This window comes from Desmodus rotundus, chromosome X (genome assembly GCF_022682495.2).
Source record: "Desmodus rotundus isolate HL8 chromosome X, HLdesRot8A.1, whole genome shotgun sequence".
Lineage (NCBI taxonomy): Eukaryota > Metazoa > Chordata > Mammalia > Chiroptera > Phyllostomidae > Desmodus > Desmodus rotundus.
In genome coordinates this window covers 30,612,501-30,723,398 of record NC_071400.1, presented here as the reverse complement: position 1 = coordinate 30,723,398, position 110,898 = coordinate 30,612,501, and the positions used below count along the sequence as shown (strand labels likewise).

At 41.1% G+C, this 110,898-nt stretch overlaps 2 protein-coding genes and 1 pseudogene across 2 annotated transcripts; 2 read left to right on the top strand and 1 right to left on the bottom strand.

The window, feature by feature from the left end:
* The first annotated feature begins 10,749 nt into the window (after positions 1 to 10,749).
* CT47C1 (cancer/testis antigen family 47 member C1) lies at positions 10,750 to 45,601 on the top strand. The gene is made up of 5 exons (XM_053916905.1): positions 10,750 to 10,922; positions 14,528 to 14,625; positions 41,221 to 42,457; positions 43,291 to 43,431; positions 45,101 to 45,601. The coding sequence occupies exons 3-4, from the start codon at positions 41,347 to 41,349 to the stop codon at positions 43,398 to 43,400; spliced, it is 1,221 nt and encodes a 406-aa protein (XP_053772880.1). The 5' UTR covers positions 10,750 to 10,922; positions 14,528 to 14,625; positions 41,221 to 41,346; the 3' UTR covers positions 43,401 to 43,431; positions 45,101 to 45,601.
* LOC112310324 (hsc70-interacting protein pseudogene) lies at positions 36,028 to 37,139 on the top strand (annotated as a pseudogene).
* Positions 45,602 to 49,775: 4,174 nt separating the features above from the next.
* Positions 49,776 to 78,581, bottom strand: KIAA1210 (KIAA1210 ortholog). Its single transcript, XM_045200763.2, has 12 exons — positions 78,532 to 78,581; positions 72,789 to 72,915; positions 72,339 to 72,470; positions 68,899 to 69,048; positions 62,132 to 62,329; positions 59,716 to 59,821; positions 56,957 to 57,951; positions 56,131 to 56,518; positions 53,794 to 55,914; positions 52,715 to 52,875; positions 51,689 to 51,794; positions 49,776 to 50,145 (listed from the first exon to the last, which is right to left on the bottom strand). Exons 1-12 carry the CDS (start codon positions 78,579 to 78,581, stop codon positions 49,973 to 49,975), a joined length of 4,707 nt encoding a protein of 1,568 aa, XP_045056698.2. The 3' UTR covers positions 49,776 to 49,972.
* Positions 78,582 to 110,898: the final 32,317 nt, after the last annotated feature.

Sequence of the window (110,898 nt, the reverse complement as noted above, 5' to 3'; positions counted from 1 at the left end):
TCCTTCCAATGTATTAAAACAAACAAAGAAATGTCAAAGACAAGGTTAAAAAAATTGTGGTAACACTTTCATATATCTAATTACAAAGCAATTTAACACCCATGGTATGGGTTTGCTGTTCACAAGATAAATCCAGGATTTGGATGAAAATTAATTTGTACTGCACTATGTACAGTGTACTCTGCAAATGTCTGCAGTGTGGTCTACAAGCTTTAAGTTGTATGACAAATGTCTCTGTCCAGACTTATCAGCAAAGCTCTGAATATATGGAAAATAGCCTTGTTGTGAGATAACCTCAAACACAGACGCCCTTCATGAATGTAAGGCTTTCATCAAATGGCTTTCCTAACTGCCCATCCAAGTATTGCTCTGACAGAAGTCTTCTGGCATCAGAAGGCCCCTCACAAGTACATTCAGTGCCACTCAGTTTCACAGCTCTGACTCTCACTATAGCTTCTAGAGGGGAAGTGCAAACTTGAAAGTCCTTCCAGGCCAAAACAACCTTGTCCTGACTTTTTTGGTTATCTGAGTAGATTAACCTTATTTCATTGTTCTTTTTATCATTGTATATCAGTGGTTATCACCATTATTGTGTTACACACAAACATGGAACATTATGTATCTGCTGTCTAGAAATATGCACACACATATACACATAATTTTGAATACACTTTTCATACAGTTTACAGACCTCCTCTGAATCAATGAAGGTCAGTCATGTACTCTATGTATAAAAACTCTCTATATACTAGCATCCACGATCTTCAATAGGAAATTCTAAGCCATAATTGTTTGAGGATATCAAAGTTAACACAAGAGATCCTTAATGTTTCAGTGATTTGGTGGTTGTTTAACACATCAGGACAACATGCTAAATTTGGAGTTGATCCAAAGTCCCACCTTTTCCAGTCTGACAAGTTTGAGGACTCTCCCCTCACACCTCCCTCTGACTTAATTTCCCTGGAATGATGGCTACTGGGCTATAGTCTAGAATTGACCCAGTAACCAAGAAAATGTAAATATTCACTGAATTTCTGTGGGGCCATTCTACGTAAACAGAAAATGTGTATGTTTTTCTGCCTTTGAGAATCAGTTAAAAGCCATGTACATGGGCACGTATACTGGGGGGCTCTTAGACCTCCTGACATGCATCCAGGGATCATCCTGCTCTATTTGCTCTCTGGTTTCTGAACATCACTTCCTGTTTTGTGCCCTGTTTTATTCATCTGGTTGTCTCTGTCCTTGCCCCATCACACTTGAGCTCTCCCATCTTGGACCCATAGTTATGTTTCTTTCAGGTTTCTCTCTTTCTCTCTTTCAACTCTTATTTTCTTGAGCCTTACATTATACTGTTCTGTACTTTTGGTCTCAGCTTTCCTTTTACCTCAATAGCTTCTGAACACCACCTGGATGTTCATACTCTGCCTGGTCCAGCTGACAGTTTCCAGCATCTCCTGAAAATGGGCTTTGCCTTATTCTTCTAAAGAGTTTCATTATGACTTCCCAATATACATTTGCATTTTGATTACATTTTCCATACATTTCAGCTTTGCAAACACAAAAACAAATCAAACCCCACAACTCAGGAAGCCATGTTGATCTATATTTTTTAAAAATTCTACTTCTGGCTACCCTTTTATCCTCTATTGGTTTCCACCATTCAAAGCTGCTGCTTTGTGAGGACTACCATTATATCTCTCCCCACCCCTCTCTTCCCTTAGCCGTGGAGCTAAAGAATAGAAGATTTTGCCTGGCTAAAAAAAAGAGGTCATCAGATTGAGCCCAGAGATTTATATGTGGGGGCCAATAAACAAAACAATTTTGTTTTACTGTTTTCAAATAGAATTTTAGTTAGGTCACTTCTACCAATGCCATTTATTAAGGGAAATTTAATGACTATCAATTTACAAAACAGGATTTGGGAATTTTCAAAATGAGAGCTAGGTAGATGAACTCTTGGGGTAACACTTTTAATTGACCTAAAACTCCATGGCAAAAAGAAAGTAGTGTATTCTGATTGTGAAGACATGACCTCTGTACAAAGTCTTTTTAGATTAGTAGTGGTGTATACAATCTTTATAAGGGCAGTGGAACCACATTCTAAATCATTTTCTCCAGAGCTTAACTTTAGTCAAATATGATAGTCAAATATTTCTAGATATTACCACCCATGTGGTCCTTGGAATGTGAGTTGATACTTGTACCAGAACTAGCTGCCATTAGATGAACCAATCTGAAGTATAATATTTGCCTAGAAGAATATTAGATCAGGAGGTTTAAGAACTCTAGATGTTTTAATTTGGGTAAGTGCAGCCAGAAAGCATGCTGGGATTTCAATGGAGGACTGGTAGAGAAGAGGAAGTAGCTGATATTAAATAACATTGTGGGTTTAGTTAGCCTGGTTTGACCTTAGAAGAGTAGAGTGAATGAAGTAGTAAGCCATCCCAAGTAAGTAGTGCCCAGCAGGGTGACAAACTTGGAGAAATAAACATTTGTCCCTGTTGTGGGCTGCATTGTGTTCCCTGCATTATATGTTGAAGCCCTAACCACTTCCACCTGAGTACTATAAAATGTGACTGTGTTTGAATATATAGCCTTTAAAGAAGTAATTAACTTTAAATGAGGTCATTAAGGTGAGCCCCAATCCCAAGTTACTGGTGTCCTTATAAGAAGAGAAAGGGCCACATGAGAACACAATGAGAGAGTGACCATCTGTATGGCAAGGAGAAAGGCATCAAGAGAAACCAGACCTGCCACACCTTGATCTTGGGTTTCTAGCCTCCAGAACTGTGAGAAAATAAATTTCTGCTTTTTAAGCCACCAATATGTGTTATTTTGTTATGGCAGCTTTAGCAAATGAATACAGTTCTTCAGTTTTACATACCAGACTCTAAATCCTATTCCAATATTTGGGGAAGTCCCCATTGATGAGTGTCAGTGGGAGGCAGAGCCTCTCAAGCAGCAGCAAGGTTGCATGAAGATGGAGTTCCTGGTTCAACAACAACAGTGTTAGGCGGCAGGCTGCCATGTCTAGTACCTATTGATGACAAGTGTAGTAGTGTCCTGAGATGAGTAGTAACGCAATGTAATGGTCATTATTGTGGCTTTCATAGACCTAGGCCAGGCTCCCTAGCTCTCCCAGGGACTCTGTGAACTACCAAAAACTTTTAAACAAATACATTTTCACCCTTAATCAATTAGAGATGGTTTCTATGGCTTATAATTAAGGCCACAGACTAGTATGATTCAGGTCTACATCTGTATCCAGAGAGTAACTCAACTGCAAATGTTACTATGTATTAGAAACATTCAAAGTTGGATGCATAAAGGCCTCAGGATTGTCAGTAGTCAGGCAACTTGGAGCAGTGCTCTAGCCATCAGAGATGCTGGGAAGAGGAACACCTGACCTGAGTCTTTTTTTCCTTCTCTACTTTTTTTTCCTCCTCCTTCTCCTTCTTCTTCTTCTTTTGCCCTTCCTTTTTGTTCCTCATCCTTGGCCAATGTCCTGGCTAAGCCACTAGTCTCCACAGACATTGTTCAGCCCTAAGTGGGGCCTTTGGGAGTAAGGTACCTCTGTGAGCCCTACTCAGTTAGGAGTCTCTTGGGAATTAAAGCTGCCTTAGAATTCATTTCCTGCTACCCTATTCCAGGCCTTTTTGCACTCAGTCATGAAGACTGGAGATAGTGATAATACCAGATTATTTCTGTGTAAACTTTGATTCTTCATTACTTGGAAACCAAGGGTCATCCCGGGACACAGTTACAGCTGTATGATATCTATATATCTATTAAGGGCAGCAAGTACTTACTAGTGGGAGGTGGGGAGATGGGCCAAGAAGGACCCCTGTGTGTGGCCAGGGGGCTATCTTGAAGCTTAGTTAACATAACAAGTGCACTACTTCTATTTAGATGGTATGCAGTAGAGGAACAGAAATGGTAAACATCTCTAAATATACCCCTTTTCACTTTTTACTTAATATTAAAAATATAAGTTATCCTTATCAAAGAAGACTTTTATTTCTTTTATCTGAGAGTAACTTTGAGAGACACATGGATATAAGCAGGTTTATATAGCTCCCTTAAGCTATTCCTTGGTGCCACCACTCCTGGGCAGGAGGCATCTAAGTTCAAAATCTTTTATTAGAAGACAGTTGTTCAGATCCAAGTTCAGTTTTTGCTCTTAGGGACTTATGCTAACTCTGCTCACTGTTCTCCCGAGCACAGGATTCAGAGCTTTTGTGGTCTCACCATATGGGCCTAGAGCACAGATCTTAGCTGATCATGTTTTTAAAAATTAACATAACTTTAATAAATTCACTTTGATAATCAGTGTTCTTTCAAAATATGGAGCCCACCCTGGGACTAACAGAATAGCATGCAGGAAGAGTTTGGATAATGTTCAACTTGAGTCTTTCCAAGGCCACTTTCAGCTCTAGAATCTCTATGGTTTATGGTCCAGAAGATCTTGCCACTGTCTGCAATTCCCATAGACACTCCATCAGAATAGAAAAGATGGTCATCCCTCAAATTCTGGCAGGGGGCATCTTGGCCACACTAATGATTCATCCCGTAGTCTACTAGCCAGGCCTCCCCAGCAACGAGGTGAAACCCTGATTCAAATGAAGGAGGTTTTACCTGAGGCTCTAAAATAACCTGGCAGGCAGTTAAAGGGCCTCAGAAGTGACTGTGATAGCTGATCATTTTTTAAAAATTTTTTATTGTTATTCAATTACAGTTGTAGGCCTTTTCTCCCCTTCCCTCCCCCCCACCCCAGCTGAACCCACCTCCCTCCCCCACCCCCACCATCCCCCCCGATTTTGTCCATGTGTCCTTTATAATAGTTCCTCCAATCCCCTCTTCCCACTGTCCCCACCCCACTCCCCCCTGGCCACTGCTAGACTGTTCCCAACCTCAATGTCTCTGGTTCTATTTTGTTTGCTTTTTTCTTCTATTGATTATGTTCCAGTTAAGGGTGAGATCATATGGTATTTGTCCCTCACCGCCTGGCTTATTTCACTTAGCATAATGCTCTCCAGTTCCATCCATGCTGTGGCAAAGGGTATAAGCTCCTTCTTTCTCTCTGCTGCGTAGAATTCCATTGTGTAAATAAACCATAATTTTTGGATCCACTCGTTTGCTGATGGACACTTAGGTTGCTTCCAGTACTTGGCTATTGTAAATTGTGCTGCTATGAACATTGGGGTGCACAGGTTCTTTTGGATTGGTGTTTCAGGGTTCTTAGGGTATAATCCAAGCAGCAGAATTGCTGGGTCGAAGGGCAGTTCCATATTTAGTTTTCTGAGGAAATTCCATACTGTTTTCCACAGTGACCTCACCAGTCTGCATTCCCACCAACAGTGTACTAGGGTTCCCTTTTCTCTGCATCCTCTCCAACATTTGTTTGTGGATTTGTTTATGTTGGCCACTCTGACTGGTGTGAGATGGTACCTCATTGTGGTTTTAATTTGCATCTCTCTGATGTCTAGTGATGCTGAGCATCTTTTCATATGTCTCTGGGCCCTCTGTATGTCTTCCTTGGAGAAGTGTCTGTTCAAGTCCTTGGCCCATTTTTTAATTGGGTTGTTTGTCTTCCTGGAGTGCAGTCGTGTGAGTTCTTTATATATTTTGGAGATCAGGCCCTTGTCTGAGGTATCATTAGCAAATATGTTTTCCCATACTGTTGGTTCTCTTTGTAATTTGGTGCTATTTTCTTTAGCCTTGCAGAAGCTTTTTATTTTGATGAGGTCCCATTTGTTTATTCTTTCCTTTATGTCCCTTGCTTTAGGGAATGTGTCTGTGAGGATGTTGCTGCGTGGAATGTCTGAGATTTTCCTGCCAATGTTTTCCTCGAGGACTTTTATGGTGTTACAACTTATATTTAAGTCTTTTATCCATCTTGAGTTTATTTTCGTGTATGGCGTAAGTTGGTGATTGAGTTTCATTTTTTTGCACGTAGCTGTCCAGATCTCCCAACACCATCTGTTGAAGAGGCTGTTTTTGCTCCATTTTATGCTCCTGCCCCCTTTGTCAAATAGTAATTGACTGTAAAGACTTGAGTTTATTTCTGGGCTCTCTGTACTGTTCCATTGGTCTATGTGCCTGTTTTTAGGCCAGTACCAGGCTGTTTTGATTACAGTGGCCTTGTAATACAGTTTGATATCAGGTATTGTGATCCCTCCTGCTTTGTTCTTCTTTCTCAAAATTGCTGGAGCTATTCGGGGTCGTTTATGGTTCCATATAAGTTTCTGAAATGTTCGTTCTATATCTGTGAAATATGTCATGGGTACTCTAATAGGGATTGCATTGAATCTATAAATTGCTTTGGGTAGTATGGCCATTTTGATGATGTTAATTCTTCCAATCCATGAACATGGTACATGCTTCCATTTGTTTGTGTCTTCCTTAATTTCTTTCTTCAGTGTTGTGTAGTTTTCTGAGTACAGGTCTTTTACCTCCTTGGTTAGGTTTATTCCGAGGTACTTGATTTTTCTTGTTGCTATATCAAATGGGATTTTTTTTCCTGATTTCTGTTTCTGCAGTTTCGTTGCTGGTGTACAGGAATGCCTTTGATTTCTGAGTATTGACTTTGTATCCAGCTGTTTTGCCAAATTCATTTATTAGGTTGACTAGTTTTTTGGTGGAGTCTATAGGATTTTCCATGTACACTATCATGTCGTCTGCAAACAGTGACAGTTTCATTTCCTCCTTTCCAATTTGGATGCCTTTTATTGCTTTTTCTTGTCTCATTGCTGTGGCTAGGACTTCCAATACTATGTTGAATAGGAGTGGTGAGAGAGGGCATCCTTGTCTTGTTCCTGATCTTAGTGGGAAAACTCTAAGTTTTTGTCCATTGAGTATGATGTTAGCTGTAGGTCTCTCATATATGGCCTTTATTATGTTGAGGAATGCTCCCTCTATTCCCACTTTGCTGAGTGTTTTTATCAGAAATGGGTGCTGTACCTTATCAAATGTTTTTTCTGCATCTATTGATATGATCATGTGATTTTTGTCTTTGCTGTTGTTGATGTGATGTATTATGTTTATTGATTTGCGAATATTGTACCATCCTTGCATCCCTGGGATGAATCCCACTTGGTCATGGTGTATGATCTTTTTAATGTATTGCTGGATGTGGTTTGCCAATATTTTGTTGAGAATTTTAGCGTCTATGTTCATCAGAGATATTGGCCTGAAGTTTTCTTTCTTCGTTGTGTCTTTATCTGGTTTTGGGATAAGGATGATGCTGGCTTCATAAAAAGAGTTTGGGAGTCTTCCATCAGTTTGGATTTTTTCGAATAGTCTGTGAAGGATAGGGGTTATCTCTTCCTTAAATGCTTTGTAGAATTCTCCTGTGAAACCATCTGGTCCAGGGCTTTTGTGTGTTGGGAGTTTTTTGATGACTGCTTCAATTTCCTCTGCTGTTATTGGTCTGTTCAGGTTTTCTGCTTCTTCTTCATTCAGTTTGGGAAGATTATATTTTTCTAGAAATGTGTCCATTTCACCTAGGTTTTCAAATTTCTTGGCATACAGTTCTTCGTAGTAATTTCTTACAATCCTTTGTATTTCTGTGGTATCAGTTGTAATCTCTCCTCTTTCATTTTTAATTGTGTTTATTTGGATCCTCTCTCTTTTTTTCTTGATGAGCCTACTTAAAGGCTTGTCGATTTTGTTTATGTTTTCAAAGAACCAGCTCCTGGATTCATTGATCCTTAGAATTGTGCTTTTAGTCTCTATGTCATTTAGTTCTGCTCTGATCTTGGTTATTTCCTTCCTTCTGCTTGCTCTGGGCTGTCTTTGTTGTTGTTCCTCTAGTTCTTGTAGATTTAGGGTTAGGTTGTTTGTTTGAAATGTTTCTATCTTTTTAAGGTAGGCCTGTATTGCTATGAACTTCCCTCTCAGGACTGCCTTTGCTGTGTCCCATAATGGGCTTTGGGTTGTTGTGAGCTCATTTTCATTTGTTTCCAGAAAGTTTTTGATTTCTTCCCTAATCTCGTTCTTGACCCATTCATTGTTTAATAGCATGCTAGTCAGTCTCCATGATTTTGAGTGTTTGGGGTTTTTTCCTTTGGGGTTGGTTTCTAGTTTCAGACCCTTGTGGTCAGAGAAAATGCTTGATATGATTTCAATTTTCTTGAATTTGTTGAGGCTTGCTTTGTGTCCTATCATGTGGTCTATCTTTGAAAAAGTTCCATGGACACTTGAAAAGAACGTGTATTTTGCTTCTTTGGGATGAAAAGCTCTATATATATCAGTTAAGTCCATTTCCTCTAGGGTATTGTTAAGTGACACAATATCCTTGTTGACATTTTGTTTGGAAGACCTGTCCATTTTTGATAGTGGGGTGTTAAAGTCCCCTACTATAATTGTGTTGCTGTCAATATCTTTCTTGAAGTCCTCCAAGATTTTCTTAATGTATTTGGGTGCTCCTATGTTGGGTGCATATATATTTACAATGTTTATGTCTTCTTGGTGGATTCTTCCTTTGAGTATTATGAAGTGACCTTCTGGGTCTCTCTTTATGGCCCTTCTTTAGAAGTCTATTTTGTCTGATATGAGTATTGCTACCCCTGCTTTGTTTTCCTGTCTGTTTGCTTGGAAAATTTGTTTCCAGCCCTTCATTTTCAGTCTGTGTAAGTCTTTTCTCCTGAGATGGGTCTCTTGTAGGCAGCATATGTGTGGGTCATGTTTTCTTATCCATTCAGCTATTCTACGTCTTTTGATTCGAGCATTTAATCCATTTACATTTAAGGTTATTATCGATAGGTAGTTATTCATTGCCTTTATTCCTACCTGTGTTCCTCTCTCTTTCTCTTTTCCTTCCTTTCCTTAAAGCAGTCCCTTTAGCATCTCTTACAGAGCTGGTTTGGTGGAAGCGTATTCTTTTAGACTTCTTTTGTCTGGGAAACTCTTTATTTGGCCTTCTATCTTGATTGAGAGCCTTGCTGGGTAAAGTAGTCTTGGTTGCAGGCCTCTGGTTCTCATTACTTGGAATATTTTTTGCCATTCTCTTCTGGCTTGGAGCGTTTCCATTGAGGAGTCAGTTGCTAACCTTATTGGGGCTCCCTTGTGCATTACTTCCTGTTTCTCCCTTGCTGCCTTTAAGATCCTCTCTTTGGCTTGGAAATTTGCCATTTTAATTATGATGTGTCTTGCAGTCGGTCTCTTTGGGTTCCTCTTGCTTGGGACTCTCTGTGTTTCCTGGTTTTGGGTGACTTTTTCTCTCCTCAGATTAGGGAAATTTTCCATCATTACTTTTGCAAACAGGTTTTCTATCCCTTGCTCCTCTTCTTCTCCTTCTGGTATTCCTATTATACGGATATTGTTATGTTTCATGTTGTCCTGCATTTCCCTTATTGCCTCTTCATTCTTTCTGAGCCTCTTTTCCTTTTCTTCCTCTTTCTGGGTGTTTTTTCTACTTTGTCCTCCAGCTCGCTGATCCGATCCTCTGCTTCATCAAGTCTGCTTTTCATTCCTTCTACTGTGTTCTTCAATTCAGAAATTGTATTCTTCATTTCCTCTTGGCTCTTGTTGATAGTTTCTATTTCCTTTTTCATGTTGATATAGTTTGCAGTGAGTTCATTGTAGTTTCCCTGTAGTTTCTGGTAGTTCTCTTTGAGCTCAGAGAGCTCAGTGAGCTTCCTGATAACCATTGCTTTGAATTCAGTATGTGATCGTTGACTTGCCTCTTTTTCAGTTAGCATTTTTTCTGAGGCTCCCTCCTTTCCTTTCATTTGGGAATCGTTTCTTTGTCTTCCCATTGTTTGTGAGACTCTTCGTGTTAGCCTCTGCTTCTTAAATTGATCTATTCTGACTCCCTGGGTTTATGGTATGAAATTCTATGGTAGAATGCCAATGGGATTCAGTGGTGCTGTCTCCTTAATCTCCTGTGCTCACTGTTCTTGAGCTGACATTTATGGGTGTAACACGGTTTAACTCTGGTCTTTTCAGCGCTCCAGGTTTTGTTGTCTCACCTGTGGGAAAAAGAGAAAGGGGGGGAAAAAAAGAAAAAAAAGAAGGGAAAAAGGAAATAGAAAAGGAAAGGAAGGAAGGAAGAAGGAATAAAGAAAGATCGGAGGCAAGATAAGAAGGAATTTTAACAAAAATTAAAACATAGGAATAAATAAAAGAAGGCAGGAAGAAGGCATAAAAAAGGTAAAGGATGGGAGGAAGAAGGAATGAAAAAAAAAGAAGAAGGAATTCAGGGGGAAAGGAGGAAAGAAAAAAAAAAAAAGTCTTCTGCTGCCTTTAAACCGGTCAGGTTAGTTCTGCTGGTCTTCCTGTCTGTGGAACGGGAGGGGGTGGTTGGAAGGATTGGTTTCACTTTTCTCCCTTCCTGGGCCACACTCTTCGCTGTTGTTCAGCCTGCAGTCCAATTCCTCATGGTCCTTCTGCTCCCCAGTAGGCCTTTAGTTCACCAGTTGTGCTGTCCTTGGGTTGCACCAATTAGGGGCAAGTCACACTCTACCTTCTTGCTCTTTGCTGTCTTAGATGCTAGGGGCTCTGGGTGCTGCTATGGGGTAGTTCAGCCCCCTACTGGGTTGAGTCTTTCCGGGGAATGCAGTGTCCTCTAGCCCTGCACCTCCCCTCTGCTGGGTGTTCTGCCTTTGTCCTAGAGAGCCAGTAGGCCCTGCAGGGCTCTGTGCTCTGGTGATAGGTAGGCGTTGTAGGTGTGGTCCCTGGCAGGCAGCCAGGCTGTTGATCAGCCAATCCAGCCGCTTTGGGCCTGAGTCTCTCGGGTGGGCGGGGCTGCTTTGGGACCGAGTCACGCAGTGCTCGGGTCCGCTGTTTTGGTCCTATGGGTGGAGCAGCTAGCCTCTGCTCCAGATGCTTACCCACCTGAGGTTTCAGGTGCGGGCGCCCCGCCGGGGTTTCAGGTGTTGGCCCCCAGTCCACTGATCTGCGTGCATGCAACCGGGCTTCAGGTGAGCGCCAGGGCTGCTTATCCCACGTTCACAGTCCAGGGGCGGAGGGGGGAGGGGCGCCAGGGGCCGCTGCTGCCAAGAGTTCTCTAACTAGCCCCTGAGTGCCTCTATTTTCTTTTTCTTTTTGAGAAATTCTTCCTATTCAAGCCCCCCTGGTCCAAACAAGCGCCTGGCTGCTCACAGCTCAGCCTGGCTCTCTCCCAAGAATCCTGCAGCAGCCCCTGCACCTGGGCTGGGGCTTCTGCCGCCCTTATCCCCAGCGCGGGTCCCGGGTCCTGGGTCCCGGGGACCTTATTGTCCTTAAGCACTCTTCTTACCGTCAGATCTTTCAATGTCCTCTATCTTTGGTCTCTGATCTTCATATATGCTGGAATACTGTTGGCTGTTCGCTCTGCTCCTCAGATCAGCTAGGTATTTCACTGGCGTTGAGGGGAAGTGGAATCCGCTCCCACCTATGTTGCCACCATCTTCCTCAGATTGCTGATCATTTTTAATGTGATATCAGGCTTGCTAGACTTCTGGTACCCCCAACTCTTCCTTTGCCATTCCATATCAACTCTCCAGTCTCCCCCGCTCAATTCAAGCCTGTGGAATCTAGGCATGACAATGAAGCTAGTCCTTTAACAACAGCATACACAACTAAGGAGTAATTCCTTTCTTTTTGGAAACTCAATAGGATTATTTGGTTGAAAATGTCAAAATACCATACAAAACAAAAAAGTCAGGAGACAAATTTAATTTCTCTGAGGTAGAAAGCTTTCAAACGTTCTCCGGTGTGAAAAAGTGCATTATACTTAATATACCCAACCCCTCATTGAATAGTTATTTAACTTTGTTTTAACTCTTTATTAGGGTAAAAAAATAAAGGTCAGGAAAGCAAAGGTTTCTATAGCAACCTTGCAGCCACACCTCTTGTAACCTATGAAATCATTAAATTCTGAAGTGCAAGTAGGTCAGAGAAGAGCCTTATGGGAATTGGCTGACCAACAGTTATATAACTGGAATAAGTTAAGGTTATAGCCCACTCATCAAGGAGGAGACAAACAAGTATTACAAATGTCTGAAACTGTCTCATACTGTCCTTTGTTAGGAGGGCCTTTAATTGGTGGTGGGGAGTGGAAGTTGGGAGTATATATATTGTGTATATGTCTTCACGATGAGGGGAGTGCCCTAAGGAATGGAAGGACAAAACCTGAGAAAGCAGAAAACCTAAGGCTGAAGTCTGAAAAGCTCAGTGCTACTCAGAGTGGGTTATCCCTGCTGGTCTGCTACCCTGGCAAGAGTGGATAGGCCTCTTTTTTGGGTGATGGGAGGATGGAGCAGATGAGTACAAGGCAGCTGTATTTGAGAGTAAAGCGATGTGTGGGTAAGAAAACACAGGAAGACCCAGGATGGGCATGCTGGCAGGTACCAACCTCCCCCAAAAAACCTAGGCCTGAGAATCTAAAGGCTTACCAAGGTTACAAAGGGCTAAACTACCCCATAGATACACCCCTTGCAGTCTCCATTTTTCCTCATCCCACAACTTATGACAACAACCATAAATTCTTATCTAAGCTTCCAAGCATCAGGTGGAAAATTGATGATTAATACAGGGACTGCTGGAAATAAAAACCCACCATTAGTTTCTTTCATCCTGGTGCCACCTCTGGAAAACAGATGTAAATAGACTAATCACCATACTTTCATTTAATGTGGAGAATTGCAAGGCATTATATAGGGCAGCTATTTTATTTTGCACCTGCTGATGAGAACGAGGTTTGACGTAGAGAAATTTGTTTCCAGTCTGGGTCATACAGTGAAGGAAAGAGAGAGAGAGAGACAGAGATGCATTCTATTTCCTCAACATCCTATGGAAGGAAAGCCTGTCACTTTGTCAACATCAGTCCCATCAGAGGGGCCAGAGTCCCCATTCTCACCAACCACACAAATGCTGGGATGCTGTCCAATTCCTGGACCCTAGGAATTTCTTCTTTGTCGACCTCCTTGTGACTCAGGAGCCACCTCTCCCTTCCCAATCCCCCAAGCAACACATTCAAGCACCTTATTTGTTGTCTTTGATCACATTTATCTGAGAGAAGGTAAGAGTGGAAGACTGAAGAATGTTTAACTTTGAGGGAGTGATGGTGAGAGAGGTCAGTTTGGGATAACAACCAGAGCTACAGCACTCGGGTGCTGGCTCTAATACAAGTCCAGAGTCATTCCCAACTTGGTGAGTGACCTTCAGTCTTCTATGAGTCACAGCTGCAGCTGAGTCATAGACAGACAGAGAGAGACTTGTGTTTTCTGCTCATAGGCTTTCTTCCTTATCCTCTCCCCATATTATTCACAGTTACTTGAGGAGGGGGCTGTGCCTTCTATTATCATTATGTCAAATGTCATACTGTCTTTGGAGTCATATAGATCTGTCATTTACCTCCTATAAATGACTTCCTCTGTCTGATGCTTAATCTCTGTATCTACAATGTGGGGAGAAAATAGAACCTCATAGCATACCTCAGGAATATTATGAAGTATAAATGTCATAAATCATGTAAAGAATTTTTCAGTGTCCCTGTCACACACTAAGTACTCAGTGCGTATGAATCATTATTAAGTAATTTCCCCAAATTATTTTGGAAATATTGTGGAAATTCATCTATTATGAGCTTGGTTAGTGGGAATCATTTCTTTAAAACCTCATCACAGACAATGATCCAACCTAATTTCTTCATCAAAAGACACATACCCCACAAAGGTAGGCATGAGAAAGCACATGGGCTTCTCTGTGAACCTCCCTTGTACAGAGTAAGGAGAGGATTATGCATTAATTGCCTTCTGCTTGTTAGACTTCTGCTAGGGGTGGAGGTATCTTGGGTTCTCCATGTTTATGCTAATGCAATGGTTTGCCCAACCCTTATAGAAAAATGATGCAGTTCATAAGTGTAGGTAGAACCTGTCTTTTGGCTACTTGTGAGCTCTCTGGGTTCCCTGCATATTTGACATCCTTTGTAGGTGTCCCTTGGGCACCCTGGCATCATACTCAAACAACAGAACTGACCATCTCTCAAATTGAAGGCTATTTTGCTAGTTTCTTTCTCTGAAAACAGCACATTCATCAATGTGTTTCCTATGAAAGTTATTTTCTTATTTTTTATTTTCTCCAGAAAAAGGGAAGTCTGCAAGTGAGATTTTATGAAGTGTTGCTAAGTCTTTTCCACAACAACTTCAGAGAGTCAATTTCATGGCTAGGTGTGCTTTTAGTACCCCCCAAAATCAATGAGGACCAATTTGCCATATACCCTCTCAATCTCAGAATGTACTCATAAAAATCGACAGGCTTCCAGTCTCCAGGGACAGCTTTTTTTTTTATTCAGGAACATTACTTTGGTAATGGTTCATACACCAAAGCCAAGGGCAAGATCAATGAGGATGTTTTCATTGTTCCACACATAGCCATCGGAGAACTATTGTGTGGGTGCTTCTGAAGTATCCCCATGTGTTCCAAATGCAAAAAAGTAGAGGCACATAAGTGTAAATGATAAGGTGTGGGCTCAGTGGCCTATTTTGTCATGCCAATGATGCACTTATAGGCTGCGCCAATCTTCTCCAACTCATTATTGCAGGGCTCCTGCTGTAATCTACACTTCACAACAGCCTACTGCCATGGGAAGAGACATGCTGCTTGCTGCACTGATGAGGGGCCTGTACAAGTTTTCCTCTGGTAACTGCATGGATACTTTTTAATCCAATAATTTACACACTTCAGTTTTCTTCATCGTTGGAAGCAGAAATAGTGGACTTTTCTGTAATAGAGGAGTTATTAAATTGTTGTGGAATGATATTTAAAATTGGACAAGACTTTAGAAAACATCTAGTCCAATGTCCTCATTTTTTTTTACAAGGGAATAAACTAAGGTCCGGAGAGATTCTGTTACCTACCCAAAGCCATTATGGGTATTTTGTTGCAGAACCGGAGCTAGAATGTAGGACTGGACATCCAGTTCAGTGCCTTTTCTAGGGCAGTATGCTACTTTCCATTGTAATGGCATTTGTTTTACTTTAAATAATAACAGCTAATACTTATTGACTACTTCCTATGTGCCAGGAATTGTGCTAAGCACTTAAGTGCATTATTGCATTTAATCCACAGAACAACGCTAAGAGGTAGAGACTTATATTTTCCCCACTTTATAGACAAAAAGATGGAGGCTTACAGAGGTCAAGTAACTGAACCAAGGTTACACATGATACCATACAACTCGTTTAATATTTAATTTACTAAGCTAATCGATTCAATCCAACTACAAAAGTACTCCAACTACAAGGGATATTTACATTGGCTTGAATCTATTGTAAGGTAGAATGTCAGAATTATATTTATATTTGTTTATTTTTATTCTGAGAAGCCAATTCTCTGTATGAACACTTACAAGTCTATTTCTGGGAGGTTCTCCCCCCCCCCCCCTTATGAATGCTCTCACTGGCATTCACCATTATGTTTAAGAATGGTAATATGATGAACCTTTGCAAATGTGCACAAGTTAGAATTAAAATGGGGAAGGTAGAGACTGGTGGTTGCCAGGAGCTAGGGCTGGGACTGGGGAAAATGAGAAGTTACTAATCAGTGAACATAAGGTTTTGGTTAAGCAATATGAATGTACTCTGGAGATGTGCTGTACAACATTGCACTTAGAGGTAACAGTAATATATTATACACTTAAAAATTTGTTAAGAAGGCCCTGGCTGGTGTGGATTGAGCGCCGGCATGTGCTCAAAGGGTCACCAGTTCAATTCCCAGTCAGGGCACATGCCAGGGTTGCAAGCCAGGTCCCCCATAGGGGGCATGTGAGAGGCAACTACACATTGATGTTTCTCTCCCTCTCTTTCTCCTTCCCTTCCCCTCTCTTTAAAAATAAATAAATAAAATCTTTTAAAAATTTTGTTAAGAAGGTAGATCTCATGTTAAGTGTTTTTAGCACAGTAAAATAAAATGTAAAAGAATGATGTTAACAATGATGCTAGAAAGAAAAAGTTTCACTTCTCTTTCACTGAAGATATGTCATTAGTATAACTAGACAAAATTATACTGCAATCAGGAACACACTTTACAAACCATACTGGTGTGGACTTCTGGTCAAGATAGAGGCATACATAGACATGCTTTTCCTCCGCACGCAACCACAGAGAGAATTACAACTAAACCTCAAAACAGTAACACCCAGAACTGTCAGAAAATCAAACGGCATCGAAGTCCAAAAATCAAGGATTTAAAGACGCCACATTCATCCAGATGGGTAGGAGGAATGGAGACGTGGAGAATGGTGGAGAGGCTAGGAGACATGGTGTGGCACAAAGAGGTGGCACTGGCAGTGGAATGGACAGTCCCACATTCATGTGTGATGGATAAAAATCAGGAAGGATACCTTTGGAGTGATCGATCCCAGCCCCAGGCCAGACCAGAGTTCCAAAGCCAGGAAGATAAATCCCCATAACTTCTGGCTCTAAAAACATTGAGAGTTGGGGTGGCAGAAGAAACTGCCAGATTTTCAGGAGATTCTGCTTAGAGGGCCTTCACAGTCTTAGAATGTATGCAAAACCACTCCCTCTGGGATTCAGCACCAAGGCAACAGCTGGAAGGGTGCCAGTCACGTAAAGGGAGTGGGTGAAGTGACTGGAAAGGGGATGAGTGCTGGGCAAACCTCCAGAAGCCAGACAACAGCACTGTCTCCTCTGCAAACCCGCCCCCCCCCCCGAACCACAAAGCAGTGAAGTGGGTTGCCCTGCCCTGGTTATTACCTAAGACTCTGCCCCACACAATTTACAGGTGCCTTTTCTACAATAGGCCATGCTACTAAGACAGGGAGTCAAAGCAACTCTACCTAATACACAGAAACAAACACAGGGAGGCTGCCAAATTGAGGAGACAAAGAAGTATGGCCCAAATGAAAGAACAAAACTAAATTTCAGAATAAGAACTAAACAAAATGGAGATAACCAACCTGTCAGATGCACTGTTCAAAACACTGGTGATCAGGATGCTCAGAGAACTCACTGAATACAGCAACAACATAAAGGAAGGAATGAAGGTTACACTAAGTGAAATAAAGAAAAATCAAAGGGAACCATAAATGAAGGGGAGGAAACTACAATTCAAATCAACAATTTGGAGCATAAGGGCGAAATAAGCATTCAACCAGAATAGCAGGAAGAAACAAGAATTTTAAAAAACTGAGGATAGTATAAGACCCTGGGACATCTCCAAATGTACCAACATCTGAATCATAAGCATGCCAGAAGGAGAAGAAGAGGAAGAGCAAGAAATTGAAAACTTATTTGAAAAAATAATGAAAGAAAACCTGACTAATGTGGTAAAGGAAATAGATGTACAAGCCCAGGAAGCACAGAGTCCCAAACAGGTTGAACCCAAAGAGGACCACAACAAGACACATCATAATTAAAATGCCAAATGTTAAAGATAAAGAGAGAATCTTAAAAGCAACAAAAGAAAAGCAAAGAATTACATACAATAGAGTTCCCATAATCAGCTGATTTCTCAAAAGACAATTTGCAGGCAAGAAGGGACTGCCAAGAAGTATTCAAGGTGATGAAAAGCAAGGACCTATAACCCAGATTACTCTATCCAGCAAAGCTATCATTTAGAATTGAAGGGCAGATAAAGTGCTTCCCAGACAAGGTAAAGCTAAAGGAGTTCATCATCACCAAGCCATTATTATATGAAATGTTAAAAAGACTTATTTAAGAAAAATAAAAAGATCAAAACTATGAACATTAAAAAGGCAACAAATTCACAACTATCAACAACTGAATCTAAAAAAACAAACTAAGCAAACAACCAGAGCAGGAACAGAATCATAGATATGGAGATCATTTGGAGGGTTATCAGCATGGAGGGGGAAGTGGGAGAATGGGGAAAAGGTGCAGGGATTAAGAAGCATAATTGGTGGGTACAAATAGACAGGGGGAGGTTAAGAATGGTATAGGAAATAGAGAAGCAAAAGAACTTATATGCATGACCCATGAACATGAACTGAGGGGGGGCATTGCTGGAGAGAAGGGGGTTATTGGGTGGAGGGGGGGCAAAAGGAGAAAAATTAGGACAACTGTAATAGCATAATCAACAAAATATATTTTTAAAATGACATAAAAATTACACTGTGTGAATATAGGTGTACATATAACTCTTCAAATTAGTGTTCTCATTTTTTGGGGGGAAAATACTCAAAAGTGGAATTGCTGGGTCATATGGTAGATCTATTTTTAGTTTCTTTGAGGAACATCCATACAGCTTTCCATATTGACTGAACCAATTTACAATCCAAACACAAGGGCACAAAGGGTCCTTTTTCTCCACATCGTCACCAACATTGATTATTTGTTGATTTATTGATTATAGGCATTAGGACAGGTGTGAGGTGGTATGTCATTATAGCTTTGATTTGCACATTTCTGATGATTAGTGACATTGAGCATTTTTACATGTCTGTTGACCATCTATGTCTCTGCAGTATTATATACAATAGCCAACGTATGGAAGCAACCTAGGTGTTCATTGATAGGTGAATTAATAAAGAAGTTGCATGTATATAGAATGGAATATTACACAGAATTAAAAAAGAATGAAATCTTCCTATTTGAGACAACATGGGTGGATCTATGGGTATTATGCTAAGTGAAATAAGCCAAGTGATGAATGCCATATGATCTCACTTTATAAGAGGAATCTAATGAACAAAATAGAACCACAGGCATGGAAACATGGAACAGACTGACAGTGACCAGTGGGGAGGGAGGGGATAATGATGGAAAGAAGGGTAAGGGACTAGTCAAAGAACATGTATGAATGACCCATGGACATGGACAACAGAGTGGGGATTGACTGTGGGAGTGGGGGGCACGATGGATGAAGTAGGGCAAAGGGGGAAAAATGGGGAGAACCATAATAGAATAACAATAAAAATAACTATATGTACACCTAAACCAATATAACTAATATAATATTGTATACCAACTATAGGTAAATTAAAAAATCACACTGTATGGAATCCTGTGTATAATATGTTGAAAAAATGAAACCACAGAGAAATGCTTGGGAACAACATATATAAAATGTTATATATATATATATAAATAAGTACATGACTACACATCTATCACAATGGCTAAAATAAAATATAGTGACAACAAAGAATGCTGGTGAGGATGAATATCAGTCACTTGTGACAGGTAGGGGTTTGCAAATGGTGATACAGAAATTCTCCCTGGAAGCCCTTCAAATCATAAGTTTCTGACATTCACATTTTAATAATCCTGATTTTTCCAAATGTAGGAAAATTTATATTCGATAGAATGTGCAGATAGCTTGTTTGGCAACACTTCCCAGGAGCGCTGAGATTCAGTAAAAAGTGAACATTACTAGCACTTTTTGGGACATCCTGTGTTGACTCCAGTGGTACTAGAGGAACATTGCAAAACCCCCTCAAAATTAATTAATTATCCCAATTTATTTTATACTAAAGATAAATTAAAGCATGAACTCCCACCCCCCAAAAAACCCTTTGATTGAAATTGCATTTTACTCTTCTTTCTTCCTCCACAAAGCTTCCCTAGGCCCATCTGACCCATGGTGAGCTCTTGCTGTGAAATTCCTCTGCATTTATGGTACAAGTTCATGTGATGTTCAAACAACCATGAAATTTAGCATGTTCTTCCATGTCCATGTTCTTGTTCTATGTGTCATGATTTGCTGTCTCTTAGTCAGGTTGTACACTCCTTGAGAATAAGATTAGTGTCACATACTTTAGTTATACCACCTCTTCTACCTCCTCAGTGGGCAAGCACAGTTTGGAATCAAATGATTATTCAAGAACAGCAATTGAGAATGGGCTGCGGAATGTCATAAACCTAACGTCTGTGTCCCTATAAAGCATTTATTCCGCCCCTTAAAGTAACAGACGCGCCAAGACAAAAAAAAAAAAAAAAGGCCCAAATGACAGAACACTTCAAAGCTCCAGAAAAAATACAACTAAGCGAGGAAGACATAGCCAACCTATCAGATGCACAGTTCAAAACACTGGTTATCAAGACACTCAGAGAATTGGTTGAATTTGGTTGAAAACCAGATGAAAAAATGAAGCCTATGCTAAGAGAAACAAAGGAAAATGTACAGGGAACCAATAGTGATGCGAAGGAAACTGGGACTCAAATCAACGGTGTGGACCAAAAGGAAGAAAGAAACATCCAACCAGAAAAGAATGAAGAAACAAGAACTCAGAAAAATGAGGAGAGGCTTAGGAATCTCCAGGACATCTTGAAATGTTCCAACATCCGAATTATAGGGGTGCCAGAAGGAGAAGAGGAAGAACAAAAAAATGAAAACTTATTTGAACAAATAATGAAGGAGAACTTCCCTCATCTGGCAAAGGAAATAGACTTCCAGGAAGTCCAGGAAGCTCAGAGAGTCCCAAAGAAGCTGGACGCAAGGAGGAACACACCAAGGCACATCAGAATTACATTACCCAAGATTAAATGCAAGGACCTACATCCAAGATTACTGTATCCAGCAAAGCTATCATTTAGAATGGAAGGGAAGATAAAGTGCTTCTCAGATAAGGTCAAGTTAAAGAAGTTCATCATCACCAAGCCCTTATTATATGAAATGTTAAAGGGACTTACCTAAGAAACAGAAGATCAAAAATAGGAACAGTAAAAATGACAGCAAACTCACAGTTATTAACAACCACACCTAAAACAAAAACAAGAGCAAACTAGGCAAACAACTAGAACAGGAACAGAACCATAGAGATGGAGATCACATGGAGGGTTGTCAATAGGGGAGTGGGAGGGGGAGAGGGGGGGAAAGGTACAGAGAATAAGTAGCATAGATGATAGGTGGAAAATAGACAGGGGGAGGGTAAAAATAGTGTAGGAAATGTAGAAGCCAAAGAAGTTATAAGTATGGCCCATGGACATGAACTATAGGGGGGGGGAATGTGGGAGGGAGGGGGTGGGCAGGATGGAGTGGAGTGGGGGAGGGAATGGGACAACTGTAATAGCATAATCAATAAATATATTAAAAAATACTTACAAGAGGGCTACTGCATGAGCATTGATTTTAATTTTCTCCTAATGCTAAGATCATGAGGAAATCATGTCACGCTCTGTATTTAATCAGCCTGAAGCTTGGACCCATCTTCCCTGGGCTCTTAGTTAGAGATTACAGGAAAATACGAGCTTTGGAGGAATGTTTTATTGGGAAGTGGAAAGACACTGTCCAGGTGTTGGTGGTAGAAGCAGAAGCAGAAGCAGATAGGAGTCAAGTTACCTTTGTAACTGGAGTATGATCAGGAAAAAAGGAGAGTACTATGCACAGTGAATTGTAAAATTGTGATGCATTGCTGAAAGAAGCCTTTTTTGTGTCCCTGCAGCATCCTGTCATTGCCTCTATCATTTTATTTCTATGAGATAGGGCAGTTTTTGTGTCAGACATTTCTGGAATTATTTCTGGGAATTCTTAAAATGAAGCTAAGTGGCAGGTCTGATCCTGTAGCCCTCAATTATCATAGTGATAATGTGACTGTCCTCTAGCCAAAGACTACCAGGAACACACATGTAGTGATAAAGCAGGATTTATCACTTGTTGCAGTGAGGGAGGACAAACATGATGGAGAACTGTGAAGTTCCTAAAGGTTGTTAATAAGCTTTATATAGGAATCAAGCTTTGGTTAGGTGACTGTTGGGAGCTGTCAAAGGAAGCTGTGCTTCACTCTAGGATGGTAGGTATGAGACAGCAGAGCAATTCTGTGATTGAAATTTTCAATAAATTTTATGTGGAGTGGGAGGCAGAAGCTGTAATTGGTATTGAATCAGTAGTCATATTAGCCTGGAAAGAGAGAGATAATGGGTCATTTCTGTGGTTTGGACAATGTTTATATTTATTCTGGGTTCAAACATTATGAGCTAATCTTGTTGACTTGCTGTATTAGTTGCAGAGTTGATTTATCTGATATTAATGTCCTGTGAAATTGTTTACATTCAAGAGAACATTGACCCCTAGTTTGGTGTTGCTGCTAGTGCCAGGCCAGCTCCTAGCAACACCAAGGCTTAGTTGATAGTACCAGGCTAGCTCCTGGATGTTAGGAAATGATGTTCCCTTTATTAGTTTAGTGTTTTACCAGAGGTCATGTACAAGGGGCTTCTGCATTTCAAATAGGCTTGACCTCCCCCTCCATATCACAGGCATTTCTCTTGCCTCTACTGCATTACTCTATCTTCACCTACTCAGCCCCTGGCATATTTCTGGGGCCTACTCCAAATCCTAAATCTTCCATGAAACCATCTCTGACCCCTCCACCCCAAAGGATTTTCTTGCTGCTTTGATCTTGGTGCCTTTATTGTTTGCTCTAGTTCTTTGGCACTCTCATGTTATACCAAGACTGTCGTTCTCACTATCATATCTTAGGGCCGAACACTACATGCAATCTATGGATGTAGTAATAACTGGTGACATGTACTGTTAATTGCCTTTTGCTGCATGAGTCTTATCTCTCCAACTGAACTCTAAGCTATTTAAGGACAAAAATTGTGTGCTGAGACATCACATGTCCTTGGACATGTTATTTATATCCAAGGCTTTGTTCCAAGTTTTTACATGTATTAACCCATTCAATACTCACAACAAGCCTATGAAGTAAGTGCTATTATTATCTCCATTTTTTAGATTAAAACAGAACACCTCTTCTTAGTCTTTTCTGCTAACTCTTCCACTCCTTCCCCATCCAGTTCTCTCAGAAGCTAGTTTATGATGTATAGCAAAAGGCAAGGGAGCAGTGCATGTTGATTTTCTCCCCAAATACTATTCAGGTGTAATTCACTTTACATAATGCATGTTCTTGAAAATGAAGCATTAATGAAATGGTGCTTGCTTAAACAGAGCTGCTACCACTAGTAGATGGATTGGGATAGCATTGTTGTGAGGGTCTACCAAGATATCACATGCCAAGTTACAGCAATACAATTAATCAGATAGCATCTCCTTAGACTCTCATAACAATGCTAACTTTATCCTCATTTTACAGGTAATGAAATCAAGGCACAGAGTTCTTAGAAGAAAAAGAGGAGTACAGGATAAAGAAGTAAAAGAGAAGAGAAAGAAAAGTGGAGCTACAGATTCAATGCAATCCCTATTAAAATTCCAGTGACACTTTCACAGAAATAAAACAAACAATTACCCTGGCTGGTGTGGCTCAGTGGATTGAATGTTGGCCTGAGAACCAAAGGGTTGCTGGGTCAATTCCCAGCCAGAGCCTGGGTTGTGGGCCAGGTCCCCAGTAGGAGGCATGCAAGAGACAACCACACATTAATGTTTCTCTCCCTTTCTTTCTCCTTCCCTTCCCCTCTCTCTAAAAATAAATAAATAAATAAAATCTTTTTTAAAATCCTAAAAATTGGATGGCATCACAAAAGACCCCAAGTTGTCAAAGCAATCCTGAGAAAGAACAAAGCTGGAGGAATCACACTTCCTGATCTCAAACTATATTACAAAGTGACAGTAATCAAAATAGTATGGTACCAGCACGAAACAGACACAGAGACAACACTGGTTGGGTGGTTCAGTTGGTTGGAATGTCATTCTGTACACCATAAGGTTGTAGGTTTGATTGCCGGTCAGGGCACATACCTAGGTTGTGGGTTCAGTCCCTGGTTGGGATGCATTTAGGAGGCAACCAATTGATGTTTCTCTCTCACATTGATGTTTCTCTCTGTCTCTCTCCCTTCCTCTCCCTAAAGAACCAATTAATATATTCTCTGGTGAGGACTGGGAAAAAAACACATAGATTAATGGGACAGAACACAGAAATAAACCCTCTCATATAGAGTTAACTAATATTTGACACAAGAGCCAAGATTACTCAAAGAAAGGATAACCTCTTCAATAAAAGGTTTTGGGAAAAGTGGATATTTATATGCAAAGGAATGAAATTAAACCCCATTCTTACACCAGAAAAATGAACTCTAAATGGATTGAAGAATTAAATGTAAGACCTGAAAATGTAAAACTCCTAGAAGAAAACATAAGGGGAAAGTTCCTTGATGTTGGTGTTGGCAATGATTTTTTGGATATAACACAAAAGCACAAGCAACAAAAACAAAAACCAACAAATGGCACTACATCAAACATTTTAATGCCTTTGTGCAACAAAAGAGACAGTTTTTAAAAATGAAAAGGCAACCTATGGAATAAGAGAAAATATTTTTAAACTATATATCTGATAAGGAGTTAATATCCAAAATATATAAGAAACTCATATAACTCAATAGAAAAAATTAACCTAATTTTAAAATGAACAAAGGACCTGAATAGACATTTTCCCAGGGAAGACATACAGATGGCCAACAGGTACATGAAAAGATGTTGAACATCACTAATCATCAGGGAAATGAAAATTAATACCACTATGAGATATCATCTCACACCTGTTAGAATGGCTACCATAAAAAAGACAAGAGATGCCAAGTGCTGGTGAAGATGCAGAGAAAAGAGAAAACTTGTGCATTGTTCATGGGACAACAAATTGGTGCAGCCCCTATGGAAAACAGTGTGGAGTTTCCTCAACAAACTAAAAACAGAACTACCACATTATCCAGCAATCTCACTTCTTTGTATATGCAGATACCAAAAGGAACTAAAATCACTATCTCAAAGAGATATCTGTACCTCCATGTTCATTGCAGCATTCTTCATAACAGCCAAGGCATGAAAAAAGAAAAAAAACTAAGTGTCTACTGATGGATGAATGGATTAAAAAAAAGAAGGAAATCCTGCCATTTGTGACAACATGAATAGATCTCGTTGAGGGTATTATGCTAAGTGAAGTAAGTCAGACAGAGAAAGACAAATAGTGTATTATCTCACTATACATGGAATTTAAAAAAGCCAAACTCATAGAAACAGAGAATAGTGGTTGTCAGGTGATGGGGGTTGGGGGTTGCGGGTAGCAGGGAGATGTTCATCAAAGGGTAGAAACTTCCAGTTACAAGATGAATAAATTTTAGGGATATACTGTACAACATAGTGACTATAGTTAACAATACTGTATTATATACTTGAAGGTTGATAAAAGAGTAGATCTTAAACGTCCTCACCACAAAAAAGTGGTAATTATGTGACATGACAGAGCTGTTAAATAACCTTATATAATCATTTCACAAAACATGCACATATTAAACCATCACTGTTGTATACCTTAAATTTACACACTGGTATATGTCAATTGTATCTCAATAAAGCTGGTAAAAAGTAAATTGGAAGGCTGGAGGTGAGGGAATGGTGGCAGAGCTTTTGGAAGTGTGTTAAGAGATGTGAGGGAAGCTTTAGGTAGGTGTACTTTTACTCAGTACGTGTAAAAATAAGGAAAAGAAAGCAGGACTAGAATTTTCTTGGAAGCACTGCTTAGCCAACTCTTCTAGAATGGGAAGATTTGAGGTCAGAGTTGTCGAAACAGCAACAAAATCTTAAAAAATTGTAATTTGTCTTCTCCCTGCTGCAAAGCCTGATCTCTCCTGTAAAACACAATGACACTGCTCCACCCAGTGGCAGATTCTAGATAGTGCACTGAGGGTGTCTATCGGAGCCCCCCAGACTGAATTGGAACCTTGAAGTAGTGGGGAGGAGTGGCTATGTTATTTTTTTTTAATGAAAAAGACATATTTATTTAAGAAGACATAAGATACAAGAAACATTGTACATAGAACAATGATGCTTCAGTCCCCTTCAAAATAGGCACCTTGGTTTCTCACATACTTCTCCCAATTGCCATCAGTTGTCCCATCCCATATTGCCCTGAATCTCGATGGTCTGAAGTCTCTTCCCTTTCAAAGGTGATTTCAGTTTTGGAAAAAGCCTGAAGCCACAGGATGCCAAAACTGGGCTGTAGGGGGACTGAGTCACCTGGGTGATTTAATGTCTTGCAAAAAAACTCTGCCTGAGACATGATACCTGAGAGGACATGTTATGATAGATCTGCCAATCACCAGTTGCCCGTAGCTGTGGCCTTCTGAATCATCCAAATAGTTTTCTCAGAAGAATATTCAAGCCCTGGCTGGTGTGGCTCAGTGGTTGGGTACCAGCCTGCAAACCAAGGGGTTGCTGGTTTGATTCCCAGTCAGGGCACATGCCTGGGTTGCAGGCCAGGTCCCCAGTATGGGACACATAAAAGGCAACCACACATTGATGTTCCTCTTCCTCTCTTTCTCCCTCCCTTCCCCTCTGTCTAAAATAAAAAATCTTTAAAAAAAAAGAATATTCAAGCTTAACATGAAATTTGATGCAGATTCATTGCTCTATTCATTCAGTCTTCATTAACATTTTTTATTGTTGTTCAAGTACAGTTTTCTGCCTTTCCTCCCACCCCTCCCCACCACCCTAGTCCTCCCCACCTCCTTCCTGTTTCCACCATCCTTGTTATTGTCCATATGTCCTTTATAATTGTTCCTGTGAACCCTTCATCCTTTCCCCCCATTATCCCCTTCCCTCTCCCTTCTGGTCACTGTCAGCCTGTTCTCAATTTCAATGTCTTTGGGTATACTTTGCTTGCTTGTTCATTTTGTTGATTAGGTTCCTATTAATGGTGAAATCATATGGTATTTGTCTTTCACTGCCTGGCTTATTTCACTTAGCATAATGCTCTCCAGTTCCATCCATGCTGTCTCAAAGGGTAGGAGCTCCTTCTTTCTTTCTGCTGCATAGTATTCCATTGTGTAAATGTACCAGTTTTTTGATCCACTCATTTACTGATGGGCACTTGGGTTGCTTCCAGCACTTGGCTATTGTAAATTGTGTTTCTTATTGTGTTATTATTTTTAATCCCCCCCAATTCTGATTTGCTGCTGCATTTGAGAATGGTTGGCCAAATGTGGACTTACCTTATGAAAAGGAGACTTTTCCTTATGCCAATCAGGATGGCAGATACACTTGGGCAAAGTGGTAAGCTAGACCCTCTTTGTTTATTGTATTCTCCCATCAGGAGTTTTCTTCTTTCTCATCAACTGCCACTTCTCAGTGGGTAATTGTGTATTAAGTGGGTAGAGATTCAGTATTGCACAAGACAGACAAGATCTCTGTTCTCATGGAACTTACAGGAGGAAGACAGACAGACAAATCTATACTTAGAGATGCTGATAAGTTCTATGAGGGAAATAGACATAGGACTGAGATAGATAATGACAGGTTAGAGAAGGCCTCTTCGAAGATGTGACACTGAAGCTGAGACTTAAAGAATGAGAAGTCAGCTGCGAGAGGAGTTGAAGCAAGGCCTCTGCCAACCCTCAGAGTGCCTTTGTTCTGAAAGAAAAATTAACACCCCTGTTCATACATAGCTCTCCTGACTTGTACTAAGTGCTCACTGGCACTTTGGAGTCAAGAGATAAAGCTGTTTCTCCAGAAAACTATAGCCCCATACAAGGATACACAGCTCTGACAATAGATTGTGGGCTAGATTTTAGTCCATTCTACAATGGATACCATTGTGTAGGAAATAATCTGTACACTCTTATGTAGAAGTATAGAACTAAAGGCCCTCCTACAACTCTTCCCATAGCCAACTGCAAGTATATGGGATCGTATGGGTAGGAAAGAACTTCATGTGTTCTAGAAACTATGAGACCAGTGGCAGGCAGAGGTTAGATCGTACAGGATCTTATATGGTAGAATAAGAAGTTTGTATCTTATTTAATCTGTGAGAAGCCCAGTGAAGGTTTTTAGTAGAATGAGTGAAAGAATCTGAATTATGTTTTAAGAAAATCACTCTGGTTGCTGTTCAGAAGATCTACTGGAGGGGCTTCCTCCTATATTAGCAACACTAATTCCATCTGCAACTTAATTCCCCTTTGCCAGGTAACCTGACATATTCACAGGATTACAGGGATGAGGATGTGGACATCTTGGGGAGGGGACATTATTTTGCCTACCACAGTAATTATAACAGTGGCAAATGGATGGACTCCAAACTGGGTAAGGAGGCAAATGGAGAAACAGTGGTCAGATGAAAAGTAAAAAAGTGGTAGGATTGACGGATTGAAGAAGTAATCTGATGGGATTGAAGAGCTGTAGCACTATTCTGCAAAATTTCTAAAATATTTTTATCGTATGTTTTTAATTACCATTTAATCCCCTTATACCCCACCCCCAGCAATCCCCACACTGTTGTCCATGTCCATGAGTCCTTTTTCATTTTTGTTCAATCCCTCCACCCCCTAACTCCCCCCCACCCCACTTAGCTGTCATCCTGTTCTCTATGAGTCTGTCTCTATTTTTCTTGTTAGTTCAGATTGTTCATTAGATTTCATATTCACTTAGCATAATCTTCTCCAGGTCCATCCATCCTCTCTCAAAGGGTAACATTTTCTTCTTTTTTATAGCCGAGTAATATTCCATTGTGTAAATGTCCCACAGTTGTTTTATCCACTCATCTATTGATGGACAGTTAGGCTGCTTCTATATCTTGGTGATTGTAAATAACACTGTAATGAACATAGGGGTCCTTATGTTCTTTTTAATTAGTGTTTTGGGTTCCTTTGGATATATTCCCAGAAGTGGGATACCTGGGTCAAAAGGCAGATCCATTTTTAATTTTTTGAGATATCTCCATACTGCTTTCCACAGTGGCTACACCAATCTGTATTCCCACCAATAGTACAAGATTGTTCCCCTTTCTCCACATCCTTGCCAGAACTTGTTGTTTGTTGATTTACTGATGATAGCCATTCTGACAGGTGAGAGATGGTATCTCACTGTGGTTTTAATTTGCATTTCTCTGATAATTAGAGTAGAAAGTTTCAAAATGGTGCAGTTTCTGGTGATGAAACAGTCTAGTGTGGATCATGTCATAGAGGTGAGTATCTGATGTAAGGTTGTAGAAGATACCAAATAGAGAAGTCAATGGAAGTGAAAGTCTAGGGTGTGAGATATGCAGTCCATGTGAATGTTAAAATCACCAGGGATAACAAACAAGCTGTAGCTTAGGAAGGACAACTGAGCCTGAAGAAAAAACATAAACCCCAGAGGCTGGGCAAGCCTTTAAGTGCAAAGAGGCCCTTGTTGGTGTCAACTCGCCCAGAACCAGGGCCCAGCAGGGCTGCAGTTCCTGCTCAACAGGAAGGATGGAGCCCTAACATTGCACCTCACTCCCAGGGGCTGGGCTCCCAGTCACAGGCCCCCTGCAGTGACCCCTTGAGACATGGGAGGCAAGGTCAAGTTCCTAGAGATGGTCCCCTGCTCCTCCTGTGGCTTCCACAAACTGCAGGAGGTGCTCAACTCAGGACCCTATGCTCTTGACACCAGGGTCTTGGCTCCTGTAGGGAGATGGCACCGCTGTGTGGATTCTTCTCTTCAGGGAAGAGAAGCCCTTTCTGACCCCTCCCCCCTCACAGCCAACAACAAGCCTAGTCACTCCCAGTGGTGAGGGGGCTGGGAACAGTTTCATTCACAGTGAGGGGGGGGCAGTGCAGGGCAGTGCAATCCTTCATCATCCCTGGCATCCCAGCACCACAAGCATCACAACCGGCCACTGGAGCAGAAACCTCACTGGAGGCCGGCCATGCAGATGATCCAAAGAGGGAAGGAAAGAGGCGATGCAAAGTCCCTTTGTAGACAGTGTGCCCTAGGCGGGCAGGAGAGAAACACCTTTGATACTGATGGGGATTCCACAGCCCTATAGTTCTATCAGAAACAACTACCTACCTGTGTAAAGACAGCATGGGTGCTACAAACTTGAAGGTCTGTACATTCCCCCACAAAGGTCTTTGGTTTTTGTAAAGGAGCTAACAAATAATGTCCACACATATCATTGTAATTCAGGAGAGCCTGTGGGGGTGATGGTGGGGGCAGGGGAAGAAATACAGAAAAGAAGTCTTCCTGGAGGTGGTGAATCCGAGGCAGGCTGTAAAAGAATTTTGGATTGGTCTTCGGGGAGTGACCCCTGCCATGACGATATTAAATGGTAATCTCTTCAGGTTGTTCTGTCCTTGGGATTTTCCCTATCTCACCTTGATCCTGATGACAGGTCTGGAAAGGCAAAAGACTTGGCTGCTTGTATTGACTGACAGGTGGAAAAGGGAACCTTTCTCTAAGGAAATCTGAAATCCTAAATTGTGCTAACTTCCTGGCTTGGATACCAATCAGAAGTCATAGGTAGATGACTGGATATGGAGGTCAGGTACCAACTACACACCAGAGATACAGAGTGGGACCTCCTGGATGGATCTGCAACCCTGGGCAGCCTCAGGCAAATGACTGAGGCCCTGGTGACTGTTCCATAGACTTCTGGGCCACATACTTGCCATGAAGAAAGCTCCAAGGTCACAGCTGGAAGGAGAATCTCCCTCAGTTTTGCTTCTGGTATTTTCCTGGAGGAACACCCATCTTTCCCTTTCTTCTTTGTTTGATGGTACCAATTAGTTTGACCTCCCAGGGACTTAGAGACAACTCCAACCACCTAGGGAGATAACTTGCTTCCTCTGTGAAAGGACCATCTCCTCTGGGGTCTTCGTCATGCCCATCATTTCATAGCAGTAATTTTTCATGAAAACAGTTTTCTGCATGGCAATCCCAGTACCCAGTTTGGTCTCCCTGCACAAATAAGAAGTTTCAGGTGCAAACTTCTTTACCAGAGACTTCATGATTAACAGCAGCCATCATGTTGTTTTTCAGTCCTGCTGATAACTGGAGGGGACAATTGAAGAGGAAATGATTGAATATAAATACAGTCTTGGCAGATATATCAGAACACCAACACTGTGTGCAGCTTGGAAAGCCTGGCTTCCACAGGTTTTAGACAACCCCTCAAAAGGGGCACAAGAATGTCCTCGCAGGGTAGCTCAGTCAGTTGGAGTGTCATCCCATACACCAAAAGGTTGTAGGTTCAATCCCTGGTCAGGGCTCATATCTGGGTTGTAGGTTTGATCTCTAGTTGCGACGCATACAGAAGGCAACCAATCAATGTTTCTCTCTCATGTAGATGCCTTTCTCTCTCTCTCTCCTCTCTCTCTCTCTCTCTCTCTCTTTCTCCCTTCCTTTCTCTAAAATCAATACAAAATATCCTTGGGTGAGGATTTAAAAGGGAGGGCACAAGAATGATGATAGGAAGACACTAGGATGGGGACCATGGGCAGTTTTACCATTTTTAGTTTCATGTGTGAAACGAACAGATACAAATGACAGTTCCAATGGGACATGGTATTGGTACATTAGAAGGTCCCTGGTAAATTTGGTAGATGTGTAAATGCATGATTTAATGAATAAAGTTGATCAGTTTGGATAGAACATGAAGAGGATTGGATGGAAAGGGAATGGTGGCACAAGGAGGAATGTGTGTTTATACAGGAGACAGAAGACTTCCTAATAATGATTAGTAGTAATGATTAATTATTATTAGTAGTAATTATTGCCCCAGTCTGTTTTCCAAGCCCATTTGCCACTCTGCCTAAGGTGGAGCCTTTTCATTCCCTGGACAATTACTTACACATACACACACACATTCTCTTTCCATTACCTGCAGTGTACTCCCACATTCCCCCTGCTCTGCCATCCTTCATTGCTAGGCAAACTCCTAGTAATCCCTTAGGATCCAGGTGAAACGCCTGTTCTTGAGCACCTTCCCAGGCACCAATCCACTTCTTCCCCCTCCCAGTTAATCATTCTCTCTTGATGTCAGGAGCACTTTGTGTTCATCCCTGGTTTAGCACTTGACATCTTTGTCATCATTGTCCAAGTGTCTGTCTAACCCTCTAGATCATGAACTAGGGCAAGTCATGAGTGTTAAGGCATCTATAAGTAGGCACTCACTAGCACAACTCCAGGCATATATTAGGTAGTCAATATATGCTTGGTGAATAGTTGAATGACTAGGATCTGCAGTGTATGTCCTGTAGTTTCATGAGTCAACAGATATTATTAAAATTGCTAGGCTGTTGTTTAGTTGAGGAGTCAATGCTTAGTTGTTGGGTTTTTTTTTTTTTTTACATTGTGTTTTTGAGACTCTCTTAATATATGGCTTTTATGAAGGGCAGAGTCCATAGCACTGGGTTTTTCCGAACAAGTCCATAGAACTATTGTCAGGCTTCTTATCTCTGATCATAAGAGGTAGAGAAATTCTCTGATTAATTGGAAGTAGTAAAGTAGTGTACTCACTCATGAATAAAATACTTATTTTTGGTAGCTAGACTTATTGACAGTAAAATACCAATATCACAAAGAGAAATTGCATAAACCACTATATAAAGGTCCATGTATCCCTCATGCATTTCTACCAATTGTGGATATTTGTTACCAAATATTTTGACAATGGTTTGTCCAGATTCCTTGAATGTCTTTAACCGAGCTGTCACAAAGATTTGACTTTGATGGTGTTAAGAGATGTAGTGGTTTATTGTTAATTTGGAGAGAGGAGTTGGGAAGTTACTTGGAGGTAGTGTGGGTTTCAAATGAAAGATCACTTTCCATTGTATGGACTAAGGCACTGTTTTAGCATTATATTGGTATTACTGTTCCTTATGTGTGAATTAGCCACTAGCTGCCTCAGCTCTGATATGGTTAGTCACAGTAATTTTTGTGATTTCATGGCCATAATTTTTTATTTGTATTGAATTTATTAGGTTGACATTGGTTAATAAAGTAATATGGGTTTCAGGTGTACATTTCTATAACACATCATCTGTATATTGTATTGTGTGTTTACCACCCAAAGGCAAGTGGTAAACACACAATCACCCATCACCATTTATCTCCATTTTATCCTTTCTACCTCTCCCCACCTCCTTGCCCTCTGGTGATCACTATACTATTGTCTGTTTCTATGTGGGTTTTTTTTTTTCTTTTTTTGCTTAATCCTTTCACATTTTTCACCCAGTTCCCCAAACCTCCTCCCCTCTGGCAGCTGTCAGTCTGTTCTCTGTATTTATGAGTCTGTTTCTATTCTGTTTGTTAGTTTATTTTATTCATTAGATCTCACATGTAAGTGAAATCACATGCTATTTGTCCTTCTCTAACTGGCTTATTTCAATAAAGTATTGTAAATTGTATTTCTTATTGTGTTTCTGTGGTGTCAATTGTTACTTTTCCTCTTTCATTTCTGATTTTATTTATTTGGGTCCTTGCTCTCTTTTTCTTGGTGAGTCTCATTAAAAGTTTGTTAGTATTGTATATCTTTTCAAAGAACCAGCTCTTGGTTTCATTGATCTTTTGTATTGTTTTTAGACTGTGCTTTATTTATTTCTTCTCTGATCTTTATTATTTGCTTTCTTCTACTCACTTTGGGCTTTGTTTGTTGTTCTTTTTCTAGTACCTCTAAGTGTAAAGATAGATTGTTTATTTCAGATTTTTCTTGTTTCTTGAGTTAGGTCTGTAATGCTATGAATTTCTCTCTTAGGACCGCTTTCATGTTCCATATATTTTGGGTTGTTGTGCTCTCATTTTCATTTGTTTCAAGGTATCTTTTGATTTCTCCGTTGATCTAATTGTTAATCCATTCACTGTTTAGTAACATGTTATTTAGCATCCATGTCTTTGTGTGTTTCTCAGTTGTTTTTTCCTTGTAATTGATTTCTAGTTTCATAGCATTATGGTCAGAGAAGATGCTTGATATGATTTCAATCTTCTTAAATTTATTGAGACTTGTTTTGTGTTCTAATCTGTGGTTTATCCTAGAAAATGTTCCATGTGCACTTGAAAAGAATGTATATTCTGCTGCTTTGGTGTGAATTGCTCTGAAGATATCAATTAAATCCATCAGATGTAGTTTGTCATTTAAGTCATAGCCGTATTTTTCATTGGCAGCTTCCTAATGAGTTCTTTCTTGGGATGCCAAGTGGCAGAGCTATGGGCTTTCTTCAAGAAATTTGAGAGATGTAGTCAGACAGCCAATTAGAATTTTTATTTACTTAGGAGACCTTTGAATCTCAATACTTGCCTGAGAATGTACTAGTAATACTTTTACTAACAAAACATGTCAAAAATGTCATACTTGTCGTCCCAGGAATTTGACAATGACAGGAGTAAGAATACCAGTACTGAAAGGTTGGTGACTGATTAGTTTAAAGACACTAAAGACTTAGTATCTATGAACAGTCTGCATGGAACTACTTTAGGGAGAATCGTTTGGAAGAAGTTGAAAAAAACACTTAGTATAACCTGAAGTGGAATTTGATAAGAGGTATTACAATTGATGGTGGTAAAAATATCTATGAAGCAGAAAATGGGTTTGTGAACAAATACACAAAACTTGTGAAAATGTAAGGTATTTAACTATCATGATTATTCATTACATTCTTGTCAGCAGTTGCATTGCAGACAATATTTGAATCTCCCATGTGTTATTCAGCCAATAGCATCAATGGGGAACTTCATTCACTCTCATTAACGTAACTATCACAGTTCTGTGTACTTTTGTCAGAAATAAAAGCTGGGTGTTCTCAATTGCTCTACCACAGAGCAATTCTATTGCTTCACAGTGGTAAAGGTGTGTGTGTGTGCATGTGTGTGTGATTTTTTGAGCTCAAAGTGGAGACTGAATTATTTTGATTCACAAAATCTCCTTCAAATGTTATTCAACACTGAATGGCTTTGAAAATAAGCTTCTGTTGTGGGTTTGATAATATTTCTTAACCAATTCAATGCACAACTACAAGGCAAACATTGGTTATATGCAAAGCTTATCCTGCAGTAGAGCTATTTCAATGACAACAAAAATGATTGAAATTAAAGTACTGTCTGGCTGATGTATATGCTTCTCATGCTGTCAGAAGTTAAAATAAGAAGCAAGATCTCAGGGAATTACAGGAACTACTATAAAGGACACATGGACAAAACCAAGGGGGAGGGTGGAGAGGGGGGAGGGAGGTGGGTTCACCTGGGGTGGGGTGGAGGGATGGGGAGAAAAGGCATACAACTGTAATTGAATAACAATAAAAAAAATAAAAAAAAGAAGCAAGATCTCTATTCCCATGAAGATTTGCAGTAAATATAGATCCAAGTTCAGACAATACTTCCAGCAGTTTTTTCAGACCTCTATGAAAGTACAAAGGAAATTTCCATATTTCCCAACCACCTAACTGTGCAATTAAGGAGCTTCCACCTGAACTTCAGTTGGAAGTGATTAATCTATAAGGCAATGACCTGTTAAAAGGCAAATATCAAGAGGAAAATCTAACAGAACTATATAAATGACATCCAAGAGATGAATATGCTCAGTTAAAATCATATGTTTGTCCTGACTGGTGTGGCTCAGTGAATTTAGTGCTGGCCTGCGAACCAAAAGGTTATGGGTTCAATTCCCAACCAGGGCACATGCCTGGATTGCGGGCCAGGTCCCCAGTAGGGGGCACTCAAAAAGCAACCACACATTGATGTTTCTCTCCTCTTCTTTCTCCCTCCCCTTTTTCATAAATAACTAAATAAATACAATCTTTTTCAAAAATCTGCATTATCTTAAAAAATCATATGCTTTTGCTAAGTGAAATAAGTCAGTCAGAAAAAGACAAATAGCATATGATTTCATTTACATGTGGAATCTAAAGTACAAAACTAACAAACAAACAAAACAGAAACAGACTCATAGATACAGAAAATAAACTGATGGTTGCCAGAGGCAAGGGTTTTTGAGGACTGGGTGAAAAAAGTGAAGGGATTAAGATTGGTAGTTACAGAACAGTCATTGGGATGTAAAGTACAGCATAGGGAATATGGTCAATAATATTGTAATAATTATGTATGGTGCTAGGTGGGTCCTGGAAATATTGGGAGGAACACTTTGTAAAGTATATTTTACATGATCTAACCACTATGCTGTGGACCTGAAACTAATAAAAATAATATTGAATATAAACTGTAATTGAGAAATAAAGTATAAAAAACATGCATATGGATTGATGTCAGTTTTTGGAAGTATCTATCTCATGGATTGATATCAATATTTTCCAATATCTGTGTGAAAAGATACTTGCAAGATAAACTATATAAGCCCCTTCTACATGGTGATGTAGAGCTAGCACTGTGGTCTAGAAACAGGCTGCAGCCTCAGCCGCACTAGCAGCCTTCCCCAGCTTCACAACCATGGACCCTCACAGAGTGAGGGAGCTTTGGGCCATAGTGAAAATCTGTAAGCAGAATCAAAGCATTCTGCACACTGAGGAAACATCTTCCTGAGGGATTTGGTGAAGAGCATGGGGGGTGGCGGGTAAAATACCACCTGGTACTCATAAAACTAAATCAGAAGAAAATATCAGGGAAGAAAAAACAGGTAGTAATGTGGTAGAGCAGATCATAAAGACAGAAGAACCATTAAGTGAGGAAAGTGATCTAGAAACTGACAGTGAAGGTGTAATTGAACTAGACACTGATGCATTTCAAAAAATGGAAGATGAAAATATGGAGATAACAGAAGATATGATGGATTGGGCAAATAATTTTTTAAAAAGTGACTGCCATTGATGCCCTAAATGATGGTGAACTGCAGAAAGCCATTGACTTGTTCACAGATGCTATTAAGCTGAATCCTGACTTGGCCATTCTGTATGACAACAGAGCCAGTGTCTTCATCAAATTAAAGAAGCCAAATGCTGCCATCCAAGACTGTGACAGAGCTATTGGAAAAACTCCTGATTCAGCTCAACCTTACAAGTGACGAGGAAAAGCACACAGACTTCTGGGCCATTGGGAAGAAGCAGCCCATGATCTTGACCTTGCTTATAAATTGGATTATAATGAAGATGCTAGTGCAATGATGAAGGAAGTTCAACCAAGGGGTCCCAAAATTTCAGAACATCAGAGAAAGTATGGGCGGAAATAAGAAGTGCGAGAGATCAAAGAATGGAAAGGGTTAAGAAGACTCCTGACAAAAGGAGAGGGCCAAGAGGGAGGAAGAAGCCAGAGGACAATCAGGAGCTCAGTGTAGCTCTTTTCTGGGTGCTTTCCTGGGAGAATAACTGGTAGTCTTCCTGGAAGAATGCCTAAAATGGGAGGAGGCATACCTGAATGGCAGGAGTGCCTGGGCTCCATGAAATTCTTAGTGATCCAGAGGTTCTTGAATCCATGCAGGATCCACAAGTTATGGTAGCTTTCCAGGATGTGGCCCAGAACCCAGCAAATACGTCAAAAATCAGAGCAACCCAAAGGTTATGAATCTCATCAGTAACTTGTCAGCCAAATATAGAGGTAAAGCTTAATGCCCTTCTGACAAATAAAGCCCTCATTGAAGGAAAAACAACTTGGATCGCGCAGTGGATGTTGCAAAATACAAACCAGTTTATCTCTGACCTTCTGATGAAGAAAGCTTTGAAGAAAATTCCTACCCCTCTACCAAATGCACCTGTATCATTTTGTAATGGTTTTCCATTAGGGTACTCATTCAGATAACATTTTCCTATTAGGAATTACAAACTTTAAACACTTTTAATCTTTCAAAACATTTAAAAACAAGTTAAAAGGGTGTGTTAAACCCTACATTTTTCTTTATTAATTATGTTGGTGTTTTGCTCTGAATTAATTGGGCAAAGAAGATACTTCAGTATGGAAGATTTACTGTTCAGTTTGAGTGGAATAAATAAAGATTTATTAGCAGGAGGCAAATATAATATTTAAATAGATAAAATTTGATTTGAATTTACAGTTTCTGTGGCACTTGATTTGTTTTCAAATACTCTATTTTTTAAATGATTTATTTTGATAAAACTACTGGAACTACCAGAATTGCAGTGGGACCTTGGTAGAGAGTGGAAGTACTTGGCAGGGCAGCAGCAATATTACTACACTTTAAATAACATGTGCCCTTGTATTAGATACATTTAAATCTTACATTGAGGTGAAGGGATGATTTATGTTTTTAACTTTGAACAAATATTATTACACAATGGTCACATAACTGGATATTTCTCTACTTTGTACACAGTTATTCTTACTCTCCACAGAAAGACTGCTTTCTAACTTTTCATTGGAATGGCAAGCACTAAAATCCTGATTTTAACAAAATAGTAATAAAAATGCCTCAGTGACTTAAGCTGAAAGCAGTACATAGTTTTTTTACTTAGTTATCAGGAATGTACAAATGTATTTGTATTCAAAAATACAAAATAAATTATCTGTAGGCACAGACAACGACAGCAGTAAACCATTCTATGTTGTCAACTGAAACCAGTAACTGATGGTTATAATGATTTTCTTAAACATCAGCCAGACTTTTCTTCCATCATTTCCTTTAACTGACATCTCTGAAGTTATAGGTGAGGAGCACTGCCTTGAGCTTCCTCTCACCATTCTCATTAATAATGGCAAAGCACTATTCTAAGATTAGAACATGCCACCTCACATTCCACCCATCCCATCCATCCCAGGGTCTTTCTTTTCTTTAGGAATTTCTGTGACTACAATTTCTGCTGTTGTTGACAGAGAGGCTGCTCCAGCAGCATCCAATAAAGCAGTTCTTACAACCTGAGTTGAATCATGATTCCTTTTTCCACCATATTCACAAAATTGCCAAGCATAGCATCACAACCAACTTCTGAGGAGCCTCTTCTGATTTCCACTGGATTAGCACCTTTGCTAATCTTCTCAAAGCCTTCCTTGGCAAAAGAGCATGCCAGTACAGTAGTAGTGGTGCCATCCCCAACCTCTTTATTTGTATTGTTGGCAACATCTTGAACATTTCAGTGCCAATATTTTTATATTTATTTTTTAAGACAGTGGACTTTGCAATGATCACACCATCTTTTGTTACTTTGGGACTTCCCAAACTCTGTTCGATAATCATTGTTTTTCCCATTGGTCCCATAGTTATGGCTACAGCATCACCTAAACAAAGGTCCATGGCATTGAGGCTCAGGCATCTGCACTGAAATTTACATCTTTGGAATAACCCCGAGTGAGATGAAGAGCCAGTGCCCTGGACAGTGGCCTAATCTGGTAAAGGACTATGTATAATCGAAGCATTTCTGCAGAGCAGTATCAGGGTGTGCCAACAGAGAGGCAGTCCTTCGGTGGTGAGTGAGGAGATGGGATGATTTTTATAATGTTGAAATAGAGTTGGATTACATAACTCTGTTCTTATTTGATATATAAAATAAATGACTCATATTAATTCCACACAGGAGGAATAAGAGAATACTTTTATTTTTATATTTCTATGTTTATTTTTTTAATATTTTACTTATTTATTGTTTAGACATGGGAAGGGAGAGAGAAAGCGGGAGAGAAACATCAATGTGTGGTTGCTTCTTGCGTGCCGCCTACTGGGGACCTGGCCAGCAACCCAGGCATGTGCCCTGACTGGAAATCAAACCAGTGACCCTTTGGTTTGCAGGCCGGTGCTCAATCCACTGAGCCACACCAGCCAAGGCATATTTCTATGTTTAAAATTACTTTTCCTGGTTAGAAAATGCCCATCTCTTTGTCAGCTTTCTACTTGCTTTCACATTTTCCCCCTTATTCTTTTTGGGCTAAAGATAAGTAACCCTTTTCACTAACATCATCCATCATTGCTATCATCATTCACAGCATAATTGTGTCAGCATATTTAATGCTGGGTTTGATTTCATATGTAATACGTATAGTGACTATGTATGGTAATATGGTAACAGCTGCAGTTTGTTACTTGGGCAAGAGATTTCATATTTAAGTGTTAGATTTCTACTTTGGCAAAATCATATCAAAAGTTGTTGGAGGGAGGGATTCTCTCTGATGTTTGGTCTTCTACTTAGGAAATACCAATTGAATTTATCTTCGTATTTTGGAGGGTATGTGGTTTGAATTAATTGAGGTACATAGAGGGGAACCTAACTTTTGATGCAACATTAATTAATGAGCTACATGGTTGTTCTTCATTATGCAGTAGTTGGCATTATGAAAGATTCATTGTTCTCCTATTCAGCTCTTAAATACTGCAACCATATTTCTGTCTCTCCTTTCTCTCTTTTCCTCTGCTCCAAGGATAAAGAAAATTGTAAAATTTTTGTTGTATAATTCAATTGCTATATTTAATGAAGAAAAAGTCCAGGCACAGAACCATGAATTTCTAGGTTTTTACCTGTATTTCAATTAAAATATTAGTGTTTAAAAACAATTTTCAGGGATGATACTATCTGCACTTTGCTAATTTAAAGGACCAGTGGTAGGAGCAGTGAAGTAAATTCTATAGAATACATTTTTGAAATAGCACATCTCTGAAGTCATAAATTGATTCAGATTCTAACCCTTTGCTATACTCAAACACATGAAAATGCATGTTATATAAATAAGAAAAAGCTGTATGCTAATTGAATATGCTTTTTAAACCCTTTAAAAATGTTCAGCATATTCTTTAAAAAGATAAACTATGTAAAACCTCATTACAGGTAAACGGATCAATATATGTAATCAATTTTGATAGAGAACACTAACTTTGAACCCCAATTAAGCAAACTGTTTCTCTCCCCAAAGAATTCCACTCTTGTTATTAATAGATCTTTATTATAAAAAATTGTATGAATTAGTATATTTTTACTTTCAACAATAAAATATTTGTCAAAATTTGTTTGCTTTCTTGTTATATAAGTATGTACATAGTGGTTTCAAATGTACCTCTGAGTTCTCCCAAACCCAAAATGTTTACTCTCTGTGCTTTACAGCAGCAATTTTCAACCTTTTTCATCTCATGGCACACATAAACTAATTACTAAAATTCTGTGGCACACCAAAAAATATATTTTTTGCTGACATGACCAAAAAATAGGTATAATTTTGATTTATTCACATTGGACAGCTATTGTTGTGTTGGTTGTTGTCATTTTTCACTTAACAATCCTAAGGAAAAGAAGTCAGTGCTCAGGTATTGCATGTTTTAAAAATTCTTGCTGCACATCAGTTAAAGATCACTGCTTGATAGAATAAGTGTCACCAATCCAGGGTGCCTCCATGTCTGACAACTATAGCTTTTCAGACAGTCACAAAATTAAAAGGACAGGACTTGTGTGGACCTAAACATAGCTCAGGACCCTAAGACCTCAGAGAGAAGTGAGCCCCTTACGAGCCACCCTACAATCTAAGGGCCTTGGCCATTCATTGGACACACGGCATGTCAATCTTTGCTTCTCAGCCAATGAGCTTGACGTTTGTGATGCGAGGACACGGCCCTTCGTAGACTCTTCTGGAACCCCTACCGCTGCTCCCCGCCATTGTCTGGTGAAGCCTTGGTGGGTGGTTCCTGCCGTCTGCCCCCTGCCTTTGCGGTTGTGAGGCTACTTTAGGCGCCAACAGAAAGTGTTCTCCCCTCAACAGCCGCTCTTCTGCCGCCGGTCCACCACACGTCGGGCCCCACTGCCCAGGACGTCCTCTCGGTGTCCACCATCTTGGCCGTTGACGCCACCGCCTGATCGCTGCCCAGCTGAGGTACTGCCTGGCGCCATGTCTGACACTGGTGAGGGAAACCCTGCCCTGGGGGGCCAGGAGAACCCCGTGGATGACGTGGGAGCCTGGGTCTGGGAGGTGGGAGCTGAGGACGCAGTTATCTGCGACTCTGGGCCCCGCGGTAACGAGGAGGCCGAGGCCGAGGGTGAGGCCGAAGGCGCAGCCCAGGGAGAGGCCGAGGCGGAGGTGGAGGCAGAGGCCGGGACTGGGACCGGGGAGGCCGGAGTTGCAGGGGCCGTGGGCGGTCTTGATGAGGAAGCCTTGGCGGCCGGAGTCCCAGAAGGAGGTGTCAGCGGGGAGGATTCCGACTTGGCGCCGGCACACGATGGGGAGCTGCACCCAGAACGTCGAGCGCCCCGCCTCGTGTTTCTGGACCTCGTGCGCACAATGCTGCACCGCCTGTACTACAACGACCACATCATCGTGCCTCCGCGCCGCCGCTTAAGAGTAGTTCAGCCCAGGTCTCAGATGCCTGTCCACGTGGGCGGGATCCGCATGCTCTCAATGCCCCCGGGCGGGGGAGACGGGCCCGCAGCCATGGTGCCCCGGGGTTCAGCAGAGGGGGCCGGAGAGGGGGTCGCAGCCATGGTGCCCCGGGGCTCGGTAGAGGGGGCCGGAGAGGGGGTCGCAGCCATGGTGCCCCGGGGCTCGGTAGAGGGTCCCGGAGAGGGGGGCGCGGCCCCGGCGCTGGAGGGCCCGGGAGAGGGGGGCGCGGCCCCGGCGCTGGAGGGTCCCGAAGAGGGGGCCGCGGTCCCGGCGCTGGAGGGCCCCGGAGAGGGGGGCGTGGCCCCGGCGCTGGAGGGTCCCGAAGAGGGGTCCGTGGCCCCGGCGCTGGAGGGCCCCGGAGAGGGGGCCGTGGCCCCGGCGCTGGAGGGCCCGGGAGAGGGGGGCGCGGCCCCGGCGCTGGAGGGCCCGGGAGAGGGGGGCGCGGCCCCGGCGCTGGAGGGCCCCGGAGAGGGGGCCGTGGCCCCGGCGCTGGAGGGCCCCGGAGAGGGGGGCGCGGCCCCGGCGCTGGAGGGCCCCGGAGAGGGGGCCGTGGCCCCGGCGCCTGAGGACCAGCCCGAGGTGGACGTGGAGGAGCCTGCGCAGAAGGCTGGAGGCCCAGAGGGTGAGGATGGGGGTGGAGCGGGCCCCAGGGCTCGGGAGGCCCCAAGGAGGGCGGGCACAGCTGGCCTGTGGCCAGTTACACTCACTCCAGTGGGCGGGGACCCTCAACACACTGCAGGCCCAGTGGGCCCCAGGAGAAGCCCAACTCAATAACCACCCTCCCCGCTTGGAGAAAAAAAACTTTGCCCTCTCCCGCCCTCTGCTAAGAGATCTGAGCTCATCAGTGCAGTTCATGGCCCACAGACGAAAGTCCGAATGTTCCAGAGGGCAGGTACTCAGGAGGGAGTGGGGGAGGACATGGAAAGGGAACCTGAAGGAAAAGAACAAGCAAATGTTTGAACCATACTTCACGTTTGGTTCATGGCTTCTAAAAGTGTCAAGACTCTTAGAAAGTTGATCCCCAAACACTAGAACTGATACAGGAGGACTTTGTAAAAATGAAACATTCAAGGGGTTAAGGAACTGATGAGCTTCACCATACAATTTGTCGCTGAAGCAAAAAATATATTCACAAGAAAGTTTTGATCAAAATGTACAGAATGCCCTAGACCCTGATGATTCTGATCCCTTCTTCTCTGGAGGGCCAGAAGTCATCAGCAGTACAGCTTTACTGGAAAAATAATGTCCCTGTAAAAACGATCAAGTCGCAGAAATGTGAGGGCCACGGGAGTATTGTATCAACCAGTAGGAAGGTGCCCAGCTTTTCTTTTCCTAATTACTTGGATGTTTCTGCTTCCCTGGTTGCTGGAGCACTGGATGTCCCCATTCATTATGAACTGGGACTTTTTTTCTGTGAATGTCTGGTCCTAAAGTCTGTCTTATTCTTTACTAAAGAGACAACTAAATATCAGTGTGAAAAAACTGAGGAAGAGGCCCAAGATTCTGAAACTAAGGAAGAAAAAGAAGAGTTAAACGAGAACAAGAAGGACCCGAAAAGGATGTGAATCCACCAGAGAGCAGGCCCGAAAAATCCAGGTATCTGTGTGTAGCTTTAAATACCACCCAACCATTCCTGGCATGTATCTGTTACTGACTCCTTTATTTTATTGATTTATTTATTTTAAAGATTTTATTTATTTATTTTTAGAGAGGGGAAAGGAGGGAAAAGGAGAGGGAGAGAAACATCACTGTGTGGTTGCCTCTCGTGCTCCCCCTACTGGGGATCTGGCCTGCAATCCAGGCATGTGCCCTGACTGGGAATCAAACTGGGGACCCTTTGGTTCACAGGCAGACACTCAGTCCACTGAGCCACACCAGCCAGGCCGACAGCTTTATTTTTGTTAATGCTCCCAGTAAATTAAGAAAAAAGTTTGTTTGAAATTAGTTTTAAAAATTCAATTGTATGTATTTAGAATGTTAATAGAATACTCATATACCTAGTAATATAAAACACATTATGTACTGAAATATACTTCATGACTTAATCAGTCTTACGAGATCTTCTGTCCTCTCCCTGTAAAGACCATTGACAAATGGCGAATGCCTGAGTGTCTAAGCCCAGTATTTCATTTACAGAAGTTACTAGATGCAGCAGCTGAAGTAGCCAGGCTGTGCACTGGCCGGGCCTTCATCATTTGGCCACAGAAATGCAGTCTCCTGTACCAACTAGGAGACAAGGGCTACTTAAAATAGCAAAAAGTTAAGAATTTCATGTAGGACCACATTTAATGATTAATCCTTAAACATTGGTTTGGTTGCAGATTTTTGTATTTTATGTGACAGTCAAAAGAAAAGAAATCAGAATATGATTATTATATATCACTGAATTGGTAATGAAGTCTCAGTGTTAATCTCGTCTTTGAGTCCATTTAAAAATGATCAACATTTCTTCTCTATTTTTGTACTTTCACAATTGCATATTTTATAATAACAACCTCTCATATGAGATACGAAAACCCAGGGCCTGGGAGGGTAAGGGAGCATCATTTGTGGAATGAGCACAGGCTTTTAAGGTGGAGAAACTAATTTAAATCCAAGAATGGCCTCCAAGGAGAAGGAAAAGCATTTATGGTGTTAGGCAAGAGGGAGACAAAGTTGGTATGATCACATGACTGGAGCCATGGGTTATGGGAGCACCCTATATCCAAGGGTGCAGGTTACGATGGCCGGACATTTGGTCCTGTCCAAAACATCCATGGAGACATTTGGTCCACACCAAAAAGTCCTTGATATTTAAATTCCACTCTTCTGTAAGATTCAAACCCTGATTCACCTTCTTAACCCCATGAGCCATTACCAGCTAGGCTACTGAGGCAAGAAGGGTTATTACTGGCAGTACAGCCACAATATAATTATTGGACCAATAAAACATGATGGCATTTCTTAATGTATTAATCCTGTAAATCAGAAGTGTAAATAAACATTATGACTTATTTGAACCCAGCATGTTTTCTAAGCCTGGACATTTTGGATAGGACCCAATATCAAGGACCTTTTAGTGTGGACCAAATGTCTCAGTGGACCTTTTGGACAAGACCTATGTTCTCCACTGCAGGCTACAAGAGGGAAATGTTTTGTTCTCTGCTTGTTGACATAAGCACACAAATGCAGCACATACACATAGGGCTATTTTCTTAGATTTATAACGTCATTGGAGTTGGTTAGTGCTGTGTAATTGTTCATTTTCTCTCATTTCATCCTGCAGTTTGGAAGAATACAAAGAAGATGGAGAAAGAAGGAAGACTCCATTGTGCATTCTTTTTAGGTTTTTCATTTTAAGAAGTCCATGGGCATTTTATTAAGCACTGATAACATTCCAAAGTTTATTACTCTAAAGGTGCTATCCAATGATATCTTACTTATTTTTATAGGTGTATTTGACAGTATTTGTTTTAGTTAAAAATAAGTTTGTTTTCATTAATAAAATGAAACACAGGCAGACTTTATTTAGATAAATAATCCTGACTCAAATCTCTCTCACCTTTTTGCTTTGTAAGGTGGCACTTGCCACCATTTTGTAAGCCTGCTTTAAATTATTTTATGGCAGCCCAAAATAAATTAAAATTTGTCAATTTTAAGTTTTTCTAAAGTGAGAAATAGACGTCAAGCCTGTAAAACTGCTCTGTCCACTGTTAGTCACTGACCAGTTGAAATAGTCTGATTTGAGATGTGCCGTAACTATAAAAAAATGTTACCTCTGTCACTAATAAATTATATACTGATTACTTGTTTAGATGATAATATATTGAATTAAAATATACTATTAAATCTAATTTTGCCTGGTTTTTTTTTTTTTATGTAGGTACCAGAAGACTTAAGACTTACTCATGTGACTTGCATTATATGTCTGCTAGACAGTCTCTAGAGCAGTTTTGAAGGAAACCTCTTAGATGGCCCAGCTTGCCTGGATGCCAGGTGGTGCTGCTGATCCTGGGCCCAGCCATTGATTTGGAGCCATGGTTCTAAGTTTGGTCCCCAAAACAGCACGATCAGCATCTCCACCCAGGAATGCTTAGGTTCCACCCAAGACCTACTCAATTAGAAACTCTGAGGGTAGGCCCAGCAACCTGTGTTTTAACAAACCCTCCAAGGGCTTCTGATGCAGGTTTGAGAAGCACTGTTTTAAAGCCACAGAGGAAGAAGCAGCTCAGACTCACCTGTAGTAGGACCAGCGTTAATTCACTGGCTTCGGACTGTTGCGGGAAAACAAAACAGGATGGCAAGGCCTGGACTGGGGAGGAGACTAAAACTCACAGGGGCTGACAGGGACAGGGGCTAAGAATGGGTGATGGAAGCAAAAAAAAAAAAATGCATAAGGGGAAAATGCTGGTTCCAGAAGGATGCAAACAGTACCATGTATATGAAGTCTAAAAAACATGCAAAATGACCACCATATATATTGATTGTGGATACAAATAGAGTAAGTCATGTGTCTAAAAAGTGTTTACAAAGGTACCATACAGAAGCGCATGCTTGGATAGATGAACACATTTAGGATGGTGGTTACGTTTTGGGAAAAGAAAGGGGGGGAGATTTTATTGGGGAGGGCTCCACTGCGGCCTTCAACTGTATTTGTAATGTTCCATTTCTTATGCTGGGCGGTGGGTAAATTGATGTTTATAGTAATAGTATTTATAATTTTGTGTAGATCTGAAATATGCCATAATTAGGAAAATGAAAAGGGAATGGGAGAGAATGAACTTATTCTCTGAAATCTGCTCAAGGAAAAATAGTCAGAGGTGACCTGATTAAAAGGATCACAGAAGGGGAAAGGGGTTTCAGAGTAGATGGCCTCCTTCATAGCATTGATACCTTCTCTCATACAGTATTCTGTGGTAGCACATCTCATATCTATCTATCTATCATCTATCTATCTATCTATCTATCTATATATATATATATATTCCCCACCCTACCCCATAACACAAACCCTGAACATCTGGAGTGAACATCTGAACGGTTGGGAATTTAAAGGGTTTTATCTTTCCTTCCCACAACCTTAGGCAATGAATTTTTCTTAGTAGGTACTTAATGTTTATTAAAGTGAACTAAACTCAACACTCCCACACTCCTTTTTGATGACCAATGCTGACATTTTAAAATGTACTTCACATAGTATTACTTATGACTGGAATCACATGGTGAGACAGAAGGCAAAGGGCTTCTTTTTGCCATTATTTGAACTGAAAAGAGCCATCCAAGTTGTATGATTTGAGCGCCTTCAAACTGATTCTGATTTGTCAGTGTTTACATTGCATAAGTTGATAACTATAGTTTTGCTTTTAGACCCACACAAATAGGACCTGTGTCCTGAGCTCCATGCTTTACAGGCCCCTCTTTATTCTCTTCAAACCATGCCCATCCCTACAGGGCCAGGACGAGCCCAGACCACAGAACACAGGGTGGGCCCCCTACTAGCTCATGCTCCCTGGCACCCCCAAACTGTCCCCACGCCTGCTGCTGTTGGGGCTGTCCTTGGGAGGGCCGAGTACATAGCTGGGATCTGTGCTCCCAGGCTTGAGGGATAGGACAGGACAGGGGCCCGGTATAGGAGCTAGGGCAGGGGGAGGAGAGAGAGGAGCAGCTCTTCTCTCACTGTTGGAGCAGGACGTAGAGGAGTCTGAGAATTCTAAATCCCAACCTGGACTTTCAGGTAGTTATGAAGGCATATCTGTCGTGGAAGGAGATACAACGTACCTTATTTAATGGTTTATTAGTTGATTAAAACATTTCAAATATTTTTATACATATGGATATGTGTATAAAATTGAACTCTTTCTGAGCCCCACAAGTTTTACAAATGCTACAGGAGGGTCAGATTAAATATCTGATCTATCACACTTTTCCCCTTGCTCACTCCATGTTACACGTTAACTGAACACAGAGGGGCCCTTTCCTTTTGATAATGGCTTATTCCAATAGTCCATATTACTATAGGACTCAGACCCAGTCCCTGGGCTAGACTAGAGTATAACAACCACCATTCTGTGCCCCCCTACTCACCCCCATCAGCATTCTCTTACCAGACTCTTTGCTCCCCATATGTTTACACAGATGAGAACCTCCTCTTTAATAGACTCTCCCCTGTATAATCACCCAACTGGAGGCCATCAGCTCAATCAGGCACACTCATTTATGTCACACATCACCTCTTGAGATAATTTTGCTTCTCCCATCTGAACTGTCAAAATTCTACTTCATTTCTATCCCCATGTAACAGACAGAGGCAGACTACGGAACAGGCTTTATTGAGTTTATTTGCTTTGCATATAGCTAAAATCAAGAATGCTAAAAGCTGAAAACTTGTCAAAATGTGTCTCTAGGCATTAAAAAAAACTTAAAACCTTTTACTTAAAAACAGTTTCGTTATTAACCTTGGAAAAGAAATTGTTAATGGACAGTTCTTAAATTGAGAATAACCTAATAGTGGTCCACCCAGAGAAAAGGGGGAAGGGAGGTAGGGGACAACTAATTTCTACTTTAACTATTCACTATGGAAATACAAGGGAAATCAAATCCAATCACAAAAATCTAGCATTATCAAAAAATCAAAGATACAGTATCAGGAACAAAAGATGTTTTACAGACAAAATGCAAAATCCAGCATATGATTATACAATGTCATGCTATACCATCAGCAAAGCCAAATGTTTAAATTAGCTCTGGCACCTCACTATCCCTCTGAATTTTTTTTTTTGCACGAGGCAACACTCCACTCAGAACTTAAAGGCACAGTTATGTCGATCCCTGCAGTTTTTTTTAAGCAAAGTAGCCCCAAGGTGTCAGAGGCAGACACAGTGAAAGGTATACTGAGAAGACACTTCTGGGTCTCCTAAGAAAATGAACTAGGTGCTGTCCAGGCATCCAAAGGTAGCTCTACCCTAATGTTTGGTTTGTTTGGGGAATGAAATAGAGAAGACTTGGGATGAGTGGTTCACAGGGGAGGTGAGAACTGTTGAACTTAGTGACTTTTTAGGTGTATACCTTTAGGAATGCAGGGAGAAGGTTGATTTAATCACTTAAGGCTCCCAGTTACCAGAAAGTGAATTGTTCAATGGCAGTTTTACTTTGGGCTAAAACCTTGTGAAACAGCTTTCTGAGGGAAAAGGACAAAAAACTGGCCTACACAGAGGTCTCTACCCTAACTCTGGAGCCGGGGGTAAGGCAGCTCTCCAGTGGCCCCAGACTTCCTTCGTGAAAGACTTCTTGACTGAAAGTACAGCTTTTGGCATTTATAGAATATTGAACTTCAACAGTGTCTTCAGTGCTTATAAAAAAGGATATGTATGATATCCAGACCCCTTCTGAGCAACTGGAGAGGGTCACAGTGGTGTTGGGGCAAGCAGTCAAAGACTGATGAACTAACTATCCAAAGGAGCATAATAATCCCCAAGAAATAGTCTGTCTCTTAGAAAACCACTCACTGCTGCCAGACTTGTGACAGGCTGACATGGGAAATGTGTAAAGAGGGAGCTCTGTATAAATTGCAGGCATGGGGGGTTCCCAGGTATTCAGAGAAGGTGTTTCAAAGGGTACTGAGCTGACTGTGGGACTGGCTGTGCAAACTTTTTCTTGAAGACCCAGAATTTTCACTTCCACCACCTGTATTCTAGGGGCCTTTGCAAAGCTTGGAGCGGCAACCAAAAAAACTGGAGCATTAACTAGGTTCATAAACCTAAAAGCTAATCCTAGGGCAAAATCATCTGGACATTTCCACTAGAATTAATTTATTTGATCAAGGAAAATGACCCTTTTCTTAGTGGCTCCAACAAAATGTTTTTTGCTTTTGTCCTTCTAAAACACATTGCCCCAAGTTAAAGATTTTCCATTTCTACAGCACTGCAAACATTTTACATAGTTTTTATAGAGGAAATGCTGGGTTTTAGATGTTGGCTATGACTATACTGATTATTAGGCATTCATGTCATTTGTTTCACTTGCATAATTATTAGCTTTAATTTCCATTTTAAGGCTTTTTGCCTATTAAAAATGGTTACAGTAAATAAATCAGTACATGGTATTAGTACAGCTCTTAGCAAATATCATTTGAAATGCCGATGCTCCACCCAGGAGCTATTCACTGCATGATTTCTGTTATATAGCTCCATGCTTTGGCTTTCTTCTTGGCCATGGAGAACCAGACTGGCTCAGCTGGCTCTTGAAATGTGGCTGGGTGAGCTGAAGAATGTCTGGTTTCTTTTCTCATGGCAGACACTTGAAACATCTCGAGATCTTCATATGCCTTAGGAACTACAGCAAGGAACACACAGAGTAAAAAGCCCCAGAAGGGGGGAAAAAAGAAGCCCCAGAGGTACTAAGCTATGTTTATGGGATGCAATAAAAGTTTTCCTTCTTTCGTGTTTATTCTGGTTCCTAAAACTCAGTGCATGGGCAATGCCATGAGTAGTATGGCAAAGGGGTAAAATCAATATGGCTATGGCCACAGGGACCTGGACAAGAGAAGGTCTGAGAGAAAATGCTTACAGCTATAACTGCCAATTTTTGCATGGTTAGTATTGGATTGAGGCTTTTGAATTGAGACCAGAGAGAAATCATATTGTATAGTATCAGTTCAGTATTTTAAATTTAAAATAAGGTAATCTTACTTTTGTATTGGTAACCCATGATGTTGTATGACACGAATGCTGACAAAAGAGCTCCATCCAGTAAAAGTCTATGCTAAATAATATTGTACCAACTACTCTGACCAAGCAGACTACCTCCCTATTCTCCAATTCTACTTCTTCCCTCCTCCTGTCTTATGGTTGATTGACTTAGTAGCTTATACTCAACCAATGGTTCTCAATCCTGACTACACATTAGAATTACCTAGAGCTCTTTTTTAAAATACGAAGTCCCATGCCATTTCCTAAACTAACTGAATTAGAATATCTAGCAACGGAGCCAGGACTATCTACAATTTTTTGAAAGCTCACCAGGTGATTCTAATGCACAGTGAGTTGAGAACCACTTGACAGGAGTATAGTGCCCATGAGACTATCAATAGCTATGAGCAGGTCAAGTGCTACTATTTCCTGGCCTAATTTCTTCATTAGGGGGACTAAGGGAAAGGGCAAAGGTGATTCACTATAAATCCATCCTCCCTGTCCCCTGTTCCTCCTGAAAAAAAAAAATCCCTTTGGCATATAACCATTGATGAAATCACATTCTATTCTATCCCAGCATAATGTTTTTTTCAGCTTTCAACATTTCCCCACCTCTCATACTCCTGACTCAGAATACAGAGGGGCTGAAACTAGTCTTTTAAATAGTTAAAAAAACAACTCAGCCCTGGCTGGTGTAGCTCAGTGAATTGAGCACTGGCATGCGGACAGAAAGGTTGCCAGTTAGATTCCCAATCAGGGCACATGCCTAGGTTGTGGGCCAGGTCCCCAGCTGGGGGCATGAGAGAGGCAACCGATTGCTGTCTCTCTTGTACATCATGTTTCTCTCCCTCTCTTTCTCTCTCCTTTCCCCTCTCTCTAAAAATAAATAAATAACCCAGCAATCCCAGAATCTGAAACGCTAATTAGAAAGAACATAAGCACCCCTATGTTCATTGCAGTTTTTCACAATTGCCAAGATATGGAATCACCCCAAGTGTCCATCAATAGATGAGTGGATAAAATAACTATGGGACATTTACACAGTGGAATTCTACTTGGAGCCATGAGAGAATCATGAAGCTGATTTGGAGTCAGGGGAATACATTTTGTCTGAGCTTGTAATTACAAAAGTCTCACAGCATTCTGCCAGAGCTATTTGGGGTGGGTATTGGGGTGTGTGTTTTTACCTGCATCAACAGACTTAGGTAGCATCATCTTTTCAATCTTCCCCTGTCTATAGGCTTTGGAAGTGAGAATCTTTCTTGGTTTGTTTTGATGTACAGCGCCAGCTCCCTTTAATTCAACAATGAAAACAGGAAGTTTGTAAGTCCTAACATGAAATCAGCAAATTACTTACTCAGAAGGTCGGTCACAAGATGTAAACCCTGTCATAGGTATTATGAATTCAACATTAATCAATAGGAAAGAGATAGAGAGAAAAGGAAAGAAATGGCATTGAGAGGACCTTGGTCCAGAATTTAGGTTCACAAAACCTAAGCTGGTTCAAGTTTATCACTTCTCAGATCTGGAAGAAAAGGTTGTCTAATCATACAAATGGTGTAAACGGGTTAACATAAGAATTATTCAACTTGAGAACAACCTTTCACCTAGCACTTAACAGCAAGCTAACAGAATGTGGTAGTTACAAAGAAATCTTATCAAATAATTGGAGTTCCATAGGATTTCTACTTAGCAAAACTTGTTGAACACCTGACTTGTACTCTTTGCATCAGAAAACACTGTAACTACAGGTCTTTTCAAAATTGTACAGTTTAAGCTTTTCAAATTAACCTCTCCACAACTGGTCTAAGTTAAGGGTTTATATATACATACACTTATAGGCATAAAATACATGAAAGGATAGTTACTCAACTCTCACCCCAGTGGTTGCCTTTAAGGGTTTTTTATGACTTACTCCTTGTTTCCCAACCAATTTCATGGAATCCTGCTCTAGAATATTTAGGACAGGATTTGACTTACAGAATCTTTTCATAGTCATTACTTTCACACACCCTTTAAGAACACCAAGTGGGGCATACTTGTTTGAGTACAAAGCAAGTCTTCCCCTGAAGAGTCCCCCTGCCTTGATTAATGCAGTTAAAGAAGTGGGGAGCTACATGTCTGGCAAAGTTCCCAATGCAAGCTTAGTCAATTGCCTCCAGCAACTTTGGGGGACATTTTGGGGGCATTTTGTGGGCTTACCCAGGTCCTACCTTATATCCAGCCACTTTAGTCTCAGTCTTTGGTTCAGCTCTATTATCGGCTTTCAGCTCTTCCATAGGAATCTCAGTCTGGAACTTCCTCTGCTTCTGTTTTGCCATGGTTATCCAAGCTGGCTCTGAGGTGGCATAATCTGATTGTCGACCAGCCTTTCCTGAGAAAGGAATTCAAGAAGTTAGAACTGAAGGCAGGCAGAGTCTTGAGCCTGGCTGGGGCTTACCCACAATAATGTTCCAATTGAATCCTTGTGAATTGTCAAATAAAAATAAATAGATATTGTATAGAGAAGGGTCCTGTTCTTTTGTGCCCTCCCCACAACCTGGCAAGTCAGGAGTTCCTTGGGTAGACAAGAAGCTATATTTCAAAGTTTGCATACTGTCTTGTTACTGGTCCCTTTCCCTCACTTGTTCGTCCCTTTTCCTATCTCCAAATTACGATAGGACAATGGCTGTTAGGTGAGCTGTAAAAATTCCTAGGAGGACAGAGGCTTAAACTATTGATGTCATTCCTCTAACTCCAAGGAAATACAGTATCTGAAACTTCATAGTTCCTCATGCAAGTATGTGGGTACATGGGTGTGGTTACAGGCATATACAAGACTGTGTGATAGTGAATGTGAAGGTGCAAAGAGTTTGGGAGAGATTAGTGTTCAAAAGATCACCTAGCTCTGGATTCTTGAACATTTCAGGTGAGTGAAGAAGCTATGGAAGAACAAAGAAAATGAAGATTTCAAGCTGAGAGTCTGCACATAGTGCTCTATTAGTGAGCTGGCTTTAAAAATCTACATGGTGTTGGGGGAAGCATAATGATACATGTAAAAGTGTTTTTGAGAAAAGCGTAAAATTCCATCTAAATGTAAGGTGTACGGTGGGTGAGAGAATGGGAAATGGTCATGTGTCCATTAGAAAATCCATTAATATAGATAGAATGGGGCACCGTCTTGCTCCTAAATCAACAATCCAGCCCTATCAAAGGAACAACTCAGCAGGCAAGGCTAGAACACACTTCTTCCTTTTAAAGACATTGATTTCCAGTTCTTCCCTCCATTTGGAACCTAAGGACAAAGTCTTACCTGAGATCTTGTAAGCAGGTTGCTCCTTGGGCATGCTGTCAGATTTGGGCTTGCTCTGTTGCTTCTCTGCAAAGTCAGATATTGTAGTGAGGTTCTCTTCGGTGTGGAGGAGTCCCTTGGAAGCACTTCTGATTTGTGGTTCTCTACCTACAGAAGTTGAAATTGGGCCCAAGGAGGGTGAAGGAAGCTTGGTAAAATACTCCTGCTCCCTACTCTTATACTTCTGTGAGGAAGGAATCCTCCTTAGTCGGACTCCAAAAAGGTTTTCAACATTAGCCTCACTGGTGGATAAACTTGAACAGCCATCATTTCGATCACTACTCTCAAGAACTTCCTCCTTAGGATAACTATCCCCAGAAATGGATGTTGGCCAGGCAGGAGTGACAGTGAACTTCACAGGTTTGGTATCAGAAGTCGGGATGTTCTTAATGAGATCTTCAGAGCCTTGGCTGTGTTTTGTAGTTTTGTTTGGAGAAGCTGGATCTCTTGGTAGGGAACAGCTGCTAGGATTGCTCTCAAAAATGGTTGCCTTAGCAGCAGCACTCATGGAACTTGAATAAACTTGTTGCTGATATTCAGGGTCTGCAAAAGCCTGAAAAGGTTGTCTGGGAGACAGGTGTTGCCCAGCACTGCTACACTCTATAGGTACACTCACTGAGCCTGTTGACAAAATCTGTGGCTGGAATTCAGCCCCACCCTCAGCTTGGAAAGGGGATCTGGAAGGCTGCTGCTCTTCAGAACACCTCCATTCTTCAAGAGACCTCTGAGAAACTGAGGAGACTTCTTGCTTGTGCTCAAACTTTCCACATGTCTGGGAAAGGTATCTGGGAGGCCACTGCTCTTGAGGAGAGCTCCACTTCACAGGAGCACTCTCTGAATATGAGAAAACTTCTTGTGGGTCTTCAGGCCTTTCCAAGGACTGTAAAGGGCCTTTCGTAGGCAGCGGCTTTGAAGAAATGCCTCCCTCAATATCAGCACTCTCCCGACCTGGGACAACTTGGTGCTCAACTTTAGGCCCCAGCAAAGATTTGGAAGGTTGATTTGAAGCCAGAGGATCCACGTAAACCTGCTGTTCCTTATCAGGGCTCTCTGAAAAGATATGCTGTGCCATATACTTCACAAATGACTGGGAAGGACACCTGGAAAGTAGCGACTTCTTAGGCATGCCTCCTTCAGCAGCAGTGTTCTGTAGATGTGAAGATTCTTCCTGGCCTTTAAACTTTAAGAAGTGGATGGGATATTTGGGAGGCTGTGCTTTCCCAGAAATGACCCCCTCAACAGAAGCTTTCTCAAACCTTGGCGACATTTTCTGAACTTTATGTCTAACGATGGACCAATGTCTGGGAGGCGGCAGCTCTGTAGAAGTGTCCCTCTCATTGGCAACACTCTCTGGACCTGTAGAGACTGGTTTTCTCAGAGCCTCAGAAGGCAATTTGGGCTGCATAGGCTCCGTCAAAGTGCTCCTCTCAGCCACAGTGCTCTCTGGACCTGTATGGGCTTGTTGCTCGAATTTAGGGCTCACCCAGGGCTGGAAAGTATATGTGGGAGGTACTGGCTCCACAAGACCACTCCATTGTGCAGGGGCACTCAGTGAACATGCGGAGACTTTTTGCTGGGCAACTGGTCTCGTCAGGGGCTGAGAAGGCATTCCGGGAAGCAGCGGCTCCGTAGGAATTCCCCACTCCACAGCAGTGCTCTTTGGACCTGCAGAGGGTTGTTCAAAGCTGGTGTTTGTGTAGGGGTAGAAGGTGTGTCTTGGAGGCATCACCTCCATAGGACTGCTCCATTCTTTGGAAGCACTCCCTGAGTCACAGGTAATATTCTCTGGCTGGATATTAAGCCTCACCACAGGCTGGCAAGGACATTTTGGAGGCAGCAGCTCCACAAATGTGCCTTCATTACCAGTAGTGTTCTCTGAGAAGATATGCTGGGCTTCAGGATTTGTCAAGCATTCAGGACGATATTCCGAGAACGGTGGCTCCACTGAAACGACCTTCTCAGCACCCTCTGAACCTAAGAACACATTTTGTTCAACTTTTGGGTTCATCAAGGAGTGGGCCAACAGTTTAGGAGGCAGAGGCTCCATAGAAATTCTCCCCTCAACAACCGTGCTCTCTGGACCTGCAGAGATTTCTTGCTCAGATATTGGTTTCACCAGGGGCTGAGAATGATTTCCTGGAGGTGGTAGTTCCATAGAAGTGATCCCTTCAATAGTAGCAATTTCTGGACCTGAGGAGACTGGTTGCTCAATTTTACGCCTCAACTGGCGTCTTGAAGACACTCTGGGAGGTAGTGGCTCCATAGCAATGGCCCACTCAAGAGCAGTACTCTCTGGACTGGCAGAGGCTTGTTGCTTGGGTTTAGGCTTCAGCCAAGGCTGGTAAATGTGCCTGGAAGGCATTGGCACCCATTCTGAAGAAGCACTCGTTGAACCTGTGGAGAGTTGTTGCTGAACAAATGGCCTCACTAAAGGCTGAGGAAGGTGTCTGGGAGGAACCTGCTCCGCAGAAACACCCCACTCCTCGGCTGTGTTCTTTGAAACTGAGAACCCTTCCTTTTGGTTTTTGGGCTTCCCCGAGGCCAGGGAAGGGTGTCTGGGGGGCAGATCTTCCTCAGAGCTGCTCCAATCCTTAGCAGTACTGTATTTTTCAAGGTAACTATTTGATTCTGTGGACACTTCATCTTTAGGCTCCACCAGAGCTTGGGACACACAACTGGGAACCAGCTGCTCATGAGAACTGCTCAATTTCCCAACAAAACTGCTTGATTCTTCGAAGCCTTCTTCATCATCTTCAGGCTCCCCCGAGGACTGGAAAGCATAACTGGGAACCAGCTGCTCTTTAGAAACACTGCCCTTCTCTGAAGCACTCTCTAAATCTGAAAAGAATTTTTCATCTTTGGGTTCCCCCAAGGGGTGCAAAAAGTATCCAGGAGCCAGCTGCTGCTCAGAACCACTTTCCATCTCTGAAGGACGATCTGCATCTGAGGGGACTTCTTCAGCTTCTGGCTTCCCCAAGGACCGGGAAGGGTGTCTGGGGGGCAGATCTTCCTCAGAGCTGCTCCAATCCTTAGCAGTACTGTATTTTTCAAAATAACTATTTGATTCTGTGGACACTTTGTCTTCAGCCTCCCCCAAAGCCCAGGATGCACAACTGGGAGCCACCTGCTCATGAGAACTGCTCAATTTCCCAACAAAGCTGCTTGATTCTTCGAAGCCTTCTTTATCATCTTCAGGATCCCCCGAGGACTGCAAAAAGTATCCAGGAGCCAGCTGCTGCTCAGAACCACTTTCCATCTTTGAAGTACTGTCTGCATCTGAGGAGACTTCTTCAGCTTCTGGCTTCCTCAAGGACTGGGAGAGGCTTCTGGGAGGCCGCTTCTCTCTAGAAATGCCTCTCTCTGGCACATTACTTGCCATACCCAAAATGTTTGCTGGAAAGGCCTGGAGGACATTTCCAGGAGGCTTCTCTTTGCAGATATTTGAGATATCTTGAGCTGACTCCATTTTAAATTTGACACTTTGTGAATCAAAGCTGGAAGCATCTTCCTCTTCTGACTGGATATGAGAAGGACCCATACACACCTGAGCTTCCCCTGCCACTGAGAACATGACATCTTCTTGGGTTGTAGAGGGGCTTCCCACCACTGGTAAAAGAGAAGCTCTGGCTTCTGACTTGGTTCCAGAAGCCCCATCTTCATGGTATTGTGACGGACCACTAATCATGGACGCTTTCATGTGTTTAGGCATAGGATGTGATACTGATGCTTTTCTGGTTTCAAAATCTAAACCGGTCTTTCTCCATTCCATGTAGTTTTTATCTGAAAGCAACTCCTGAGGAGTAGTGGCTTCTGCTTGTAGAGCTATGGGCTTTTCCATGACTTGCTTCTCCAAAGGCAACTTCCGGAAACGGCTATCCCTGGCAATCTTATCAGGAGATGGGGACCTAGCTCTATTACCTAAGTCGAGCCTTCGACTAGATTTTGTAGGGCTCCTTCCTCTGGGTCTACTTTCACTCTTTTCTGAAGCACTTGATCCTTTTTTTCCACTTCGTCTTCCATATGCTGAGTAGCCCTGACTCCCAGTAGCATCTGTCTTTGTAGCCTGATCTGTTGTCTTAGAAATCTCAGTGTTTCTGCTCTGTTCCTGAATCAAGGGACCTGTACCAAACAGAAATAAGAAAAGGAAATATATCTGTGCTTTTGACATCTTAAAATAAGAACAATTTACCTTGGCCTAATGGGTACCCATTTGCTATTGTATTCCCTAGTATGAATAGGTAGCTATTCAGAAAACAGCAACTTGGTCACTATTAGCCTTATGCAGTTGAAAAATTTAAAATCAAAGTGAAATCTGAGTTTTATAAACTGATTCCAAGATTGACTTATTACCATTGTATCAATATCTGGGTGTGCCATTAGGGTGAGACACATCAAAAGACAATTTTTTGTACTTACAGCAATGATTATCTTTCAGGAAACTGAGTGGGGCAGGCCAAGGGGAAATTTTACTTTCTAATTAGTATTTATATTTTCTACTTAATTCTATTTAATTTTCACATCACGTGCAGGTATTGGTTTACTTTTGTAGAGAGGCATCAATGGGAGTTATCTGGCAGGTAAAATTATAGTCTTTTTTCTTCTGATTTCTACTCTCCTGTATTAAAATAAGCTGATGTAATGTACATGCAAATAAACTCTTGGAAAGCCTTAATTTCATTGGTCCATAAGCTTTCGGTCAAATACAAGGCAACAGTTAACTAGATTGTTCCTCTTCTCTTTGTACTTTTACCAAGGAACTCAGCTTGATGCCCAGGTGGGAGGTCTCCTGCTGCCTTCTCTCCCTCATCATTCACTGCACCTAGTGGCTTCATATCCAACATGCAACACTGAGCACAGCTGGATGCACTCAAACCATTCCCATTATATGAAAACTAATCAGTATCTGCCCCCATAGAAAATGAATCAGTTCTATCCTCCGCATAACAGGGACAACTATTAAAAATAAATATGAAAAAAGATACAAAAGAAAGTAAAAGGGAATAAGGGATTACTCATCTCTTTTTCACTCTCCTCTCTGAGTGAATCTGGATTCACTTCTCTCTCCCTCGCTCTCTGTCTCTTTCCCTCTCGCTCTCTTACAGAATAGTTTTGTTACTTTTCATGGGAAATTTTGTTTAGGAATATCCTGTCTTTGAACACCCATGTGAAATTCTTTGTGGAAAAAATATGAAATAACTGTTTTAATTAATTTGTGGAACTGAACTTTTGTTTTATCAAGTATTGCTTGAAATCAGGTTTCCATCAGCTGGAGCCAATATCCACACACACACACACACACACAGATTTTCATTACTATTGGGGATTTGATGGCTGTTAGCTGCCAAGGACATTTGTCTGCAGCTGCCCCAGCCCTCTCTGCCCATGGATATGAGAACTGATCTCACTATTAATGTATGACATTTTCTCTCTACTAGAAGAGAAAAACAACTTTAAAAAACTAGTTTTCGGTCAATTCTGTTATTATTGTCTGGTTCTGTTGCTGAGGGGAAATGCCAAAGTGGAAATCATTGGCTGCCCTCAGGTATCTGGGCTCACTAAGGAACTCAGCATGTACATTAGACTTAGAGAGGATTGAAGAAACTTATAAACAAATACAAAACACCTCTGGTTAGAAATTCATTTAGACAAAATAGGGATTCAGTTATGACCCTTTATATAAATCCCACTCAAGTGGCAATTGTATTAATTAGGCAGTTTAGATGGAGAAACTTGGATCATATTAGCATGCATCTTAAATTGAAAGCTCTCTGAGGACCAAGGACAGGAGGCCTGGGAAATTATCATTATATAGCTCCTGTCATATAGCACTGTGCAATTAATCTTGTAATGCATGCTTCTGGGTGAGGATGAAGATGTACTAACCTGCACTATCTTTTTTTGGCTTCCTTTCGTGAGTTGCTTTTGGTTTGGTTTTACTCTTCTCTTCAGAAACCAGTGGAAGGCTCAGCTCCTCCTGCTTTGGCTTCACCTAAAAGAGGGAAAAGAAAGAGCTTGAATCAGAATACAGTACTCACCCACCCCTTCATGGTTGCCAAGGGAAAATAAATGAGGAAAAACATCCGTGATATCCAAATGGTTCTGCTGGAAGCACAACAATACCATCTACAATGAAAATTATCTCCAATGGCATCCATCACCTGGTGATCATTTTACCTATTGGAAGTGTTTCACCTACATTTGAAGTTTCTAATCTCTGAGTGATATGCTTAAGGGAACTTTCTAAAACACTGAAACACATGGCAGGGCAATAAATCTGAAAATGGGGTATTGGGCCTGACAGCAATCATATTCTTGGTAACATTGGAATTACAACATTTGCTTCATCAGACCTTGAAGCCAAATTCAAATCCTGCTTGGCTTTTTTTTTTAAGGGAATTTAGTGAGAACATGAATTATTTCTTTCTAGCTTAAAAGAAGAAAGAGGCTTGTGGTTTTGTTGGGAAGGAAGAAAGGAAAAGATGAAAGGTTCAGCCTTTATACTGAAGGGTTGAAATTGGTTTAGAATAAACAAGGTTTTCAGGTATTACAGTGCAACTCTAGAAATGTCAGAGTAGCACCGTATTAAACAGTGTCCAGAATTTCCTTAATGTAAGCCTTTATGACTTGCATCTAAAGGCAAACATACAACTCTTTATGCTCCCATTTGATGTGCCACTGCAAACAGACTCAGCCCAAAATTACTTCTGAGTAAATGAGGTCAGGTAGCCCTGGGTTCAAATCTCTACTCCATCATTTACTCTATGTGGATCTCTGGGCAGATTATTCTCTATAGCCGTGTCCACGTCTATAAATTAGGGATAACGGAAGACCTCCTGTGGAACTTGAAGACCTAAGAAATTCTACAGCAGGGAGCAACTGACAGCAGCTTCTGTGTCATATATGATCCTGGACCCCTTTATACCCATTTGAGTGTCAGGTAGAGTCTCAAGGAAGAAGTTCCCTAGGTCCCAGCCTTCTTAAAGAATGCCTTCCTCAATTAGGCTATGCAGAAAGAACTCAAAAGGGTCACACTAAGCTTCTCTTAGCCAATATTCCCCTTCTCCCAGGTTGTGGTAAAGTGCCCAGGTGATAATGCATATGTAGGGTTTAGTTCATAGTAATTGGTCACCCTCTGCTTGACACAGAACCAAGGAAATTCAGGGCCACCAGAGGGCCCCCTGGACCTACTGCCTGGTCTATTGTTCTTTCAACTTGTATTTTTTTCTAAAGCTAAATTGAGATTTGTAAGCAAGGAGCAACATGGTGGAGTCAAAGAGTATCGGGCTGTAAGTCAGAAGAATGGGTTCTGGCCCTTGCTCTATCAACCACAAGAGTGTTCGACCTTGCCAACTACTTGTGCTTTAATTTCCTTCCCTGTAAAATACTATAACCATGTACTCTCTGTCAGCTCTGATTTACAGCCCCTTTCTTATAGCCCATAGTCACTGAGAAATTAGGTGTTTGACCAAAGTGAATCAATCTTCCAGCTAAGTGACACATCCTTATAAACATCAACATCTTTTAATTCTTAGCCTTTAGTAAAAATCTTTTCCAAAGGCATTACTTCCCTGCCTTTCTAAACAAATCAGGGGATATAGTTTAACTTTTCTTGGTGACTCGGGCAAATAATGAACATGACCTATTATTACAGTGGACTATGATACAGTGTAGCCTTGAGGGACTTATAAAGGTGGGCAAGATTCTTGATCCTTATACTAAATGGCCTGTCTCTGCTATCAGCTATCACTTCTCTTTGCTGTCAGATCTCCAAGTCTGATCTGTGGCCATGTTTGTAACAGAATTGGCTTGCTAAGTGTAGCTCTGCCTCTACAAAGTCATGTGACAGGAATTTGTGATGCCAGTATGACACTGAGAGATCTTTGGAGGTGTTAATAGCTGAGTTTTGAATGCTTGGAGTTTTCCCAAATGAGTGGAACAGTGCTGCAATTTGTAACATATGGGTCCTACCTGATTAGTAATTAAAAGAATACTGATTTGGTCTATGGTTGAATTTCCTCTAAAAAGAGGGTTGAGTGAATTCCCTCATATTAAGACAATAAACAGTTTCTGGGAATTTAGGTTATTTCTACTTTCTTCAGTTCATTTTATGTAAGTTCCCCATGTATAGGACATCCCAATCACTAGATGCTCACACCCTCTGGGTGTTTCAAGCCTGGCACAGTACCATCCCTACTTAGGATCCCCCAAACCATACCACTTCCCTAGGTGCAGTTTGCAAAGCTTGGAACTAATCCTTTATTATAAATTAGTTTATTCCCAGGCCTCTTAAAGAACTTACAGTCGCTTGAGGGTTCTTCTTCTGTTTTGGGGGGTTTAAAGCCATCTTGTGTTCAGAAGCTGAAGAATCCAAACAGTCCTGGGTGCTGGCTGGGGTGGTGAAACCAGTGGGCAGCTGGGTGCTGCTGGAAGAGGTGGGCACAGCAAACGTGGTCAAGGACTGAGAGCGAATGGGTCCAGATGAAGGCTCAAAGGAGCTCTGGAGAAAGTGGAAGAAAAGAAACAAGTCAACTCTGTATACTATCACTGGTCTCCAAAATTGGATACTCCTCTGGCTGAAAAATTCCTAAAGCAGAAACCCTTCATGAACTATTGTCCCTTTTTACTATAGCAATTTGACACTTCATGTCAGTAGGCTCATTGGTGGCAAGGTGCACACTTTCTGCTTATTCCCTGGCAGGTGAAAAACATGAAACAAGAAATTCAGGTAGCTCCCCTGCTTAGGAAGCACTCGGGGGCTCCCCTTTGCACTCAGGATAGGAGCCCAACCATTTAATAGAGTCTACAAGGTCAGAGGGTTTGCATGTTCTCTTGTCTTGTACCCTTGTTTTATTAACAGGAGAGGCTGATTGGGGTGAGAAGAACCATCTGTGTCTCAAAACCCATCATGGTTCTGGGATTTCTCCATTGGAGGGCTTGGCAGAGGGAAGAAAATAGTGTTGGAAAAGGTTTTGTCTGTAAACTAAGTTTACATAGACAGCACACTGCCTGTATTACTGTTCATGTGTATGAGGCTGATGGGATAACCCCAAGGAAATGAGTCCTCCCACACCCAATGGTGTAGGGATGGAGAATGTCACTGTGTCCTCATTATGGCTGGGTTCCCTCCTGGAGCTCCTAGTTGGGTTCCTCTGTAGGGGCTTCAAAACAGTCTCCTCTGGGATTCCTAACATAGCACTTTTCACACCTCAAAGAGATACCCTAGAGAACCTCTCATTCCTAAGGATCTCTAGATATTTGTGTTAGGATAAGCCCCTTTGAAGGCTAGATGATAAGCCATCTCTCTCCTGGACACTAGTGGCAAATGATGTAGTTTAGCAGATGGACAGAATTTCCATTTGTGTTTACTTACTATTTCTCTCCAAACTAGCTCTATGCAGAACCAGGGACCCTGTTGGTATTTGCAGCTTTCACATTCCTTCACATTTCCCCACCACCATTGTATGTTGATACAGTGATAAACTTTGCTACTATCTTGGTTCCAAATATGGTTCTTTTATAGCCTATGAGTCCAATGCCTGGGAACTTAACACAGTGCTAATGATATCAGGCTGATGATACAGCCAGCTCAACACTCTGTTTTGGATTCTAAGAAAAGGGAGAGGAATGGTAGTTATTTTTTGTGGAGTCAACCAAGCAAAATGAGGAGTGGTCCTAAACCTTTCCTAATTTCTTTTTCCAACTGTCATCCATTAACTTATCTAACACCCTTCTTGATACTATATATTTGGCTTATGTTACCTTGTGGAAATATGAATTTAATACTCAGTGTACAGAGTATCATGTCTTATTTTACTATTTGGAAAAGTTTTCATGCTTCAGAGTGTTCCTGTAGTCCCTATAGAGCTATACTGCTCCTTTCTGGAGATGTTCCAAGGACTACCTGCCTTTTGAGCCTTTGGCTAAATGGATCACAGAACCCAGCTCCACAGTATCTCAATGTCAAACCTCCCAGACAATTTCAGAGTGAGCTTTTCCCCAAGGGGATGGTGCTTTCAGACAAATGCTTGATGAAAATACTAAAATGTGTTTTATTTTTTCCAAAGAGCCACCTTACCCCAACTAACAACAAAGGAGTTATTAGGATCCCTTCTTCTGGCATAACCCTAATTCCTTCCCCAGAAAGATTCTATGTTAGTAGGCACTAGGCCTGGCACATCTTACAGATGTTAAGGTGAAAGGAGCTCATTTAACTCCAGCTGTTAACCAGAAGCTGTCTGTACTAACCTCCCTCCGAGACACAGGAGAAGGAATGAAAACATCTGACGTTGGGTAGAGAGAGGGTATGTTGGCACTCAGCATACAAGGAAGGAGGAAGGAATGGTTTGGAGGAGGGGTGGGGAAGGGAAAAGTAGAGAAAGGAATCCCATTTCCTTCCCTCAATTTTCTTTCAAAACCCTACCAGGAAGGGGTTAGGTTTGCTTTTCTCTGATACCTCATAAAATCTTGTGGTTGGCTCCTGCGGTAACTTTTCTAGGTTTCTCCGAACCAATACAACTGAGGGAAGAAAAGGTAGGGTCTTCAAAAAAGCCCCACTTTCCAGGGGGAACCCAGATATTGATGGTTTCTGTTTTAAGGCAACTGATGGAATTATTTAGGAGTTTTCTGTGCTTCTGTTTGGAAATAGGACACTTTCTCTTCATTCCAGAGGACAGGACAGTGGTTCGCAATGCTAGTCCCCAGAAGACTCATTCAGAGAGCCTGTGAAGCCTATAGCAAGGCCCCTCCCCTGATAGTCTTATTCAACAGGTCTTGATATGTCCTTAAATGTGCTTTTTCAACACCTACATCAGGTGATTCTGATGCTGGGAGGTTCTCAGACCATACTTTGACAAACACAGTCCAGAGATCTAGAGAGTTTATTTGAGTAGTTTTTTTCAAACTTTACTAATAAGTGTAAGGGAAGTTGTAAAATATATAAAATAAACAAGCAGCATCTCTCAGACAAGCAGCATCTAGCTTCAGTGAGCCCTGTATATCTCACTAAGTTGCCCCAGGCCCAGCACTAGCAGCAGCTGGCCTTGGTTCACAGCTTGGCCTCACCTGGGCACCTCCAAGTCCAGCACAAGTAGCAGCAACCTGCAGATCACTTTGTATCTTATGTTGTGTGACCCTGGACAGAACACAGTCACTGGCTGACTTCGGACATGCCAACAGCCATCAAGGCTCAACTACAGCAAAAATGATATACGCAGCCCACACGGTGGGCGCACCTTGAGTATTCAGTTTGGGTAATAGGGGAGGTTCTCCCACTAATCTATACAGGACACCTACTACATTGGGCCACTCTACCAAGCCCAGGAGATGTAGCAGCTCTACCTAATAGATAGAAAGAAACACAGGGAGGCTTCCAAAATGAGGAAATAAGAAACATGGCCCAAATGAAATAATAGAACTCCAGAAAAAGAACTAAACAAAATGGAGATAAGCAATCTATCAGATGCAGAGCTCAAAACAATGGTTATAAGGATGCTCAAGGAACTTAGTGAGGACCTCAACAGTGTAAAAAAAATTCCAGTTAGAAACAGGATACACTAATTGAAATAAAAAACAATTTACAGGGAATGAGCAACAGTGTGGATGAAGCCAGGAGTCAAATTAGCAATTTGGAATATAAGAAAGCAAAAAACAACCCATCAGAACAGCAAAAACAAAGAATCCAGAAACATGAGGACAGTGAAAAGCGCCTCTGGGACAACTTCAAGAGGTCCAACATTTGCGTCATGGCGTGCCAGAAGGAGAAGAGGGACTAAGACATTGGAAACCTATTTGAAAAAATAATGAAAGAAAACTTCCTTAATTTGGTTAAGGAAATAGACATACAAGTCCAGGAAGCACAGAGAATCCCAAACAAGACAGATGTGAAGAGGACTACACCAAGATACATCATAGTTAAAATAACAAAAGCTAAAGACAAAGAGAGATCTTCAAAGCAACAAGAGAAAAGTAGTTAGTTGCCTACAAGGGAGCACCCATAAGGCTATCTGTTGATTTCTGAAAAACAACTTTGCAGGCTAGAAGAAATTGGCAAGAAATATTCAATGTAATGAAAAGCAGGGACCTACAACCTAGATTACTCTACTAAACAAAGATATCATTTAGAATAAAAGTTCAGATAAAGATCTTCCCAGATAAGAAAAACCTAAAGGAGTTCATCACTACCAAACCAGTATTATATGAAATGTTAAAGGGTCTTCTTTAAGAAGATGAAAAATATGAACAATAATATGGCAATAAATACATATCTATCAACAATTGATTCTAAAAAACAAAACAAATGAACAAGTAGAACAGAAGCAAAATCATAGATACAGAGAATGTTTTGATGGTTGCCAGATGGAAGGCGGTCAGGGGGATGGGCAAAAAAGGTGAAGGGATTAAGAAGTACAAATCGGTAGTTACAGAATAGCGATGTGATTGTGAAGTACAGTATAGAGAGTAGAGTAGCCAAAGAACATACATGCATGGCCCATAGACATGTACAACAGTGTGGGGATTGCCTGAGGAAGTTGGGGGGTGAATGGAAGGGGATAAGAGGGAAAAACTAGAACAACTATAGTAGCACAAACAATAAAATATAATTTTAAAAATACATTAAAAAAGAAATATCTGTTCATCCTCATTGTTCATCTCACCTGTATCCAAAGGGGAAGATGACTCAGGGAGGAAAAAACAAGCTTTGCTAACTAGAACTGAAAGGGTCAAAGCATCCAACTCTTCACCCAAGGGCATGTGGAAGAAATATACTAAGACAGCAAGGCCTTAAGCAGTCCTTCCTATTCTTCCTCAGGGTACTTGGGGGAGAAAGTTAGCTTAGGATAAAAAGGCTACTGAGTTCCTGAAAGATAAGAGGTTTTTCCCACCATCACAAGTAGGAGACAGCAGCTCAGAAGAAAGAGTATGACAGCAAACCTGGAAAGACTCCTCTGAGAGAGTAGAAATTTAATCATCTTTTAGTCTGAATTTCTACTTGAATGATTTTGTTTTCACCTTTGCTCACTAGTTGATGCTCAGTGAGAGAAGGCAGTGGGAATTGGGTTTGTGGGAAGGCTTTGGGGGATACAAGAGTTGGGGACCATAATTTATGAGGAGATCAGAGAAGCATCCAGGCCAGCTTATCTGGTTATGCTGGTGACTACAGCTATTACAGCTACTTCTGGGGATGCTACTGCTGCTGTTATTGCTGCTGTTGCTACCACCTACCTCCTCCACCCTTGTGCTCACCATATTAAACTAATAAACCAGGAAGTATGATGGGAATGGCTAAGAAACTCATGCCTGGGTGTAGTTTGACTAGGGAAAACAATGTGATGGCTCCTCAAAAAGTTAAACACAGAATTACCATATGACCCAGCAATTCCACTCCCAGGAATATACCCAAAAGAATTGAAAACAGGTGTTCAAACAAACACTTATACATGAATATTCATCAGCACTAATTACAATAACCAACATATAGGTAAGAACCAAATGTTCATCAATAGGTATAGAACTAAACAAGACATGATACATCCATACAATGAAGTATTATTCAGCTATAAAAAGGACTGAAGTACTGATATGTGTTATAACATGGATGAAGCTTTAAAACATTATGCTAGCCTTGGCTGGGTGGCTCAGCTGGTTGGAGCATCATCCTATACACCAAAAGGTTGTGGGTTAGATTCCCAGTCAGAGAACACCCTTAGGTTGCAGGCCCAATCCCCAGGTCTCTGGTTGGGGTACATACAGAAGGCATGCAATGTTTCTATCACATCAATGTCTCTCTCTGACTGTCTGTCTCTGTCTCTCTTTCTCTCTCTCTCAAAATCAATAAATATGTCTATCCTTGGGTGAGGATTAAAAGAAACATTATGTTAAGTTAAACAAGCCAAACACAAAAGGCCATATACTGTATGATGATGTTTATATGAAGTATGCAGGATAGATAAATCCAGAGAGGATGGAGGAATGATGAGTGACTGCTTAATAGGTTTGTGGCTTCCATTTGTAGGGGAAAAAAAACTATTTTGGAACTAGATAGTGAGGATGGTTGCCAATATTGTGAATGTACTTAAAGCCACCGAATCATACACTTTAATAGGCAAAAGTATATGTTACAAGAATTTTTTACCACAATAAAAATGTTACCTAATTCAATCCTTCCACCAATTCACACTGTCTGTCCCAGTTCATCTGTTTTAGTAGTATTCTGCAGAAAACACTTACGGTCATAGACTAAATCCACAAATCAGTGAGCATCCATCTCCTCTACCACCAGCCTGTGCTTTACCTTCGGTCCTAACCTAATTGTTTTTTTTTTCTTTTTTTGCAGAGAGGAGGTTGACATATCTAACTTAAGGCTGCTTCCCTTCCATAGAATTTTTTAACATTTCAAACAGAGGGTTTTTTTTTTTGCTGACTGGCCAATTATCTTCATTATAAATTACATTTCTGTTTACTTTTTGGTTCCTAGTGTTAATTGTTCAAAATTCTACTTCACTCTAAAAGCCCTCTCAAGTTCAATAACAACCAATTAAATTAACCACACGTTAGTTTGAGACTCAAAAAGTTGATATGGGCACAATCTATTCGTATTCCAATCGTTGATGCATATTTTTGGTTGACAAACCTAAATGTATGAATACACATGCATGTCCTCCCATGTGTCAAATGATTTCTTCATGTGGATATATGTCTCTCAAACAATTCTTCATGCCCTATGAGATTTTGGCATTTAAAACTATAGAGGCTTTACTTCCATAAAAATCTCCATTGTTTTCTTCCTGAAATAACTGAAAACATCTGGAAACTACTTTTTGTTCAGATACTGCCTTCCATTGCTTACAAAATGAAGACATTATTTGGCTTTTAGAATTCCACAGAAAATGTAAACCAACATGCAATCAAAAGCCAAGAATGGCATCTCCATCCCCAAATATCTCCCTAGTATTAAGCTACAGCAGGAAAAAAAACTCAAGAAGAAACCATGCCTCTTACTTGTGCTTCACATAACCTCCCCACCGCTGCCCCCAGCAACTTGCCACTTAGGATGGGACTGACACTCACCTTCAATGACAACATCTTCTGTGATACAGCCTTTCGTGGGGCCTTAGGTGGCTGAGCATCAAGAGAGATTTTTTCAAAGTCCTTAGAGATTGTCTCAGATCCTGTAACAGGTGGACGGATGCTGGGTTGGTGTGGGTGCATTGGTGAAATCTGTTAAGGAGGAGTATAAAAGGAAAAAGTTAAAATGTGTGCTTTCCTCTAAATTACGAGTGTTCTCTTGTTGCTTGTGAGATGTGGCTATCTGGGATCTTTTGTGGTTCCATGTAAATTTTTGGAATATTTGTTCTAGATCTGTGAGATATGCCATTGGTATTTTAATAGGAAATGCATTGAATCTATAGATTGCTTTGGGTAATTTGGACATATTAATGATGTTAATTTTTCCTATCCACGAACATGGTACATGCTTCCACTTATTTGTATCTTCCTCAATTTCTTTCTTCAGTATCTTATAATTCTCCAAGTACAGGTCTTTTACCTTGTTTTTGTTGTTGTTGCAATAGTAAATGGTATTGTTTTCTTCTTAGATTTATTTTTGGAGAGAAGGAAAGGGAGGGAGAAAGAGAGGGAGTGAGACATCAATCCATTGCCTCTCACACACCCTCTCACGCAAGCTTTGGGTTTGGTTTTCCCTTCTCTTTCTTGGCTCTTATGGTAGAGAGATTGGTTGTTGATCTGAGATCTTTTACACTGCCAGGGAAGGAATGGTCCCCATGGATGTATTTCATTTGAACCTTACAACCTTTCTTTTAAGCCAGGGGTGTCAAACTCATTTTCACCGGGGGCCACATCAGCCTTGCGGTTGCCTTAAAAGGGCCAAATATAATTTTAGGACTGTATAAATGTAACTACTCCTTAACCAGGGACAAGGGTCTCGGTGCTGCTGCCAGGTAGAAACAAGGTACCAGGCCAGATAAAACAAGGTGGAGGGCCAGATTCGGCCCGCGGCCTTGTGTGTGCCACCTGTGTTTCAAGCGTTCATTCTTGTGGTGTCCATTTTACAGATGGGGAAAACCAGGTTTGAGAAATGATATAACTGGCCCTAATTCTCTCAGTGTCAGAGCAAGCATTTGAAAGTTGTTTGCCTTTATAACCCATGTTTATAACCACTATGTGCTCTTGTCTGTCTCCTAACTATAAGGGCCAGGAAAGCGATGTCCCATACTCAAGTTCAGGAAGTTTAAAGGCAACAATCAGAACAAGTGTGCCTCCTTCCTTAAGAAGGGCTGTAGAGGGAGAGTTGGGCCTGTGAGTAGTGAGAAACATTGCTTTGCAGTCTCAGTTTCTTAAATTACTTAGTTCATTTTGATTCAACAACAAAATTACTAATAATCTGCTATTACATCTTCTTATCTATTTATCCTCAAATAAAAAATAACATGAGCCTTGGCTGATGTGGCTCAGTGGATTGAGCGCCAGCCTATGGGATGAAGGGTTGTCAGTTTGATTCCTGGTCAGGACACATGCCTGGGTTGCAGGCCAGGTCCCCAACTAGGGGTGTGAAGGAGGCAACCAATCGATGTTTCTCTCACACATTGGCATTTCTTTCCCTCTTCTTCTCCCTCCCTTCCCCTTTCTAAAAATAAATTATTTATTTTTTTTAAAGAAAGCTATTAGCCTTGGCTGGTGTGGCTCAGAGGATTGAGTGCCGGCCTGTGAACCAAGGGGTTGCCACTTCGATTCCCAGTCAGGGCACATGCCTGGGTTGCAGGCCAGGTTGGGCTCCCACTAGGGGGCAGGTGAGAGGCAACCACACATTGATGTTTCTGTCCCTCTCTTTCTCTCTCCCTTCCCCGCTCTCTAAAAATAAATAAATAAATATTTTAAAAAATTAAATTAAATGAAAAAATAAAGCTATTAAAAAATAACATGAAATGTCTTAGAAAGTAATCTAGGTACTCAGATTCCTAAAACTTCAGACAAGACATCAGGTGAAAATCTGGCACGGGATAAAAACTAGCTCAGTTTCGGTGTTTCTAACAGAACAGTGTACTTTAATTTCCTCTCCCACAACCTCCCAGTTGCTCACTTAATCCATTACGAATCTTCATATTTGCCCAGCTTTTTCTTTTCATACTTGCCCAGCTTTTATGCAGTACTGGGTATGAGCACCCTTGAGTTACCTTATCAACTACCTTATCATTTGGGTTGTCACCTTGATTCTTAAGGGAAGTTTCCCATGCAAAAGTCAATCTGGTTGTTGATGACTCAGATTCAGTTAAAACTCTAAGATGTCTTAAGCCCTGTTTCCTAAGGCATGAACTAAATGAGTAGGCCAAAGGTATAAGGTATGGGCCCAAACCAGATATTTAACAAAACTTGCATTTGGGCTTTACCCACCTCCTTCATTGTGAGAGGACATGACCCTAGAATCTTTTCCTTTAATTTTCACATTAAAAATAATCTTTTTAAAAAACTGAGTATCTGCTATGAGTTTCTCTCTTGCTGGGACTGAGAGAGGAGGATGAGAGAGAAGAACCCAATAAACACATTTTCCCTTTATGAATGTGAGAAATAACCCTGTATAGTCATGTAGACCTGGATTTTGGCCACCGGTGGCAAGGGAGTGTAGCTATGAAGACAAGCAAAAGCTGGTATTGATATTTAAAACTGGACTGGAAAGTTCATGGAAGTGACTTTTCCTACTGTAGTGCAAGAGGGAGACAGTTTGCTGTCCAAGGAGCTGCTTTACAACCACAAGATCAGCACCATTGTAAACCATCTCAGTGTTTGCTTCTCCATCCTTTATGGCTAACATAGCCAGCAGAACTTCCATGCACAGTACATAAAAAGAAGCAAGAGATATGGGGTCTTAAGCAGCCTTGTCAAAAATAAATTCAAGTAACCTTTTTCCAAATGCAAAATAATCAGCTCTGCAGTAGAGAAGGGTTTCTTCTCTGTGTGGCCTTTCCAGTTACACAGGGATTTTTGGGCATAAAGCTGAGATAAGGAGGAAGGTAGCTGGTAAGGGTTATATCCCTGGCAATATCTCCAGCTTTCCCAGGAGCATTTCTAGATCATAACTCCAGAAAAGCTTGACTGAACAATGGTTAGGACTAGCTGGAGGGAAGACTGTCTTATATACATCCTGAATTTACAGAAACTAAAGCTGTACCATTCTCCCTGTTGAAGTAGGTACAGAGAAGTTGAACATCTAAAGGACTATGGTAATGGAAAGACCATTGGTTTTAAAGTCAACACAACTGGTTCAGTTTTCCTGGTCTATCACTTACTATCAGTGAGCTTGAGCAATTTCTTTAACCTCTGTGAGTCTTCATTCAATCATCACAAGTCTTTGAGGTAGATGAGGAAAGGAAGGCTCAGGGAGGTTAAGCAGTCAATCCAAAGTTACGGAGCCAATAAGTAGCAGAGCAAAATTTCAAGCATATGTCTATCCATATTACTCAGCTCTCCTCTTTTGAACAATTACACTCTATTACCTGAGTGATCTTGGAGCCTGAAACCCATATTCCACATCTGGACACGTAATGAGGCACAACTTGAAGCAGAGCTCCAGAACCAGCTCTATGCATACCACCAGTGCTAGATAGAGTTCTGGAAACATGAGATCTCTGTGGAAGAAAGAAAAAATATGATGTTGGAATGCTTGCACATTAACAGTGGGCTGTCACTGTCAAAATACTTAAAGCATTCTTAGGTGTCTCAAAAGAAATGAATATAGTAATACCAGCCAACACTATGTGACAGACACTAGGTAAGCACATCATTAATTTGTGCATTCTCTCATTCAATGTTTACAACAGCCCTGTGGAGGTGGAATCAACTGAGAAGCAGGGCCAAATTCTCCCTTCCTTGTTTTTTGGTGGGTTAGGAATAGGAAATGGAAGAAGAGTCGTCCAATTAGGCACTGATTTCAAGTTCACTATTACCTCCAAAGATCTGCCTCTCTGGAGCTCTGGAGAGGGTTGTGTTTTACTTGCTGGTATTTCAGGCTCAGGATCCAACATCAAGGTGCTTTCACGGGACAGGGACTTGGTCTCCATGTTTCCCTTAACCCTGGAAAAGAAGGAAAATGTCTTGTAAAAGCAGCCATAGAAACCAAAGACACATGTATATCTATAATATGGCCTACCAAAGACATCACAGAGCAGGGTGGAGATGCATACGTGCTGACAGAAAGTTGTTCATGAGATATTAAATGAAAAAAATAAAGAATAGTACTGTCCCATTTGATATATACATATATATTACATACATATATCATTTATGTTTATAGAAAAATGTCTGGAAGGGTAGTCACCAAATTCTTAGTGATGGTTCCCTCTGAGGAATGGGACTAAGGAGAAGAAGGGGATTTCAATTTTCTACTTTATGTACTTTTGTATAACGTTGATTTTTACAATGATTAACACATCTTTTTTACATAATATTGTCATTGAGACATGGTTTACACACAATTAAGCCATTTAAAGTGTACAATTCAATAGTGGCAACCCTGTAAAATGTGAGGGAAGATACTGAATCTTGCTATTATTAAGGTGAGAGTCGTAAAAGACCTTTCACACCCAAATTTCTCTCTAGTGTTTTTGGTGTGATTTGTTATAAAATATCAGGTATCTGCCCAGGTGCTGGATACTTTCATTCACCAGGGTTTTTTTCTCTTTCACACAAAAGTTCTATAATACATCTATCCTATTTTTAAAGTCATCTTATGAACCCACCACTCCTCAATGCACACTCATAGCTTGCTGAACCCTGGTAGAAATACCTTCTGATTGAGAAGGGGGCTAGGTTGATGACAACTATGTGTTAAGACAAAGCAGAGGAAAGTTAGAAAAAAAATGAAAGGCGAAAGGCACAAAAAAACTCCCTTTGGGATTTAGGAATATATGTTACCTTTAAAAAATTCAACCAAAGACATCACAGGAAAAAAAAACCCAACTATGTACCAATATCTCTTATAAATGTAGATGCAAAAATCCTCAATAAAATACTAGCAATCTGAATCTGGCAACATATAAAGGGAATTATACATTATAACCAAGTAGGATTTGCAAGAAATGCAAGGTTGCTTTAATATATGAAAATCAATTTAATGTAATACACCATGTCAATAAAACAAAAGCAAAAACCACACAGTCATTTCAATAGATGCAGAAAAAGCATTTGTAAAATCCAATACCCTTTCAGGTTAAAGACACGCAACCTTGACAGAAGACATCTGTGAGAAACCCATAGCCAATATACTTAATGATGAAAGAATGGATGCTTTCTCCCTCAGATCAGGAACAAGATAAGGATGTCTGCTCTTATCACTTCTATTCAACATTGTACTGGGGATTCTAACCAGGGAAGTTAGGTAATAAAATGAAATAAAAGGCATCCATATTAGACAGAAAGAAGTGAAATTATCTCTAATCACAAATAATTTAATCTTGTGTATAAAACTCCTAAGAAATCCATTAAAAACTACCAGAACTAATAAACGAGTTCTGCAAGGTTGCAAAATACAAAATCAATACACAAAAATTGATTGTATTTCTATATACTTGAAATGAAGAATCCAAAAAGTTACTTTGAAAAATAAAAGAAAACACTTCTATTTACAAATTATTAGAGTCTTAGATTATGACCTAAAAGCTTAAGCTTGTGCTTCTAAGAATATTAGCAAGAAGTGAAAAGACAACCTACTTAATTGGAGAAAATATTTGCAAACTGTACATCTGATAAGGGACTTATATCTAGAATACATAAGAAACTCTTATAATTCAATAATAAAGATAAAATAATCCAATTGAAAAATGGGCAAAGGATCTCAATAAACATTTCTCCAAAGAAGATATACAAATGGCCAAGAAGCACAGGAAAAGATTCTCAACATCATTAGCAGGAAAATACAAATCCGAACCATAATGATATACCACTTCACACTTGGCTGGAAGCAAGAACTTAGATGATAACAAGGGAAAAATTGAAACTTCCATACACTGTTGGTGGGAATGTAAAATGTTACAGTCACTTCAGAAAACAGTCTGGTGTTGCATCAAGACACTAAACATTAAATTACCATATGACTCAGCAATTCCACTCCTACGTATATACTCAAGAGAAATAAAAATATATATTCACCAAAAAGGTGGAAACAATTCAAATATCTGTTGACTGATAAATAGATAAAATATGGTGTATATCCATGAAGTGGAATACTACTATTTAGTAGTATAAAGGAATACATGCTACAACATGGATGACACTTGAAAACATGCTTAGTTAAGAGAAACAAGCCAGTCACAAAAGGCACACATAATATGATTTCATTTATATGAAATCCAGAATAAGCAAACTTATAGAGGCAGAAAGTAGATAAGTGGTCACCTACGGCTGGAGTGGGGGTAGGGTGGAATGGGGATTGACTGCTAATGAGTAGAGTTTCTTTTAGGGAGGGATTTAAATGTTGTAAAATTGGATAAATTTTTAAATAAATTTTGGATAAATTTTAAAATAATTTTTAAAATTTCAAATATTTTTGCACTTATTACTTTTATTATGAAACTATACACATAGGTTGGCACTTTAAAAACCATGGTAACTAAAGTAGCAGCTCAAGCACTGTAGGGCTAGCACCCACCCTGTTATTGTGAGCCTGTCTGGCTACCAGACATGGGCATGGGTACATTTGATTATGACACATCCTTAGGACAATCAGTGTTATGAGGATTAAAATGACACCATGTGGGGCTTGTGGGCCTGCAAGAGAGGTGAAGAGGCAGATGTCTGACACTTTGTACTAAACTCCTACTCACCTTCTTCTACCTGTAAAGCTCTGCTGCTCAGTGGCCCTGGTGGTGAAGGCAACATGCTCTGCTTTAGTAAAATAGCAGCCAAGCAGGAAATTAGTGTAACTCTGGATGAACACTTAATGAGCCTATAGGACTGACTCAGCATTGAGAGAGCAATATTGCCAGACATCTCTGTATATACACATTTGCTCACATACACACTTTCATTCATTGCTTCTCCATGACTTGTTGGCTCACATCAGCCTGGGACCAGTGCAGCATCTGTGACTACCTTGCCACCTTGCTTTGTGCACAAAAACTGCAAGGAAATCTTAGGTCATGAGTAGGCTTAGAAAGTCTTGTCATTTCCAGGCTGTGCCTCCACCAGAGTACAGCTGTTGAACTGGCTCTCCCTGATGAAAGAATTACATTAGCACCAACTGTGGCCAAATTTGTCAGAAACCAAACCTCCTGTCCACAGAACATATCTAGTGCTTATTGATCTGCACCCTAGTGGCAAAAAGAAGAAATGCATCCAAAATTCGAGACAAAAGCTTGGTCTTAATTAAAGGCAATACAGCACATTATGTCAGCAGCCATTAAAAAATCAAAAGGAGGAATTGAATTCGCCTGTCAACTGGATACAGCTTAATAACAAAGTCCTGGAAATAGATACCACTCCTATTGTACAGGCCAGCAGAGGGCTGACTCCTAAGGGTTTTTTAATGATTGACTGCTTCAGTGAATTAAACAAAAAAAGCTGATCTCCCTTCCTAATGACTCCTCAATGACATTCTCCAGGGTTTGTCCCCTAGCACATCAAGCAAGATACTGGGGTCAGGGTGATCTTTGGGCCTCTTAAGATAATACTATTACTTATTTTATGTTCCTTCCAAAACAAAGACCTATTTCAGGTCCTTAGAAAAGCACCCTTCTTCCTACATGAGCTGGCTCATGCACTTGTATGCATTCCCTTTGCCTCTCATTCTCACTCTTTCTCCTTCCTTTCACCACTCAGTTCAGGGAGGAGCGCATGCACACATCTTAGTGTGGAGAATGCATCTGACTCAATGGGCCTTTTGGGAGGGGGACGGGTAAGTAAGAAGAAGGACAAATGTATAAGTTTATTAGACAACCCTTACCAATTTGTAGAGACAACACAGAGTAAATCCAAATGCCCCTTCCCCACCCACCCCACCCTGTGATTTTTAGCAGGGCTAGTCTTAACCTTACTTAGAGCTATAAGGCAATTGTCTATAACTGTATGATTTGTGAGGTATGAAACAAGCCCCTCTGTCCAAAACCATCTCTCCTACTAGAAAAGCTATCTGAAATTCCTCCCATTGAATGCACTCATTAAAGCCCTCCTTAAGGAGACTTGTGTGCTCTTAGGGGGCAATTTAATATGTTTTCTAACTGTCCCATCACCACCAAGCAAAGCCTTGAGAGAAAGGGGAGAAGCACAGGTGAGCTCTGTGGAAAGCTCAGATTAAGTCTAGAGTTTAAGGTCAGGACAACAGACCCAAGTGGAACTCCATAGATGGGGATTGAATTGAGAGAGGAACAGCTGGGGATACTGGATGTCCAAACTTTCCACAATAGGATATGGAAATTGGGACACCACAGATGAAATTTGGCATGGGGTGGCAGTGGCAGAAACAGTATGATTTCTCCATCCCTTCTATGACCAGCTGCAGAGTTTCCCCTAGTCTCCTGGGATGGAGGGGAAAATGCATTTGGGTTCTCTGCTTGATTATCTATTTGTTCATTTTTACATTAACACAGTGAGTTCACACTTATGCGCCAACTCAGCTAGATGGTTTCACTGAGACATTAATCACACATTCTGAGATCTAGCTCCCCTTGCCCAGTAATCACAGAGCTGTAGTCTGAGGGCCAGGCAAGCAAATCAGACCACACTTCCTAAATGAAATAGGCTATCTTTACCTTACAAAGTAGAGGCCTCCAGCTCTAGTTGTAGACCCTGTTTCCCAAGTTCTTGTAGCTATGACAGGAAAGGATTTCCCTGATCTACTACACTCTCCACTAAGAGCTCTTGGGGAATAGATGTTCATTTACTAGCTTCCAACCCACTGAGCTGTGTGGCCCAGATGACAAATCTACATATGAGCAGAGAGAGGCCACAGGGAAATGGCTGTATTGGCAGTGGCCACTGACCCAGCCCCTATAAGCATGAAGGCCAAGAGTCCCTGAGACCAAAGGCCCATCGTTGATTGGCTGCCAAAGAGGGCATCTGGATCCAACTATCTGCCCCTTACCTTGCCCCTACCCCCCTTCAGCCCCCTCACACCACCCCTCAAGCTTACCTAGACTTTGACTGTTGACCTTCCTGAGCCAGATTCAGAGAAGATTTGTTAAAATGGAGGCTGGAGAAGCTTGATTTCAGGCTCCTCCCTCTATAGGCATCCACAGGCTCCCTTTTCTTCTTCTTGCCAAAAAAATCCTTGAAGGCTTTAAATTTGGATTTCTTCTTTCCTAGAAGTTATAAATGAAAGTGAGACAATGCGATGGTGGAAGAGAAGACAAAAGGGAAAACAGGGTCTTCGTGACATGAAGGACTGTGATCCCAGTTGCCCTGTACATCTGGGCCGTTGCTCCCATGGACCACAGCAAAATCCATTTGGTTTGTTCTCTTAGTATGCACACAGGCAACCTATGTAAGTTGAACTTAGCTTTAAAAATGCATCACACAATGATGACCTTGTTCTCTTGCACTGCTGCTTGGAAAGAAAACATTTTTAACTAGCCTTTCTTCCCTTCAACCTCCCAACCACCACCTTAGTCTCTGGCTAACAATGAGTAATACTAAAAATTACTTAAATGTTCGGTCTTTAAAAAAAATCTTGGAAACAGAGAAAAGGCATTTCCTTACCTCCACTCTTCACCAAGCTGCGCCGCATTGGAATCTTCTTTTGGAGCCATCTGTCTAGCTCATATTCAAAAAGATAGATCAGTTGTTTTAGTGGTTGGGGTTGCTTAGGTGAGGAGGCCTGTCATTCATTTATTTATTAATTAAATATTTTGAGTGTCTAATCACTCTTTCTGAGATCTAATATTGAACAACATTCAATATTAGAATGTTGTTGGGTCTTCATCTCTGTGTCACCAGTGACACAGAGATGAAGACCCAATCCCTTTCCTCAAAGATAAATGCACCAGGCTCACTAACCCCTGCCCCTGGAGGCGTGATCAGTGAAGTCAGGCCTTCAGGGAGCCACAAAAAGGCTTCCCTCTCTCTGTCCTCCCATACCAAATCTTCTTCACCATACAATACTAAAAAAAACCTCAGCAAAAATGGAAAAACAACCAGTAAACTGTTACATGCAGTTCTGGCCTTGAGTTCAATATCTCATTTTATGTCTTAGATTCCTTTTGTCCCTTTTTTGATGTCAATAAAACTTATCATTGCTTAGTGCCTTTTGCATCCCTTACTATCACTCATGGACACCTATCACTCATATGGTTGGCACCATAATTTAGGCAATAGATACCCATCTGAGTAAGTTTCGCAACAAGGAAATTTTTGTAAATTGAATCCTATTTAACAGAAGCCTATTAAAGGTGGCATTTTTTTTGTTTCTAGCCCCTCTTTATTGTTGGTTAAATTTGGATTACTAGCTACAGTAAAACCTTAGTTGAATCTCTCCAATCATGGGCTGCTCTGATTTTTCTAATTAAGCAGAAATGCTTCCCCTGCTTAGTATGTAGGACCTGATAACCATCACCAAAGAATATTGCAGGGCCTCATACAAACCTTTTGACTATCAGATTAGAAATGAAAGTCAAGAGTTTAGAAGACTAAAAAGTAAATGTGGACTGAGCCTAATGTAAAAAATTTGATATGAACTTATTTGCTTGTGACTTGATTATCTTTCCAGATTGGTTAATTCTTGGTAGTTAAACACAGTAAACAAGTCTAGTTCTAGTTATCAAGATTTTATTGGGTTACTTACCCTCATCACTGGTATCTAGAACTTCCACACTGCCAGAAGATTCACTTAGTGATTCATCTATAACAGGATCACTAAAGTAAAATACAGAGTAAAAAAGCAAAACATCAACTTTTGATATCTAGAACATAGCACAATCATTTTACCTTACCCATTGTCCTTCATTTAGAGCACCAATTTTCAACTGGTGTACCACAAGAATTTTGAAAACATGTGATACCTCACTAGTCATCAGGGACACTGAGCTGCTTTCCCTAAGACTGTAAAATAAAAAAATGACAACAGCCAATACAACAATAGCTATCTGGTGTGAATGCCCTGTCTTCAATTATATAGGGGGGTCATATAATGGCATTGCATTGTATTGATCATCCTGCATAATAAGGTTGCATCTGATTGGTTAATTCTTAGTACCAGAAATCCTTATATACAAGTAAAGGCACCTGTTGTTTTTTTTTTTTTTAAGTCACTTTGGAGCAAAAAGGATAGGTAATTACTATTATTTTTTTGTAAATCAATGAAAATTATACCTACTCTTCATCAGATTGGCAAAAAATATAATATTTTTTGGTGTGCTGAAGAATTTTAGTAATTAGTTTATGTGAGATGAAAATTGCTGAGTTACAATGTTCAAAGAGAATTATCTTTCCTTAAAAAAAGACAATGATTCCATTTAAATGAAATGTCCAGAATAAACAAATACATAGTTACAGAAAGTGTCCTACTTTTTCACTGGGGAGATAGGTTTCCTTTTTGTTTTTTTGGTGGGGGAAGGTGGCGAGTGACAGTACATGGTTTCTTTTTGAGGTGATGAAAATGTTCTAAAATTAATTGTGATGATGGTTATATAAATCTTTAAGTATATTAAAAGGCATCAAATTTTATAAAATGGATTAATCATATAGTATGTGGATTATATCTCAATAAAGCTGTTACTCCCACCCCCCCAAAAAAAACAAATGTGAAAAATCCTGATCCATTACTTTGTGTTGGGGCCCATTCCTTTTGGAGGTGTGCCCAGGGAGACAAAATTGTATTGACAAGCCATTAAAGATTATGGCATTTGGCCCTGGCTGGTGTGGCTCAGTGGGGTAAGTGCTGGCCTATGAACTGAAAGGTTGCCAGTTTGATGATTCCCAGTAAGGGCACATGCCTCAGTTGTGGGGCCAGGTCCCCAGTTGGGGTCGTGTGATAGGCAACCTCTCATTGCTGTTTTTCTCTCTCCCTTCCCCTGTCTCTAAAAATAAATAAATAGAATAAATTAATTAAACAAATAAATAAATATGTCTGAGATCTTATCTGCTCTCAGACATAGTCAAGCTGGCTAGTGGATGGGCTCCAGGCCCATCTGTGCTGCTATCTATAGCCATAAGCCCCTGATTCACTTCTGGATGTACAGAGGAGTGAACACAGGTTCTGAGGTTAAGATGAACTTGAGAGGTCACCCAGTGAGAGTAACTGAGGCCTTGGAAAGCAAAAGCTTCTAAACCATAGTGAGAGCTGACAGGGCCCTGGTGTCAGGCTGACAAGTCCTGTGGTTCCCCATGCTGTGTGCCATTTCTTGCTGCAATGAGTAGTAAACCCAACTTGTTCAACAACACGTGTGTTCTTGGTGGGCTTTGGCTGAAAGATATAAACACTTTGTTAAATTCACTCAAATTCTATCCGCTACTATCACAATTCTGCCTGAAGATGACTTAGCCCCAGGCCCACACAATGCTCACTAGTATACACACACATACACACACATTCCATCTGGAGATCTGGAAGAAGCACAGGTGTAGGGAAATTCAGAAGGCCCTCAACAATTCAGAGGGAGAACATAGAAATTCTTTGGACCATCACTGGTGAGTTTCTGGACCATCTTAATAAATATGGCAGCACCCCAACCCCTGCCACTAAGGAAGGCTTCTTAGACACTGGGGAAATAAACTATCTCTGAGCCTTAGAGAAGCATGTGGAAAAGGAGCCTATTTTCTGAAATACCAGGCCACAGAAGGCTAACATTTTCCTTGATCCATCACTGTCAGGAGTAGAAGGGAAACAACAACTGAAGAGGGTGGGGCAAAAGTGGGTTTACAGTTGTTCTTCAGGTAAAATAATACAATAATGAATAAATAATAGTATAAGACTAAACTGTGTTTTGTGTACTCACAACTATAAGCCTAATTCTGCCCCACCCTGCATGAAAGACTAACGGGAAAACAAAGAAAAAAGGCATCTTGGCAGCATATGAATCCCTGGAGCACTAATAGAATTTTTCAACTTAATCATCATTCCATTTAACTAACTCTTGAGTTTAGACTGTCTCAAATTCTTTGTGGCATACTTGCCTTATTTCCCCAACTGAATTCTAGGGCCCAGAGGACAGCACCACCATCTACTGAGTTGTCTCCCCTCTAAATAAACAAGCCAATGACCACAAAAATGCACACAAACCTCCCCTTGGTTTTTATCTTCTTCCCGTTACCACCCCATTTCTATGCATCACTGTAAAACAAAATTCAAGAGTTATCTATACTTACTACCTTTATGTCTTCACTTCTTATTCTCCTGAGCTCTCTCAAATCAGGCTTCCAAATAGAATGACTTCCAAACCATGCCAGCAGAACTGCTTGGACTTACTGGACGTCCAAGCAGCGTCTGACACTCTCTCCTTTTAAATAGCTTCGTCACGTGCTTTTATCACCAACACCACACTCTTATAAGTTCCCTCATTGGCTGTTTCTTCTCAGCCTCCTTTGCTGAATCTTTCTCCTCTGCACTGAATTTGAAAGGTTGTAGCACTTAAGGGTTCTGTCATGGCCTTCTTGTTTATCTACAATCATTTCTGAGAATGGTAAGATTAGGTAGAAACATTACTATGAGCCACATATGCAACTTTTAATTTTCTAGAAGCCACATTTTTTAAAAAATTTTATTTAGTTTATTTAAGTGTGCTTTTTTTCTTTAAATATATTTTATTGATTATGCTTTTACAGTTGTCCCATTTTCCCCCCTTTATTCCCCACTGCCCTGCACACCCCCTCCCATCTGCATTCCCCCGCTTTAGTTCACGTCCATGGGTCTTACATATAAGTTCTTTTAGAAGTCACATTTTAAAAAGCAAAAAGAAGCAGGTGATGTTACTTTTAATATTTTCTTTAACTCAATAGAACCAAATTATTCTCATTCCAGCATGTAATCATTATAAAAATAATATAAATGAGATATTTTATATTCTTTTTTATACGAAGTCTTTGAAATCTAGTTTGTATTTTAAAAATACAGCACATCTCAATTTGGGCTAGTCACATTTAAAGTACTCAACAGACACATGCGGCTAGTAGCTACCATATCCTAGATGATCTCATTCAGGCTTTAAATACTAGTGACATTCTGGACTGCAACATCTCTGTAACTAGACTGGACCTCTTCTCGGAACTCCGTATGCCTCTAACCAACTGCCCAGCCACCATCTCCACTTCATAGTGCATATCACTCTTAGTCCCTCTAACACTTAGTCTTCCCCCAGTTTTCCTCTTCTCAGGAAATACCACTAACCAGATGCTCAGACTAAAATGTAGGAGTCATTGATTCCTCTATTTCCTTTCCATGCCACATCTAATCTAACAGTAAGTCCTGTGACTCTTCCTTCAATATATTTGTATAATCCAACCATTTCTTGCCTTGTTTGAACTGCCATTATCACATTGCTGGATCACTGCAGTCACTGGTTTCCCTGCTTCCATCTTTGCCTCTCTTTTCTCCACACAGTAGTCACATCAGTCATGTCAGCCCGCTGCTTAAATCCTCCTAGTGGCTTGCTGTCACATTCAGAGCAAATCTCAACTCCTTACCTTGGGCCTTTGTGATCTGGCCTCATGCCAATGCCCCACTACCCACACTGATCCTGCTACCCTTCTGCTTTCTCCCTTCTCTTCAGCCTCACTGGCCTTCTTACTAATTCCCAATATACTCTCCCCTTTCAATGTCAGATTCTTTGCTGCTCCTTCTGCCTGGAGGATTCTTTCCCCAGTTAGTTGCATGGCTGACTTTTTTGTAGCATTCAAGTCAGCTCAAATGTTACCTGCCAGAGAGGACACCTTCATGATCATCTTAGTTAAAGCCCTCCCAGTCTCTCTCTTGTCACATTATAGTTTATTAACATCTTCAGACCACTCATCACTACCTAAAAATATATTCTGTATTAATTCCATTACTGTTTTCTTATCTGTCTCCTCTAACAGAATGTAAATTCCATAAGGGCTAGTACCTTGCCCTATTTTGTTCATCACTGATCTCCCAGCACCTACAATGGTACTTGGCACATAGCAGGCACTCAAATAAATATTTGTTGCACAAATACCTAAATTCAGTGAAAAAGGAGGAAGTAATGTAAAAACCATCTTGCAGTCAGCAATTTCTTAGAAGTAGATGCGTGCTATGAGAGGCAGAAGAAGACTTGTCCTGGGTGAGGAACCTTCTTATTTCCCAACTTAGCAGGACCTGTCTTCCCTCCCAGAAATGTGGGCCCCACCACAACATTATTCACCTGTGCAGAACCAAGTACTCTTGGGCCTCTCTTGTCCTTGGTACGTAGAATCTATTCTCAGTTGTCCCAGCCACAAGACCCCTTGGTGTGGAGCCTCACTCGACAGAGCTAGGCCGTGATCCTCATGGAAGAGGTTTCAGGGACAGACACCCTGCTCCCTCCTACTTTACAGCCACCATCATTGGCAAAACCTCTTTCCATTTGCCCTCAGGCTGACTTTATTAACAAGAGCTTTGCTTCCCAAGTATCTCCTCATAGAGGCATCATGGTATTTCTTTCATGTGTCTCATTATGGCTAATAAAAGTTTAATTTGTTCTTTAATTGTACCAGGGATTTTTAACAGTGGCCTTGGAGTTGCCTCCTCTGGTCTATAATTTTATTTAGGATATTTAGCAAAAGCTACTGTCACCTCACTGGTATCTCAAAAAAAATAACAATGTTCTCTCCAAAATATCAATCTGACCATGAGCCTCCCTGCTTAAACTAGTTCACCAACTTCCTGCTGCCTGCAGGATGAACGCCAAGTTCGTAACACTCAAGGCCCCCTGCAATCTGATGTTTCCTGCCCAGCTCCATTCTACCAGCAGTCTACCCACACTCACAACCCCATGTTCTGGTCTCCCAGAATCACTAGCAATTCCCTCAATATAACATGTTCTTTCACATTCTTTTGTCTCTGCACAGGCCATCTACTTGACCTGTAATACCACCCCTTAATCCAAATGTCCTTGAAGTTCTACACATTCTTCAAGATTCAGCTGAAAGATTACCACACATGCTCCATGCTTTCATCCATTTGCATATGCCTCTGTCATAACTGATACCACCGTGAAGACAGGGACCATATTTTGCTTATCTGGATATCATCAGCAGCTATCCTGATACCAGGCATACAGAAGGTGCTCAGGACGTGTTTTTACAGATGGATGAGTGCAAGAGTGCGAGAGGGGGTTGAAGTGACAAATAGGAATAAGTTGGAAAAGTAGTCCCTTTTTTTAAACATATGGGGACAACTTGAGACATATTTTCAGTAAAAGACCCTTCTGCATAGGACCCTAAGTCCTATGAAAAAGTTGGCAAGCTGAGTAAGAAAAGAGGAAATAATGTAGGTTTTTTTATCCAGTAAATGATGAGAGGCCTTCAGAACCATTTCCAAGGGGCATAAAGTCATGTAATAATGGTCATAAGAAAGTCTGGCCCAGCAGATATATAAAGTTTCACAATCAGTCATTATTTAAATGCTTGCTTGCTTGCTTGCTCACTCTCTCTTGGCCAACTCCAGATGCTTAAGCCCCAGAATTGCCTTTTCCTTCTCAAACTGTCTGACTTAAGGGCTCACCAAGGGCTCTAGGGAAAAGAGAGAAAGAACAAATGGGAAAGGCCTGTCTTCCAAGGTTGTTGACATTTTTTGACCATAGTCTGGTTCAGGTTCAAGGATGCAGAAGACTACTTGACAGCTTTGTTGCCTTCCCAGAGTGGGGAATGCTAAAGGAAAGCAGCTGGCCTCATTTTTAAAAAATCTGACAAGATGACATACTTTTCAGAGTCTGTGGTAGGCAAAATTCTAAGATGGCCCCCAAGATTGTTGCCCCACCCCCAGTGTGTATGCCTTATAAATCTCCACCCCTTCGGTGTGGGTGGGCCTGGCCTAATCAGGTGGGCTCTTTTAAAATAGTGTCTAGAGGTCAGATATAGAAGTCAGAGAGATTTGAAATTACAGCAAATACTCTCCTGTTGTCCTTAAAGGAGCAAACTGCCAGGTTGTACAGAATCAAGTGGCAGGGGATGGCAGGTAGCCTCTAGTAGCTGAAGGCAACTTTTGGTTGATAGCTATCAAAAAAGCAGCTCAGTTGGTTAGAGCACTGTCCCAATGCACCAAGGTTGCAAGTTTAATCACCGGTCAGTGCACATACAAGAATCAACAAATGAACGCATAAATAAATGGAACAACAAATCAATGTCTCTCTCACACATGTGCTCTCTCTCTCTCAAATCAGTCTTAAAAATCACTTTTTAAGATTTTATTTATTTATTTTTAGAGAGAGGGGAAGGGATGGAGAAAGAGAGGGAGAGAAACAGCAATGTGTGGTTGCTTCTCACACACCCCCTACTGGGGACCTGGCCCACAACCCAGGCATGTGCCCTGACTGGGAATCGAACCAGCAACCCTTTGGGGTTCACAAGCTGGTACTCAATCCACTGAGCCACACCAGCCAGGGCTAAAAATTATTATTTTTTAAAACAGAGACCTCAATCCTACCTCAAAAATCTGAATTCTGACAACAACCAGTCAGTTTGGAAGAAAACTTGGAACCTCTGATGAGCCCTCATTTCTGGTTGGTACAGTGATTGCAGCCTTGTGAGACACTGAGAAGAGGACTCGGCTGTACCATGACTGGACTCTTGACTTATAAAAACTGAGAGATAATTTGTGTTGTTGTAAGACACTAAAATTTTTGGCATTTGTTACACAGCAATGTAAAACAAATACAAGTCCCTCTAGGTCCCAGCTCTAATTGAGGAAGAAGCCAAAAGTGGGATAGGTTTGGAACCATGAAAGCTGCAACACAGATCTCAGTGAGAAGCCAATGACGATATGTTGGCTCCCTTCCCCCAGCCTACCCTGCCACAAACACTTCTTTTTGTCTTCTCTCTTAAAAAAAAAAATTATTTGTTGAGTTTTTAGAGAGAGGGAGGGAGGAAGGGAGGGGGAAGAGAGAGAGAGATTTTTCGATGTTTCTCTCCCTCACTTTCTTCCTCCCTTCCCCTCTCTCTAAACATAAATAAATCTTTTTTAAAGACTTCTTCAGCAACTTGTGCAAAGCCAACCTTCAAAATGCTATGGGCGTCAATAAGAAGACATACAAGGGACAGAGGGTCCATTCTCTAGATTCCATATGCTCACCAACAGGCATTTGACTGCCAAAACCATCAAGCAGATGCCCAAACACACTCTAAGGGACTCCTGCCTCAGATACCTGCTCTAGAGTAATTGTCACCCAGGCTTTTCTTCCACTCTAGGAGTCCAGAGGCAAATAAAAGCCTACCACTCTCCACTTCCCCGCCACAGGGAATCCCATTTCAGGAATATCTGTTAACAACCTGATTGTCATCCAGGGGGCATGGCTTTGTCCTGGAGCCTGGACGCAACCTCAAAAGGATCGGTAGCCTTGGCTGGAAAACTGCTAAAAATTTCAATGGTGATAGCCCTGGTTGGTGTAGCTCAGTGGATTGAGTGTGCAAACCAAAGGGTCACTAGTTTGCTTCCCAGTCAGAACACATGCCTGGGCTGCAGGGCAGGTCCTCAGTAGGGGGTGCAGAAGAGGCAACCACACATTGATGTTTCTCTCCTTCTCCCTCCCTTCCCCTCTCTAAAAATAAATTTAAAAAATCTTTTTAAAAATAAAATAATTGTGTAAAACAAATTTGAGTGGTGATACATCCCACTACTAGGAGAAAGGAGCAAAAGGAAAAGAGTTTATCTTTAGAGATGCAGGTGCAATAGCCGCATTAGCTACCTCTTCTCCTCTTCCTCCTCTTTTTTTTCTTTCTTTGCACCTTTTCCTCCTTCAGTGCTTCCATTTATAAGGTATTTAGCTTTGACTCCAGCTCTGCTTTCCCTTTCTCCTCATTGCACCTCACCCCCAGAATAAACCAGTAGAATCTCAGAAAGATCCAACTGATGCCAATCCTGGGCAGGGTTAAAAATGCAGAAGAGTTGACCAAAAAGACTTTCTGCATTTAAGTTTCTGAAACTAAATTTGAATTGCTGAAATGAAATGGTAGGTTAGGAGTGTTCAATGTACAGTTATACAACATCGTACAACATATAATTCTTTAAACTTTTCTACATATTTGAGATTTTTCTTTTTTTTAAATCCTCACCTAAGGACACGTTTTCATTGCTTTTAGAGAGAATAAGGGGTGGAAGAGAGAGGGAGAGGGAGAGGTGTGAGAAACATTGAACGGTTGCCTTCTCTCACACACCCCCACCGAGGATCAAACCTGCGATGTGGGTATGTGCATTGACTGGCAATCAAGCCCACAACTTTTCAGTCTGTGGGATGACACCCTAACCAACTGACCACGGCATGAAATTTTTCAGAATAAAGTGTTGGGGAATTTTTTTAAATGGATGGCAGGGAAAGGGTGATAAAGAAAAAATAACTTGACCGATATCTAGAGAAAATTGTGACTTCAAAAGAAAATATTTTGTTTTGTTAATAAACATCTCTAAGACTTGAGCCTTCCACAAGACCAATCCAACTTTTGGAGACTTGACACCCCAGTTCTGCTATTAATTAGCTCTGAGGCCTCAGGCACACCAAGTTCTTTCTCTAAGCCTCAGTTTCCTCACCTAAGAACTTAGGGATTGAACTAGACTTGGAGCCCAAGGTTCCTTTTAGTCCAGGCATTCTAGAATTCTGTGAGTCACTGAGACAATTTTTCAAAGTTTCCAGTTCATCCCCCAGGAGGCCAGACTTTGCAGAGGCCCACTATAAGCTCTGCTTGAGTGGGCCAACAGGGAACCAGCTTTCAGAGAAGCTCTTCAGAAGTCTGCTAGTATTTTTAGAAAACTCTCCTACTTTTAGGCTGTTTAGAAGCCTAAGCTATTTTTCCCATTTAATAAATGCACAGCATTTCAGATTTGACTTAAAATTCCCCCCTCGTTCTTTCTTCTCCCTTGAAAACAATTTTTTAAAATTCTTCAAATCAGGAGTTCATCCCTATCAGAAAGCTAATTACCTCATCTCAGACATTTTTCTCACTCCTTCAACTCTGAATAGACAAACAGGCATTTCTGCATCAAATAAGGTCTTTGGATAACTGATATTTGGCTTCTGAAACCACAGGCACAGAAGAAATAAACATTCCTCACATGTAAAAGTAAAATTAAGTCCTTCAAAAATAAGTAATGGAGGTTTAGTGGGGATTTTTTCCCACCTGATTCCCTTGAAAGGCTTCTGGAAACCCCATCCAACTATCACAAATGAATAGTGAAGTCTGTCTATATGCTTTATGCAAATTCGGGAAAGTAGACTTTTCCTGACTTATCTACTGGGTTCTGTTCAGAATGTGGGGAGGCAAATGGACCTTGGCTCCCAGGACATTTTCCTTTCCGTAACCCTTTCAGATTTCTGAGAACTGAAAGGGTCTCAGAAATCCCCTTCCACTTACTTTCCTCTCTATTTTTCCAGGACAGTTGGGCTTATGGAAAGGGGAGATCTAAATGCCATAAGGAAAGAGAAGTAACATAACCCACAGCTTATCGGATTGGCTAGTCCTTGACCAACGAGGTTCCCAGGACAAGAAATGAAACATAATGACCTCGTTGATATAAAAACTACAACATGACCAGTTTCTACTAGCAATCTTTTCTGAAAAGAACAGTGCCTACATTTGTTGCTTTAAAAAAATCTATTATCTAGACTTTCCCATGTTTGTATCTCTTCTTTTTTTCCTGTTTCCCATTGCTCATTTGAACATCTCCCTTTTATTCTATAGTAGATAACTGAATTATACTGTTATAATTTGTTGTGTTTGTAACAAGGAATATAATTCCAAATGTCCAGATTAAAAGAGTAAAATGTTTTATGTTTCTATCAAAATTTTCAAATAACTCATTTTAACAAATAGGGCCCTTTGTTAACTTTTTCCCATTTAGCCTTGGCCCCAATAAGTAAAACTCTTCCTCTCCCTATCAGGCTCTGAGTCTCTTGAGAACCAGAACATCTAACTAACGAAGATCATCACAAGTTGTGTGACCTTGCACAAGTCATGGGATTTATTTATGCTTCAGTTGCCTTGTCCATAAAATGAACCTACTCCTTCCTCCCAAGGATGAAGGAGCTATGAATATTACAATATCAAGTCCTCTTGCAGTGGCCTTTATTTTCTGATCTAGATGTTCCTTTGTCACAGAAAGAGAAATCTGGCATCTTGACCTGAGGAGGAAGCATAGTTGCAAAAGGGTTAGGTTATGGAGTTAGACAAATCTAGGTTTGACTCCTGGGTCTTGTCAATTACGAGCCTGTGATCTTAAGTCATTGAATGTTCAAACCCTAAATTCCCTTATCAGTTAATTGAGGCTAAGAGTAGTACCTCCAACATAGGCTAACTGTGAAGACTCATTCACTTAATAACTATTTATCAAGTACCTGTTGTGTGCTAACAGATCAGAATAATGCTCCAAAAAGAGAAGGGCCTTGTTCTCACAAAGAATTTTGTGAACTAACTCATATAGTTATTGACATGGAGTGTAACACATAAGAAGCACTCAGTACATGTTAGCTATTATCATTACTACTCTCCCATGGTGTTAATGACCTATATCCCCTGCTCTTCATATCGGTTTCTCAAAAGTAGGAGATGAGACTTCCTCCAGTTATCCATATTCCCTCCAGCAGGTCCTGGTGACCAGCAGCTTTATAAATGGCTATCTGCATTGAGGACTGGGATGCATGGCTGTGTGAGGGCAAAGTCAACTGGACCAAGTCTGTGCCCTTTGTTCCTTAGCTGCCACTGGATTAACCAGCCACATATATGGCTTGAATTTAAATTCCAGATGCCTGGGAAACCTACTGTCTTCAGAAAACTTCTCTTTGGGCACAAAGAATATGTGGACTTCTTACAGGGAACTCCCAAGTGCAAGTGAGGCTGCTCAGGTTCCTCATTAACACTGTATTTGTGACTAGCACCCTGTGCTTTATCTTTCACCCTAGTCTATCCATAAACAGCTCAGACTGCTTTTCTAGACATGGTAGTGCACGGCAAGGAGAATCTTTTCCTCCCTTTCCCCTTCTCAAGAAAGAATTATGTGATTTTCCCATACCATCAGCAGAAACTTTCATTTCCTTTTTCAATCCCAGAGGAACAGAAATGGGATTATGACTAATTAATTGGTTTAAAGTTGCTTTTTGTTTATCAACATTAGTTGGCAAGGGAACTCATATTTACTGAAGGCAACCTATGGCCCTGTCAGTTTCCTGACTTAATCCTTGTGACAGCTCTGTGAGGTAGGAATTATTATCTCCATTTTACAGATGAGACAACTAAAGCTCAGAAAGATGAAGGCATTTACCCATGGCCACACAGCTAGTAAGCAGCATTGTGAGATTCAAATTCATTTCTTGACTCCAAACCCCCATGCTCTTTCCACTATATAGTCCCAAATATTTTCAGCATGTGTACATGTGTATCTCAGGCCAAATACTATGCTGAGTGGCTGAGCCCTTGGGCAGTATGGCCTTGATGGCACACTCTAAGCTGCTTGGACGCACCCTCTTCTCTCCCAGTGAGCCGGATGCCTTGCTCTTTCATTAGCAGCCTGGGAGCCAAGCTGGTCCATACACTGCTCTGGCTCTCCAACCCAAATGCCAAGGTTCCATGCATCCTTTTAAAGTGGTGCCTGGGCTCTCCTGCCACACTCCTGGCTGGATGGTAATCAGAGGCAAACATGACATTATGAAGAGCTCCTGGCTTTCTCCTGTTCTCCAATATGACCTCCTCGATTCAGGCACTCTCATTCTGAATTTAAGACAGTTCTACAAAGACAGAGCTTTTGCAGTGCATCTAAACAAATGCACTCTTAAGTTCCAACTCATAACATAAACCTTACACTTACAGAGAACTTTGGCTTTTTCAAAGCCCCTCTGCAGCCATTTGATCCTCCCAAGAATTCCGTGATATAGACAGTTAGGGAAGTTGCATTATTATGATTATCATTTTTTTATTATTCCCATTTAAAAAATGAGAAAACCAAGGCCCAAAGAGGCCTGGGAACATGCCTATGCTAATGCTATGAAGGCTGAGAGGGCTCTACCTCTGAAGTAATAATAATAAATAATATTAAATAATATCCCATGGAAGGTCTCCTTTGTAAGCCCTGCTGATGACAATTACTATGCTAATAGCAAACCTCTGGCAATAATTATTACCATCTTTCAAGTGCTTACTGTGCTACATGTTTTATTTCTCATGCAACAATCATTGAATATTCATAATCCTCCAAGGATAGGTCCCATTAATACTCCCCTCTTACAGATGAGGAAACTGAGGCTAAGAAGGCTTAGATAACATACTCAACACCATAAAGCTAGGAAGTGGTACACATGGACAGACCTAGGACTATCTGACCACAGAACCACATTCCACTAGACTGCAGTACCTGTAAAGTTGAGTCCAATACAGAAACCATTAGACACATACAGCTATTTAACTTTAAATTCATTAAAATGAAATAAAGTGAAAAGCCAGCTCCTCAGTCACACTAGCTGCATTGCAAGGGCTCGATATCCACACATAGTTAGTGGTTCTCAGTTAACTTAGGACTTAGGGGTGGCCCTCCTCAGATCTACTTTGGTAAAGTGTTATTACTTTAAGGCAGAGTTTCTCAGTTTTGACACTATTCACATTTCAAGTAGAAAATTCTGGGTTGTGCAGGGTTCTTGTGCATTGCGGGAAGAGTCCACATGTTGAGCAGCAACCCTGGCCTCTACCCAGTAGATGTCAGTAGCACACCTTTCCTCTAGTTCTGATTCCACACCCTTGCTGAGAACCTCTGGATTACGGTTAGCATTTGTATTTGAAATAATCAAACAGCAAATCTTTTCGCTGAGTAAATTAGCCTTTTCAAAACAACTCATTTCTTCTAGTCAATCATAGTTTACAGCAATTAGGATTGAACGGGTGGTTTTAATAGCTATTGAAGATTTCATGAAAGAGTAGAAACTTCAACGCAATCCCTATTAAAATACCAATGACATATTTTGCAGATATAGAACAAATATTTCAAAAATTTATATGGAACCGTAAATGACCCTGAATAGCCGCAGCAATTTTGAGGAAGAAGAACAAAGTAGGAGGGATCACAATACCTGATATCAAACTATACTACAAGGTCACTGTAATCAAAACAGCCTGGTACTGGCATAAGAACAGACACATAAATCAATGGAACAGAATAGAGAGCCCAGAAATAAACCCATGTGTCTATGGTCAATTAATATTTGACAAAGGGGGCAGGAGCATAAAATGGAGTAAAAATTGTTTCTTCAACAAATGGTGTTGGGCGATCTGGACAGCTACATGCAAAAAAAAAAAAATGAAACCCGATCACCAACTTATACCATACACAAAAATAAACTCAAGGTGGATAAAAGACTTAAATATAAGTCACAACACCATAAAAGTCCTAGAGGAGAACATAGGCAGGAAAATTTCAGATATTCCATGCAGCAATATTTTCACTGATATGTCCTCTAGAGCAAGGGACATATAGGAAAGAATAAACAAATGGGACTTCACCAAAATAAAAAGCTACATGGCTAAAGAAAGCATCGGCGAAATGAAAAAGGAACCAACCATGTGAGAAAATATATTTGGCAAAGATACCTTGGACAAGGGTTTGATCTTCAAAATATATAAAGAACTCACATGACTCCACACCAGGAACACAAACAATCCAATTTTAAAAAGGGCAAAGAACCTTAATAGACACATAGAGAGGGCCCAGAGACATATGAAAGGATGCTCAGCATCACTATCCACCAGAGATGCAAATAAAAACCACAACGAGATATCACCTCACATCTTTCAGAATGGCCGTCATAAATGAATCAACAAACAATAAGTGCTGACAAAGTTGTGGAGGAAAGGAGACCCTACTGCACTGTTTGTGGGATTGCAGACTGATACAGCCACTGTGGAAAACAGTATAGAGTGTCCTCAAAAAACTAAAAGTGAAACTGCCTTTTGACCTGCCAATTCCACTTCTGGGATTATACCCTAAGAATCCTGAATCACCAGTTTAAAAGAACCTATGCACCCCAATGTTCATAGCAGCGTTATTTACAATAGCCAAGTGCTGGAAACAGCCTAAGTGCCCATCAGTAAGTGAGTGGATCAAAATACTGGTACATTTACACAATAGGATACTACGCAACAAAAAGAAAGGAGCTCCTACCCTTCACGACAGCATGGATGGAACTGTAGAACATTATGGTAAGTGAAGTAAGCCAGGCAGTGAAAGACAAATATGATTTCACCTGTAAGTGGAACCTAGTCAATAAAACAAACAAGCAAAATATAACCAGAGACATGGAAATGAAGAACAAATTGACAGTGACCAGATAGGCAGAGGAGGATTAATGGGGGAAAGAAGAGGAAGGGGCAAGTCAAGGAACATGTATAAAGGACCCATGGACAAAGCCAAAGGGAGGTATTAAATGTGGTAGGTGGGAAGGGCAGAGGAGAGTAGGGAGGTGGTGGGGGAGAATGAGCACAACTGTAATTGAGCAACAACAAACAAAATTTTAATCCAAATGAAAAAAAAGTTTCTCAGATGGTGTCAATTTGAGCATATTCTATATTTATTAGAAGGATCCAGACCAATGGTGGTAGATACCACCTTGCAAGAAGAGTTCTTTAGACATACATTTCACATATCTCTCATATTGGCATTCACATGAAAAAAATTGTATTTGTGCATAAAGGGGTATGCTAACGAGCATGATTTTCCAATTATTATATTTCCTAGGAGGCTGAATATATTTTTGACTTTATAGCCATTTACTTTCTATACTGCAAATTGCTTTTGCAAGTACTTTGTTTTTATGTACTGAGGTCTGAATATTTTTTATTGTTTTTTATAGCATTCTTTCACAATAAAAAAAAGAGAGTAAAAACCATTTCAAGCAGAATGAGCCCTGGCCAGGCTGCTCAGTTGGTTAGATCATTGCCCTGAAATGCTAAGGTTGCAGGTTCCATCCCTGGTCAGGGCACATACAAGAATCAACCAATGAATGCATTAATAAGTGGACCAAGAAACTGATGTCTGTTTTTCTGTCTGTCTGTCTGTCTCTCCCTCCCTCCCTCCCTTCTTCTCTCTAAAAACCAATCCATAAAAAATAAATATAAATAAAGCAGCAAAATGAGGGTAGAGATGCTAATGAGGGATTACTCTAATGTACTATACAATTAGCTGCCCAAATTTCCTATCCATTAGCCATAACTATGAAATTGTGAAGGAAGGATAAAAAATGAACTGGTTTATTGAATGTTAAAGTAGAAAATTAATTAGTAAATGACAGGAGCAACTAAATTGCATACTAGAGTTTGGCTACTAATTTCTAAAAATAAAAAACAAACAACAAGAAATTATACTACTTCTGAAATTGGGGAAAGATTCCCCAAACTGCTAAAGTTGGCCCAACAGAAAATGGGCTTTTAAAGGATTCAAGACGAACTAGTGGGAACATTCCCATATAAAATGCTAAAATTTGGGTTACTAATGAAATGATGTACTTTTCCACATTTTGAATATATTCCCAAGGAAACTAAACCTCCCAACAACATATGGAACACTTTTTCTAATGCTGCAAAAGACCAAATGAAACCTGTCAACTACATCTTCAGAGAAATCTCCAAAAAATTTTGAAACCATTGCCCCTAAATGAATTTTTACAAGTTAAATATTTTAACTATGTTATAAATATCGAAAGAAACAAACTTTTGGTAAACGAGTAAATATGGCAAGTAGTCTATTCACAAACTTTCCCAAAGATGGGCTTCCCCATCCCACCCTCACCCTATCCCCTGCAGCAGGTAAGGCTGGGGGCCCGGGACAGCGCTGTACCCTGGTGGTGGACACCTGCCACTTCATCAGCTCTCCTAGAGTGCTCTTGCAGGGGTTCCAACCTTTTGGCATCTCTGGGCCACACTGGAAAAAGAAGAATTGTCTTGGGCCACATGTTAAATACATTGCAACACGTAATCACAAAAAAATCTCATAATGTTTTCTGTAAATTTATGATTTTGTGTTGGGCCACATTCATAGCCATCATCGACCACATGTTGAACGCCCTTGCTCTAGTGGAATAAAAAGTATTTCAGGCAGATGCCACAGGGTGAATGTAGGTTAACAAAATGCAATACCCACTCTGAGCCCCTGGCCAGGGACTGTAGTTAACAACCTTTCTTCTAAAACTGGAATGGAAAAAACAAACAAGCAAACAAACAGGGAAGATGGGAAGGAGAAAAGGAAGAGAAGTGCCACAGGTATCTCTAATGACCAAATTATACACGCTTAATTACAGTGAGGAGTGGAAGTTGGGTTTGAGTTAGCAGGCTGAGTAGATGCAGCTACATATTCTGGTGCTTTCTGCTAGCCTGTATTTGCCTTCCCCAACTGGAAACTCACGTGGGGTCAGATTTCACATTCATCATTGCTCTCTGCCTGCAGGTAGGCCTTGGGTTCAGAAGAACAAGTTGAAGATAGGGTGGTGAGACTGTCAGCCATGGAGGGACCTACAGGGTTGGATATCCTCCACCATCTGGGTTCAAGGGGCTACCCAGGGCCAAGAAAGAATGCATGGGCCCCCGGAGCACCAGCAACTTGAATTCATAAAAGGTCAGTATTTGATCATGATCAGTGTAGCTCAGTTGGTTGAGCATCATCCGGCAAAGTGAAAGGTTGCTGGTTCGATTTCCAGTCAGGGCACGTGCCTGGGCTGCAGGTTTGGTGGGCAGGTATGAAAGGCAACTGATCAATGTTTCTCTTCCTCTCTTTCTCCCTTCCTTCCCCTCTCTCTAAAAATAAATGAAATCTTTTTTTAAGTCAATATTTGTGGCCTCTAAATCTCAAACAGCAGCCCACACTGCTTTTACTGAGAAGGGCATCAGGGAAGTTTTGCAGCCAAGGAGCAGGCTGGCACATTATTTACAATAGTTCTTTCCTGGTAAGATGTCAAGTGCTTGTTGCATAAGTACTCAGCCTCACCTTCCTGAATCCTGTTCTTAAGATTAGGAAAAAACTGACTAGCATGCCGTGCAGGGCTCACCAACCTAGCAAGCTCCCCCCAGATGACCAAGCATCAGAGTAACATAAAGGCATCCAGGTCTTATTGAAATGCACATTGTCATAAGTAATCTATCCATGCCCACTAACCTATCATCACAGGTCAGTTTAGCAAAGAGCTGGACCCTGGACCACAGGATGGCAATGTGTTAGTCAAGGGGAAGTCCACAGCCCAGGATGTTGTCAGAGGCTTGAGAAGAGAGGCTCAGAGAGAAGGGCCAGGTTCAGGCCCAGAATACCTGGAGTGGAGGGAGTGCTGAAATGGGAAAGGGTTTGTAACAGGAGATTTTGGGGTTGCCAAAAGTAATTTTGCCCTAGGTCACTATCCTGCTTTGGGCTGAATCCAGTTCTGCAGCAATTCCAGCCACAGAATTCCGTGATACAGGCTTTTGGTCCATTACTAGGAGGATGATGTTTCCTCTATCCCAGGCTGAACAGCTCTACACTAGAAGGTGAGGTATTCAAGATTTTAATCTTGGAATTGTCATTGACTGTGTGACCTGTAGAGAATCATTTAACATCTTTGGGATCCTGTGTCTTCACCCTTAAAATGAAGACATTTTCACCCATCCCACCATTACAGGTTCTTGCCTAGTTAAGAAAGTTATTTTGCTTTTCCTTTATGTCCTCATATACTTGCTCACAATAGTATCACATAATTCAAGACTACTGCTATTTTCTCCCTTCTACCAAAAAGTATATTCACTGATCCCATGATAATTCTCCTGTCACCTGCTGTCATTCTATGTCTATGAAAATAACAGAACTTAATAGCTAGTTATCTGAAGCAACAGCTATATATACAATAACCGGTTCAGAATTTAAATACCAAAACTGGTACCCTAGCAACTCACTTGATTAGAGAAAGGTGCCAATGAGGCTGGTGGAATGGAATCTAGCCCTACAAAGATATGTGTGGCTCTGAATACCACACATATTGTTAGTATCCCTTTATCCATGGTTTTTCTTTTTGTAGTTTTACCTTCCCACAGTCAATTGTGGTCTGAAAATATTAAATGGAAAATTCCAAAAATAAACAATTCACAAGTTTTAAATTGCTCATCGTTCTCAGTGCCATGATAAAATCTTGTACTGTCCTGCTTCATCCCACCTGGGTCATGAATCTTCCCTTTGTCCAATATACCCACACTGCATACACAACCTGCCCATTACTTACTCAGCCATCTTGGTTATCAGATTGACTGTCATGGTTGTGTTCAAGTGACACTTATTTTAATTAATAATGACCCCCAAACAATTCACATAATTTTTAATACATATATTGTTGTAATTGTTGTATTTTATTTTTAGTTTTTGTTGTTAATCTCTTACTCTGCCCATTGGAAATTAGACTTTATCATAGGTATGTATGTAAAGGAAAAAACCTAGTATATATAGGGTTCAGTACTATGCCAGATTCACTGGGGTCTTAGAACATATCCCTCATTGATAAGGGGACAGACTGCTGTATAACAGTTTCCACCACTGATCAAACATCTCCAACTCATATACTAAATGTATACACCTTTACATTAAGAATGTACATTAAGAATTAAGTATAACATTAAGAATGCAATTGTGATCTAGAGCAGAAACTGTGAACCAATCTTGTATTTCCACCCAAACTCAACTTTCAAAGCCTGCTGGGGTTCCTTGAAAGAGTGCAACCCTCCTGATATGGCTAGGTTGTGATTCTAGGAACACCCTTGTTGGAGGGTGTTGGTGAAGATGGAGGATGGAAAAAAAACAAAGGCTTGCATGGGGAGTAGTGAATGTTTCAGTAGCAAGATTTCCCTTCCAGTCTTCCTTCCCACTACCTCCCTGGAGCCTAGGGGAAAGGCTCAAAAAAGAGGAACCAACGCCACATCAAATAACTGGGAGACTGTACATTGTATAGCTTGGGACAAATTTAGAAAATTAAGACAACTCAAAAAATTTTAAGGTGACTTTTCTGTACTCATTCAAATTCCCTTCCCTCTTTCTACCCATCTCTCCTCCTTACTCCCCAATTTCTTGCTCTCAGCGCTCCCCTAACCCCTTATATCTTTATTTTCAGTCATACTTAGCTGCTGACTGATGCCAGAGCAAAATGTTTCAGTGTAACTGAAATACATTATTTAACTGAATTGTTAATGAGAGGTTTGTTTTAATATTGATACTAGTCAATGAAATTAGCCTTGTAAAATCCTGTTTTGTGGGATGCTTTATTTTAAGATGACGTGGGGTAGGACACGTGCAAGTTGGAAACTAACTTTGTCCCAGTCTCTCTCCCTAGCCCATCTTGTTATATAAATATCGTCCTTCCTCTGCGCAGCTCTCCTTTCTCAGACCCTTGAGTCATTCCTTACAAACTCGAGGAAGGCGGGAGGGTTGTCACAGAGTACGCCTTGCACCAAGAGGTCGAGCATCACGATGTGCAGGAAAGGAAACCCCAGGAATAACTGGGTATTTTCACGTCAATCACTGAGCCTGTGCTAAACGTTGCCTTTGGTACTTCCCTCCTTGCCTTGGCAAGTAAGTTAATCAACAACCGCAATGCACTTGGGAAGATGCCCCGCCTGTTCCTCCTGACCAGCCCAGTCCCTTACTTTCTGGGACACAGGTGAGCCAGGTAGGGACAGCTACAGGAAGGAGAAAGCCTGAAAGTTGGGAGCTGCATGGCGTCCAGCCGCCCGGCACGGTTTCCCGGGTCACCAAATCCTGGAAGCCCGCCTGCCCCGTGCCCCGCTGCTCTCCCATGCACACGCACGCACAACTGTGTGAGCCCTCCCAGAGCATCCCACCTCCAACCCGCGGGTGCAACGCAGCGAATTCAAAACCCAGATCCTCTCCATGCCTGCCATCCAGCCTCAAATGACTCCCAGCTGTCCCTCGTGCCGTCGAACGGACCACTTGAAGAGGTGGAGCCCCCTGCACCCGTGACTGGCGCTCTGCCACCCTCCTCTAGTGGAGTCCAGTTGGAGCCCTCGCAGCACCCACCACTTACTTTGAAGTCTTCAGACAGCCATGGAACCCAGCCATTCTGCTTCCGACGGAGCTGGAGGCCCGTCACGAGCCTCCCTTGCTGGGTTTTATAGGAGCTGGCACTGTGGGCGGACCTGTGGGGCTGCCGCGTGCGGGGAACTCTGTATGCCCAGAGATCACACCGTACCCAGCTCCAAACTAGCCGGCCGATGCAACAACCAGGCAGATGAAGTTTCTTTTCCAAGGCCTCCTGCTGTCTTCTGAACTACGTCCAAAGAGGGCTGGTCTTGCTCCTTACACGGTTAGAATAGCTAACTCCCTCTTTCCCCCTGCCTCAAACTTCCAGCGACCACAGTATCCTCAATGCAAAATACCAGATGCTCTTTCTTAGGCTCTCTGTATCCCTGCAGGCTAACGAGTGTGAGGAGGAGTTTGGAGGAGATGAAGTCCTAAAGACTTTTACCCGAGCTGAGAGGGGCACTCCACAGCTTTGGGAAGCAAATGTAAATTAGTCGCTTTCAGGCATTTTTGATTCTGTAGAGTGGGGGGAGGGAGGCACAATGAGGGGTGAGGGGAGGGAATGCCCGAAAAGGAATTTAAATAGTAAGGCTGCAAGCATTCCCACCTCAATCTGAATACTTTTTCACCCTTTTAAATTGTTTTATTTAACCCCAAGGAAAACAATTTACTCCCTGAGCAAGTGGGGAAAGGGACACCAAGAATGTCCTCAAAGCTGTGAAAGAAATTTCAATTCCCTTGAGATGAAATTCCCCACCAAAGATTGTGTATACACAGTGGATCCAAGTTATAACATGACTCACATGACAGGGATTCAGTGATATTGGTAATCACATTGTGTTTGCAGAAAACTGAAAGAATGGGAGAGAGACTAAAAGTGTGACCTACTGCTGGCTGCCTGGAAGATCCAATAGGCACCTTTCCCAATCCCAGTCCCTACCCTAGCATCTGAGACACAGAGATTTTCAACATACTGATTTTTAAAGTATCTAGTAGGAATGTGAAAACCAAAGCAAACGCAGATGCAGATTTTTGGCTCTTTTTAATTACTGAGAGAAATCAAGAGTTTAAAAAGGTCAAGATTTCTCCCAGGCATGCAGGGAGTGGGGATTAGTCATTAAATACAGTGGGACTGGGCCTGATCTAAGTCTGACTTCCCTAAATAAAAAGAAGGAAGAAAGCCAGATTGGGACCCCTTGAGGGGGTCTTGGCCAGTCTGTAGCAGAGGGCCTGCTTTCCTTCTTTAGTGGACAGTAGGCAACACCCTGCTTTTGGAATTCTATTGGGTGAGTAGGCCAAAGACTAGATTTACATTGTAGATAATGAATTCTGAACTGTGACTTAAATTTCTAGCTAGAATTCCTTCCTAGATAAAATTTATGGTCATTTCTCTATTCATATGTGGCTTACTCATTTAGTGGATTTTTTTTGCAATTATGTTTTAATCAAAAAACAACTTCTAGGGTACCTACCCCAGAGGGTGGTTAGGAAAGACCAATTTTAATATTGGCCAGAGAAGGAACTAATTAAGAAGGCAAATCTGTGTCATTACCTCCCACCCAAATAGAACACACATGGAATTTTGTTTTTTGACTATGCATGCTTTATGCTTATCTGGCCAACTCCTTTCTTTCATTGCTCTGAATGATCAGGAGTAGAAGGTCCACGGAAAATCCAGCCTGCCATTTCCAGACTATACTGATGGCTCCTTCTCTTGGACTTTCACAGCACTTATGGTCAGGGCTCTGGAGTCAGAGCTGGGTTCAAATTATGGCTTTAAGTGTAAGAGGTGTGATAACTGCACTGGCATTTTGTGGGAAAACGTCTTTGTTCTTAAGAGATATACGTGTTGAGGTATGTAGAGGTGAAGTATAATGATGTCTGCAAGTTATACTTAAATAGGTGAGAAAAATGTGTGTGTGTGTGTAGAGGGGGGAGAATAATAAAGCAGATGTGGTAAAATATTAACAGTTGGTAAATCTAGGTAAAGCCTATATGGGTCTTCATTATACTATTCTTTCAACTTTCCTGTAGTTTTGAAGTGTTTTCAAAATTAAAATTCAGAAATAAAATCTTAGCTCTGCCTGTCTTGTCAACTGTGTAACAGTAAATTATTTACTCCTTGAAAATCTGAGTTACTTTGGCTCTAAAATGGAGATATTAATAAGACCTATCTCCATAGGGTTGTTATGAAGATAAAAAATGAGATAACAAATGTAATGCCCTTAGCATGATGCCTCTTCCTTAGAAAAGCCTCAATAACTGATAGGAATTGCTACTATCATGCCATTGTCATTTAACATTTGATTATATACTGTCTTATATTGTTCTCAAAGTATTTCATATGCATATATCCTGTCTCTGTAACTTGGACTTTAAGCTTCTAGAGGGCAAGACACATTTGTTACATTTTTTTCTTGTACCTACCATGGTATCTGGTACAGCACTTTGTGAGCCATAGGGAATAGAAACCTTGTTGAGTTGACTTTGATGTTCTGTGGGATCTCTGGTCATAACACTGACTTGAAAATGATCACATGCTGAAAGGCCAGTCATTATTTATGATAAAGCAGCAGAAGAGAATGTTAGCATAGCATGGTGGTGGGAGCTAGGTAAGGAAGTAGAACTATAAAAACATCTATTTTGGGAATAGATTTTTTTTAGTTCTTAAAATTGAAGGTAAATACTGTCACACACAGCTATACTTTTGGGAAAAAAATCTCCACCTTTTGCAAATGCCAAGAGGGCATACATTTCATCACTTGGCTTTCAGGATAAGGACGACCACTACTAAGCAAGTTGGGCATTCCTTAAATGCCAGGACAATAAGGCAGATTTCCAAGATTACAAGGCAAGGTTTCAGCTGCCCCCAAAAAGGGAGAGCGCAAACACTGTGACTGACCCTTACTTCTTGGATAAATGCCTCTTTTGCTTTTGGAGGGAATCTGATCTTCCTGGCTTTAATTGATGATTCCAGTGAGTCTAAAACATTCGAGGTAAATTCGACTAAAACCTTCAGGACTCAGAAACCTTGCCAGGACTTTTAAACATCTGGCTCTCGAAAAAAAAAAAAAAAAATCCATGTAATCACCAGGGCCTGAAATGTAGAATGGTGAGACTCCATTCAGAGCAGTTGCAAGCCATTCCAGAAGGTTCCTCTCAGTCTCTGTCTCTCCTCCCTTTCCTTTTGGCATCTGTCTCCCTCCTCCCTCTTTCCCTGTTCCCTCGGTCTACCTCCTGAAGCTCACTGAACCACTTTCCACTAAAGTCTGACAAAGAAACAGTGGGTTTAGGGGTTAGGAGTGAGATAGACAAAGAAGTTTAGTGTCTGAATCCTTGTCACCCTGCTGATCACAGCATCCCAGATGGAGTGACATCTCACAAAGCCCGGGAGGATAAGCTAGAGAGCTGACTTATGGCTTCTATGGGGTCATTCATCCAGACATCTTAGAGTGCCTTAAGAATATCTGTCCTCACTACATCCTAGGGAGTCTGGGGGCAAGTGAGATTCAGGAATTAAAGACCAAGAGAGCCAGAATCATCTCTAAGGGAGCTGGACTAGGGAACACTTCAGGCCAGGTGAGGCAAGGACCTCTCCCAACCCCCAACATTTGTAAACAGGCTAAGTCTGATGCAAATTAACACTAAGGATGGAGGAGGTAAGAATGAGGAGGAGAAAGCCAACAAGATACTAAGATGGGGGGTCGGGGACAGCAGGGGGGCGGGGTGGGGAGTGGGGGGAGGTAGCAGCGGCAGGGGCTGTGGAGGAGGGGAGGATGCCTCCCTGGTACTGGAAGGATTAAAGGGAGGAATGCTTACATAATTATGCTTACAAAAGCATTTATTTGCTAATGGTAGTTCCCGGGTCCGGATGACTTCTTCCTTCAAGTCCTCTTCCCACACCTCTTCCTCCACCAGGCAGTTTCAGTGTCATTCACCATCTCCTTCTGCATGGACGCATTGGATTGGGGGAGGGGGCACAGGAAAGTCACCATCACTTGCCACACTGCATTCTTGTGCTTGTGGTGGAGGAGAACAACTAGATTTGGAGGAAGTCTCTCTTGTATAGAATGTTTAGAATGTCGTTTTATTACTTTCAGGCTGTATATCCAATCACAAACTTGGCTTCAGGTGTGGTCCTTGGGGACCTGCCTGACTGAACAGAGATGAGAAGAGTTTGTAAGTCGACATTCTGAAATGTTTCTAAATTCACATTCATCTATCCTCCTACCTGCTTGATTTGCCCTTGTTTCAGATTTTCCCTTCCCTAAGTAGAAACTGGACCTCAGGTGGGACCATTGGTGTTGGGAGCAAAGGTGCAAGGATATGGAAGATCCTTGCCAGTTTCTTGCTGGGTGCATTCATTTCCTTTCCCCAGGCTGTGTGAAAACTCCAAAACTGGTCCCCTTCAGTCCCCCTAGTTTCCTAGCCCACAAGACCCTCAGGATAGAATAGTGCTCAGGAAAGAGGAGGAATCCAATTTTCTTTTCCCTCACCTCCAGCCATTGCCAAATTATGATCCCCAACCTGAAAATCACCAGGAGAGAGAAAGTACACACATTTATTACTCACACTTCACTTAACTCAGAAGCTTAGAAGTGTGAGGCAGCTGGGGTCCCACAGCTGCCATCTCCAGGGTCAGAAGCCCTGCCAAGTTGCACTTCCTTTACAAGCACCACTGTCCAAAGCATCCGTGCCCTCCTTCACTCAACCTGCAACCCAGGGAGCAAAGGCCTAGTCAGGGATGCCACCCCCGCTGAAGAAGGGAGACTTGCTTTATATAGTAAATGGGTTTTTTACCACCTAACCAGGCAGAAAACTGTTCTGGTTTCCTTGGCCAGGCAGCTGAGAGGGAAGTGACCCCCGGGGTCTGGAATCAGTGATTCACACTGGCTTACCCAAACAACCTCCTGCTGTCATTTTATTTCCTTCATTACTTAACATCCTGGAGAAGGAGTTCCTAGTCCTTCCTCCTAGGCCACTGGCATCCTGACTTGAATGACTGGTCAGTGGGACAAGTAAAAGCATGCATCCAGGGCATCTGGCCTCCAAAAATCCCCAAAAAGAAAGAAAAATGGTTGAAAAATTCTAATATCACATAAAGTTATGAAATGATGAAACATGAAAACCTCTCTCTACTCTTCATCCCCAACAAGTCCATACTCTACTTCTTGGGTTCCTTCCAGGAAACAAAAACTTGTATTCATATATATTTTTGCTTCTTTTTATTTACAAAAACAAAAACCAAACAAACAAACAAACAAACTGAAATTATACTCTACACTGTTTTTTCATTTGTTTCGGTTCTATCTAATAAGCTTACCTTGACAATCTCTGTCTCCCAAGCCAGGAAGGTAATCTTCATTCTTTGATAATTGCACATCAACAGACTATCAAATGATCCTTGGGAATGAAAATTTGAGGACTACTACACTGGCCTTTCTCTCATATTCACCCCCAAAGTCTCTGCGCTGTTTTCTCAGCACCTCAGAGCCTTGCTGTGTGCCAGGTGACAGTAGCTGGTAGTAGTAATCATACCAACAGACCAACATGTTACTTGTCTCAAGTAACAAAGAGCATAAACCCGCTAAGGTTCCAAAGAGTGATGTTAGATGTGGGAAGTTCAGGTATCATGGCAGGTCCAATGCAGATGCTGTTTGAGTTGAAGTGGAATGGGGAAAATATGTAGCTGTTCATACCACCTCCTATATGTCACCTATATGACTGCTGAATTTAACTGCTCTGGTGAATTACCACCAGCCTCAAGACAAGCTGACTTAGTTTTTACACCTCAGTGCTGTCCCAAACAAGGGCCCAAAAGAAGGGGATAAACACAGGAAAAGAAAGGTCTTCCTTTTTTAATAAAAATTTACATGTAGTTGCAAGAAATAATGCAGAGATATCCCATATAACCTTTACCTAGATTTTCCCAATGGCAACAGCTTGCAAAACTATAGTACACTATCACAATCCAGGTATTAACCTCAATACAATCAGAGAACATTTCCATGTCTATAAGGACCCCTCATGTTGCCCTTTTTTAGCTACACCTACTTCCCTCCCACCCCTAACCCCTTTTCAACACTTGATAACCACTAATCTATTCCTCATTTGTATAATGTTATCATTTCAAGAATGTTACATAAATAAAATCATACGGAATTGGTACAGCCACTATGGAAAACAACATAGAGGTTCCTCAACAAAATAAAAATAGAACTACCATATGATCTAGCAATCCCACTTCTGGATATATGTTCAAACGATATTGGACAGGGGAGTTGTGTTATCACCATTTTAGTCATCTGTAAAATTGGGACCAGAACTGAAACCCTTGTTCTAAGAACAGTCACTCTATAAAATGAATATACACGTGGAATGGGAAAAAATATTTGCAAATCACATATCTGATAAAGAATTAATATCCAGAATAAAGAACTTGTTCAAATCAACAATAAAAACCAAACCACCCAATTAAAAATAGGAAAGGGACTTGACTAGACATTTCTCCAAAGAAGATGTACAAATGGCCACCATACACACAAAAAGATGCTCAACATCATTAATTATTAAGAAAATGTAAATCAAAACAGCAATGAAAAAAAACAGCAATGAGATACCATCTCACACCTATTAGGATGGTTACTATAAAAAAAAAACAAGTAACAAGTGTCTCTGAGGATGTGCAGTGTTGGTTGGAATATAAAATATTGCAGCATATGGAAAATAGTATGGTGGTTCCTCAAAAAATGAAAACAGAATTACCATATGATCCAGCAATTTTACTTCTGGGTATATACCCAAAAGAATTAAAGCAGGGACTTGAAAAGAGATTTGTATGCCCGTGTTCACAGCAGCATTATCTGCAATAGCCAAAAGCTGGAAGCAAGCCAAATGTCCATTGACATATTGGATAAACAAAATGTGGTATGCACATACAATGGAATATCAGCCTTAAAAAGGAAGGAAATTTCTGACACATGCTACTACATAGATGAAGCTATAAGACATTATGCTGAGGAGAAATACTCTAAGATCTCGCTTATATGAGGTACCTAGAGCAGTCAAATTCATAGAGACAAAAATTAGAATGGTGGTTATCAAGGACTGTAGGGGAGAGGAAAATGGGGAGTTATCATTTCATGGGTATTGAGTTTGTTTTGTGATGGAGAACAGGTGACAGCTAGGGGGGTTAGGAGGAATTGAGCAAAAAGGAGTTTGTTTTGTAAGGTGAAATTTTTGTGAATGGATGGATGGTGGTGATGGTAGCCCAACAATATGAATGTACTTAATGCCACTGAACTGTACATTTAAAAATGGTTAAGATGATGATCTTTTTGTTGTGTGTATTGTACCACCATTAAAAAAATAAAAACAAAAATTTAATGAGTGCAGTGGCTGGAGAGGAGATAGAGACCTGGGCCGGCGTATAAAAGGAAGGCCACGCTTGGGAAAGTGCTGTTAAAGGAATAGCCACGGGCCATTATTCCCAGCATGCCATAAGTCTCATCATTTTTGTTAGGCTCCTCCAAGCCTAAAGACTTCTCCTCTATTTCAGGAGGACTTTTCCCCTTGGAAGCCAAGACAGTAGGAAATGAGATTTATTTACATGTTAATATACCCACATAGGTTCAAAAAAAGAAAATAACCCTTTTCTTTCCTAAGCAGTAAATTACCCCTCCAACAGGATGATAGTTTCAAAAAGAATGTGACCAAGAACTTCCTGTGGCTCTTAACAGACAACGATCAAACTCCTTAGCAAGGCCTCCAAGGTCCTGGATGGTTTGGCCTTGGTGGCCTGCTGACTTTGCAGCCTCAACTGCTACCATACTTCCCCTTGATTCTCTCTCCACTCTACCACACTGGCTTTCTTGCAGACCCACCACAAGGGCATCTGCATATACTGTTCCTTCTGCCTAAAATACTCTTCTCTCTTCTCTTAGCCTAGGTAAAGTCTACTCATCCCTCAGGTCTCAGTAAAATCCTCACTGCCTCCAGGAAGTCCTCCCTGATCTCCCAACAAATCAGAACCTCCCTATTATGTGCTTTCATAACATATAATTCTCCTTTCTAGGCCTTTTCACAACTGTATTTTAACATTCATTTCTCTGATTATGTAATTAATGTCTGGCTTGCCAACTAGACTATAAGTTGCACAAAAGCTGGGACCATGTGTGGTTTTGCTCATCACTGTAGCCAGCACAGGGCTTGGCCATAGCAAAGACCTTAACAGATATGCATTGAATGAATGAAAGTACAAAATAAAATATTTACAAACAATTAAAACAGTATACAACCAGGTTTCCAAAATACAGATTTCTTATTCTAAGAACTTCAAAATGAAAGCAGTGGGGTGTTTCCCTAGGCCTTAAAGCTCCTCAAAACCATTTCTCTTGAGATGACTACATTCTAATTAGGTGGGACAGGTTCACAGAAACTAAATCTACTTTCCTACTTATCCTTAATTACCCCCCAAGTCCTATGGCCCTTAGTGTCACCTCCCCACAAATCAGGGGCGTATTCTGCTGATACCCAATCAGAAGGAGGCAACCCCTTAGCCTAGTACACATAATGCAGGATCTAGAATCGCTGAAGCTACTACAAGAAGATGCCAGTTCCCTTGAGCTCCCCACACAAGGCTGGAAGGCTAAAAGGCCAAGGATAGATGGCTAAACCTGGGCACCTGGAATGCAAAAAGCTCAGGTTGAGGGGCAAAGCCTCCAGGCTGGGGAAGCAGGTAGGTGCACCCAGAATACCCACTCTGGAGTCTAGGAATATAAGTCTTCTGCTATCCACGCAGCCTCTAAGCCCTGCTTAATGGGAGGCAGGTGGGAAACGCTAGAAGATTCCAGGTGGGAGTCAGAAAGAGAAGTTTTTTTCTCTATAACTTGGCACATCTGTTTATCCACAAAGATAAATACAGACCTAACAGAAAGGGTTACCTTCTGATTTATGAGAACGTCATGACAAGGTAGCCTGGGAGCCAAGAGAGTTGGGATTCCAATCCCTACGTCTTTACATCTTAGGAACAACATTTTTGCAGGAGGAGATGGAAGTCAATTAATTTTTGACACCATGTAAAAAACTGGTATTTCCTGACCAAACACTAGGGCAGCCAGAAGTTTATAAATTAAGACTCTATGGTTCTTTTGTTTGACAATATATAAATTGTGGGAATAAAGAAGCTTTCATTTCTTATCTGAAATATTCTGTGCTGGGTAAATAGAAGCCATAAGCATGTTCCAATGACAGTATGACTTTGGCATGGACAGGCCAATATAACATACACTGTCACCCTGGACTTTGGAGGCATGTGGCAAGAGCAAGCCATACACTGTCTCCAGAGTTGAGGGAAGCCCATAGAGTAGGTGGAAAGCAAAACAAAACTTAACTTCCCAGACTTTGCTGAAATGTGTTCTGAATAAAGTAGCTTTGTAGCTGCTCCTGGACTGATTCTTCCCTACACATGACCTCCTAGCACCTCTAGAACTTTGCTCATGCTGGTCTTCTGTCTCCCCTGCCCCAGACAGAAAATATTGCCTGGGGTATCTGGGACCCCAACACTAGCAGGTCCCCACTCCTCTCTTGCTATATTTCTTCATCTAGGAAATGAAAAATTTGGCCAGAATCTAGTAACCAGATGTTTTCTCTGGTCTCTCCAAGCTCTGATGACTTCTGAATTCTCCTAAGAGAACCTGAGAATGTCACTCCCCATCTGTCTGTTTCTTCCTTCTATGTGGAGAAATAGCCAGCATTCATCTCCTCCAGGAAGACTTGCCTTATTATGAATTCCACCCAATCCTAGCCCCAGACTGCATAATCTAATTCAAGTCATTTTCTGGGTTTATTTTGCTAGGTAGGTCCTTGATAGAGTACAGGAACTGTGTTTTCTAGTTCTTTGGTCTCATAGCCTACCTTCAACATGTAGTACAGTTTTCCTTTTAAAACTGGCATGCAGCCCTGGCTGGCGCGGCTTAGTGGATTGGGTGCTAGCCTGAGAACCAAAGGGTCACTGGTTCGATTCCTGGTCAGGGCACATGCCTGGGTTTCGGGCTGGGTCCCCAGTAGGGGCCATGTGAGAGCCAACCACACATTGATGTTTCTCTCCCTCTCTTTCTCCCTCCCCCTCTCTAAAAATAAATAAATAAAAATCTTTTTTAAAAAACTGGTATGCAATCCAAGCTGTTGATAGACTAGCTGACTAAGCAAGTGGTTACATATTCAAGATTAAAGAAAATTAGAAGACTTTCTGAAAGAAGAGCAACAGTGGTTACAGTTGAACAGTCTTCCTAAGTATGCCAAGTATGGTTAAGAATAAGGATTGTGGCCCTTGAGGGGTAGCGTGGTTGGTGAGAGCATTGTCCCAATATGCCAAGGTTGTGGGTTCCATCTCTGATCAGGGCACATATAGGATTCAACCAGTGAATGCATGGATGAGTGGAACAACAAGTTGATGTTGTTCTTTTTCTCTCTCCTTCTCTCCCTAAAAATCAATTAATAAATTTAAAAAATAGTAAGGATTCTGGAGTCAGATGCTGGTAGATACAAGGTCAAAACCCAGCTTTACTCAGTACTAATTGGGTTTGTGAGCAAGTCATTCATACTCCCTTAACCTCAGTTTTCTCTTCTATGAAAATAGGCATAGTAATAGTACTACCTTGGGACTATGACCAAGTTTCAGTGAGATGATGCATAAAAAGTCCTCAGCACAGTGTCTTGCGTATAGGAAATGCTCCAAGCTATTAGCTCTTTAGTGATGATGATAATGATGGTGATGTTGATGTAATAATGATGATGTCAACCTATCCCAGGAGGCCAGGCCTCAAGACAGAATGTCCATAGGCTTGACCCACTGTTCCTTCCTTCCCATTCCCAAAATAGCACAAGTGACTTCTAGAATCTTGAATAAATGCCTG

Excerpts from the sequence above, each read along its gene's own strand:
- CT47C1 (XM_053916905.1), top strand. The coding sequence starts at position 41,347 with ATGTCTGACACTGGTGAGGGAAACCCTGCCCTGGGGGGCCAGGAGAAC. Across the intron at positions 42,458-43,290 it reads GAAGGCTGGAGGCCCAGAGG|AGACAACTAAATATCAGTGT; the intron begins GTGAGGATGGGG and ends TCTTTACTAAAG.
- KIAA1210 (XM_045200763.2), bottom strand. The coding sequence starts at position 78,581 with ATGGCTCCAAAAGAAGATTCCAATGCGGCGCAGCTTGGTGAAGAGTGG. Across the intron at positions 59,822-62,131 it reads AGAAGAACCCTCAAGCGACT|GTGAAGCCAAAGCAGGAGGA; the intron begins GTAAGTTCTTTA and ends TCCCTCTTTTAG. Across the intron at positions 57,952-59,715 it reads GCCAAAAAAAGATAGTGCAG|GTCCCTTGATTCAGGAACAG; the intron begins GTTAGTACATCT and ends TGTTTGGTACAG.